Raw genomic sequence first — 139903 nt, forward strand, 5'->3', positions numbered from 1 at the left:
CTAGGAGGAGGCAGAGGGATGGGGAACAGGTATCTCTGAGCAGCGTTGCCCAGAGTGGCCATCCTGCCCATTCGTGGGAGACAGAGCAGGGTAGATAGGGCCCAAACCTGTTGGAATTTCCCTGGATTTCGGTCCTGACTCCAGATGTGCAGGGCTGGCCACGGGGGAAGGCCACCCACCACTTCTCCAAGCAATTGCTGAAAAAGTAGGAGGGGAGCAATCGTAGGGGAGGCCATGAGGAGACCCCAGGCCCTCTGTTAGGGACCTTAGCTCAAGAGCCTTCCTGTGCCCATCCTCCACTCCTGCCTGCTTTCCCCTCAGGAGCAGACTGCCTTCCTGTGTTTACCTGGGAGGGTGGGGGCTGCTGCGTCTGGGTATTTCTCTGTACACAGGTCCTTCCTCGTCCCCACCCGACGGATGCCTGGGCTGGACTGTATATTTCCGGAGTTGCCTCCTTGAAATACAGGCTTTTATTTTTAGAAAATTACAAATGCGGGAGCTGGGAGGAAAGGCCTGGGGGCCCAGAGCTGGGGCAGGGGAAGAAACTCAGGGGTCTGACTATGGTGACTCTGGAATGAGAGTGGAGTGAGGCACTAAGTGGAATAACTGAGATGGTGGGAAACATGAGGTGAGGAAGTAGGGGATCCCTCTCCGCCAGCACCCTGAGCAGGGATCAGAGTCTTTGCTTGGTTGGGCTGGGGAGGGCGGGCAGGCAGGCGGGTGGAGGGGGAAGGGTCAAGGGTCACCTCTCCGGCATGTAGCTGGATCCCCAGAGAGGCTGAGGAGCCTGGGAACGAGACTGAGCAAGCCGTTCCCCTCCCCACTCCCTGAGGCCTTGGGACTGGGAGAGCAGCTTCCAGCACAGACAACTCCTCAGTCCCCGGGGCAGGGGACATCTTAACCCTTTTGGTGCTGGTATCAGGGAGAGCAGAGAGTAACACAGATGTGGACACATGTTCTCGTGGGCATGGCCCAAATGCTGCATCCCACACAGCTGTGAGCCTTCCTCATGCGGTCCTGCTTAATCTGCTCACCACACCCATCCCAACCCCAAAGCCCCAGCTGGCCTGAAGCAGCAAGAATTCAACTGATTCTCTTCTCCCAGAGCACAGAGAGAGGGGAAATGGGGGCGCATCCCCCTGGGGATGGTTGGCACAGCACCTAGTCCTTCCCTGGTGGGCGTGAAGGGATATCGGACAGAATTTAGAGCGCCTAAGAATAGGAAGTCCCCATCCTGCAATGACTGGGAGGCCCTGGGCTGGGGGTGAAATCCCCTGAGAGTAGGGAGCCCTGCTTTGCATGCCTGTCTCTGTGTGACCTTGGGGAGTTACTTGACTCTCTGGGGTTCAGATGCAGCCTCTGAAAAACAGGAGGAAATCAGACCAGAGATAATCTGGTGCTGGAAGGGGCAGACCCTTCTCTTGGCCCTTCATTCCCTGGATTCCTCTGACCAACGCAGCCCCACGTCCCCAGACACTGAACTTCAGGGCTTTCCTCTCCACCTGCTCCACGGAGGCAGGAAAACGTTTGCTTCCTCCATCCCGGAATAAGCGTGCCCAGCACCATGCCTTGCAAGACCCTTCCAACAAGCTTGTGACCAGTAAGTAAACAGATGAACCACCCACCCTTGACTTAGGGATGGGGTATCTTTTTCTCTTTCCATTATCTCCTCAAGAGCACTAGACTAGGAGTAAGGAGGACCTGGCCTGGGTTCAAATTCTGTTATTGTCTGCGAGGTTCTTGGCAAGCCACGTCACCCCTCCAAGCCTCAGTTTCTTTTCTCTGCCAAGTAAGGATTAGAAATAAAACATCTACCTTGTGGACTTGTCAGGATACATCCAAAGAGCCTTTGTCAGTTCTAAAGCAAAAGGATTATATACAAAAAACAAGAAGTATTACTATCAGTTACATTATTGTTAATCCTAGACGCATCGGGGTAGTATAAAGTGTGGTGGTTTAGAGTCTGAGGAGTCTTGATAGTCGTGTGACTTTGGTCAAGTTTCTTAACCTCTCTAAGCCTCAATTTTCTTATCTGCAAAATGGGGATTCTAATGGTACCCACAGCAAAGGGCTGTTGTGGGTGTAAAGGAGAGAGTACACATAAGCGGTCTGAATGGTCTGTGCAGTGCCTGGTGAGTAGCAAACTCCACAAACAGTGACTCCTGTTATTTTCACCGCCCCTCCCCCGCCACCACCTGGAGGAAGTGGTGGTCTCACCCATACCCTTCTTGCCTGATGCAGACATTCCTAGCCTCATTTGGATGAATATGTATCCTGCAGAAGCTGCCCTCCCTGTCGCCGCTCTTAGAGGAGGCAGAGCAGGAGTGAGTGCTGCTGAGGGGAAGCCAGAGGAGAAGGCGCTGCAAAGGGCTGTGTGGCAGCCAGGGGCCAGGGGCCGGGGGAGGGGGGGGTGGGGGTCAGAGGTTGTCCCCACACCCCCACCAGCCTCCTGGGATTGAGGCCACTCCGCCTGCCAGGCTGGGCCTCATCGATGTTGGGAGCTGCTTATCAGGTTAGCGTGGAGCCGCTGTCTCTGGCTGTCTCTGCATATTACCGGACCCATCCGTCCCGCTCTCCTGCGCGCCCTGCCTGCCCCCAGCTCTGCCTGCCCCCAGCTCTGCCTGCGCTAACTAGCTAATTGGATCTTGGCTAACCTGGTTATGGGCCGAGTCAGCCCAGCTCCTCTGCCTCCAGAAACGCAGGTGGGGGCAGGGCAGCGCGGCTGTGCGCGCGCGCGCGCGTGTGTGTGTGTGTGTATGTGTGTGTGAGTGAGTGAGTGTGTCTGTGTGAAGGTGTCTGTTGGAGCCCTTGTTCCAATTCTCCCGGGGCCCCCTGGACTCACCAAGACTGGATTTTGGCTCCTGGGGTGAGCCCAGAGTACGCCAACCCGCCATGAGTGGTTGAGTTTGGTTATTCCAAACTCAGCTCTAACTCACTACCTAATCTAGATGACTTCGGACAGCTGAGCCTCAACTTCCTCCTCCGTGAAGGGTATTACAGAATAATAAAATGTGCCTCCTTGGGTGGCTTGAAGACGCATTCCAGTGCCTGGCATTTAGCAGGCACTCTGGGAATGAGAACTGCGATCTCTGATTGCCACCGTCATCGTTAGGCGTGCTGGGTTGCTGGGGTGGGGGTGGGAGGGAGATAGAGACGGGGGCGGGAGAGGCTTTCATTCACAGTTCCTTGCAGGTGTTTCCTTTGCGGCACGGCTCCAATCTCCTCAATTGTTCCTTATGCAAATGTTATGCTAATGACCACGTCAGCGCGCCCCAGAGCGAGCCGGGTTCTGGGAAGGTGAAGGGTGGGCTGATTCTCCAGGTGTCACTTCGGCTGGTCTGTCCCCGTCCCCTTCCTCCCCTAAAGAGGAACAAGTGCTGGTCCCCTGACAACACCGGTCCTCACGGCAGAGCGAGCGAGCGAGACACCCCCCAACCCTGATTGAGAGAGAAACAAAGAAAGGCCCCAGTCTTGGTAGGAGATGGACAGCCTCATCATCGCCATAATCACCAACATCAAAAACGCCTTTGGAAACGTCAGATTCTTCCCCGCCCTGCTTAGGCTACTCTACAATTATAGAGGCGAAGCCCCTGGCTCTGGGGAGCCGGGGAGGAGTCGGAGGAGGGAGAGAGGGAGAGAGGGAGAGCTCGGGTTTGCTATAAAGGCCAGGGGCCGCTCTCTCTTTGTCCTTGTGGGCAGGGGGGGCCTTGCTCGGGCCTCCCCCAGCACCTCAGCTCCTGGCAGAGGCCAGGCTCGCAAGAAGTAGGGAGGCCAAGGTGAGGAAAGTGACCCTGAGTCTGCCACCGCGGTTCTGTCCTGCTCCGCTTTCACTTTCTTACCAGTGTGACTTCACCTCTTTGTCCCGTTTCCTCAGCTACTAAATGGGCATGACAACTCCTGCTTCTCTGGGGTCCCCTGAGAATTAAATGAGATGCTGTAGGCCTCACCCAAAGATGATCACAGCTGGCAATGAGAGTGATAGCAAAGGCAAAACGCACGCCCACCCCTGCTCCGGGGCCCTCAAGAGGATGGTCAGATGAAACTGGTCCCATTCTGCACCTGGCAATGTGAGGTAGGGTCTCCATTGAACATTGAACCTACCCTCCGGGTTAATGTTTAACAAGACTGGCAGTTGACCCTCAGCCTTCTGATGCAGTCCTCTGTTAGAAAAGAGGTGGAAGGGGATGTGCGGAGACACTGTGGGCCCAAGTACAGCCGCGGGGAGGGGTGCTGAGGAGGCCACTGTGAAACTAGCTCCTTCCTCATGGGGAACCCCCTGTGGACGGACACTGCCATTGTTTTGTTGAGATGTCAGGCCTGTAGGCAGCTCGATGGTGACCCCTCCAGCCCCCCAGCACTCAGAGCCTCCTCCAGGGCAGACCTGGGCCTTGAGACATAGCAGGTGCTCAATACATACCAACTGGATGGACTGGGGAGACCGCCCCAGCACACTGCCAAATAAATAACAAATTGTGCAAGCTGGCTGCTCTAATTAGACCAAGGAAGACAGTCAGTTATTCATATCGCACACGCAGCAAGGCTGACAGTCACTGAGGGTGGCTATAATGAAGAAAGAGTCACCTCCTGTGCCCTCAGGGCCTCCCCTCCCTGGTGGCCTTCTGAAGAGGACTGAACGGCACCCAGTGCCCCGGCTGCTTCAGGATCCCCCTGCCTTCATGGTGGCGCCCTAGATGGACTCTGTCTGGGAGCCCTGCCATTAGGGCCCCTGCCCCTCCCATTCCTGCCTCCCTCCTGGAACCCCCACAGCCTTCTTTCTGCACCTCCGTCTGTTATGATGCCTATCAGGACAGAGCCCAATTAGAGTTTTTTATACCTAAGCCTTATCTCCTCCATGGGATTCTAAACTCCCCAGGGCAGGATTTATCTGGTGTCCATTGCTGCATCCCCAGTGGCGGAAGCCAGCCCCTGGCCTGGAAGGGATGCTTCATAAATCTGTGTTGAAATGGAAAATTAGGGTGTGGAGGAGAAGGGAGAGAGAGGAGAGAGGAGAAGAAGGGAAGAAGAGAAGGAGCCAGAAAGAGGGGACAGCGAGGCAGCCATGTTGTTCTCTGATTGGGGGCCACAGCTCAGCCCCTTTGGTGTTCATAGTCTACTTGGAAAGAGAAGGGGCCACACAAAGAACCTGGCCCGCTGTCCTGCCCTGCTGCTGGGCTCCTGCATCCACGACCCAGACCTCCTCTCTCTGCCCTGTCAGTCCAGGCTCCCCTCACTCCCCGGCTCCCCTTGGCAACCACCTCTAGGAGATGCTCCTGGGTGTCATCCAGGGGGTGGGGGCCGGACGGGAACCATGCCAAGCCAGGGAGCATGGCCAGGGAGGAGTCGGCGAGGCAGATGCCGCCCCTCTCCTGCTGCCTTGATTAGAGAAATTGAGATGTTAATAATATTCCGAGATGCAAGGTGCTAATTAAAGTTAATTACTGTTTCCTTGTGAAGTAACCTCTCCTCATGTTTACCAGGAGCAGGGCTGCCAGCCGCTCCCCTGGCTCGTGCCAATCACGATGCCCGCTGCTCAGTGTCCCCACACCCTCACAGGTGCCCTCGGCTGCCCAGCCCAGCCCAGCCCAGGCAGGCACCACGATCGGAAGTTCCCAGGCCCTGACTTTTGGCAGGGGACAGACCAGCCCTGCCGAGGAGCAGTGGGGCACATGGGCAGGAGTTTCCCAGGGGGCCTGGGGACAGGACAAGTGGCCTTAGGGGCTGGTAACTGGGTCCTCTGCCTCCTCCCCTCCTGCAGAATCTTGCTCTGTCTCTTTCCAGCTCCTGGACCTGGAAAAAGTTACTTCACGTCTTAGAATCTCGGTTTTCGTATCTGTAAATGGGGCTAATAATTCCTACCATGTACAGTTGTTGTGAGGATCAAATGAGACACTGCCTGTAAAATGCTCCCCACAATCACAGAGCTGGGATTTAATAAGCTCTCAATTAAGGTTAACTGTGATTGCTATTGTCCTTGTTAGTAACCATCTCCCTCTGCAATCCCTCTCCTGTGTGGTCTGACTGCAGGACTGGGAGTGGGCGAGTTGAGTAGACTTTTGTCCTCTACACATACTGGGACACCACTCCAGGCACACTGCACACATTCCCCACAACAACACACTTGGCAAGCAGCCCTCACCTTGTGGAGGGCCTCCCCCTCCCTGGCCCCCAACCAACATCCTCTTCTCATGGCCCTATCCCTGGTCTCAGCCTCACCCAGGGGAAGAGGAAGCTAACAGGGCTGTCTTGGGGAGAATGGGGCAGGTAGAGTTCTGCAAAGCCCAGAGAGAGAGAGAGAGTATGTGTGTGTGTGTCTCCACTCCTATGTTCCAGGATTCACAGGGCTTTGGGGGAGAGGCCACCCTCTTGGGATGCAAGTCAGGTTGCCATGACAACCACTGCAGGTGCACACCTCCAACCTCCTCTGCTTCCCCCTCCACAGCCACTCTGACCAATTCTGGGGGAGACACCATCTGTCTGATGGGAGTCTCCCCATCCCCACCCCAGGCTACCACCCCTGTCCCTTGCCCTGGGCCCAGGAGAGGATCCAGAGACAAGGAAGAGCCCGGGGAAAGGATTCCTCCTTCAAGCCCAGCTTCCTCTGGGGGCTTAGTGCTAACGAGTTAATATTGCTGTCACCTTTGATTTGGGCGGATGGAGGCTTCTGAAGCTCAAGTAATCAGTCAGGACCCCCTGCTGGCTTTGTGCACCTCCCTTCCACCCTAGGAAGATCCCTGGCTCTTTCTCTGAAGGCGGCACTGGCCAGCCCAGCCTGGGGCATTTCCTGTTTATGGGCTTAGAAGGGCAAAGGGAGGGGAACTCAGGCTGGGCATCTGACCCAGATTTGGGGGTGCGGGTGAGTTGGGAGGACACTAATGGCACCAGCAAGCCCTGGGAAACCCCCATAGCTCAGCTGTTTCTGGTGGATCTCTGTGTTTTACCCACTCTGGCCCCAAACCCAAATTCTAAGCATAGCCTTGCCGAGGATAGACCCTGTCCTTGACTTTCTATTTTAAGCTTGATCTCCTTCTGCCCAAAGCCCCTGCCTCTAGTCCCTCTGGAGGTCTGGATGCCTTCCCCCAAAGCGCATGCCTCATGCCATCTACCCCCATCCCAGCTCCCTCCTCACATCCCCCTCTTCCCCAATCATCCTCTCATCCTCATCCCACCCACTCCCCCCAATTTCCACAACTCCGTCCCTGTATCCGCTACAGCCCATCCCACCTACATCCCTGCTCACCTGTGGCCGCCCTCCCTCTGCTTCCCTTCTCTTGGTCTGGCTGCAGAATCCCCAAGCAGATCTATTCCCATTCATTCATTCATTCAGCGAAAATTTTTGAGGACTGGTAAATAAGTTAAATAAGATTCTTGCCTCTTGCAAGCTTTTATTCTAGTGGGAAGAGACAGAAATTGAACAAGTAAACAAATAAATGAAATAATGATAGATTGGCTAAGGTCAAGGAAAAGGATAAAGGGAGGCTTGTGACAGAGATCACAAGGGCACCTTCTAATCCCCCACTCAGATATGGGTCAGGAAACCTGGAGGCAGAGATTTGGCAGAGGCCGTCCCGCAGCTCATCTGTAAGCAGTAGACATGGAAGCTACCAGACCCTGCTGCTCTCCGCCCATTCCCCACCTGCTCTGATAGATACCTTGCTTTGCAGTCAACCATGACAGACAGAGACATAAAATCAGGGAGACCTCCTCCCTGCCACCCCACCCGTGCCCCCAACCCACCAGCTTTTTCCAACTCTGTGGCTCTCCCGATAATGCTGAGATGAGAGGCAAAAGCATCACCAGTCCTGGGGCATCTAGAGAGGGAAACCCAGCAGACAGCCAAGAAAAACGTGACCATGTCAAAATACAGCCTCCAATCTGAACACACTACGACAACGGTAAGAAATAAGATGTGCACCAGGCTGAGGGGTTTTGGAGGGCTCATGGCCAGGAAAGGGTCTGCTGTGGGCAGTCTTCTGTGGGTACAGAGGCCACCGAGCATGTGGCACAGCTCCAAGCCACGTGGAGTCCAAAGCACATTCACGAACACAGCTTGGGGACTCTGTTCTTCCCCGCGCTGCAGCCCCATGAAATATTCAGGTTTCTGGACGCTGCTCATCCCTTCTTGTCCCTCTCAGCAAGTGCGCTTTCCCTACATCATTTATGGCTGTCCCCTTTCCTCCTCTTTGAGGCTTGCAGAGGAGGGAAAACCAGTCCCCAGACTGGAGGAGGGTATGTCCTGACCGCTCCCCCCACCACCCCAGGCCAGGGGCAGGATCCAAGCATAACCTCCCACTCCGTACTCCCCCCAACCCTGACAGGGACACCCACCCTTCGAGAGGAGACTTGGGATGAGGCAACAGTAGCGAGTCTCAGAACTGAGAGGTAATTTGGGGGCCACAAGAATGGGGCAGCTGAACAAGAAGAAGAAGACGCACGCGTCCTGGTTCCTGCAGACCCCTGCGGAAAGGAAAGGAGCCGAGGACGGATGATAAAAGCTGCCTTCATTGAGTGCTTACAAGCTACTACATTAAGCAGTTCACATGCATTATCCTCTTAAATCCACACTACAAATTTAGGATTTATTATCCCCATCTCATAACTAGAGAAACTGATGTTCAGAGAGGTTAAGTTACTTGCCCAAGGCAATCCACACAGTTCTGCTCCACACACTCCAGAGAGGTGAAGAGGCTTGGTTAGGGGTGAGAAGTGGGAATAGAGAGGGGTGTGTGTGTGTGTGTGTGTGTGTGTCTGTGTCTGTGTGTGTCTGTGTGTGTGTAGGGGGATCCATGCCAGGGCAGTGTCTGCCCCGGTCCCTCTTACTCCCCAAAGATGAGGCTGCTCTCAATATAATCCCCTCCCCCTGCCTCTCCTCCACTCCAAAGTGGCTCAGCCTACAATGGCCTACAACAATGTACGCAAACATTGTTGGCCAGAGATTGGAAGACGCTGAGGAGGGAGGAAAGGAAGGCGAGGAGACAGAGATGGAGAGCAGGAGAGAGAGTGAGAGAGAGCTAGACTGAAACAGAGGCACCGAGACACTGAGCAGAAAACAGGTGCCTGTGAGGGAGAGCGAATGACAGCTGGGTGGGGGTATCAGAGTGACCCACAGCCCTGACTGTTACAGCTCAGCCCATCCACTGGATGGTGACAGAATGGATGGAAGGTGACAGAAGGAACTCCCCCTCCCCACCCCCACCTAGCTCCCTCTCCACCCATCCTTCCCCCTTCCTCTCCTTCCCCTCCCCCAATGTCTTCTCTGGAACAATTCTAATTAGACTAAGTGACTAAGAGGTGGTTTCAGCCTGAACAGCCAATTAGGCCGAGAAGAAAGGAAAGTAGCTCCCCCAGGTCTCCCATCCCTACCCACCCCCCTCATCTGCCTTTTACCCCAAAATCCAGTATTCTTAGCCCATGACTCCAGACTCACTCAACTTCCCATGGTCATGCTCCTCCCTCACTGCCCCCTGGGCCCCCATTACCTGCGTCCAGACAGCCCTCAGCCCACTGCTTCTTGCCTACCGTGAGCCCCTCCATCCTTGGGCCCTGAGCCTATTCAAGTCTTCCTGGCAGGGGGTGCAAGGAAAGAGAGGGGGTCTCCTTGGGAGGCTATCTTTCTGAGTGTCTTTATTTCTGATGTTGCTTCTCTCTCTCTCTTTCCTCTTCCTCTGGCACTTATTTCTAACATCCATGGACCAGGCCTACTGGTTGCCATGGAGACACAACGTGCAGCTGGATGGTGAGCGTGTGAGAGGAGCTGTGTGCGCTCTGCAGCACGGGTGGCTGTGAGTGAAACGTAGCTGTGTGCGAGGAAGCTTTCCTCAAGGTCTGCCTGAAGGGAGACCTCAGCCGATGGGGAGACTCCAGAGGGCCCCAGTGACCCTCAACCACAAGGCCCCTGCTGGTCAGACACCAATTTATGTTCAATCCAGGGTCTTGATCGGCAGATTCTGGAGGGCCCCCCCCCCCGCCCTCCCTGTCCAAGGAGAGGACTGGAAACCCCAGGAAAGGAACCCAGAGTGGGCAGAGACCTTTCCTGTATAGAACAGCTGGAGTGAAGATTAAGTGGTGCAGATGGGCAGGCTGGTAAGAGGCCAGTACCTTCCCCCAACACACTCCAGGGGGTGGGGGTGGGGACGTTGGCCTAGCAAGCCTGAAATCCCCTTCCAGTTCTATTTAATTCACCCGATATTTATCAAGGTCAGGAGGAATGAGAGACCTAGGTTCCTGCCCTCAGAAAGCTTAGCGTCTTAGAGGAATCAGGCTAATCTCTTTAGGGTCTCCCATCTCAGGAGGTTGGCAGCTGCAATTTTCTGTACCTGGAATACTCTGTTCCGAGTTCTAAATCTTCAGGTTCCCTTAGACAAGCTTCCTGGGCCACACTGAGTAAGGCAGCCCCTTCCTCTCCCCTACGTCCAGTTATCCTCCTTCATGTCCCACTGTTTGTTTCCTTCACAGCTCTTTAACACAATCTATAATTATCTCATTTGTTTGTTTGTTTATTGTCTGTCTTCTCCACTGGAATGTAAGTTCTAAGAGACAGTAGGGACCATCCATGCCTGTCTAATTCAGTGCTGTAATGCCAGCAGCTGGAAGAGAGGCTACCCCATAGCAGGTGTTAAATACATGTTAAATTAAAGAGTGGACACATGATTTCCTTGAAGCGCCACAGTAATCCTCCAGGATGGTAAGCATTATTATCCCCATTTTACAGATGAAGAAACCAAGGCTCAGTCACCTGCCCAAGCTCATACCACTGGGCAGTAGTACAGACAGATTTCTAATGTAAGTCTCTCTGACTCCAGGTGTGATGGAAAGACAGACATGGGGACTGAATTTCCTCACCTACACTGCACCTGATTCCTCTGATTCCTCTTCCTGTCTATCTTGTGGGTGTGTGCCTCCACTCCCTACCCAGGCATCTCCTGGGCAGAGAAGGGAGGGGGACAGTTAGAATCTGTAAGGAAGGTATTATCTGACCTTTTCTTTCAGAGGCTTAGAATCCCTCAGTGGCTCCCTCTTGCCCCCCACTTAGGTTGACCAGCAGGCCCTTCTAGCTGTGGTCCTTGCCTCCCTCTCCAACTTCTCTTGCCCTACTGAACTACCTCACCTTCCCTTTCTGCTCCTCCAGGGCTTTGCTCCGTCAGCCTGGGATGCTGACCCCTTCCTCAGTGGGCTCTTCCCCCATCTGCCTTTTAAAACTAAGCTCTGGCACCACCTTTTCCAGGAAGCCTACTGGACAGTGCTGGAGGAGATGCCTTCTTTGGTTCTCCAGCCTGAATTTATGGCTCAGGGCAGGGCTGAACACATGATGTGGTTATTGTTTACCTGTCTGCCTCTCCCAAAGAGACTGTGTGTCATTCTCAAGAGTGTCCCAGTACCTGTGCTGGGCAGGCACGAGGGAGGGGCTCAGGAAATATTTGTAGAATGAATGAACCAATGAGGGACACTACTTTAGTGCCCAAGTTCCTTGACCCCTTACATCTTTTCCAGGGTTTGGCCTCAACAAAAGGAGCTCCTAACCACCCCCCACCCCCCACTCCCGCCACTGGTCTGGCCAAGTCAGGGGTGGAGATGAGGTGGGGCCCTCCTGCTGACTCAGTGCCTCCTGGGATTAGGAGATGAGGCTTCAAGGTTAGGGGCGGTCACCCTGGCCACTGGTAGAGGGAGGGCTGGGGATTCTGTGACTGGAGGACTGGTGCGGGGCACAGGGTTGCACACGAGCTGAGGCGCTGAACCAACGCCTTGCGGATTCAGAGGCTTCCAGAGGGGCCTTTGCCCATCCTTTCCAGCTGCCCACCTTCCACCCCAACGCCAGGGCGTGACTGATCCAGACCTGATCTTCACCCTGACCTCCCTTACCCCTCCATCCCCGCCCGCACAGCAGATCCAACCACTTGTCTCCGTAGTAGCGAGGGGACCGCGGGTGCGTCCAGGCGCTGCGAAGCCCCGCGTATGGGAATGGAAGAAGGGGCCCCCGCGACCCCCGCCGTACTCGCGGTCGATCCGGGTTTACAAGGAGGCTCATCCAGGATTAGTCCCTGCGCTCGGCTAATCCCAGCAGCTGAACCGACCCCGGGGTCCGGGAGCCAGGCCCACGCTGCGCTGGCGGGGGGAGGGGGCACGCGGGCCGAGCGGAAGCGCACGAGGGGTGCTGGGGGAGGGGCGCCCTGGGAGGCGGGGCGGGGAAACCGGCTGATCCGGTCTCTGTTCTACGACCTCTCCGGAGCCGGTGTTTACCCGGGAGCCGGACGGAGGAGGCAGGGGCCGTTGGGGCCCGGAAGCTGGGGGAGGGGAGTGCAGTAGGAGACTGGGGCCGAGACCTTTTCGTGTCTCCTTACATCGACTTCTAACCCTCGTTCCTGAGCGTGGGAGGGAGCAACAGACAGACCGATGTCTCTCGCCCTTCTCCCATCCAGTTCCGCAATTCAAACTCGTTGCTAAATGAGGGGGAGCAGGAATGGATACATGCCCCATGGAAGAAGGCAGCACAGCGTAACCCTCGGCAGCGCTGCGCCCCCCTCGCCAGCCCAATCCCTAGCTTGCACTTTCAGCTCCAGTGGGAATGGGGTTGTGTGGAGCTGATGGGGCCCAGCGGATGGGGTGGCGAGCACTTTGAGGTGTGCAAAGTAGATGTCTGCCCGCAGTCTGCGTCCTCTTGCCCCATCCCTGCCTGGCACCGCTTAATCCCAGTGTAGGTCTCGGTCCCCCTTCTCTCGTCCGCGTTCCTCCGCCCCCTCCAAGGTCTCTACCCCAGGCTTAGCCCCCACACGCCCCGGGACGCAGGCCCGAGGGCCTGGAAGAAGCCAAGTGGGGTCCGGTTTTCACACTTTTATTGTAAAGCTCGGGAATAATTACACGGGTCTTTCATTGACAGCTCAGCAAACAAACCGGAAACGAACCGAACCGGAGGGATAGGGGCGGTGCCTGCGCATGCTCGCGGCGGGGTTGGTGGGGGGGGAGATCAGAGAAAGAGAAAGACAGAAAGAGACAGAAATCATTACAAATCAACGGGATTGTGCTCGCAGCGCCAGGGAGGGGGGTGGAGTGGGGGCGGGACGGGGGCCCTTCCCGGAAGGAGCGAGGCGGTGGGAAGTGGCACGAACCAAGAGAAACACGACCCCAGTGTGGGCACCCGACTCGCCCAAAACCCCCCTCCCCAACCCCACCCCTCCCCAACACACGAGAGAGACACTGCCCCCCTCCCCACTAAGATAACCCGAGGAGACACAGTCTCCCCCTCCCCACGGGCAGACACACCGCCCGGGAACCTCAGGGCGAGACACAGTCCCCCCTCCCAGAGAAGTCCCGCGTGGAGACGCCCCCTAAGAGACTTTCTCTTGGCCAACACAAGCCAACCCAACACCAGGAGACAGCCCCCACCCAGGGAAGAAATGGCTCCAGGGGCCGGGGCCCTCAGGAAGGAGAGGTATCCCAGAGCCCCTAGAAGAAAAGACAACTCAGAGCTGCCTAGTCTCATCCCAAGTGCTGCAGGTCAGAGACGCGCCGGGAAGAGAGGTGCGGGGAGGACCAGAAACATCACTTCCCAGACATGCTTCAGAGATAGCCCCCCTTCCCTGGGAAGAGAGATGGCCCAAGACTGACATGCCTTAAGTACTCCCAGGAACCCTGGGAGGAAAACAGGCTCCCCAGAGAGCCTGGGTAGGGGGGAGACATGCTCCCATGGTCCCCAGAGGGAATACATGTCCCCCCAGAGACTCCCAAGGGGAGAGATAGGGCCTAGGGAACCCCCAGAGGTGAGGGATGCCCCAGAGACCCTCCCCCCGGGGATGTGAGACACGCTTCAGGGACCCTAGGAGAAAAATATGTCCCCAAATACCCTCCCCCTACCAAGAGATAGGCTCTGAAGTAGGGGGTGGGGACAGACTACGTCCCCTCTAGGAAGACACTGACTGGGTCAGGCTGGGTTTGAGCGGGGTCTCCTCTGGCCAAATGTCGCCTATTTGTACATAAAACTGTACGCGACACAAGGCATTGGGGAAGGGCTTCACAGACCTAGGACCAAGAGGGGTGGTCCCCAGTGCTGTCACCCATCCCCTGCCCACCTTTGGTTTCACCTCTCGAGTGCCCAGGTGGTGACAGACTTAGCGCCCCAACCCCAACCAGGGGGCCAGGGGCTCTGCCTTTGCCTGTTGGAAGGGCTCCTCCTCTGTGCTTCTCAGCCCTCCCAGCCACCTGGGCCACCCCCTTCCTTCTGGCTTCTCCATTGTGCAAAATGCTCCTCTGCCCTTCCACTCAGTGCTCGGGAATTCTCCAAGACCAGGGCAGAGTGCCCAGGCCATCAGGGGCTTCCGAGGGGAGTCCACTGACTCCAGGAATGCCTCCTGTCTGGACCACCCTCTCCACCAAGCAAATGGGCCTCATACAATCTTCTTGCCAGAATTCTGACCTCCAGGACCCAGGACAGCCCTTGAGGCCACTGACCCACCCACCAGCTGGGCACCTCACATTACCAGCTCCACCACTATTGCACCTGCCCCGTTTGTGCAGGGGGAAGGGGCTATCTCTTTAACAAGCCCCAGCCCACTTCTGGGCCTCCCCCAGGGAAAGGAGCCTTTGGCCAATCCCTAGACCTGGTTTGCTGCCACCCCAGCCCACATCTACCTCCTGCGCTCCATAGAAGGGCTGTGTATGCTGGGGCCACCAGCCTAACAATGCTCTCCTTCCCAGCACTGTTACCCCAAGCCAAGTTAGGGGCAAGGAGCAGAGAATACGGTGATTCTTCAGCCCCCCGGCTTTCAAGGGTGGTGGTGGGGTCTCTGGGGTTACAGGAGTCAAGATCCCAGCAGCACAGCTCCCAAAGGCACCAGACGACCCAGCAGCCTGTACCCACCCCTCCCACCCTTGGGCCGCCCCCCCAAGCTTAGACCAAGTCAAGCAAGGGCCATACCCTGAGTCTCCAGCCTCCCAGCCTGGGCCCCTGGGGAGCTGGAGAGGTATGGGCCAAGGCAGTGGGGGTTTCTGGAAGGAAGAGGGACTGAGGCTTTGAGATGGCCACAGTGGGAGATGGGGGCTCTGAGGATGCCCCTCACACCCTGGCCCCCTGAGGTGAAGAACAGAATCCCACCTCATCATGGCTGACTGGGCTTCTCTGCCCCCCAGTCTCCCCACCCCCTCCCCCACGGGACCCCTGACCCTGGCAAAGGGAAGCCCAACTGGAAGAAGGGGGCCTGGAGCCCAGGGTGTCCTGAGGCAGCCCTTCCCACCCCCTGAGATCAAGGCAATGGTGGTTTTACAGGCTGACGGGTCAGTCATGGCAGGGGCTGGGGGGTGGGGGGCAGGGAGGGGGCAGGGTGCAGGTCCCCCTTCTTGGGGGCAGCAACCAGCCACCCCCTGAGCAAACCTTCCTGCTCCCAACTCACCCAACCAGGCCAGAGGCACAGTCATCCCACCCCTGTCCAGCTGCCCCCCCACAGCCTCAGGGCCCCTCTGTGATGCTTATCTGGATGTGGGGGGCCAGCCTGAGCGGGGACTCCCCACCAGGGCACAGCGCAACAGTTCCAAAAAAATAGAGATTTGTATTCTTAAAAAAAATTAAATAAAAGCCCAGCTCTGCTGATAGGCGAATGTTACCCACATCCCCACCCCCACCCACCATTTGTTTCCCTGGCCTGCACCCCCATCCCGCCACGGCCCCAGGGATATTTACAACATGGAACAGTAGAGGCCTGGGGTGGGGGGCACTGCGGCAGGGAGGAGGGGGCACAGGGCAGGTCCCCCCCAGAGGGGTCCCCCAAGACAACACAACATCAACAAGAAAAGTTGCAAATCAGGCAGAAATGGGGACATCATTCCAAGGTCCTTATATACAGACACTGCATGACCAGCGGGAAGGGAGGCCCAGATAGGACCGGGCGTGGGCATGTAGCAGGCAGGTGGGCCAGCCCAGGAGCAGTACAGGAAGACAAGGCCTCCACTCCACTCCCACCCCCATCCCCACCCCACCTTTGGTAACAAAAGCCCTTCAGGGAGCCCCTGGCAGTCAAGAGTTTCTTCTGGGAGTTCCCAGGGAGAGGGTCTCCTCAGTTCAGCCCTGCTTCAGGGCTGGAACGGGGGCATCCTATCCCCGCCCTGGTCGGCCATGTGGGAAACAATGAATTAAAAGTGTGCTGCCCACCCTTGACTCCACCATCTGCCCAAAGTGAGGGGGTGCTCCCTGGAAGTCGAGGGAAGGGAGCCTAGTTGTTGTAGAGGAGCCCTCTTGGGCATCGGCTGGGAGGAGCCCCATAAAGGGGAAGAAAGGGCTCCCTAGGGTCTGGGGGATGAAGTGAGGGGAGAGGACCTGGACCCTGCATGGGGGAAGGGCCAGCGTGGTCATGAGGCCAGTACCCACCCCCCACTCAGGGCCCTGGCCAGGAAGTCCACGCTGGAGGGGTCAGGAGCGGGGGCCCTGGAGTGGGCCCACCTGGGAGCTGGCCGGCGGCTGGGGAAGGGCTGGCCACCAGCCAGAAGGGAGCTCACAGGTAGATCTCGCGCTTGGCCGTCTGGGCAGATGCCGGTGTGGCTGCAGGTGGGAAGTCCGAGGTCTGGGTCAGGGGGATTTCCTCCAAGGTGGCCGAGTCCTTGCAGGAATCATGGCTACTGTGGGAGAAGGCACTGTAGGAGGGCAGGAGGCGCACGGGGGCCGTTTTGGTGTTCCGGTCTTCCGGGGGGCTGGGGCTGCCGGCGCCCGCAGGCTCCTGCCCTCCTCGGTCCTGGTAAGGCACGAAGGTGGAGAGTTTGAGGGCGCTGCTCTTGGTCCGGCGGCTGGGAGACGACTGGCCAGGCATCCAGCACGTGTCGGAGTGGCCAAACTCACTGCACTCCCGGGTACATGTGCCTGTCATGGCGACGTCGGGCAAAGGGCGCAGGTCTGCCAGAGAGAGAGGGGGAGGGCCGTCGTCAGGCAGGACAGCCTTGCCAAACTCTGCTCTGTGGCCTCCCACCGGTGCCTCCACACTGCTGCAGAACAGGGGTGCACGCCCCTTCCTGCCACCCAGCTCCGCAGGCACACACACTCTCAAATAGACACACAGCCTCCCACCATCCACCTCATGCTCCCTCTCTCTCTCACACACAATCTATCCTTAAATAGACACGTTCCTTCCACCCTCACCCACCTTCCAGACCTCCTCTCGCACACCCATCACATCTGCCCTCAGACAGGTGCACAAACAAACTCATCTACACACTCTGTCATCTAGTTCCAGACAAGCTGAAACGTGCACATCTACCTTCAGGTTGGAGTGAGGAAACCCCCACCCTCATTTAAAGAAGCAATCACTTTCTCTTGTGTGCACACGCACATACACATTTACACTCAGAGAGATGTGGACACACATATCTACACTGGGCATCTCCAGCCTCAGACAAAGGTGAGCACATAACTTCCTTCTGAGCCCCCTGAAGCCTCACCATGCTCCCAGGTGTCCTGGGACCCCACCCTAGCGCAGCCCAGCAAGGCCTGGCTACAAAGCCAGGGGTTCGCGTAGAAGCACACACTCACATACCCACAAGTGCGCTCATGCAGCCCCTCCCCGCCTCACTCCGGCCCCTACACCAACCACCACCCCTGGCCTTGCCCCGGCTCCCTGCCCAGAACACCCATGGGAATGGGAGTTGGCCGTCTGACATCAGCAGTAGCCGGCATGGTTGCTGGGCAGCAGGGGAGGGGGGTGTCTCCACGGAGCGGCTGGGCCATGAGCACTTCCTGTCACAGTTGCCCCTGTCCCACCCTCGCTTGGGGACAGTACCAGGCGGTGACCCCTCCCCTCAGGGATGTAACTGAGCAACACCACCTGAGGTGGGGGCTCCCCTGGCACCACCCAACCTGGCTTGGCCTCCTGCCAGTGCGAAGTGAAGAGGGGACAGCTCTGTGTTAACCCTCAAAGCTCCTGGGCTCTTCAGCTCAGGGCACAGTGGGGGACCCAACATGGCACGGAGCACTGGGTGGGCGGGGCTGGGTGCTGGGCCGAGTCCCACAGACCCCAGACCCCAGAGCAGCTCCCACATACCTGGCAGTTCAACTCAGGGCCTGCTCCGGCCAGCCGGCTCTGCGCGGGCACAAAAAGGACGAGACGGGCGTGAGATCGCGCATGGAGGGGCAGGGTGGGGGCGGAGGGCACTCTGAGACCTAGGGCCTGGGAGGCTAGACAAGGGCCCTGTGCCCGATGGGTGGGGTGTGGAACTTTTCATCTTTTGGGGGAGTGGGAGAGTTTGGTCTGAGGGAGGGGGTGAGACCTGAGGACAGATCCAAGATGGAGAGTCTTTCCATCCCAAGGGGAAGCTTATTGTCTCCCCCACCATGGATGACTTCACACACGCACACGAGCTACACACACACATCCTGACAGCATGCCCTGTTGTCCATGCCCGCGCTGACCTCTGCTCCCACCCAGACCCCTCTTCTGCCATCACCCTCCAAACCCCTCCCAGATAAGCCTTTCTCCCCACCAGGTCTCCCCACTCCCTCTCCTCAGCCAAATCCTCTCTGGCTCCTCCCCACAGGGGGTCATCATACCCTTTTCTGAGCTCCTCATAGCATCTAGAGTCCCCTCCTTTTTCTCAAGGCCTTCTGGCCCCGTTAAGGGACCCTCATTACCCCAAGGGTCCCTCAAGCTGCCCTCACCACTCTCTGAGCCCTCTGGCCCCCATTCTCGGGGTCCCTGTTCCCTGGAAGCATTGTAATGGAAGGCTGAATCCAAAGTCTCCAGAATCAGAGAAGCCTGGGTTTGAATCCCTCCCCACTCTCTCACTGACTGTGTATGGCTTTGGGTAACTGACTCAACCTCTCTGAGCCTCAGTTTCCTCCACTGTAAAGTGGGCACAAGAAAGGTCTCAGATCAGAGAGTGGTTGTGAAGATTAAATGACTATATACCTGAAAGCGCTCAGCACGGTGACGACTGAACACACAAGAGCTCAACTAAGAGAGGCCATTTCTAAGGTCTCGTCACCATTCTCAGGCTCCTACTCATTCCCGGGGTGCCCCGACCACACAGACGCCCCTCACCGTTCTCGGGGTGCTCCATCTCTCCTATGCTGCCATCGGGGGTGGTGCGCTCATAGTGATCCTCAGGCAGAGCCAGGGGACCGAGTCGGGGCCCCGAGGATGACTTGCTGGACGGCGTCTCAGACTCCTCCAGGCCACTGTCATAGTAACTGTGCTGGGACGGATCCTGCAGCTCCTGCGCCTGGCTGGTGGCGGAGAAGGTGACGCGGCGGTGAGGTAACTGCCGGGAGAAGGAGTGTCACTGCTGGCCAGCCGGCCTGCCCCACGGGACCCACCACCAGCCCAGGCTGCGGCCCCAGCCAGGCCCACCCTCACAGCTGCCAGCCCCCACCCCGGCCTCAGCGGCGACTAGGACGAGGCCCAGCCCTCTAGCACAGCATAGCCCCCCAGAAAGCCAGAAAGCAAGGACCTTAATAGAGGACTGCCCCTTAATTCTAGGACAGCTCCCAGGACAGCCAAGACCACACAGTGAAATTCCCAACACAGCACAGGCCCCAGTGTTATTATAGCCCCCAGGCCACCACAATAAGCCTAACCCATTACAACCACTTGTTACAGCAGCTTCCCAGTACTGGCACAGCCTCCTTTTAATTCCAGACAGCCAAAACCAAATAGCACAATACCAGCCAACTCCCCTAATTCCAGCATAGCCTCTGAAATCCAGCAAGCCTCCAACTTCTAGAGCAGCTCCTTTCTAAAAGCAGGACAGACTCTTAATTCCAAAACAGTTCACCGATACTAGAACAGTTCCCTATTTCCAAAGAAACCCCCGCCCCCCCCCCCCGCCCCGCCGAAAACTCCAGCTCCTCACCTGTCTCATTGCTCTGTAACTTCCCATTGCCTCCATCCAGGTGAGGTGCCAACCTCTCTTTGATCCTCCCTTCCTCAGCCCTGGTCTGCAATGCTGTAGGCTGCCTCAAGACTCCCTGCTGAGTCCCCTCCCACTCAGCCCCCATGTCCCTGCTTCTCTCCCCTCCAGAGAGATCTGGGAGTGGAAAAAGGTTGGGGGCAAGATGGAGAGGGAGCCTGGTAACAAACCAGGGCACCCTGGGGGTGGGGAAGCAGAACAATGGAAACTCCCCAGTCCTCCAGATCAGGAAACAGTATAAACTGGAGAGAGTAGGGCCCAGGAGGACCTGGGCATAGGGGGAGCAGCCCGGCATCCATCAGGGATTCGGAAGACTGGCCTTGAATGGAGACTTCTTCTAGGAAGTAGGAAGGAGCCTCTGGGAGGGGCCGCTGGCTTGTGGAGCTAGGATTTAGAGGCTTAGACTGGGGGCTGGGGGTGGGGGTGGGGGGTGGGATGGGACAGTGACAGGCTGTTCCCAGCCTGCAGCCCTGTCTGCCTGCCAGGGGTTAACGATCATCCCAGGAACCTGGCAACCTCAGCTTGGCACTTGGCACAACCAACCAGTCACCCAAACACCCACCTGGGACCACCACTGTTTCTCCTGCCAACCAGAAATTAGGAGTTGTGGAGGGCGCAGACCCAGGGCCCCTGGAGGCCAGGGGTGGGAGAAGCCCAGGCCCAGATCCTGCTGATGAGGCTCCAGGCTCCCTCTAATCCTCTAAGACTTCGTGGTGCTTTGTCTTTACTCTAAATCTCCCAACAGGAGGTTATCGAGATAGCCAGAAGAGGATGCTGCGGGTCTGCAGACCCACCCTCCTGATACCCTTACACAACTTCCCTCTCATTCAGGGGAGGGGGATGTTGTCAGGACAGGGAGTTTCAGAGCTGCCTTCCCACCTTGGTTCCCACTCCATCTTCAGGAATGGGCAGCCCTTCTTGGGATCCATGTTGTGATCCAAAACACTGAAGGGTCTGGGTGATGACAGATAAGATCCCCTGAATTGACCTGACATTTGGGGCTGGGAGGATGCAAAGGAGCATGTCTACCCGGTGATGGAGTGAACAAGCTCCAGAAGGGTCGGGGAGGCACAGGACATGGTTTTCTTTTAAGATATTAGCCAGCAGCCCTTCCTCCCTGCAGACCTGCACCTGGTAATCCAAGGCACAGCCCTGCCTACTAGGTTTGCGTCACTTGGTCTCTTATTCCTATGATTCTTTTCTGTAAAATGGAGGGTGGAGTCATACTCAACACTAAATGCTCCCTATAATTCTATGACTCAAATCTTAAAAAGCCTAGATTCAAAATCAGTCTCAAACCCTAGTCCAGAAGTTCTAGACATTTGCTGGATATATCCAATTGGCTGTCTCTATGGGCCCTTCAAATTCAACATACCTGAAACCAAAATCTTTTTCTTCAGTCAGCTTCTGCATGGGCAACGATCTCATCACTGTCCCATCACCCAGACTCAGAAGGTTGACGTCTCCCTGGGAATCCTGGTAGCTCTCCCCTCACACCCCATCACGACCCCATATCCAATTATCCCTTGAGTCGTGTGGGTCTTTTCACTAGAAGGTCCGCCTGATCCATCCATCCATCATCCTCCTTGCTGCCGTCTCAGTCCAGACCTGAGAGAGTCAATCCTCTACCTTCACCTCTACCCACTTTAAGGCCACCATACACGCCAGTGAACTTTCTGAAACTCAGTTCATCCAAAACTCATGAGCTTTCAGGGGGTCCCATTTCCTTTTAAGGAGCTTTTGGCAAGGCATCTGTGTCCTCTACAACATACAGTTCTTTCAGTCTCACGTCTCAGGTGGTCACACTCACTCCCGCGTCTGGATTTGGCTCAGCCTCCCGCCCACCTCCTGCTCCTCACTGAAGAGCTGGCTCAGTGTCACATTCCCCTCCCAGGAGCTCACCCCCATGTCCTACGCAGCTTTTCTCATACTATGTATCTCAGGGAGGGGGCACCCTGGTCAAACACATTTGGAAAACCCAGAGTGATCCCAAGTTTATCAGGCTCCTCCTCTTTGCAGGCTTTGCCAAGCCTTTTATAGGCTAATGTGATGGTGCGTCCTCTCCTACCAAAACTTAGTCATGGAACCCCTTTTTTTATAGCAGAATGGAAAACAACACACTCTGGCAATCCAATTTCCTGATGATTTGTGCTTGAAATCTGACTCCATCGCTAACTAGTTTTCATTTTTGTAATATGAGCATTACAATGACCTGCATCACAAAAGGTTATGGGCGCTGAATGTGCTTAGCATGATACGACGCACCTGTTGAGGACTCAGAAAAAGGAAGTGAGCAGTAGAGGTGGTTGGTAGAACAAGTTGGGAAAAGCTTTTCTCTGTGGCTCTTCCCCTCAACACCGAGATTCTCAACTGCCTCATCTTGTCAATTGTGGGTCTTGTAGGAATACCACCATTTTTAACTCAGGGTCTAGGACTGTGCTGAACACACAGCAGAGATGCAGCCCATGTGTTTTGAGGATGACAACAGTGTTGTTGTTTGGTCGTGTTCGAATGTTTAGTGTGGCTCCATGGATGGGCTGGATTGGAGCCAAGTAAAGGATGTTCTCTCAGACCCAGGAAAAGAGAGATGAAGGAGCTAAAGGAACAGAAGAAAGAAAGAGGCGGTGGCAGTAGGGAGAAGAACGAAAGAGAAAGCAGGATTGGTCAGGAGCTGCTGGGTCAGCCTAGAGATGCTTATTTGTCCAGGAGAAAGGAAATGAAACCAGATTTCACTTTTTCCTGCCCTACTCCTCCAAAGCCCCCAGGAGTTTTTACTTTGGGGGTACCCTGGGGAATTGGGGAGTTTGTGGACGGAATCAGAGTAGAGGGCTGGTGCATGGGACCTCCTGGGAGTGTCTCAAGCCTCTTCAGTCGCCATGGAGACAGGTTGCCTCTGGCCTCAGAGGCTCCCCCAGGACTTGAGGCCCCTCACCCAGACTTTAGCCTCCTCCTCAGGCACAGCCAGAGACAGGGCAGACCCAGGAAAGCAAGAAGTGAGAGACGGAGAGAGAGAGAGTGAGTGAGAGCCAGCAGCCGCTCAGGGTGGCCAGAGTGAGGGAGGGGAGGGAGGGGGCAGGATAGGCCCCTCAGCCCCAGTCAGCAGGGAGCACCCTGAGATCGGAACAGGTCAGTCCAAAGCACTGGAGAGCCCCCTCCCGTCTCCCTGGGCCCTCCCTCCCAGCAGCCCAGGCTGGTGACCAGGGTGGGGAGACACAGGGCAGAGCAGGCTAACTGCTGGGTGTGGAGTGGTGTTGAGAAGAGGCTGGGAAGGGGACTTGGGAAGATATGGCCCCAAGGGAAAGTGGCTGGTGTAATTATAGAGGTTCTTTACCTTCACCTGAGGCAGCCAGGCTGCCCTCCACCCCCACCAGCTACTCCAGTTTGAGGTCTTTCGGGAGCCACTCAGTGTGGGCTGGTGGGAGAGGTCAGGCTGGTGGAGAAAGGGCAGGACTTGGGTGCATCGCCACCTGCTCTCTCTTGGTGAAGGGTGTCATTGTCAGGGAGAAGGCCCCACAAACATGCGGTGAGGGTTCACACTGCCAGACACCTCCATGTGAAGGTTGCTCAGAAGGGCAGTTTCCCCAGATACAGACATGGTCATGGAGAGGGGGAGGACAGTCAATTAAGATAGGCTTGAGGGGAGGGGCAGGTCTGGGACGGTGGGAGGGGCGAAGAGCAGGGATGGGAAAGTGGGGCAGGACCTAGGGACAGAGGGCCGTTTCCAGTCTCTCTCACTCCTTCTCTCAGTTCCCGGAAAATAAGAAACCAAAACTCCAAAAATAGAGAACTTTATTATCAGGGGTAAGTGTTTGGGACTGGGGCCTAGCCCCAGGAGTCTGGGGTGGGGAAGAGGGTGACAACGTACACAGAGAAGGCACAAATGGGGAGGCCCCCTTTCCTGTCAGGATCCCCACGCAGTCACCTACCAGGACCACAGACTCCCTGTTTCCCCTCTAGAGAAGCACCCATGGCTGGTCTCAGACAGAGACCCGGATTCGGAGAAAACTTCCCCACTTCCCTCCCCCTGCTGCCTCCAAACCCTTCTACTCATCAGCCCCCACCCGCAGGACCCAGCAGCTGGTCTAGCATCCCAGGATGTGACAAGTCACAGGCTTCTCCCAGCGGGGAGGGGGCAGGGAGGGGAGACACAGAGCATACCCTCAGGGTTCACTCCGCCCAGCTATCCAAGCCTGGTGAGGCAGTGGAGTCATTCCCGAGGTCCCAGCACCCCCCCGATCTTTAGTTCCACCTCCCACCACTGGCTTGGGCTGGTGGGCACGGCAGGCCTGAGATGCGGGCTCTGTCACTCCCACACCTCGGTCCAGATGGCCCCGTGGTATGGGTGGGGTGGGGGCCGGGGTGTGCTGAGCCACAAGGGCTGGCCTACCTGCTTGCTGGGGTATTTGGGGGGGTTGGTGCGGTAGCTGTAGTCGGAGTACTGCTCAGACCCCGTGGATGTGGTGTCCCCGGTGCCCACGAATGTGTTTGCCGGCGGCAGGTCCTGCACCACCTGGTGCTTCTTGGAGGCCGAGGGTGACTGCGGCTGCAGCTGGATGGAAGGCAGTGGGGAGTTAGAGCGATAGTGACGGCCCAGGTCAGGGCTGCCTGGTGGGTAGTTGAGGGGCAGGTGGATGCGGGGGCTGTCCCCAGGGGTGTCGCTCATCAGGTTGAACTTGAGGGACTTCTGTAGCCCGGACTCGTCCTCGTCCTCCACTGGCTTCATGGGCTTGGGAGACTTGCTCTTCTTGCCCTTGCTTTTGTTTCCCTTGGAAACTTTGCTGCTGGGTTTGGGGGCGTACAGGTCCTTGGTCTCCTTCTTGCCAGCCTGGTAGCCACTCTTGGCCTCCCGCTGCCGGCAGTAGCGCACGAGCACGGCCAGGGCGATGAGCAAGGCCACGGCCACAACACCAGCCACCACGCCAAAGAGGATGTTGCCACGCTGCTTGGAGCGCTCGTATTCTGGATCCCCGGCAATGTCGATGTCCAGTGGCGTGTCCAGGCTGTGGCCCAGCAGGGTCTCCAGCAGCGTGCGGTTGGCCAGGGTCTCGTTGACATACAGGTGGACCAAGGCTGTCCCATAGCGTGGGGGCTTGCCGCGGTCACTGACCTTCACCACCAAGCGGTGCAGCCCGTGGTGGCGCCGCTCAATCTCCTTCTCCAGGGTGATGGCGCCTGAATGTGACCCAATCTGGAAGAGTCCATAAGGGTTGCCACCGGCGATGCTGTAGGTCAGCTCAGCATTGACACCAGAGTCTATGTCCTCAGCCATCACTTGGCTGACTGTCTCACCCAGACGTGTCTGAGGGGTCAGCAGCCGGTGGGAGGTGTTGGAAGGGGCGGTGATAAAGGGCGCATTGTCGTTCTCATCCAGCACGTTGATGGTGACACCAACGTAAGCTGAGCGAGGTGGAACACCACCGTCCACCGCCTTTAGCTGGAAGGTATAGGTGCTTTGCTGCTCCCGATCAAAGCTTAGGCTAGAGAGGATGGTGCCCGTGCCATTCTGGATAACAAAGTCACCGTTGTCCTGCTCCACTGTGAGCTGCACTCGGGCGTTCTCCCCCTTGTCCCCATCAATGACAGTCACCATGCCCACTGGACTCAGTGCCGGCATGTTCTCCATCACTGAGAAATTGTAGCCACTCAGCATAAACTTGGGGTCATTGTCATTGCAGTCCAGCACATTGACGAGGACGGTGGCTGTGCCCTGGAGGCTGGGGCTGCCCCGGTCGGCTGCCACCACCTTCAACTCATAGCTGTCCCGCTGTTCCCGATCAAGGGATGTCTTCACCCGGATCTCTCCAGTCTCAGGGGAGATGGTGAAAAGACCCTTGGCGGCCGGCTCAGGCTCCAGAGAGTAAACCAGCTCAGCATTGGAGCCCGAGTCAGCATCACTGGCAGTGACCTCAGCCACCACTTCACCTGGCTTATTGTTTTCTGGGAAGGCGACCTCAGTAACACTCTGAGTGAAGACAGGGGCATTGTCATTGACATCCACCACCTGCACCTTGAGGGAGTTGGTGCTTGAGAGTGGGGGGTTGCCGGAGTCCACGGCCACAATCTCAATGGTGTAGTCTTTGACCTTCTCATAGTCGAGGGGGGTGGTGGTCTGCAAGAAGTACTTCTTCTTGCTGTCACTTCCAGTCTCACTGGCCTGGCGTAGCTGGAAGGGCACGTCACCTGCCACCACACAGGTGACAGCTGCATTCTCTCCCTCATCTCGGTCAGATACCTGCACCAGGGCCACAGCTGTCTCCTCTGCCACATCCTCTGAGATGTTAGCCATGCCGTCTTGGTGGGTCACCAGCCCGATGCCCCGGATCTCGATGGTGGGGGCATTGTCGTTCATGTCCTTCACAGTCACCACCACCTGGGCTCGGGCACTCTTGGGGTTGGTGCCGCGGTCCTTGGCGAGCACCGAGAAGCGCAGGGTACTTAGGTCCTCACGGTCCACGGGGCCCTGCACAGTGATAAGTCCGGTGTTCCTGTCCAGTCGCAGAAGACGCCTCACAACTTCGGGTGCCTGGTGGAACGTGTAGTCGATCTCTGCATTGGCACCTTGGTCTGAGTCATTGGCCTTCACCTATAGGGCAGGGGGTGAAAAACAAGGAAAACAGGGCTGGGTTACTTCGGGGATAACAGATGAAGGGATGCACGTGCTGCCTTCCAATGAGCGTGGCAGACACGACTAATCTAATGCAGCACCTTTTCCAAAAGCAGCACATGCATACACCACCCTTTTCCCGATCCTGACACTGTGGAAGATATTACTGATCCGTTTCCCTGAAGAATACAGATGCAGCCCACAAATCCTCAGCGGTGATACAAGCAACTACTAGAGATACGATATCATTATCATAACTCTCCTTATCATTCCTAGACTAGTCCACCCAAATACAGGGATGAGGATCCAGTTAGCAACTAGGGCAGCCCTTCCACCCAGTTAAACTGGCCCTCACCCTTTCTGAAGAGCTGGAAAGGTGTGAATAGTAGAGATAGAGTATGCATGACATATGTGTAAATATTCATGCATGCAAATACATGAGTTGTGATTATGTGAGAAGGTATGTGTTTATGCACGTGTGTTTGCACACAAATGGAGACCCACATGACCACCTGGAGGCCACAGGTGCGGGGATTTCTTTTTTGAGAGCGGCCAGGTAGGGATGTGGGTCAGGAGGAGCCTGCCAGGCCAGGCCAGGCCACTACTCTGTCAAACCGGGGAAACCTGTTTCTTCTCTCTTCCCCTCCCGGGGCTGGCGTTGGCGCTGGCTGGGCACCAACTTGAGGAATCTGGCCGAGCCTGCAGCTGGGAGGGAGGGATTGGTGCAGGCTACAGAGCCTGCTGGCAGCGGGCTGGGCTCTCAGCACTAGACAATGAACTGTCTGTCCCTTTGCAGTGGGCACGCCCTCCCACGCCAACGCCACTCGGCCTGTCTGTACAAACACGGGTGGTGATGGGGCAACAGGAGCCAGGTGGGAATGGCCGTGGGGTAGCACTGGTCAGGGAGAAACAGGAGGGTTGGAGTTATGTCACAGCCAGATAGAATGTGATGGCAGCACGGGTGGGGGAATGAGGGGGAAGGACAGGATAGGCACAACTTGGCAGAGTCTCTGGGGAGCAGAACAAGAGTCCTGGGTTCAAATCTCAGCTCCACCACTTCCCAGCTTTGTAACCTCGGGCCAATTATTTAACCTCCTTAAGCCTCAGTCTACAAATGTATAAAATGGGGATAACAAAACCTATTTCACGAGGTCGTGGTGAGAATTAAATGGGATGATATGTGTAAAAATGCCTAACACTGCCTGGCACATGGCAAGTGTTCCCTAAATAGCATTTATCCCTCTTTTTGTCCGTCCATCCATTCATCCATCCATCTGTCCATCCTCCAACTGTCCATCTCTGAAAATCAGTGCTGACACAGCGTTGGGCTTCACACCCAGCGGGCCCTCAAGCCACTGCTGGTCTCCCCTCCTTCCCATCAGGACTTTTTCAATCGTGGAGAAACACGTGGGCAGGGTTTCCCAGCTACCTGGTCTCTGCTCACTCCTCTAATGGTTTCTCCTTGCCCTACTCCCCTAGTCTGTCACTGACTTTTTCATTATAATTCTCACTGTCTCTGTGTCTTGACATTGGTCACCCACCTCCTTATCTGCCTCTCTGACCATCTTACCTCCCTTTGTGTCTGTCTGTGACTCCTGACTTTCATCTCTGCCTCCCTCCTATCTCGCTCATTTCTCCTTTGGCCTCTTTCCCACTGCGGGTTCTCCCCTATCCTTTTTTTTCTGCTACCTGTAGCCTTATCTCTGCCTCATGCTCCTGCTTCATCTCATTTCCCAGCTCTTACACACATGGGCTCTGAAGCCAAACTGCTGGATATGGCCAAGGTGGGATCTAAACACATCAGCTGGGTGATACCAGGCAGGTTCCCTAATCTCTACGGGCTCAGTTCCCCATCTGTAAAATGGGGATAATGCTTACCTTGTACGGTGGGAATTAAATGATATAATACACATATTGTATTCAGAACAGTGCCTGGCACCTAGGCTATTATTATTTGCCGTCCCCGACTGTCTATCTCCCTTTTCTTTCTCAGTCTCTCTTCTACAGGTTCCAGTCCACTAGCCTCTAAAAAAAACTCCTCCCTATGCCCTTCTTCAGTTCGAGGACATGGGACGAAGGGTTTCCAAGGATGGGTAATGGTGTACAGGGCAGGCCGAGCCCTTCTCAGCTCCCTTACATCAAAGATAGATAGCTGCAGCCCATGGGGAAGGAGAAAGGAGCCGGGGCTGGCAGGAGGCCAGGGCAGAGATGACAGCGGGAGATACGCCCACCTGTCTGCGAGGATGCTTTCTTTGCTCCCTCCTAGGACCTGGCCCCACCGAGCTGCCCAGTGCCTGTGGCAGTTCCCATGGAGAAGGGTGCTGAGAACTTCAGCAGAGGCCACTGACCCCCCACTGGGCCCAGCCCCCCACACCCATGGGTGCCCCGTGCCTAGGGAAGGAGGCAGGTGCACAGACATCTGAGTATGGTTTTCTAGCACTTGGAGGACTCATCTAGCTAAGATGATCTCATCTGACTGTCAGGGACGGGCAAAGTAAGGCTCTGTCCTCCAGCTTCAGGAAACTCTCATCTGGCCAAAAGGCCCGTGGTTGGGAAGATAATCTCTTCTTGGGAGAGATTCTACTCGGACGAAGGGCGATTCATTTGTTCCAACTTAGCTGGCTTGGCCTGGGAGGAGAGTATCATTTGACTTGGGAGGGGGTTTTGCTTTGCAGGTTTCTCCAACTTGAGTCTGCCCTGGGGATGGGGGATTACTGTTCACGTGCTATGCCGCTGTCACCTAAGTAGCGTGACAGAGCAAAGTGAAATCACCTGCTGGGGTGTGGTGGGCTTGTCTCACAGGCTGGGGGCTGGGGAGACGAGATCTCTCCACAGTATTTTGGTCGATTTTTTTTCCTAAGTGAAGGGAACTCTCATGAGGTTGGGGTGGGCTCCCATTTCTAAAGGTGGGTCACCCTGACAGTTAGATGGACGGGCCTCTCACCTGGATGACTGAGTGGCCTATGGGGCTGTTCTCAGACAGCTCGGCCTCGTAGGAGGGGCGCTCGAACTTGGGGGCGTTGTCATTGGTGTCGAGCACGGTGACTCGCAGCAGGGCACTGCTGGCCCGTGGGGGGTTGCCACCATCCTGCACCTTGATGGTGAGGTCATAGGAGTCCCAGCGCTCCCGGTCCAGGTTGCCCATCACTATGAGCTGCGGCTGCTTCCCCTCCTGGTCTTCCGCCACCTGCAGCCCAAATAGTTCCTGGGCCTCGGGCCCGGCCTGCAGCTCATAGGATGCCACGCCATTGGGGCCAGCGTCACGGTCCGAAGCCACTGGGATGGGGAAGAGTGAGCCGATGTTGGTGTTCTCGGGGATGGGCAGTGTGATGACTGGCGAGGCGAAGTTGGGCGTGTTGTCATTGATGTCCTGGACCTCTATCTGGCCCTCTAGCAGCCGGGGGCTGCCATTCTGCACCAGGTCCGTGATAGACACCTCAAACTCCAGGATGCAGGGCTCACCAGGGAGCTGGTTCTGGCATTCCCGGAGCCCCTCACGGTCGATAGAGGTCTCAGTGGTGAAGATGTCGCCCGTCTTGCCATCTACCCGCAGGTACGGGGCGCCTACCTCTAGTTTGTACAGGTGGCCCACGTCTGGAAAACCATAGTCAGCTGCGAGGCTCCCAATAAGAGTGTTGGGTGGCTGTTCCTCTGGCACCTTGTACACCACCCGGGTGGCGTGGCCTGGGGATGGAGCCAGCAGGAGCAGTAGTGCCAGCAGCCTGGTGGGCAGCAGCACCCGTTGCCCCCCAGGGCCTGGGCTGCGCCTCAGGGGCCCCATCTGGGCAGGCTCCAGAGTCAGGAGAGCTGTAAGGTGGGGAGGCAGAACAGAGAGTCAGCTGGGAGGAGAGCCCTGGCCCTAAGGGCTGCCCAGATCCAGCCCCCCACTCTCCTTCCCTCACCTCCACACTACTCTCCCAAGAGAGAGCCGTGCCCCAGCACAGAACCCCGAGTCTCACCTGCGGCTGGGTGTAGCAGCGGTGTCTGCCTGAGCTTGAGAAGCCGGTAGGGGCCCTGAACAGGTCTAGAGCAGTTCCCGCCCATGGAAAGCCCTGACCCTCCTGACACTCCCTCCTTCCCTCCCTGCTCTCTACTCTCTGCTTTGCCCAACACCTCCTTCTCACCAGCATCCAGCCTTAGTCACCCATGCTAATTACCCTGATACTGAGATAGGGAGAGACAGCAAGTGGAACGGTGAGACCTGGAGCACCCCCCTCCCCCAAACACGGTAGGAGAGAGACACAGGTATGCTTATACTCCCCAGACCCCAGACCCCAGATCATTGCTGCCCACACTGAAGGCCACTTTCACTGGCTGGAGGGAGAAGGGATGATGTCTTGTTCCTCTCCCTTCTGAGATGCCAAGTCAGTGCATGCATGTGAAGTATAACATCTCAAATCCCTCTCTTTTGACGATAATCACTGCTAGTGCTCAATGTCCCCACACCCACGAAGGGCCAGCTTGAACTGGGCACCAATCAAGGTTTGAAAATGGTTAGGGTTGAGGAGTAGGTGTTAGCCCTCCCCCAGCTCCTTCCAAACACACTTGCCCCTGAGCACGCACACCTGTGTGCACACACACGGTTCCTGGGGCTCCTTCACCCTCCCTCTCCAGCTTCTGGAGGTCAGGACTAGGGTCAGGGCTGACTAGCCCTGGAATTGGCACTGGGAGCTGCCCTGGCCTGTCCTTAGCAACTGGGAGCCCAGCAGGTCTAACTGGGACAGAGCTGCCAGTGGCAGCACCAGCCCTTCCCTGACCATTCCTGCCACCCCTGCTCAGTCTCAGTGAACATCCTCTCCCCAACCACCCCCAAATCTTTCCAATTAGAGCCCTGTATGCCCCAGCCAGCCACAAGCTGCACTCCCATCACAATAGCCCACTTCTGCCCATCTCCCCCAGCTCTGAGCTATGCATCAGCAGACCCCAGGCAGACCCTCCAGCTACAGTCCCAGTTGACTCCCTCCTTTATTCAAATCCAGTCTTTGGCCCAGCATTTTCAGCAGAGCCTCAGGCTCAATCTCCTTTTCCTAGCTCCCCTCTTGCACCTGGAATACCTGCCCCACACCTGGAAATTCCACCCCAGGCCCTGTCACAGGTCACAGCCACCCCACTGAAGGCAGGCTCTGGTCCCCCATGGAGCCTTTCCAGGCCTCTTCAGCCCACGGTGACCTTTCCTTCCTCCAACTCACAGCCACTTATTGTGTGTCCCAATCCCGCAGCGATGAATCACCTTGTGGCCTGGGATACCACCGCCCATGTTGTTCAATTCCTGTATTGTGTGCCTGTTTCTGTGTTGTCTGCCTCTCCAAGGGACAGGAGAGGGACAGGGCTCCCTACACTCATCCCCCAGCCCCCACCTATGCACCATCACAGAGCTGGGCACACTGTAGGTGCTTGTTCATGCATTCACTGAATGTTTATTAGTCACTTACAATGTGCCAGGCTCTGTCCTGGGCAGTGGGACACAGCAGTGAACAAGACTGAGGTGATCTGCCATTGTGGAGCTGACAGTGGTCCTAACTCAATGACGATTTGTCACTTTTGTTGGGTGGTACCCATTTGACACATGTAAGGCAGCAGGGTAGAAAAGAGCAGGGACTGTGACATCAGACAGTCTGAGGCAAACCCCAGCTGCTCAATTCCTGGCTGCCTGAGCTGGAGCAAGTGATTTAGAGCCTCAGTTTCCTTATCTGTAAAATGGGGATAATACTACCTCTTTCCCAGGGAGCTTGACCTTATATGGGCTAAATGCCTAGCACAGTGAGTCCTCAACAAATGTTCCCTCAACACACTTATCATTGTAGTTAGGGAGCTGTCTGGGAAATAATTTGTGAATTGTCTGTCTGTCCTACGAGACTGTGGGCAGAGAGCGGGAGAACCTCTGCTTTGTTTACTCCTATATCCTCAGGGTCTCGCCCTGGACCCCGCACAAAGTAGGTGCTCAGTAATAGCTCCTGAATGACTATGATTATTTTAGCTTCCAGGCTTAGCCTCTTCTGGAACTTTCTGTGTGGCGGCTACTGGTTTCCTTGCCCAACTTCCCTACTCCACTGAGAACTCCCTGGGGTCCAATTTAATCCTTCTCTGCTTAGGTCCATAGTAGACTCTCAGCAAATGGTCACTGAATGCAGATTCCTTACACACGGCCTCGCCCTGGTCATGGGCACTCCTCACACTAATGGGCTCAATGTGTGTGAGGCTCTTATCAGATTAGAGCGCGTTTGTTCCCAGCTTCAATCTTAATCTCTTTAAAGGAAGGAGGAATTTATCTGATGCTCTGTTTGGATCCACCCTCCAGCTACTTCCCCTCTGTCTGCGTGGACCTGGCACTGGGCTCATCTTACTGTCAAGCCCCAACTCAAACACACCTGTCTCCAAAGAACCTCATTCCCTTCTGGGCACCTTATCCTGCCCTCCTCGCCATAGCACACACACAATATGGGATCACTGTGAGCACCACCTCTGTGCATAATCTCGGCAGGGTGGGGGTTACTTCGGAATCGCCCTAAACCTGACAAAGAGGAGAAGTAAAGCAGTGATGGTTTGCCTCCACTCACTCCCTCCGGATCAAGAATTTGTAACATTTTGCGGTCACATCCCCCCTTTAAGAATTTTATGAAACTCCGCTGCCGATTTTTCCCAGAAAAATGAATGCTTACAAATTTTTGCTACAAATTCAGAGGTCCACGGTCTGGCAGCATCAGGGTGATTTTGATTTGTAGCTGCTCTAAGAGCTACCGATTAAGTACCGACCTCGGGGCTTTCTTCCCCAGCTTGAAGCCTTCAGGCCTCCCAGGCAGCACAAACACAGCAAGAGTGTGACACGTTCTCCCCTCCCCCCACCCACTTCCCCCCCACCCCAACACACATACATCTTCTCTCACTCATCCTGTCACCCTTAGGAGTCAAGAAATGATTGCAGTATGTAACTTCTGAGCTGGAAAGAAAACCGAAGAGGAATATCCAAGGCAATAACCAACCTGGTGGTGGTTGGTTAAGAGGGGATGGTTTCCCTGGAGGAAGGAGGCATTTGGGGGGAAATGAGGTTGGAGGAGGGTTGCCCAAAGTAAGAGCAAGAATTGAAGAGGGTTTAGCTCCTTAAGCACCTGGAGAGTTCTTTAACATGACTATTATCTGGCCCCACCCTTAGGAATTTTGATACTGGAGGAGGGACCTGGAGAAACCCCCAGGCTGAAGGGTGAAGGCAGCAATGGTCTGGGACCTTCTGGGACAAACTCTGAGATATACTAAGTCTTTGGAGTTAAGAAATAAGTACAAATTCCATTATCATCACTTTTACCATCATCATCACTGTCTTCACTATCACCATCGTCCCAGCTCACACTCCCTGAGATTTTACTACATTTACATCCATTATCCCATGGAATCCTGCTAACCCTCTGCAATGGCTACTATTTAGTATTACAGTGCATCCCATAGTACAGATGAGAAAACTGAGGCTCAAAAAGAATAACTGTCTTGGGTCAGAGAAGTAGTAAGTGGAAGGGTTGGGATTTGAGAAGAGTGCCTCTTCACATGTGTTGGGGAAAGGCTGGACGGGGGAGGGAAATCAACAGAAATCCCTGAGGCCAGATTCTGTTTGTTATATACCACCTCCCCTCCAACACACACACACACACACACACACACACACACTCTCTCTCTCTCTCTCTCTCTCTCTCTCTCTCTCTCTCCCTCCCTCTCTCTCTCTCTCTCACTCTCTCCCTCTCTCCCTCTCTCTCACTCCCCGGGCTGCCAAACCTGCCGGGCAAGGAGGGAAAGAGAAAGAGAGGGCTTAGGGTTCAAGGAACGAAGGACCCCATGCCTCCCAGGCTGCTGCTCCACATCCCCACCAACACCCCAGCCCTGAGGCCTGTAAAGATGCAGGGAGAGAGAGCAGCCAGGAGTGGCTGTGAGGCGGCCCTTCCTCCCTCTGCTCCCACCATCACCGAACTTTGTCCTGGTGGTTGGTTGTTGGGAGTCATTAGTCCCAGGCTGCAGCCTTTGAAGTGATTAGTGCCTTATCAGCCCCTCCCCTGGCACTGGCTGCCTTCCTGGCAGGGGTGTCCTGACCTCCACCTAGTGACATGGGCAACCTGGACCCTGAGAAGCCAGAGCCTGAGCAGGGACAGTGACTCATTTTTCTCAGGCCCATGGAGCACAGTGAGGTATGAGGGGTCAGAGTCCAGGCAAGGCCAAGGAAAACGCCATCTGTGTCAGTATCTGGGGAGGAAGGAGGGCAGCGGTGAGGGTTCGCCTGGAATCTTCATTGCCAGCCCACCTCAGGGACCGGGGCCACTTCCTGCTGAATACTGTGGCCAGAGAGGAAACACATAGGGGCAGCCATCACTGTTCCAGTAGCTAAGTCAGCCCTGACACCCTCCACCCCACCATTACCCCTGCACTGTTACACAACCAACAGCCACCGCCACTATGGGCACAGAACACTGAGGGGAAAAGCAAACATCTGGGAGGAGGGTAAGCAAGCTGGGCTGTGTAGGGTGGGGCTGTTCAGAGGCTTCCCACAGTGACTAAGTGTGCAGCCCTCAGCTCCTCTCCCTTCTCTTTCACAACCCTTTATTAGCCTCTGCAGGGTTTCCAGGCACCTGCATTCTTCTGTCAGATTATCGTTGGGGGGGGGGGGAGGGTCAAACCCTTGTTCCACCACTTCCCAGCTGTGTGCCGTTGACCAGGTGACTTCACCTCTCTGAACATATTTTTCATATTGTGAAATGGAAATAATCTTGCCTCTTGAACTTATTTGTAAGGATTAAATGAGATCTGATGCATTAAGGTCTATTACGTTGTATAGGACAGATAGCTTTCCATCACTGAACAGAGCATTTTATTTCCAGTGTCAGGCACACAGTAGGTGCTCATTGGTTCAATAAATAAACAAACCAATCCCCTGCCAGTTGGGAAGACCTATGAAGGTAAAGATGGTGTGTATCTTACTACAGTACTGCATCCTCATCACCCACCACGGGCCCTGGCAGACTGTAGGTGCTCAATACATGGTTGAAAGACTCACTCTGCAGCACCAGCTATCCTCCCTCATGGTAGGGGCAGCCCTCTGCCCGTTATCAGAAGGCTTTCTCCTTCCCCCACTCTCCCATCCCCCCAGTCTTGACTTCCCCCACCCTCCCGGGCCCTCTCCTGGCCCTTCCACCCAACTCTTCACGACAGTTAGCTTACTGTCTCAATCTAGCCCAGCTCTTCTGAGCAAGTAGCCACAGCAGGAGCCCCTCTGCCAGGAAGACGCCACACCAGCAAGATGCCCCTTTCCAGCTGGAATCCCTTTTAGAATTGGGGCTGGATGGGGGGAAAGGGGAGAAACTAGATGCTGCCAGAATTGAAACCAGGCCTGCGCCCCTACCGCCCTGTCCCTGGCCATCTTTGGAGGCCCTTCTCATCCCTTTCTCCTCGATTTCACCCTACGCCCTTATCTAGTTATAATTACAGATTCCAATCCTCCCAGACCCCCAAGTCAAGAAAGCGCGCGCGCGCGCACACACACACACACCCGCCCCGTGGCACACACTCAGACCTCTGGGCTGTCACAAACACCTTCCGGGCGCCCTCTTTCCTGGCAGCTACCGAGGGTTGGCCCAGAGCAGGTAATGGAAGGCTCCCTGCGTCTTCCGGCAGGACGTCCTGGACTCTGCCGGCCGGGGGCAGCCCCCTGCCTACACCGCCGTGGTCAGGGCGCTCCCCCGACACAGCCTGCGCGTGGGGCGTCTCCTCCCAGCGGACGCGGGAGTGTGAGTCGGGGGAGGGGGGACGGGGGCTGTTCCTTAGCCATCCTCCAGCTCGGCCGGCCCAACCCCCACCCCGGCGACGCCGGGCCTCCCCGAGCTCGGGGCGAGGCGGGAGCGCGGCGCGGGGAGAAAGCGCGTCGCCAGCGGGCCCCTTGCGCCTCCAGCCCCGGGGGCCGCGGCGGGGAATCCCTCCTCCTCCGCATCTCGGGCCTCAGCCTAGGGTCCCCCGCAAGCCGGCGCCGGCAGGAGCCGCGCAGCGGGCGCCGGGAGGGGGCGGGGAGGGAGCCGGCGCCGGAATCACAAAGCGGCGAGCCTGGCCGTGGGGAGAAATTCTCATAAAACGGACCCTCTCGCCGAGGGCGGATAAGAGGTCGTTGCCCCACGCTAAATCCTCAAAGCCCTCCAAGCCGCCCCGAAAATTCCCTGCTAGAAGGAATCGTCGCCGACCACTGCTGGGAAACTGAGGCCAAAAGTCTGGGCTCCCGAGGGTAGCTAGGCGGAAGGGGTGCGGGTCCTTCTGGCCGGCTAATTTTGCTTCTGTGCGTGCAGTGATCTCCCTCCTGATCTCAGGGTCTTGTGGGCGCACACGACTCTGGCCTGCAGCTGGGACCCGCGGAGGGGACGCCCAGGTGTGAGAGGGACACAGGTGCGTAGGACCCAGATGTGCTGGGGACCCAGGTGGCTCGGAGAATGCAGCTAAAAGGTCCGAAGAAGGTCGCGAACACTGCCCAAGCCTTTACCCTCTGCAAAGGGACCTAGAGCCCTAGAGCTCCGGGGAGGCGGGATGGCGCGGCCTGCCAGGTCCAGCTCGTTCCGGGAATACCCGGCCGGCCGGCCCGGCCCCGGAGTGGGGGTGGGGGAGGCGCTGGCAGGGAAGCAGATCCGGCCAGCCGGCCAGCCCCAAGGGTTACCGCTGGGCCGATATTTACACTAACAGTGTCGCGATAAGGGGAAAGGGGCGCTAGGGACTCTCTGGGCGGCCCGGCGCCTTCCCCTGATGGTATCTTGCCTCCGAGGGAGAGGCACAGAGCGTCTGTTTGTGTGTATACGCTGCAAGGTGTAATGTGACACTGTTGGTGTAAGGTGTGTGTGACAGCCAGTGTTAAGATGTGTGAAGCAGTAGATTCTGTGTTTGTGACCGTGAGGCGCTGCTGTGGGTGCCACTTGCTGTGTTAGGGTGTGTGCCGTCAAGGCGTGTGCTGAGACATAGGGTTCTGTGGTTATAGATGCAGTCAAGAAGTATAAGCGAGGCGTATGTTGTGTACCTATGTTCTGGCCAAGGAGTGTAACATAATTTATGTTAGGGTGTGTTCCTTAAAGGAATATGTGTGTGCGAGGCTGGATTTTGAGTGTTCACATGGCGAACCGTGGCCGTGACACTCGTACATGAGGGCACGAGTTTGTGTTTGTGTGTACATGTCGCGGAATGTCACACCCAGTTGTGTTCTGCTGCTCTGAATGGCCACGGGTTGTATGTCCGTGCTGCTGAGCGTTCAAATGTTGAAGCGGATTCTGAGCTAGTGACGGTGCCCCAGTGGGCGCTGGTGTGCGGGAGGTATGCCTGTGTGCACATATGTATGTATGCGTGTACATATGTCCGTGGTCTGGCCCTCCAGGTACCCGCGGGGAGCTGGAAGCACCTGAGTGATCCGAGCTGATCGCCCAACAAGTGTGTGTGTGGATGAGGGTCCTTGCTTGCTTCGTCCTCAGGGAACACCCCCCCCAACTGAAGGCTGTGCGCTTCCTCCAAACCATCTCCGTCCCTCGCGCTTCTGGAGCCCCCTTATACCGCGCGGCTCCAAGCGCGCCGGGGTGCGGGACGCCTAAACTGGGGTCCGATCCAGCACCCCTTTCCTCGTTCGAGCTTCTCGCCGCGGACCTTGGAGGCCAGAGTGCCCCAGCCGCAACCCCCATTCCGAGCCCCCAACGGTTCCCACCTCAGCCCCGGCGCGCTGAGTACCGACTGGGCCCCCGTGGCCTCGGTCGGCTGAGCGCCCCTCCCTTGGCTCCCTCCGGCCATGGCCGCTCCCCGCCGGGAGTCACCGCCGCCTCCACCGCCACCGATCCTTACCCGCCTCGGGGCAGCGCCGGCCGCGGGCCCTGCTCTCCAAGAGCCGCCACTGGCCCCGGCCCGGGCTGCGGCTCTGCACGGCTCGGGCTGGCGCTGCGGTTCAGGGTCCGGCTCCGGCTGGCTCTGGGCGCAGCAGCCCCGGCGGCTTCGTGTCCTCGCCGCGCTCCCGCTCCCGGAGTGTGTGAGGCTGAGGCGGCGGCGGCGGCGGCGGCGGCGGCGGAGCCAGCAGCGAGCGGAGCGCACAGCCGGGCCCGCCCCCTCCCTCCCCCTCCCTCCTGGCCCGCCCGCCCGCCTCCCGCCCGCCTCCCTGCACCCCCACCCCCCAACCACTGCCGCCGCGGCCGGGAGGTGGAGCTCCGGACAGCTCTGGTCTTGCTGAGAGGGACCCCGAACACCGCTCCCCAAGGCCAGAACCCCCTTTGCTATCTCCCCACTATTGAGGACCCTGACGCAGGCCTTCACCTTCCCTGGCACTTCACCTTACACTTATCCCTTCCGAGCCCCCATCTGGGACCCCTCTCGAATTCCTTTCCTGACCTCACTCAAACACCTGTCCCCTACCTTGCCTCCTGGGAAGTCCAGGCAGGGGAAGTGTCTCCCCCAGTGCCTTCTTCTCTGGGCATCTGCTCCTTCAGATCTACCTTTTCCCTACTCAGACCCCCAGATCACCCCGAGTGGCCCTCCCTTCCCACTGCGCTCCGCTCAGGGGAAGTCCACCCCTCCCCCTCTGGCCGAAGCCGCAGAGTGGTCAGCCTCGGTGGCCGCAGCAAGCCATGGGGGTGGGGCTATGGAGGGGACCGTGGGAGGGGGAGGGTAATGGAATCCAGAGGCACCTTTAGAATAAGCAATGGGGAAGATATCAAATGTGAGGATGAGGTGACGCGCCTGAGCTTGGGCTATTAGAGGGTCCCCCAGTCACCTGCCCTCTGGGAGGCATGAATCTGTGGCCCCAACACATTTACCAGTGACATACACACATTCACACAGAGTCACACGAGTCCCTACCCTGCGAAACCGCGCAGTGTCACGGCCTGTGTCACACGCCCTCGCACTGCCACACGCTCCTTGTCACACTCACACCGAGTCACACACGGTGTCACACGCAGTGTCTCACACACTTAATACTCAGTTTCTCTCGCTCAGCTCTGGCTTTCTGGCGCCATCTAGAGGTGTCTGAGCAGCCTGGAACTCCTTTTCCTTCTTCAGGATTTGGTACCCCAGACTCTCAAATACCCCAGTCCAATAAGACCTCCAGCCTTTGGCTACTTCCGGGCAAACGCAGAGTGTTCTAGGCCAGAAGACTGAGAAAGGTTGTCCCCGGCAAGGCCTGGCACTGAGTGTGGAAAGGCCTATTATGAGATGACTGGTTGCTGGGCCTCTATTTACCACAGCCTTTGACTCCTCCCCCTTCTCCATCCTTATTTTCCCATCACTTCCACTTGTCTATCCATTGTCTCTTTCCTCTGCTTCCTCCCTTTCTGACGCCTCCCTTTCTGTGAACACTCTTCAGAGTAAAGGCGAGATCTCTGGCGGGCTAAGGGCTTCTAAGATCTCTCCAAGAGCATCCCTTCTCAACTGGACTCTTTCTGGCCTGGGCGGCCCTGCTCTAGTCCCCAGGCCCAGCCCTCAGCCCCAGAAGGCCAGATTAAGGGCTCTGGATGGGAGATGGGGTGAGCCAGTGAAAGCAGGATCTGTCTTATGAGTGGCTTCTCTTTGTCCCTTGCAAAACTCATATGCTTCCCATCACTGAGCACAGCTCCAGCGGAGGAATCAGTGGCCCAGAGAGGAGAAATCTTCCACAGAGGAGCTGCCCCAGCATCCCTGCCCCCAGCCTGTGCCTGCTGCCCACTGCAGCAAACCCTCCCCAGTCTGCTTGCTGGGAGCCACTCAAAGGCTCCTCTGTTCTCCTCCCTTGCTCAGTGCTGAGCAATATAGGCAGCCGCAGAGCTGGGCAGGAAATGCTAATCTCCCAGATGTTCTCCTCTGTCCTCCCTGCTCCACCACCATCAAACCCAAATCCTGCACCTAGTAATAGGAGCAGAACTGGGCCAGGGCAACACCGGGGTGTGTCTACTCTTTTCCCTGTTCCCCATCCCCTCCTACCCTAGCTGCCAGGCTGGGCTCTGTGGGACACCTGACTCTGGGACAATGTAGATATGAGGATGGGACTATCATCCCTAAGAAGAAGGGCAGGCAAAGGACAGAGACTGGGAGGTAGCATTTGAGAGGACAGAAGCCAGGCTCCTGGCCCCATACCAGACTAGGAGGAGGACCTGGCTGGCAAGTAGAGAATTGAGGGACTTCTAAACTGATGGTACCTGAGATTCCAGCTGAGACTGCGGCCAGGGATTGGCCCCTGGGGGATGCTTTTTTGGGAGTAGTTGGGATGCTTGTGGCTTAAGTCTCTTGCTGTGATATTTATATACCTGGGATGGGCTGTGCCTAAGAGAGTTAGGATGCTGTAGAGCCTGGCACTGTAACAGAAAAATTGTTGCCTCTGATTGCAGCTGGGACACTGTTATGATGCTATGATGCTGGTGTGCCTAGGCTATAGCCAGAACAGATTATTGAAGAGGCTGTTGCCAAGCCGTGTGTGTGTGTGTGTTCATGTTGAGAGGAGGGCTGTAACTGAAATGCTGTTAGACTTGAAGCTATAGGTGTAGCCTGGCATACCTGAGACTGGCTATATAGCTGAGAAACTGTTCTCTGTTACTATGACGTAAGTAGAACTGTAGCTGGATCTATTGCTTAGGTCCTAGGAGATGAGAGGCTGTTGCTAGGAGCCTGTACCTGGGAGGAAGGCTGTTACCTGGGATAAGAGCAGAGCTACTGTTGTGTATAGGACTGTAGCTCGGATGCTATTGGTCCTGAAACTATAGCTGTGATGACAGCATTCTGGGGATTGGCTATAGCTAAGGTGCTGTTGCCCAGGCTTGTGGCTGGGCTGTTATCATGTGCAGGACTCTAGCTGGGATGCTGTTATGCCTGCAGCCATAGCTCTGAAGCTCAAGTGTAGCTGGGAGGCCATTTCCTGGTGATATAGCTGGACCACTGTTGTGTGGGGGCCCGTAGCCCAGACTCCGTTGTCTAGGCGATGAGAAGCTATTCCCTGGGAAGCAGTTCTAGGAGGCATGCTACCTGAGATGGGAGCTGATCTGCTGTAGGAGCTGATCTACTGTTGTACTTGGGACGGTTCCCGAGTGGCTGCTGCTGCGTCTGGCTGGCTGGGTGGGGGAAGGCAAGTGAGTTCTGCCTTGAGGTCTGGGAGATGCCAGGAACCTGAGGCTGGGCGGGGGTTGCTGCTCTGGGGAGGCTTCAGCAGCTGCTTTGCTGTGGAGCTGGGAAGCCTGTTTTCATTACTGTTTTAACTCTTTTTTTAACCTTGTTTTTCTCTCGGCTGCACTTTCGCTCACTCATTAATTTTGGTATTTTTCTCACGGTGCCTCAGCCCCTGTCACGGCTGCCATGGCAACAGGAGGCAGTGTGCACAGCGCCAAAATATCTGATCAAAAAATAACCAAAATAAGCAAACACCAAAACGGCTGTACTGGGGGCTCTGGCCAAAGGAGAGTGATGGCTCAGGTCCAGGAATGTCTAGGCTCCCAAGGGACCCTTTTTACTCCCCTATCTTCCCCAGGGAAGCTTTGCTGAACCTTCTAATAACCTGAGAGGCCCCTTCCCAAGGGAACCCCCACCCAATACATTCTCCTAGGACTCTGAGGTTTCCAATGGTCACTGCTCAAGAAGCAACTTTGTTTGAGGTGGGACCATTGGGATGTTGTGAAGGCTGGGCTCACTCCCAGGACCTGACAGTCCAGCCTCTCAGAAGCTCCCTACCTGACCTCACCATGAACATCTGCACCACCCCACCTACCCCTCTCCTGACCCCTCTTTCCATAGTCTTCTTTTACTTTCCCTCCTCCCAACCCCTACTTGGCCACCTCCAATCTCTTCTTTTCATACCCCAACATACTGACAGAGTGGATAGAGGGGAGGAAGCTGAAGCCTTCAGACCCACCCCACTACCGGAGGTGGGTGCTAGGAGAGATGCTACAGAAGCACCTGACACTGCTAGGCCTCTGGCCACCTCTAGCTCCAGCTGCCTATGGGAAATTCCTGCACAGCCCTGAACACCTACACCCACCCCAATTTCCCCTCCAGTAGCCTTCTAGTGCCTCCTTCTCTCAAATGGGCATGTCCCCAGGAGGGGTAAAACTATAGAGCCTCGGGGGGAGGGTATAACTCAAGGGCTAGAGCACATGCTTAGCATGCATGAGGTCCTGGGTTCAATCCCCATTACCTCCTCTAAAAATAAATAAGCCTAATTACCTACCCACCCTGCTCCCCCCCCCCCCCCAAAAATCACAACAATAGAGCCTTATGTGAAAAGGTACTGCCTGTCTCCCTTCCTTCTTCACCCACTGATTTCCCTTCTGTGGGGGCTTGTCTAGATTTCTGAAGCGCTAAGAACTGGAGGAACAAGAAGGAGCTCTTCAACTCTGCCTCGAATACATCATGAAAATATATCCCTGGCTCCTCTTCTTGATGCCTCCCCAACAGTGAAAATCTCACTCCCAACAGTCCCTAGAAGTAGCTAGAACTCACCTTTGGCTCCTTACTTTCAATTCCTCCACCCTTCTCCTCCCCAAGAGCAGTAGTGGCCTTGGCCTCCTGGCAGAGCCTTCCTGGACCTGTTTCCATAGAAACCGGGTAGTCTGTGCAGTGCAAGAAGGGGAGGGGAGACAGGAGGAGTAGGGAGGAGGGACCAGACCTCAGAGGTAGCCCCAGAAGAAGGGACCTGGGCGCTGAGAGAAGAAGGAAGCTGCCCCATCCAAAGGGAGTATGGGACCTTGATTTGGAGAGGGGAGAGAGGACGTAACAAAAGCTTGATAGGTTCTGCCCCGACACAGCTTACTCTGCTAACTCCTGAGGAGAGGGCACAAGACTGTCCCCTCCCCTGGCACGGAGAAAAGGGTTCCTCCCTCCCCACCCAGGCCCCTAAAATCCTTCTTTACTGCTTAATCTTGGATGAATCTCTTTCCCAGGAGCCACCGGTCTTAGTCTAAGACAAGGACCATGGAATACCTCCCCTCCCCCAAGAGCTAGGCACTCGCCCCAGACCAGTGGCTCCGTGCTCTGGAGGCTGGGCAGCCCCGGGACCCGGTGGCCGCTGCTGACCCCGTGGCGTGCGGCTCTCAAAGGCCCCATTCATCTCTGGGGGCTGAAGGCACCATTGTCCCTGGCGGAGGGTGGTGGGGGCACTGGGGGGTCTCGACTCAGAAGGAAGGAATGCGTCTGGAGAAGTTGCCCCCAGGGCTCCAGTCTCCAGGTCCCCACCAGATCTCCATCTGGACCCCTTCACGACCCTGAGCCCTTTCCCCCGCTAGCTCCCGGCAGCCTTCGCGCTTCTCCTGAGGGTGGGGACTGTCGCGGTGCAGGGGAAGCCTCGCCTCACCCATCCCGCTCACTACGGAGAAACTTTTCTGGGGCTGGGAGCTGTCCAGCACCTCGGGTCCTGACGGACCAGTGATTCACCTAGGTGCCATCAGACAAGAGGGTGCTGAGGGCCAGCCTAAGCTGGCGAGGGGCTCGGGAGCTCTCCTCCACCCAGGAGGAAACATTGCAAACCATACCTGGCTGTGTGGGCATGGTGCAGCTCTGGACATGAGGATCCATGGATGCTGAGAACTGACCCAAGGAGCAACTTGACCCCTGCCCTATCTGAGCAGAATTGAAGGGTCAGGTGCCACCAGGCCACTCCCCGGGAATTCTGTCTCTGACCAGAGTCAAGGAAAAAACTGGGAGAGGTCAAGCCCTGCCTCTCCCTGCCCCCACCTCTTCCCTTCCTGTACCTCTGTTTCTGTTTTCCTCACTCTCTTCTCCCTCCTCCTTTCTTTCTCTCCCTGCTGGGTTGGGGGCTGCTGAATTATTATTTCCCAGCTCTGCTAATGTGCTCCCTGCTGTGGGGAGGGATCATAATTCTGGGAGATGATTAAGTTTCAAATTGTTTTTCTGCATGTTGTTGAAGATGAGGCTTTAATATGGTCCCTCCCCAGATAGGGAGCCTAGCCTGGCCCCAGCTGCTTGCCCCATCCCTCCTCTGCTAGCCCTCTCCTATTTGATAGGCCAGGCCTGGGAACATGTCCCTGAGGGTCCCCCCTAAACTTATGGGAAGGGGGCATGGACTTACCCTCGACACAAAGAAAAATACATACAGTGTGGTGGTGAGAAACACTGGTTTTGAAATTAGATAATTCAATTCAAATCCTAACTCTGCCACTTAACTATCTGTGTGATCTTGGATGAGTTACATAAACTGAGCTTTAGTTTCTTCATCTATTCAATGGGGATAATTTAGCAATTGTCTCATAGAGAGCTTGTGTGGATTTAAAATGATAATGCATATAAAGTGTTTAGCAGAGTACCTAGCTCATGGTAAAATTTGGTAAATGTTAGTGGTCATTAGGACATACAAACCCCATCCTGTGTGATCCTGCCTCCCTGTCCTTCCTAAATTTGTTCTTTAGTTCAGTGAATGTATCTCTAATGCCTACTATTTTCCAGGCACTGTGCAATAGAATTTAAGTTATTCAGGAGTGAGGAGGTTGGTTTTCTTGCTTATCTACCTTCAAACATCCCTTTATTCGCCTCCTTTCAATTTAAATTCACTCCCATTATACCTTCCCACATACTTTCAGCTCTTCCTTCATTATTCCTACTTCATTTTTACTTCTTTCTCTGCAGTCTTATCACTTCACCTTGATTCTTATCCTCCTAACAGACACACATCTTTTACCTTCTATATCATTCTTCATCCCATTTGGGGCCATTATAGTGAATAAAGGGGTTGAGTTCTCCAACCAGGAGAGAAAATCCTGAGTCATACCATGGGTGTGTGTGTGTATATATGTGTCTATGGGTCACACACATTAATCTGTATTTAATGGTGGATCTGTAGCAGACTTCTGACTGCCACATTTGAACTGTATACTTATTTGACTGTATATCCCCTGTGCATTAGCTTTGCAATCCTTGAAATATGTCTCTTTCTTTGCCTACTTACCTACCTGCTCTGCCCCTGCCTCTATGTCTGTTTTACTCCAAATGAGAAAGCCTACTGATTGTCAGTAAGAGAAGCTGATTTATGATAATATATATTTGTCTCTGCTTAACTGGCTTCCTACCTTTTACTATACTGACTCCCCACCTCCCCTCGTTTCTCCAAGAAGTCATTTCACAGCTGTTTGAGGTCTTAGTTCAGTGAGGAAACAGAAACTACTCTAGGTATTTTAAACTGAAGGGCATTTAACACAGGGAATTGAGAGCTTACAAAAATATTAAAAAGACTTGTGGAATGGACTCCTAAAACAGCTAATACCTGGAGAGGTATGTATGCCGTGATCAGAAAGATGCGACCTGAAGCCACCATTGGAACTACTGAATTAAAGAACACACTGCCAAAGCTTTGCCATCTAGGAATTAGGAAAAAGAGACCAGGAAGCTGGAATGACTGTTACAGGAGAACTCCATGTCTCCAGGATACTGCTTGCCAGCAGAAAGCCAAAAAGAGCAGAAAGAAGTCCTCTTTCACTTTTCTGCCTTCCAGTCACACAAGTGCACTTAATTGTAAGGGAGTCGGGGAAATGTATTCTAGCTTTCTAGGCTCTGTAACACAGGAGAAGAAAGTCGGATTAGAGGACGCATGCCAACTGACCATATTCAACACTAATTTGGACCCTGCCCTTTAGGAGTTCACAGACCAGAGGAGCAGAATACCAGGATCAATGAGGGTTGAAAGGATGAGCCAGAAAGTGTCTGCGACAGCCCAAATTTCAGCCACGTGAGGTCTGGGACATTAGCGGTCTTAAACTGACTCCAGACCTAATTTGTAGCTATGGAGCTCAGGCCCTGCTAATCACTGGAGGAATAAAGCTGAAGTCCATGTACTAGGGAGAGGTGGGGAAAGAAGAGACCATGACCCAATGTCCACTATAGTTCTCACTTCCTGGAATGGGCTGTACACAATAATCCAGGGCCCTGGGTCTGGCCCCAAAAGAACAGGGTCCATGCCCAGTGGCAGATCCTCCCCCTCACTAACTGGTTTTAGTTTATGTGGCCCTCTGTGGCTCACCTGTCAGCTGCCTCAGACCATCATTCTAAAATGAGCTCTCGGGATCACCACTGGGAGAAGAGAGGTCCAGAGGGGAGGCTAAAATGGGCCTCTCTTCTCAAGCAGGAGGGCCTGAGCCCAGGAGTGTTTTGCTGAGGAACATCCAGAAACTGACACCTTCCAGCGGTCTGTTTTGGCTTCCTCCTGCAATTCCAGATGTTTTGGCATCTCTTCTCTTCTCTGATTCTAGGAATCAGGAGCCAGGTCTAGGTGCTTCTAGGACAAGGAAATCATGGCAGTTTCTGAGATCCCCAATAAATCCCGTGTTCATAAATGGAATCAGTTTATATCTGCGGAGTGAATATGAAAGTCTAGGGATAAAAGGTGGGCTGGCATCTCCTCATGGGCTTAAAATAGAAGGTAGTATATCCCAGTGGGTCAAAGCTTGGCCTCCAGAATCCTGTCCTGATTCAACTGCTGCCTAGTTAGGTGCTAGTGTGACCTTGGTCCAATGACTTAATTTATCTGATCTTGTTCCCCATCTGTAAAATGGGAATAATATCTACTTACCTCATAAGACAGTTGGAGAATTAATTGAAATAATTATGTATAACCACATATAAAGTGCTTGGTTCCATTCTTGGAATATAGTGAGCTTTCAGTAAATGTTCACTGTTAGTTTGTTATTACTATCAATACCGTATGTTCTCAGCAACAAACATTTTCCATCTTAATTACAGGGAAACATCTAGAAGAGGGGGTTCCTCACACAAGACTTGCACTATGAGCAAGGAGTATGAGCTCTTAGTCACATTTTGGAAAAGTGGGGAGCCAGGCCAGGCCAGGATGCCCCTCAAGCCTGTTTCTTCCAGCTGAGAGGTCTCTGTCCCTTTGAATCATAGTGTTGTCCCTGTGTGGTTCTATTAGGCATCTTAACATACCCCAGGGAAGGAGACATGATGTCCCTCTGGCAGGTGAGGAAAGGTGAGATTAGGGATTTTCAGAGGTCCAAGATCAAAAAAGTTTGGAACCATCTGCTCTGACATTTTGTGCCCCCTTTTCTCCTTCTTTGCTCTCCTTTCCTCAAACTCTCCAACTTCATTTAAATTTTATTGACCATCTACTATGTACCAGGCACTATGTTAGCACTGGGGCTACAGTGAGGAACAGAGGGAAGGGCAGCCCTTAACCAAGTGGAGCTCTCAGTCTACTGCAGCCACAAACTATACAAATATAATGACACCAAGAGTCATTTAGTTACAGTTCTAATAGATGCATCTAAGGAAAATGACAGAGAGTAATAAGAGTGGATAATGGCAGAACTTAACCTCCCTTGTTAGTCTAGGGGAAGAGGCTATGGGCAGGAAAGGCCAGATTAGACCTGAAGAATGAGGAAGAGTCAGCCAGCCAAGGACGGGAAGTGCCCTGGGTAGAGTGAGTTCCTGGCAAAGTGTTAGATGATAACTTTATGGTGTGTTGCCTTGACCAGAGGTATTTGATTCTTAACTGGGGACTCCCAAAGGGGTAAATATCTAATGGTGGGATTTTTGAGAGGCATGTGACCAGTTGTGACCCATTGATAGGGTCAGGAGGCCTTCTCACTAGCATTCAAACCAAACCATGTGATCAGGAGGACTATCTCTGGGTATGTGGTGTGTGTGGGTGTGTAGGAATGTAAATGTGTGTTTGTGACTGTGAACACCAGCACAAGTATGTATAGATAAATGCAGAGCTATAACTAATAATTTTGACACTGGGGCCAAGCAGCAGAAACATATCTTTAAATCCAGTGTATGCCAGTTCATGGGGGAACTACAGGAGAACAGAGAAGGAAAACTGCTCCCCCACATGCACATAGGAGCCCACAGCAGTTGGATTCCCCTATCCTTCACCTTGGACATCCCAGATCATCCCTCTCTGCCAAATGTCAGGGGCGAACTAGGCGGCCATGCTAGTGACGCATTGGTGTTGAAGGTGGGGGAGGAGGAGAGGCTTTAAAATTTGCACAGTCTTTTAGAAAATCCTTATTTAAAACATCGGCATCCTCCATTATTTTGTTCGGGAGCCCTCGGTGAGTGAGTATACCTTTACAGAAGCTTTGAATATATGTATGCATCTATGTGCGTAGGAATGTTGACTGTAAGTGCTTATGTGTATGTGAATAGGTGTTTGGGGACACAAAAGTGTCAAATGTGATAGCTAAGAGCCCCTATGAGTTTGGGGCCAGTGGACATGTTTGTGTGTGCCTCCCCTCCCACTATGCCTGTCTTCGCTATCTTGTGAGATGCAGAGACTGGGATTATCTGCTGGTCAGGGCTGAGTCCCTGCATATTAACAACAGACTGAAAATGTACTGACCACAACAAGGCAAACAGAACTAATAGGCTCACATTTACCTCCATTCCATAAAGCAAGTGGAACCTGGGCCCACTGCAGTGAATGAGCTTCAATAATTCAGCCCAGCTGCGGGTGTGGTATTGACATAAAGCTAATTTAACACTGGGAGAGCCAGGGGAGGTGAGGAGCAAATATGCCTTCACTTGCAGCGTGGTCCCTCTGCCACTCTCTGCTGCCATGCTGGAAAGCAGAATCCCACAGTGGGAAAAGGGCCGGAGAGGTCACTTGCCCTCTTCCCTCCGTGCAGACAGTTGACTTTCTGAGGCTGTTAAGACGATGTTCAATTTTCCTCTTGATGATATTCTTGAATAGAGACTCCCCACCCCCATCTTAGGACTTGAACTTCCCAACAGTGAAGGAGATGTTTCTTAGGTCAGACCAAGGTCTCTTCTGTATCTCTTTGAAAAATCAAAACTGCTGGCACTAAAGGGTGTGATGGTTGGAGGAGTGAGGTTGAGGCTTTTGCTGGAGAGAAATGGAACCTGTGGTTAGTATCTTACATGACATCCGACAACCCGTTTGATTTTCTTCTTTCTCAAAAATAAGAATCACTCATTCAACATGCCAACAATGTTTACTGAGTTCCTATTTTCCTTTATTTATTCAATAAATGCTTAGTAAGCACCTACTGGTACTAGGTGAACCAAACAGTCTGGATCCTTGCCTTCACGGGTTGATAGTATAGCAGGAGAGAGAAGCATTAAACAGATAAGCACATGAGTAAGTATCTAAGCGCACCTTGTTGCTAATGCTACTTATTTCTATTCATTCATTCATTCAACCATTAGTTCAACGACAGAATAACAGTGAGGAACAGCTGTGGAATGGAAAGGCCACTCTGAGCCCTGAAGGATGAGTAGCCTGGGGAAGAGAGTGGGAAGAGTAAACCAGGGGGAGGGAAAGGCACATGTTCAATGCCTTCTTGCTGCAAGCCGATGATTAAGCTTTACTGGGGCCTAGTGGGAGAGAAGGAATTGGAAAAGAAAGATCTGAGTTCAGATTCTGCTTTTGCCACTTTACAGCTGGGTGGCCTTGGGCAAGCTGCTTCTTCCCTTCAAGTCTCAGTTGTCTCATCTATAAAATGGAGATGATAACATTTCCCTCTTTATAGGATTGTTGTGAAAAATTAAGTAAAATAATGTTCTAAAGTGCTTACCAGTGCTTGGCATATGGTAAGAGTCAATAAATTACTATTATTGCTGTTATGATTATCCTCAAATGCTCCAAGTTCTTTATTACCCGCAGGCTTTGGCATAATTTGTTCCCTCTGCCTGGATCACACCCCATTCCCTTTACTCACTTATATTCATCTGTCAAGTAACAGCTGAGATGTATTTCCCTGAAAGGACATTCCTGACCCCTAGATCTATGGCTCTTAAACTTTACTGCATGTAAGAGTCACAGTGTATGTCAGTGTGTTCTTATTGCAAAGCAGGTTCCCAGTTTTGACAAAGTACCATGGTAATGTAAGATGAAACGTTATGGGAAACTGAAACTGAATGAGAGATAAAGAGGAACTCTGTACTATCTTTGCAACTTTTCTATAAATCTAAGATTATTCCAAAATATAAAGTTTACTTAAAAAGCAGATTCCTATGCAACTTAAAACCACGAGGCATCACCTGATACTATCCAAAAGCAAAAAACAAAATAGAAAATAACAAGTGTTAGTTAAGACGTGGAGAAATTGGCACGCTTGTGCACTGTTGGTAGGAATGTAAAATGATGTAGACATTTTGGAAAATAGTATGGCAGTTCCTCAAAAAATTGAAAATAGAATTACCATATTCCACCGATTCCATTTCTGGGTGTAATCCCAAGAGAATCAAAAACAGGGTCTCAGAGAGATATTTGTACACCCATGTTCATAGCAGCACTATTCACAATAGACAAAAGGTGGAAGCAACCCAAATGTTCATTGATGGATGAATGACTAAACAAAATGTGGTATTATACGTACAATGGAATATTATTCAGCCTTAAACAGGAAGGAAATTTTGACGCATGCTACAACATGGATGAAACTCAAGGACATTATGCTAAGTGAAATAAGCCAGTGACAAAACAATGCATACTGCGTGATTCCACTTATATGAGGTATTTAGGGTAGGCAGATTTATACAGACAGAAAATAGAATGGGGTTTCTAGGGGCTGGGAGGAGAGGAAACCTGGGAGTTGTGTTTTAATGTGTATAGTTTGTTTTGCAAGATGAAAAAATTCTGGAGATTGATTGCTCAACAATGTGAATATACTAACACTATTGAACTGTACATTTAAGATGGCTAAGACGGTAAAGTTTATGCTATATATACTTTACCACAATTAAAAACATTTTTAGATAGCAGATTCCTGGACCCCACCTTCTGAGTTTTTGACTCGGTAAAGAAATAGAAAAGCTGATCCTAAACTTCATATGGAATTATAAGGGACCCTGAATGGCCAAAACAGTCTTGAAAAAGAAGAACAAAGTTGGAGGATTCACATTTCAAAGCTTACCACAAAGCTATAGTAATCAAAATAGTGTGATACTGATGTAAGTGTAGACATACAGATCAGTGGAGTGGAATTGGGAGTTCAGAAATAAACTCATACATCTGTGGTCAATTGATTTTCAATGAGGGTGCCAAAACTATTCAGTGGCGAAAGATTAATATCTTCAACAATTAGTACAGGGACAACTGGAATCCAGTGCAAGTAGAAGACGGAAGAGGAAGAGGAAGAGAAGTTGGATTCCTACCTTACACTGTACACAAAAATTAACTCAATATGGATAAAAGGCCTAAATATAAGAGCTAAAACTATCACATTCTTAGCAGAAAACATAACTTCATGACCTGAATTTGGCAATGGTTTCTTAAATGTGACAACAAAAGCACAAGTAACAAAAGAAAAAAATTGATATATTGGGCATCATTAAAATTAAAAAATTTGGTGTATCAAAGGACACCAACAAGAAAGTGAAAAGACACCTTGCAAGTCATATATGCAGTAAGGCTCTAGTATCCAGAATATATAAAGAATTCTTACAGCTTAATGACAAAAAGACAAATAACCCAATTTAAAAATGGGCAAAGGACTTGAATAGACATTTCTCTAAAAAAGATTATACAAGAGGCCAATAAGTACATGAAAAGATGCTCAACATCATTAGCATTAGGGAAATGGAATCAAAACCACAATGAGATTTCACTTTAAACCCACTAAGATGACTATAGTCAAACAAACAAAAATTACACAACAAGTGTTGGCAAGGATGTGATGACCTTGGAGCCCTTGTACATTTCCAGTGGGCATGTAAAATGATGGAGCACTGTGGTAAACAGTTTGGTGGTTTCTTAAAAAGCTAAACATAGAATTAGCATACGACCCAGCGATTTCACTCCTAGGTATACACACAAGAGAATTGCAGACAGGTACTCAAACAAATACTTGGACATGAATGTTCATGGCAGCAATATTCACAATAGCCGAAAGGTGGAAACAACCCAAATGTCCATCAATGGATGAATGGATAAACAAAATATGGTATATCCATATAATGGAATATTTTTATTCAGCAGTAAGAAGAGAGGAAGTACTGACATATGCTACAACATAGATGAACCTCAGAAACATAAGCCAAAGAAAGCAGAAACAAAATGTCATACAATGTATCATTTCATTTGTATGAAATATCCAAGACAGGTAAATCCATGGAGACAGAAAGTAGGTTAGTGGTTGCCAAAAGATGGGGGAGGGGAGCACGGGGATTAACTGCTTGATGGGTATGGTTTTTTGGGGGGATGATGAAAATGTTTTAGAACTAGGTAGAGGTTATGATTATACAACTTTGTTAATGTACTAAATGCCACTGGAATATATACTTCTAAATGACTCATTGTATGTTATATAAATTTTACTCCGATTAAAAAAAAAAACAGGGAGGGTATAGCTCGAATGGCAGTGTGTACTTAGCATGCACAAGGTCCTGAGTTCAGTCCCCAGTACCAGGCACAGCAGCTTTGATTCCAAGACCCTTAGACGTGGCATCCAGAGGTACATACCTCTGTTGGCATCTCCTGGCTGGAAGATGCTGCCAGGTTTTCCTGGCCTCCTGGCCGATCCCAGCGCCTTTTGGCTGGGCGACTGCTCTTGCTCTTGGCCGCTTCCACGGTGCCTGAGAACACACAGTCAGCAGGATGGCTTCCCTTCTTGTCACTGAGCTGGGCCTGGGCCATCCTACTGTCGCCTGTGCTGACTTCTGAGGCCTCAACCACACTGCAGGAAGCATGATGCAGCCAAGAGGGTGTAGGTGAGACATCCCAGGAACTGGCTGGAGCCTCACGGCTGGACCTCTCATATAAAGCCGGCAAAATGCAATTTTCTCCTCACTGTTCTTATCCCTCCCATCCAGGCTTCCCTCTGTGTCTTCTCTGAGGGGGAGGGTGAAGTTTTCCAGCTCTGTCGTGCGTCACCCTATTCAGTTCTCACACAACCCTACCGGTATGTGATGCCTTAATTGTGAAATATAACAGATAAACAGAAGATGTCTGAAACATGTAAGCGAACTGTTTAACACGTACTCGTCCCCTATAATGTATTAATATAATTATAATTTACATTATAGTATTAATGTACTATCTACTATTATTACATACATCTGTGATAAACATTTCCTTGCTCTTCTTTTATTACCCATGTATGCATTCCTAAATCATATCATTTAGTTTTGTCTATTTTTACACTATAAATGAATGGAATAATACAATGTATATTCTTTTGAGGTTTTTTAAAAATAATGAATTTATGTGGAGTTCACTTACGTTGTTTAGTGTATCTGAAATTACTTGATATTCATTGCTATATATTCCACTGTATGAAATACCACAATTTATATTTCCATTCATTATAGTTGGTCATTGGGTTGTTTTCCCTTTTCGGACATCACAAACATTCTTGCACATGAATTCTGTTGTCCATGGGTCCATCATTCTCTAGGGTATATAATTAATAATGGAATTTCTGCATCATAGACTATGAATAGCTTGAGTTTTAATGGACAAGCCCAAAGATTGTTTTTCTTTTTTTTTTCTAAAGCTCAAACTTTATTCTTTAATTTTTTTTTCAGTGGAGGGGAGGTAATTAGGTTTATTTATTTATTTGTTCTTTAGAGGAGGTACTGGGGATTGAACCCAGGACCTCATGCGTGCTAAGCATGTGCTTTACTACTTGAGCTATATCCTCCCCCACCAAAGACTGTTTTTCAAAGTGGTTGTGTTAAGAATTATATTTACCCCTCTCTTTTTATTGTTGAGGGAACTGAGGCTTGGGGATGTTCATCAGTAGCTCAGGATCACCAGCTCCAAGGGGCTGTAGCTATGATTAATACCAAGTCAATCTGACTTTGCAGCCCAGGCTTTTAACCAACTCACTACCCACCCTCTACTTTAATTAAGGTATGCTCAACTTCTGAAACTAGGAAGCTTAAAAATATAAATGTGTATTTCTCTCTTGTATCACGATCTGAACGGACTGTTTCAGATCAGGAGACGCTTCTGTTCCACACAGCCATTAAGAAATCAAAGTTACTCTGGGACTTTGTCATGGGGTGCGTGGTTGAGGCCAGATTGGTGCCATGTTTGAGTTCCAGCTGGTGAGAGAGTGAAATTATGTGCAAGGTTTTACGTATGTGTAAGTTTTTATGAACTTGGCCTGGAAGTGGTCCATATCCCTTCTTAGTCACCTGGCCATGCCTAGCTGTGATGGACGGTGGAAAATGTAGACCCTGACTGGACAGTCACATCCCAGCTCAATTCTATGATTGTGGACGATGGGGAAGATGGATTTTGGTAGACAATTGGCCATCTCACTGCAGTGTATTGCTTCCCCCCTCTCATTTCTGGAATTGTTTCTTCCCTGCTTACTTTGTTTAGTAACTTTCCCCTTCTTTTCTATCTCATGGCAACCTCAAGGACACATTATGTAACCAATGAGTAGGTTTTAGCTCAGGAAGAAGGCAATAGTTTTGTTCTAGGTAGTTGTTGGGCAAAGGGGATAGAAGTGCCCTCCTATACCATCTGACTCTTTATAATAATCATATTTTGAGGGCTTATTCCTGTAAGGCATGGAGCACATGCAGAGACATCATGTCTGCTTACCATACATAGGAGTTCCAGAAAACAGCCTGTGTGGATGAAGAGTTAAGGGCACGTGCACCTACGGAGTGAGATTAGAACCAAATCATAAGAGTCCAGATATGTAGCCATGTCCTACCCTGCAGGGAGAGTCCTACGTAGCACATGCAGAGAAGCTTGGACTGGATGGGAAGGAATGTGCGTTCAGTGTGTGCTTCACAAAGGACGTGCTATGGAAGAACCTCACACTTTGAGTAACCCCTCCCTTCCATCTCAGGACTGGACATACAGCCTTGAGCCTTAGCAACGATGGGTCTTAAGGGGCTTGCTCTGTGGAAATCATGGTTTCTTCTATTCAAATGGTCCCCTTCAGTGTTCTGTGGGTCTCCTGATACCTAGGGGCATCCTCAAATAGAAGCGACTGGACTGTCAGGAGGAGCGTTTTCTGTATCTGTTGGGGAAGTCTGCCTGGATTATGTAGGAGACCAGATGAGATGACCTCTAGTTCCTTTCCAAATCTGGGCCTGTGTTCTAAGGTTAAATGGATATTGTTCTAAGGTGTCAGACATCCTGAACCACTAACATCTGGTCTTTTCTTCCGCCTCATGGAAAAGAGGGTGCCGCTTTCTGCCACAGATGGCCTATCCTGGGAAAACTGGAGGACCTGCTGGACAAGAGTTGGGGGTGAAAAGGGTGAGGATCAGAAAGATGTCACAGTGTGTCCTGGCTCTGCCCTAGCTGGGCAAATCTAACTACCCTCAGCCTCAGTTTCTCATCTGTAAAATGTACTTGTATCTGAGAAGGAAATAATAATTATCCCCATTTTACAGAGGAGGAATCTGGGGCTCAGCGAAGTTACTACTCAAAGTAGAGTCAGGATTCAAACCCAGGCAGTCTGACTCAGAGCTGAAGCTCGAAATTATTAAGAATCACTCCTGGGGTGGGGTGTGCAGGAGGCGTCGGGGGAGGAAGTAATCTAACACGTTTAATGCGGATCTCCACTGTTAGAGCTAGAGTAAGTGTTCCAGCGGGAAGGGAGAGAGCTGTCGTGAGTGGGCAGGAAGGAGAAGGAACACAGACTCACTGTGAGTCTCTCTTGCCGTTTTTCTCGGCTTTACAGCCTCAGGCTGGCACCATGCGGGGGAACAGCCACGTTAACATCGGTCTAGGGCGTTTGCCCCCCCCCCCCGAAAGAGGCCATGCAGCACCCTCTCTGCAGGGTGCCACTCCGTCCCTGCCCCCAGCAGCCAGGGTTTGGAGGAGGGGGGAGGGGTGCAGCGGTTGCCACAGTTCATGCTCCTCTGGATCTCGGGGGCAAGATTTTCTCAAAAAGCCATATTAAATAAATAAAAGGAAATTCAGCAGATGGAAACATGAATCAATGAAAACTCCCAAATGAGTGCAAAGATTTATGTCAAAAAACAAAACATCAACATCTGGGAGCTGCCGCGGCTCCTCTTGGCTGCTCGTTTGGAATGGATTCTCTGTGTCGCTTTCCGTCTCTTTCTGGCCCTGAGAGAGGACAGAGAGAAAGAATGAAGCCCTTTTAAAAAACAGTCATTTTTAGTCAGAAGTGAACGCTGTTTTCCCCCTCAAGGATGTAGGAACCGTGATCCGGGCTGCGGGGGCCCCGGGATCGCGGGGAGAGGGAGCCCCCTGCCGGACGCAGAGGGGCGCCCCTCCTTCCCCACCCCGCGGCTCTCTGGGGTCCGGAACGTCAGAATCTCACAGCTGCCGCCGCAGCGCGAGCGGGCACAGCAGCGCCCACCGCACTGCGGCCGCGCTCGGCCGCTCCCCGGCCCGTCACGTGGGTGGAGGCCCGCCCGGGGGCGGTTGGGTGGCCGCCACCGCCCGCAGTCCCGCCAGCCGCCAGGGAGCTCGTCTCGCCAGAGCGAACCTCTGCGTGGGTTCTCCCAATTCCGTGGAGGAGGACTGGGGACGTGCGGCGAAACTGGAACCTAAGACTCGAGGAACACGCAGCACGGATCGAAGACTGCATTTAACTCTTAGGCTGGGCCACGCAGGGATTAAGAGGGTAGGCATTCGGATCCTGATGTCTGAGTTCAAATCCCAGCTCTGCCACAGCCAACTGAGTTCAAATCCCAGCTCGAGCCACAGTGACCTCGAGCAAGTTAACCCCCCTGAGCCGGGGTTTCCTCATCTGTAAAATGGGATTAATAGCACCCGCCTTCTGGGGGATTGTGGGAAGTAAATGAGAAAACAAAGTACTCAGCCCAGTGCAACTCTACATAAAATTGAATAAATGTTAGCTATTATCAGGATAAAGGCTCAAATTCTCATCATAGTCTATAAGGCTCTGCATAACCCATGCTCTGAGTTCTGTGGCCTTGGAGAAGCCACTGACCTCCTCTATCAGTGGGCTTCAGCCTCATTCACCTTGTCTTCCACCAAGCAGCTTAGCTCCCTTCCACCTCAGGTTCCTCACCTGGAAGTATATTTCCCACCTTCCACTTTAACCCAGGCTGCCCTTTCTCCAGGACTCAGTCTACCTGTCACATCATCCAGTAGTCTATCCTTGATTCTCCCCTCACCCAAATGTAGTCTCTGCTCTATGCTCTCATAGCAACCTTGGCTTCTTACTAGCAATGCTCCCAGTTGTATTATCAGATTTGTTATATGTTTAATGTCCACCACTTCTTGGACAGTTCACTCCATGAGGCCAGGAGCCCATCCTGTTGCATTCACTGTGATATCCCCAGTCCCCAGGACAGTGACTGGCCTAGGCCCTCTATTTGTGGTGAAATGGTGGGACTCTGAGACCAGAGAGAATCTTGAATTTTCTATATTGTTTTACCAGTTCCTTCCAACAATAAACATCTTTATTAATCTAATCTATGTGCCAGGTCCCATGTTGGGGACCAAGGACACAGATCAGGGTGAAGACAGCAGACAGGGTATGTGTGGGGAATGGGGATGGCTGTTCCTACAAGGGCAGAGCCCTTGGTTCCAGGTGGTATAGGTGGATTAAGTTTCATGCTTTCCCTGCATTATCTTACTAAAACTCACAACTATTTGGTAGACCTGTTATCATCCTTATTGCACAGATGAGCATAAAGAGGTTAAACAACCTGCCTAGGGTCTCAGAGATAGCCATGGCACAAGAGGCATTCAAACAGGGGCACATTCTGCTTCAGAGCCAGTGCTCTTAACTACTTGGGCCCCTCTGCCTCGGAACAAATGACTGTGAGGTTACCCCCCACCCCCACCCCGCCCCGCCCGCCCACGACCCCCATTCTGCTCTGGGTGAGAAGGGGCCACTGCCCCTCACCACGTTCCTGCCAGTAGGGAGGCCGCCACCCGGCTGAAGAGAGGGAGGTGGGAATGCAGGGCCAAGGGGCAGGCGAAAGCCGTGCACCATGCTCCACACATGAGCTTAGTGAAGAATGTTCACAGGGTGGCAAAGGGGACCTGCATCAGCGCAGCTAAAAACAGGAGCACCTCTGGCTTTGTGCTGTCAAACCCTGGCACTGGAGGGAGGCCCCAGCCTAAGCTGGCTCAGCACCCCGAGGGTGCTGCTCTCACCTTTCACACCCATCTCCAAGCTCCACTGATCCTGCTACATCTCCTCTCACCTCCCCCAGGGCTTTTTTTTTTTTTTTTAAAGGTTGGATTCACATCCTTCATTAGCTCTCTTAAGGGCCGCCCGGCTCGCTCTCCCGGATTCTAAGAGTCAGCCAGCAAAGCATTTGGAGGCTGACAGGGGAACTGTTCTTCAGTCTTCCCTGATGAGACCTGACTGAGGTTAGGTCGGGGTTCCTGAAAGGATTTGATGAGACCACCCCTCTTTTTCAGGTCCCCCGACCCTCCAGCTCTCAGAAAGCTGCGTCTTCCAGCAGTATCTGGAACATTCTGACAGGTGGATCTGAGCTCACAGCAGGACATCTAATGGAAAAGAGTAGCAGGTGATGTGAGACTGGAACTCAGGAAAGACAACAAGGGTAAGGCTAATAATTGCTGCCGTTTATCAAGTCCTTTCTGTGTGCTGGGAGCTGTGCTAACTCAGCACTTTGTGTGTAGTTGCTCAGTGAATCTTCACATCAGCCCTGTCAGGAAGGGAACAGGATTATCCCCATTTCGCAGATGAGGAATTGAGGCTCAAAAAAATTCAAGTAACCTTCCCAAGTTCACTCAACTAGAAGGTGGTGGGGGATTGAAGCCTGGGCTGTTGGGATCCCAGAATCCAAGCTCTTAACCACTCTACTCCCGTTTAGGGGCCAGCAACCCAGAAGAGAGGTCAAGAGAAGAGCGACAGACAGAGCACTGGGACGCAGGAAAGCTGTACTCAGCGTCAGGAGGAATAAGCATTGGCAGAGACAGAGTGATCAGGAGGTAAACAAACTCGGGAGATGCAATATAAGGGAAACTGGAGAGGAGACAGATTCAAGGGCCTGACGCAAAAGATGGCCATTTTTACAGGACCTGGTGACTAGCTGGCTGTGGGAGTGTCTGACACCTTTGGGGTGCAGATCACGAGAAATCCAGGAAGAAAGCTAGAGAGTGAAGACTCACTTCATTGGCTCCTGAGTCTACAGTCTGCGTCTTTCCTGGGTTTCAGCTACCTCCTGCCTTTCGGGTCTATTAGCTGCCTCCCCCCCCCCCCCCCGATGCAGGAAAAAGAATATGGGGCGAGAGGATGGCCGTGTCCCAGGTCTCAGTTGAGTCCCTGGGACATGTCCTGCCAAGCATGGGTCCTTGCCTTCTTACAGGAAAGAATTCAAGAGTAAGCCACAGTTGAGTAAAGGTAGATTTATTCAGAGAGATAAATACCCCATAGACAGAGAGCAGGCTACTTCAGAAAGCAAGAGAAAGGCCAAGAGGTGTGGGTGTTAGGTGCTCCGTTTCAAGTAAAAGTAGGTAGACACTCCATAGACAGAGTATGGTCTGTCTCACTCAGAAGGGAGAGCAGTGGTCAAGAGGTGCGGTGTTCCTAGTTTTTATGGGCTTGGTAGCTTCATATGCTAACAAGTGGGAGGATTATTCCAACTACTTTGGGGAAACGGGTGGGATTCCCAGACATTGGGCCATCACCCACCCTTTGACCTTAAAACTGTCCTGGCACCTGTGGGAGTACCATTTAGCATGCTAGTGTATTTCAGTGAGTGTATATTGAGGCTCAAGTTTTACAGGGAGTTGGATGTACGACCATCTTGGTGCTCACTGCTGTGTCATTCTTTTAATGGCTGTGTCCCCCCTTCCCTCCTGTCTCACCCTGACTCGTCTGTATCCTGATAAAACTTTTCTCAAAAGCTAGCTTCCATGAGTTTCTAATCTTTGCAATAAGAGTCAAAAGTAATATGCTGGTAGGTAGAGAAAGGCAGAGTTGAGCCAACCCGGAGTTCAAGGTTTATTCCTGGACGGCTTGGGGAAATGATACAATTGACAGAAATAAGGAAGGGGAATGATGAGGCAGTTATGTGAAAGTTAAGAAGTGGATGTCCCACTGAGTCAAGAGCTCTGGATCAAGGAGACTGACTGAGCCAAGGCCCACTGGCGGTTAATGAGGTGGTCTTTGTGTCAGAAGAACAGCGATGGAAACTGGGAGACGGCTGAAAAGTGAGGGAGTCGTAAAGGAATGGGAGGCAGAATGTGTTACCTAGAAATCTGGCAGCAGAGAGAACGAAACAGAATGGTTGCTGAAAAGGGCAGGAGGATCAAATAAAGAATTTTTCCCCCAAGATAGGAAAGACCTGTGTATATTTCATGGGAAAAAAAAAAAAACTAGTAGAGAGATGTATGCTCGTCATGAGGGTCAGGATAACTATAGAGACAAGGGTCTAGAAGAGACAGGAAGGGAATGGGACTAAGAGCAAACACACAGCGTTTGGCCTTAGAACAAAGGAAAGAGACAGACCTCTTCAAATGAGTCTGTGTTCTTGTCATTTCCTCTAACTCACATTGATGCCTTGCATTTATTTGTACAGTGTGCAACTAAACATCCACAGCGGGGCTCCCAGCTGCTCACAAGTTCCATCCCTCTTCACATCACTCTTTGCTGACCATGTGCCAGGCAATTTATGTTTTGTCATGGGAAGGGTACAATGCTCATGCCCATCTTATAGATGAGGAAACTAAGGTAAAAGATTAGAATTCCCTTAACCAAGGTCACCCAGCTGGTAAGTGGGAGACCTGGTTGGATGCCACAGTCTCCCTTCCAGAACTTGTACTCTTCTTTGCTGCTTCCTGAAATTTCAAGAGTTGAAAATGGTTGCCTATAGGGAGTAGGACTAGAAGGGAGAGAGCTGTGTGTGGCCAGCACCTCCTGGGTTTTGTTATAAGCCTTTTAGTATTGTTTGACTTTTTACTAGAGTAGAATCTCCTTTCACTGACCCTTTCTTAAGTGGGAGGTCGAATCCACTGAGCCTAGCATGGTCCCTGCTCTTTGCAGGCAGGCTCTTCCTTAACATGGTTCACACTTAGGGAAAAACGGTTTGACCACCTGGCCAACCTCAGGTCCAGATCCTACAGGGTATAAAAGGCTTTCTATGACATGCTTTAAAAAAAAAAATTTTTTTTTTTGCTTTTTTTAAAACTAAAACAAAAACTTGTAAAAAGGAGTTTGCATTTTTAATAATACAAATTCCTACTAACAAAAAGCAAAAAGAACTGATATTGGTGCTGAGGTGATGACTCAGCCTTCTCAGTGACAAGGTGAGGTCACTGGCTAGAAGAGACAGGATGAAAATGGGGGCCTGACCCTCTCCAAACTGTCCCCCACACAGTAGCCAAGAGCCTTTTTAGGATCCCCCTGGCCTGATGATGCCCCTCCTTCCTTCTTTGATGTTTCATGCCCTCAGGACAGAGTCCAGACATGGGGTGTGGTCGCTATGTAAGATTTTATGATCTTGCCCCATTTACCTCTCCACGCCCTCCACTATCACCCGCCCTAGCTACAGCCACACTGATCTTAAATTGTGCTCTCTTTGCCTCCCTGAGTCTTTGCACCAGCCGTTTCCCTGGCCTGAATTGTGTTTTCCCTTCCCTTCTTCATCTGGCAAGTTCCTTGACCTCATCATTCGGGTTCATCAGCTTAGATGTCACTGCCTCCAGAAAGTCTTCCTGACTTCCCTACCTAGGTTTTGGGCCTCCCCTAGGTGTTCCCGTAGCATCCCATACTTCCCCCACATAAAACCACGCTTCCCAGTATTCGGGCCCGTGTGTCCTCCCCTCTCACCCTGATTCTGGACTGACTCTGTGAATGGCTTTAGCCAGGAGTGTAGGAGAAGTGACACTGTGAGGGGCCAGGCCGAAGCCTGAGGAAGCCTGGCGGTTTCCACTTTCATACTTTGAGAAGCTCTGAGCCACTATTTAAGAAATCCAGCTCCCCAGCTGGAGAGGCCCTGGGATTACATGGAGAAAGAAAGAGGCCTAGCTGAGCCTTCACAGGGCCCCAGCCCCAGCTGCCATCTGACTGCCACCTCATGACAGACCCCAAGTGAGACCGGCAGAATTGCCCAGCTGAGCCCAGTCAATTCACAGAACTACGAGAGATAATAAAATGATTGTTTTAAGCCACTAAATTTTAGAGTGTTTGCTATGCTGCAATACATAACTAAAGGACCATTCTGGATTTTAATTGTCTGCTGAGTTTGTTTGCCCTGCTAGACTATTTTCTCTGTGAAGGCAGGAACCATATCCATTTAAATAAAAATTATTATATACTCAGGACATTCTCCAGCGCAGAATAAGATCTTCTACACTTGATTAGTGCAAATTAAGAATGTCTACAAAAACGAAGGCAACAACAAATGTCTGGAATACTCACTGTGTTGAGTTCACACTGTTACCAAGGGAAGGTGATTAACTGGACATCAGGGCAATAAGTTCCCAGTATAAGTTAGTCAGCATACCCTTATAGAGAGATTGAGTCAGACTGACTTTGGGCCACAAGCCAGCAACACAGAACAACCTTGGGAGCAGAAGAGAATGGCTAATGGTTTGGGCCTGGAAGTTCAGGCAAAGCTAAAGTCAAGGAAACAAAGCTGTCATCCCCGATGGTACTCCTCTGGGCAACACTGACCAGGTGATGTGGTGCGTCAGTGGGAACTCCAGCTGCCCTCGCCAAGCATCCCTCACTCAAATGGTTTGTTAGTGTTCCCAGGCTTCCAGGGACAAGAGACATCAGAATGCCATTTGACATATCAGAACAGACAGCTTATCTTCTTCAAAAATTTTCAACTTGCTTTCAACACGGAGGGCACTCAATGTATGTGAAAGGAATATATTTCCACTCACATCAATAAATCTCGTGACTGGGGTCTGTTGGCTGTAATCATTATCAGCACAAGATGTCCAGTCAAGTCAACGGGTATTGTTTGAACATCTTCTGTGGGCTGACAGTTTGTGTCAAGCCTTATGTGGGATGCAGAATGGGAAAATGCCATCCCTGCCCTGAGGGAGAGAGCTGGGGAGACTAGACTTACACAAATGAGATAATTAAATAATGGGACAACATATAATTACTGCAAAATTGTGTAAGGAATTAAATGCTACAGGAATTGGGAAAAGTGGAGAGCAGCGAGGGCTCCAGCTGCTGGGGAGTTGTCACTGAAGAGCTGGATGTGGCCAAGCCTTGAGGAATGAAACCAAGTGCAGACTAGCTGCAAGGAAGAAGGATGCAAAGTGCCAGGAACGAGAAGGGAGCCACACCAGCATGGTTGTTATTTTATATTGAGGTGATAACACACGGAATGTGAGAAGTGGCTGCCCCAAATCCCAAAGCAAGGGTACTTCTCATGTTTCCCAATACTCACACTTGTGGGCTTTTATTCAGTTTCTTCCACATGCAATGTCTTTCTCCCTTCTCCACCTGGTGAACTTTTGCTCGTATTTCAAGGTCCAGCTCAAAGGCAACTGCTTTTCTGAATCCTTCCATGGTATTCTACAACCCAGTGCTCACGCTTCTCCTGGAATGTGTCTATGTCTTCTGCCTACTCACCTCTACCACTGCAATTCATAAAAACTTACATTTATTTGGCTTTTATTATGTGCCAGGGACTATGCTAAACATTTTAAATGTGTTATTTAAGCCTCACAACAATTGTATGGGGTATTATTTTTCCTATTTTATAGATAAAGAACCTAAGGCTTAAAGTGGTTAAGTAAACTGCCCGAGAACACACAGCTAGGAAGTAAGACAGCTGGGATTCAAATCATCTTTGAAACTCCAGAGACAACTCTCATCTCTGGACCAGGTCTTCCTGGAGGCTCTAAGTGCTCCTAATTCATTGGTCTTTTCAGATTCTAGGATGGTGGCTGACATATGGCTCAAAAATTGTTGAAAAATTACTTCAGTAGTCATATAGCATGCCTGGGTCTAAAAGTTGGTACCTGAAGTACTCTTTTACCCCAGGTAGAGACTTCTACCAACCTAGAAATCATATACCTGGGGGGAAGAAGGAGGGAGTATAAGCAACTTACACTTGAATTTGAGGTCCTTTATTTCATGGATGTAAGTGTGGTGAAAGAGGAGATTCTTTGCCACAAAAGAACACACGGACAACACTGGCTGGGTCTGAAGATAGGAGATCTGATTAACATACGGGAGACCTGGAGGCCAGTCTCCTCTTAGGTATTTTGAAAGCAGCCCTTCAAGTTGTCCTTGTCAAACCAGGAAGGACCAGTCGAGATCACTCCATCTGACTCTATTGTGGCGCAGACTGAGACCCAGACACGGGAATGGCTCGGCCAGAGGCTAGTACAGTGAGACAGGGGTAGATCCCGGGAATCGGAACCCCGCCCGCAGAGTTTTTCATCGCCTACGCAGTCGGGCCTGGGCCTGCATCTCCAAGCAGAGGGCCTTGGGCAGAAAGCTCGGACTACTGGCTTCCTCTGTCAGACCCTAAGGCTCCTCTCCTCCACGTTCTGGGCCTGATGTCTCCCAACACCTCTAGCCTTGGGGCCTGGGGAAGATTGTCCCTTCGCGTCTCCACGGTGTTGGCAAGGTCGTCTCGCACCACCGAGGCCGCCCTCCCCCGCTTCTCAATGGTCCTACTTCTGAGGAGGTTCAGCTCCGCCACCTACGACCCCCGCCTTTGCGCGATCCCCCCATTCTTGTGCGGGCCAATGACACTTCCTCCACCGGAGCCCGGGCCCACATCCCAGCGCCCTTGTCTCAGTTCACCTCCCCGCGGCCCCAAATACGCCTCACCCCCACTTCCTTTCTCTGGGTCCGTCCTTCCGGCTGGGCTCCCTTCTAATTGGCTGGCGGAGAGCTTCCTGGGGGACTCGGCCGCTCGCAAGGCGCCACCGCGGCCACTCTAGCCGCCGTCCCGCGCTTTGGCCTCGCTCTTTCGGCTGCGATCTCCCTATGGTGTTGGCGACGACATGTGGCGGCTCCCGGGTCTCCTGGGCCGGGGTAAGGGCTGCCGGAACCGCGGGTCTGTGGCTGCTGAGACTTGGAACCGAGGAGGGGGCGAGCTGGAGGACGGAGCCAAAGCACTGGTGGGCGGGGTTGGAGCAGAGGAGAGGCGGGGCTCTAAGGGGCGGGGGTAGATGCGGAGTTCTGAGTCGAGGGAATTTGGGGTGTGGGCGTGACCAGTGGGAAAGGGTGGGGCTTAGATCCAAAGAGATGGGTGGGGCTACTGGAAGGGGAGGAGTCAAGTAGAGACGGGGGGGGCAGAGACAATGACGGGGTTAGTGGAGGCCAATCGAGTAGGCAGGGCCAATGAAGAGAGGCAGGATTTAGAGACAAAGAGCTCCAAACCTAGAACGAGTGTTTGTGTATGAATGACTAGTCATTTTAGAACAGTGGTTGTCAGCCCTGGGAGGGCATCGGAATCACCCAGGGGACTTTTTCAAAATATAGATACTCAAATCTGAATAATCCTGGTTTATTGGTTGTGGGGTGGCATGCTGGAATCTGTCCTAGGCCTAAGATTCCCACCTGTAAACTTGTTTAAGAATCTCTGCAGAAGCAGGTACCAGTGATTCCTGGGTTCCTGGCGTGGGGCTCTGTCAGTGGTCATAGGGAGGATTGGTGGGGCCACCACTGCCTCAATCCTGTTCATGTCGAAGTGACTGATCCTTGTTCTGCACAGCTCTTCCCCATCTGTCCAGATCTGGCCTCCGTGGGGTAACCCCTAAGTCCACCAGCCCAGATGGGCCTCAGGCTACGTCCTCCAACCTCCTCGTCCCTGTGCCCAGCGTTGACAGGTGAGATACTGCCATTCCATCACCCATGTTGTCCCCTGGCCTCCCTCTCCCCAACTTGGGACAGAACTCGATAACCTCTATTGCATCATCTAGGTCCGGTCCCCATGGCCCAGGCCCAGGCCCAGGCCCAGGCCCAGGCACAAGCAGGGGCCCAAGGTCCCATGGATGGAAAGATGCCTTCCAGTGGACGTCTCCCCGTGTCTCCCAGAACACATTTTGGGATGCCATATCGTGGGTAAGTTTTCCCCAGTCCTGTCCTTGACCTTCAGTGTGAATGACGATGCTCCTGTGTTGAAGTATAGCCTAGAAACAAGAGCTTGGTCATCATTGTGCCCGCACTCAAGATTTGAGTAACCCATGGTGCTGGAGCATATTTGGGGAGATATCACATTCCCCTTCTCCCTGCTCCCCATGTATTTATTCCTCTCATTCAGTAAACATTTATTTAGTATCTTCTCTGAACCAGGCATTTTTGCTAGGCACTTAGGGACATAGCAGAGAACAAGGTCGATATGATTCTTGCCTTCATGAAGCTTACAACTAAATAATAGTAACTAGCTAATATTTTACTTATTAATGTAAAGAATTATATATGCATTGTCTTCTTTAATCTTTACAAAATCTTGCAAAGGAAATACAATCTCCATTTTATAGATAAGGAAACTCTGGCTCTGAAGCTTTAGGTAACACACTTAAGGTCACACAGCTGTTAAGCAGAGGAACCAGATTTAACTCTGGAGCTCCTGCTCTTAGCTCCAATGCTGTACAGCTTGGTTGCTGCACCTCATATGGCTCGTTAAAGTACGTGGTACAAATCCTGGCCCCATAATAGTTGCTCAATAAATATTTGTTCAATCTGATCTATAAAGTCAGATGCTCAGTAGCTAATACTGTGTCTCAACAGGGCAGCATCTTTGCCTTCCAGGTTCTGCTTATAAGGTATTCCAAATGAAGTTGCCACTCACATCACTCTTGTGTCTGTCACATCTCATCCCTCTTACTTTCATGCTGTGTACTTTGGGCAAGTGATCTGACCTTTCTAAACATCAGTTGTCTTATCTCTGACTTGGTGTCATCAGCAGAGCTGAGCCTGGAATGTCTCCATGCCATAAGCACGTCTTCCTGGGGAGCTGTGGACTAAGGGCATAACACACCTTGGAGAGGGGAGTGTTTTCCCATTTTGTCAAAGATCTGAGCCTATATCCCAGGGGTCCTGATGCCTTCCCTCAGCTCTGTCACTACTGCCCAGGTGAAGGGTCCTGAGCACAAGCTATCTCCAGTGCCACGGATACATGTCCCCGCTGTTGACATTGCTGGAACCTTCTCTTCCTTCTGGCCTCAGCATACACATCACTTCTACAGAGAGACTTTCTCTAACTCGCTGTCCTGTCAGGGCTCCCTCTCATGCTCTGTGTGAACTCCTGATTTGTTTCCTTAGTGGCATTTAGCATAATTTGTAGTTATTTATTTCTCTGTGTACTTGGATTTTGTCTTTTTCCCTCAATGAAGATATAAACTCCATGAGGGCAGAGACTGGGTCTGTCTTGTTTCCCACTGTACACAGTGCCCGTGGCAACAAATAAGTATTTGGGTGTCCCTTCCCGTGCACAACACAGGAAGGGACAGGGAAAACCAGGCAGTCACTGGACTAGGAGCTAGCTCGGGTCTTCTGCAGACCTGTCAGAGAAGAGACACCTACAACAAGCCTGTATCTGTGAATGTGTGTGTGGTGGGCTGGCTGGGTTGGCAGGGAGGGGGGTTGTGCCAGGCTAGAGTAAGAGTGAACCTTATAGGAAATGCTGACCTGTCTGCATCTGGCTGCAGCTGTGGCCAAGCCCAAACTTACCACATCATCTTTTTGCCTACTTCAACTCTGTTTATTCAGTCACTCACTCACACATTTATTCATTAATACTATATCTTAGTGCTCTGCCAGGCACCGGGGATACCTTGGTGAACAAAACAGACAGGGTTCCTGACCTCATGGTGCTTAGAGACTAACAGGAGAGACAGACCTTGATAACTCACTGTAGAAATGACTATTTAAGTAGCAGCGCACTCAGGGCTCAAGAGGGGAGGTTTGGGTGCTCTGAGAGTGTGTAGTAGGGGAGCAGCCCGCAGCCAGGAGTCAGGCAAGGCTTCTCGAGGAAGTGGTGTTGGAGCTGAAGGCTGAGACTGAGGGAGTTGCCTGGCGGAGGGCTGTGTCCCCTGATGTGCTGTCTTCCGCAGGGCACTCTGGCCGTGCTGGCCCTGCAACTGGCAAGGCAGATCCACTTCCAGGCGTCCCTGCCATCAGGACCTCGGCGAGCGGAGCGCTGCTCTTGGCGCAGCCCCCTGGACCGTTTCCTCTCATCTCCCTTGTGGCCCCTGCACTCCTGTGAGCTCTCAATCCCGGGGACAGGAGGGTTGGGCTGGGAGTTTCCAGGAAGCATCTCTGGACACACCTCAGGAAAAGAGCCATCAGCAGCTCCTCGCCTTTCCTATCTATAGTCAGAGGAAGGGGAATGTGAGGAAGTTCTGTCTGCCCAGGGTGCAAACCACACCTGCCCTCCAGTGTCCTCCCATGTCGTCCCCTCACCATCTGTGGAGGGAGCCCCAAAGGAGTCCAGGCTGTTTTACATCCTACGTGTGGCTTCCTGCCTACCCCCCAGCCAGGTTAGGTTAGGTCATTCTCTGGTCAATCATTCATTAATAAGTGAATCTTTACTAAATAGCTGTTATGTGCCATGGTACAGAGTCAAAGCAGCATGATGGTTAAGGCTCTGGAGTCCCACTGTCAGGGTTCAAGCCCAGAACTGCCGGTACTAGTTTTGTTTCCATAGATAAGTCACTTTTAACTTCCCTGTGTCTCAGTTTCTTCATCTATAAAAGGGGGTAATAATAAAACCCACGCGATAGGTTTCTTGCAAGGACTAAATTGAGTTAATACAAGTCAAGGACCTAGGACAGTGCCTGGCATGTAGTAAGTGCTCCGCAGGTATTAGTTTAAGTTCTTGCCCTTATTATTATGATTATAATCATTATCAATATTACCGTCAAAGTGCTAGGTGCTGGCACTGGAACAGAGAATAAGGTAGATGTCTCCCTGCCCCTGGAAGAATTCAAGCAGAGGAGTGACTTACGCTTAAGATGGGGGACCAGCATAAAGGTGGGGCCGTCTCCACCCTTGCAGAGGAAAGCCAACTGAGGAAATGGAGAAGGGGGCACGTGAAGGATGCGTCACAGGAGTTCCCAGATTCTTCCTTTGGCCCCTCCAGACCTCAGGGAGGGCTCAGTCACCCCGAGCAGGCTGAACTGATCCTCTTTGACGTGAGTGCTCTCACTGGCTCTTTCCAGCACTGCGGAGGTACGTTCTGCCCAGCCCTGACCACCCGGCTCCTAGGCACTCTGGCCTCAGGAAACTCAGGCTGGGCCACGAAGAACCCGCCACTCAGCCCGAGAGCCTCTCTTCACACAGCTCCTTGGGAGCAGCTGGTCTTCAGGGTCCCTCTGAGGAAGGTACGGTCCCCCCCACCCCAAATCAGCAGCAGGCCAGTGGGGTGGGCGTGGGGAGCTGGGCAGATGGACATTTGTTGCTGCATATGGCAGATAAGGGAACTGTCATTCCTGGAAGCCCCCAGGCTTTCTGGGGCAGTTTGGAATTATTTGGGTTCCTGGCAGTAGTGCTGGATGGAGGGGCTGGGTGGACTGGGAGAGTGGGAAAAAAGGAGAAATAGCACCTTCCCCCTTTGCCCTGGTGGGTGTCGGCCCTCTCCCTTGCAGACCCCAGTGACACCGGCTTCCTGGAGGCCAGCAATAGCTTCAAGTCAGAGGCAAAGCCAGCCCAGCCTCAGCCCCCTGGCAAAAAGCAGGTATTGTCCCCATTTGGCCACCCAGATCCCCGTAACATTCCCCTGGGCGGGTGAACTGTCCTATGATGAGTCTTTACATTTTTTCCACAGGAACAAGAGAAATCAAAAACTCTTTCCCTCGAGGAGGCCGTGACTTCCATTCAGCAGCTCTTCCAGCTCAGTGTTTCCATCGCTTTCAACCTCCTGGGTAAGGGGGTAGACTCTGCCTCAAGACAGGATGGGAAAATGGAAAGGGTGTGGGGTAGATCAAACAGAGTCGGGGTAGGGAGTGGCTTACACAAGAGAGAGTTTATTTTCTCCCAGATGGGTAGACCATGGTGGCACAGTGGTGTCAGCGACCTATTTTCAGTCAGATGGTTCTGCCATTCTTAAAATGGGTTTCCATCTCAAGGTCCGGTTTGCCTCCTATTGAAATTCTAGCCAGCTAGAAGGGGAGGCGTGGGAAAGCTAAAGGACCCTTCCTTCCCAGCTTAGAAATTGCACAGATCATTGTCCCGAATGAAGACTTACGGCCATCCTAATCACAGGGAACCTGGGAAGTGTAGTCTTTAGCTGATTGATTACAGTTCCCTGAAAATTCGGTTACTGTGTAAGGAGGAGAAGATAAATCTTGGAGGACACCTTGCATTATCTGCCACACTTAGGCAGGAACAGACTCCTGAGGTGTGAAGCAGGCCATCAAGTACAGGAATAGGAGCACTTCCTTGCCCACATCTGGAGACTCTAGATGCCCCTGCACTATTTGTCCTGTTCTCTGCAGTGACTTGGCTTGTTTCAGGCCTTCTCATATGGAGATCCAGACTCCCAGCAGCATCTGTTGAAGTCTAGTGGGCAGGTGGATAAGAGGCTGGGGTTCATTCAGTACAAATGTATTAAGCATTCACCTTCTGCTAGGCCCAGTTTAGGTATTGAGGATACAGTGATTCATAAGACAAAGTCCTTACTCTCATGCAGCTGACATATATTGAGGGAGAGGAAAACAAAAAATTGGCAAACAAATGAAAAATGAAATTTCAAATGCTGTTAAATGTTATGAGGAAAATTAAACAAGGAGATGTGTTAGTGACTTGCACAAGGAGCAGCTGTGATTTGGAAGGCCTCAAGGTTTGGAAGATCCTTGAGCTGACTGACAAAAACAAGCCAGTCTTGTTTCCATCTGGAGAAAGAGCTTTCCGAGCAGGGGGAACAGCAAGTGCAAACGTCCTGAGGCAGGCAGTTTTGTTTGTTAAAGGAACAAAAGAAAAGTGAATGTGGCTGAAGCTTAGTGATTACCAGAAGAATAGAGAGATGAAGTCAGAGAAGCAAGTGGGGGCCAGATCGGATCAGGCCTCCTGAGCTGCGGTGATGTGTGGATCTTTAAAGTGAGTCAGGAAGCCATTGGAGGGTTTTATGCTGGAGCAGGAAGCAAGTTAGTCACATAATCTGATTTACTTTTTCAAAGATCTCTCTGGCTGTTGTGTAGACAGACGTGGATTGTAGGGAAGCCAGAGGGGAAACAGACTGGATTGGAGCTGGTACTGATAGGTAAGCAAAATGCGATGGTGACTTGGTGTAGGTTAGAGGCAGAGGGGCTGGATCGGGGACCCAGCGTGGGGAATGGGGACAGGGTATCCTTTGTCCTCTCAAGTCTTCTCCTCAAGGACGGAGGGCTCTGTGAACCCTCCACAGCGAGTTTCCAGGCAGCCAGGAGGTGACTAATTCATTGCTAGCTGAATGGTACCCGGCTTCTACCTCGTTAGCTTTTTGTGATTTTGATGGGCAGACAGTCTCTTCTGAGAATTTTCTTGCCCATTCCTTCCTTCATAGACATATTCATTTATTCAGTAAGTGCTAAGCACTGTGGCAGAACACAAAGGGAGCATAAGCCATAATCATATTTTGCATTTGTATAGAGCTTTCACCCTATGCAGAGTTATTTCTTCTACACTCTTTTTCTGCTTCTGCCTCCAGGATTTTACAGTATAATTGAGGGGACAGGGCTTGTACTCCTGAAACAGTTTAGCTCCTAGAAAAATCCTTGTATATTAAGTCAGTGCCAAAAGAGTGTTTAAAGCCTGAGTGTGGTCTGAAGGTTCTAGAACAGAATAGGATGGGAAGGCCTGATGATGGAGGCAGAAAAATATCACGGGCAGGAGAAATAGTCTGAGCAAAGGCTTAGAGATGAGAGTTGGCTATGCCCAGCCCCTTCTCTGTTTTCCTTTTTGTTTGGCTGATAAAAAAGAACATAGGCTTGATTGCTGGACATCCCTGAGTTCAGGTCGAGGCTTTTTTAATCTCTCAGCTTCCTCATAAAACAAGATGAACAACATCAGCTGTATCACTTACATTATGTTGGTTATAAGCAGCCTAAACCCACTCTGGCTCACCTAAGTACAAAAAGAATCTGTTGGAATCTATTAACCAGCAAAGCCTCAGAAAGAACAGGAATCAGGGAAGCTGCAGGGATCCAGGGGGCGGTAACTGAGAGACAGCATATTCCGAGTGCTGCTGTCACAGTAAACCTGCAGAAGCTGTTTTCTCTCCTGTCCAAACCAGATCAAGATTCAGATTCCTGAAAGAGGGTCTCATTGGTTGGGAAGAGCGCATGTCGCATTGATTGACAGCACTGGGGGGAGGGCTGTTTCCAAAGGGAAATTGGGACGCTGTCACCTAGAGAAGGATGGTGTACAGGAGGGCAGAACCCACCGTGTCTCTGGCAAACCAGTGAAATACTCAGAGGATAGGAATACAAAATGTCTAGCACAAAAAAGAAAGGAAGGAGCTTTTGGATATCTGGCCGAGGATGTAGGGAAGTTCACAGAGGAAGCTGTGTTTATGTCCTGTGCTTTCTTACAGGGACAGAGAACATGAGGGATGGGGACCACGTGGCTGCCTTTTCTCACTTCCAGAAAGCAGCAGATCGCGGCTACAGCAAAGCTCAGTACAACGTGGGCTTGTGTCACGAGCATGGCAGAGGCACCCCCAGGGACCTTGACAAGGTACTGCACCTCCTCCCTGCCCCAAAGCCCGTCCCCTGTGCTGTGCTACCCAGAGTGACCTCCAGAGATGAGCAGTAGGCAGGGCTTGGGAAAGTCCAGCTTCTCTCTCCCAATTGGGAGGGGAAAATAAGAAAGAAGCTCCCAGCTTCTAGGAATTTAGATTCAAAATTCCGGGAGACCAGGGACCTTGCCTTTCTTCTTTGCAGCTATATCTTCACAACCAAAACATTACCTTGATGAATAGATTAATTAATCCCAAAATGTAGGATGAGTACACAAAGATGTTATATTTGAGAATGTATTTCTTAGAATTGTATATGATGGCCAAAGAAAAAAGAAAGCAACTTGAAGTTCCTTCAGTAGAGGATTGGTTAGTAACATCTATGTGAGCCTTAAAAATGATGGGCTAGATCTATATTTATTTGCAGGGAAAGATATTCATGGTGTATCATTAAGTGAAAAAATTGGTTCTAAAATAGTGAGTGTGGTTCTCTCTCTCCACACACACACACACACACACACATATAATGTATATGTATATATATGTAAATACATATAGTATATATGGGAAGAAATTTGCAAGGCTATACACTAAAACGTGAACAGAGAATGATCTTTAAGAGGCAAGATTTCTTGGAATTTTATGTTTTTCTTTTCGACTTATCTGTATTTTCTGACTTATCTGTAATGATTATGTAGTACTTAATTAAAATAAGTTTCTAACATTTCATTCCCCAAAAAAGTTACCAGTAGACTGGCTGTTTCTCCCTTTGCCCAGGCAGCCCTTTATTACCAGTTGGCTGCCGGCCAGGGCCACAGCCTGGCTCAGTACCGCTATGCCAGGTGCCTGCTGCAAGACCCAGCCTCCTCGTGGGACCCCGAGCGGCAGAGGGCAGTGTCCATGCTGAAGCAGGCTGCAGACTCAGGCTTGAGAGAGGTGACTGCCATTGGTGCAGTGGGTCCTGGGCACCTGGGACGTGGGGCCTCCCAGGGACCATGTGAGGCCTAGCAGTGACCAAGGTACCTTTTTCCTTCCTCCTTGACCACAGGCCCAAGCTTTCCTCGGGGTGCTTTTCACCAAGGAACCGTACCTGGACGAGCAGAGAGCCGTGAAATATCTTTGGCTTGCAGCCAACAATGGGGTATGAGATCTCCAGGCTCCAGGCATGTGGGGGATCAAGTCTGATAAGGGGATTTTGGAACTGGTACTGAGTTCTGCTGTGCTTAGGAGACAGTTAATAGGAGCACTGGGCCGGCTTCAAACCTTAGTAACTCTCCCTGACTTACGTGTGCCCCCTGGGTGGCTCTCGTGGTGTGCAGGGGCTGGCTCGCACCAGCCTGCGAGTATTGTCGGTAGCTTGGTATCAGCTATAAGAGGAGCATTTGCACCACAGAGATCGCCAAATGCTACAAAGCAGGGCTTTTTCCCGTGAAGAGCGGGTTGTTAACCATTTACTAGCATACTACTGGGCTGGTCACTTCTTATTTTCCTTGTCTCTAAAATCAGGATAATAATGCCTGCCTTACCTGGCTACTACTTCACAAGGTTGTTGTGAGGATCCAAATCTAACTGAGATAATAAGTGTGAAAGCACTTTGTATACTGTACACCTGAAAGGTACACCCATCACAAGTGACCTTGTCCGGGGAAGTCAAGACGTGAGGTGAAGACAGTGAGCAGTTCGGTGGGGGGAGGATGTCTGCGTGTCCATGAACGAGGGGGGGTTGGCCTCTTCCAGGCAGTGTGACCCAGAGTTTGTTACACAGAACATTAGTTCCATGGGCTGTTTATAAGTAATACAAGGAAAATGGTCAGATGGGCTCAGGAAATAATGAGTTAAAGAGGGACCTTTAATGTAGGGAATCTCAGACCTTTATGTCAGTGAGAATCACTGAAAAGACATCTGTGAGTCTGTTGTATCCTCAAGTGTCTCTGAGCAGTATATGTATCCTTATATTTTTTATTGAAGTGTAGTTGACTTACAATGTTGAATTAGTTTCTGGTGTGACCAGTATATATATATATATATATATATACATTTTTTTTTTTTTTAGTGAAGTATAATCAGTTTACAATGGGGCAGTTACATGAACACCAGTATATTTTTTGAGTTGTATCTTGAAGGACCAGGAGCCCTGGATTAAAGCCAGCAATGTTCATGTTCTAGACTGTCCCTGCAGTGGGGCTGCAACTTCTCCTTGTTTTCTGGCCAACACAGTGATAGCTTCGTTGAACCCTTGGACATCAGAATACTTCTCCTTTTTCACTCAGTGTTGCCCAAAGTATCTGCAGTAGCCGTCAAAAGGGCTACCAGCCTCTTTGCCTGCCTTTCCTTGAAAGAGCCCCACAGCTTTCCTTGGGCTGAATGGGCCTTGTGACCGTGTCCGGGACAAGCCTGGGGCACCCTGGCCTGCTTTAGTCACCCAGCCTGCCAGGAGGAAACGTGCGCAAAGGGATGTTGTGTAACAGCACCCAGCAGGGTGGGTGTTTGGCCTTACAAATGTCCAGTGCTAGGTTCTAAGCCGGCCTGTAGCCAAGGAGTCCACCATATTTATCATATAGGCTTTGGCCTACATGTTACAGAAACTCTTTCCAGAAATTTGACTATAGAAGGTCGAAGAGAAACAGAAGCATGGTTAGAAGATTGAATATAATGAAAATATTTATCACAGAGAGGGAGAGATCAGTGATATGGGCGACTAAAGGTATGAAAATAATAACTAATCTAAGCACTTTCCACATATTGACACACTTAATCCTCACAATGATGTAATAAAGTAGGTGCTATTATTATACCCACTTTACAGGTGAGGAAACTGAGGCACAGAGACATAGAGTAACATGACTGAGGGTACACAGCTGGTAAGTGGTGGAGCCAAGCTTGGAACCCAGGCGGTCTGGCTGTAGAGGTGGGGCTCCTAATCCCTGCCGGATACCGCATCTCCGAGGAGCCCAGTTCTCAGTGAGAGGGGAGAGAGGGTCCAGGGCACTGGACAAAGGGATTAGCCTTTTAACCTTTCAAAGGAGGAGAGCGAGTTCTCTGTAATGTATGTTCTGTAGCCCTCTCGGTAGAGATTCAGGAAGGCATATAAGGTCTTCAGAGGCCGAGCCTCCACCCTTGCTCCTGACTCTTTCAGGATAACGCAGGAGCCTGGCTCCCTGGGCTCCCATAGCAAGGCTGAGTGCTTCCTGCAGCCTTCACCCCTTCAGTGCCATCCTCAGGAAGAGAAGCTCCCTCACTGCTCTGGCCAGAATCTCCCTGGGTGGAAAGATCCCTGTCTCCTTTGCTGGGCGAGCTCTGGGCCTCCGGCTCTTCATAGCTAAGATCCCTTGGTCCAGGGAGGGTCGGGGCTGGGCCTGACCCTGCAGGGATGAAGCGCAGGCATGCCTGACTTCTGCGCCTTTCTCCTGCCTCAGTGGTTCAGTTCTCCAGTCCTGCATGAGTGTGCATCTATGTGTCTGTCCATCTTCTCTTTTAGGACTCACAGAGCAGGTACCACTTGGGAATTTGTTATGAGAAGGGCCTTGGTGTGCAGAGGAATCTGGGAGAGGCCATGAGATGTTACCAGCAGTCAGCAGCTCTGGGGAACGTGCCCGCCCAGGAGAGGCTGCAGACCCTCTTTTCCATGGAGGCAGCAGGTACAGATGAGAGTCAAAGCCAGCAGGTCCCTCCTCGGAGCTCAGCACCCTGTGACACAGAAGGGGGTGGCAGGAGCCCTCGGTCTCCTTGTCATTTCCTGCCCCAGACCAACCCAACCTGAGTTTTCACCCCTGCTTGGTCACTGAACTTGGGCTTCATCTTTGCATCTGCAAAGGCTCTGGTTTGCACCTCTGTTTCTTCACGTCTGAAAATTCATTCATTTGTAGGATTCACTGGGATGACAGCAAAGGGCTTAGCACAGCCTGGCGCACAGTCAGCGTTGAAAAAATGGTAGCTGCTCTGATGATTTGTCAGGAGAGACACTATCCTGAGGCTGCCTCAGTGCCCTGACTTCCCCGTCTAGGGCTCTGGGAGCCCTGCTCACTCCTCAGTCACTCGGGCTGGCCTGGGTTAACAATGCCAGGGAACCAAGTCCTTTAAGGAGGCCCTTCTCCGAAGTCAGAGTCCAGGAACGCAGTGTGAGTAAGAGTTGCTCTCACCTCTCCTCGCAGCCCCGGGGCCCGGCGAGCTGGCAGTTAGAGGATTGAAGTCATTTTCCAGCCCATCCCTCTGCAGCCTGAACACCCTGCTGGCAGGAGCCTCGTGCCTGCCACACGCCTTGAGCACAGGGAACCTTGGCCTCCTCTATAGAAGCGGGCATCTCAGAGCCAGCCCCGGAGCCCCCAGCAGGGCTGTCCCCCACCATGCGTACCCCTTGGAAAGGAGTCTCGTCAGACTGGGTTTTGGCTAAGGTGAGATAAAACACAGTCACTGGTACCTCTCACTGGTGCTGGGAGGCGAGGCGGGCATGGAGGGGGTGGGATGGCAACAAAAATCGGGTGTCGGCGTCCCTTTCCAGGGTGGAAATTCCAATAGGAGATCAGGTTCTCAAGCAATTTCAAGTGCATAGCTAATAAGTGACTTTGACGGTTTCCCCCAGTTGTAGCCTCACAAATGAGCGGTGAATGCATTCAAGGTCATTTCTGGTCTACGTAAAAAGGATTTGTCCCGTGACCTGTGAAGACCTTTACTTAAGGATCCAGAGACCCTGGTCCTTGCCTTCACCTTTGTCTTTGAGCAAATCACTTCCCTTTTACCCTGGCCATGCCTCAGTTTCCTTGGGCTTAGACCACATCATTTTTTGCCAGTATCTGATGTGTGTGCCTCCTGTGGTTCACAAGAGGATTTGGGGTGATACTCGGGGTTTTTATTATTTTCTTTTCTTTTCTCCTTTTTCAGTTTAAAGGTTTTTTATTTTACTAGTTGTATACTTAATATATATCATTAAAAAACATGATTAGCATATTATAGTTTCACAGATATGAAAAATAGTGTATCAAGTTAGAGAAAAACCTTGTGACATTGTGTAAAAGGGGAGCACAGATCCAGAGAGGTGGCAGAAGTCGTCAGGTGGTTCCATGAAGGGCTAAAACCCGGGAAATACAGAATCAGGTGGCTTTTGTTCATCCCCAGTGGATTCGTGATTGTCTCCACTTCCCCTCTGATTTGGAAGGAAGGAGTTTAGGGTGTACATGCCTGATGTAACTGCTTGACTTTTTCAGACCTCCACCCTTCACTCAGCCCTGAAGATGGAGCCTGTGGAGCCTCAGAGAAATACCTCGACTTGAGTTCCAAAGAGGCCAGGTATCCACCCACCTTCCCAAAGAACCTTAAGTCCCTGCCCAGCACTGTAAAGAAGAGGAAAGTATGTGAACGCCCAGGTTCTGGCCACGTCACTTTGAAGCAGTGGCCTGATTCGCTGTGTTGCTTCCTCAGTTGTAGACCAAGGGCAGCAGCCTGCCCTCCCCCCTGCGGGCAGATGTGGGGCATTTCATTGCAGAAAGGACCTTGGTGCTCACTTAGGCCTGAGGAGGCGGAGTGATGCCCATGGTTACGTGGCTTTATGAGTCACCAGGCCAGGACAAGGACCCCAGCCTCCTGACGCCTGGCCCAGGGCTCTTTTGCAACAGTTCTCACCGTCATTTTATGTGAAGGTGTTATTATTGTCCCGCTGATAGGAGGGGGTAAATGGAGATTGAGCCTCCAGAGTCTTGGAGCAGGAGTATGTAGATTTTGAGACCCTCGTTTGTGAAAGGTGTGCCAGAAATAGATGTGAGCTTAATAAAACAGATCCTGGATTATCTCATCTCTCTTGCCCTTGAGTGTGTTGGGGAAAGCCAGGGAGACAGGCTGCGGAAGCTGAAAGCTGAGGCTCCATCTTCATCTTTAAACTCTCCATTAACCAATTTAAAGGGTCTTAAAAGCTTCTCCAAGAAAGAGACATAGAAAAAAATGATTTCTGAGTCAACGCTAATGACTCCAATTACTGAATTTGTGCAGAGCTGTTCCCTGGCTTCTGGATGTTAGCCCAAGTTCAATAGCAGAGATGTGGTGGAGGTAGCGGGTGGGAGGGACTGAGGACCAACCCCACTGGGGACTGTTCAAATGGGAAAGACCAGTTAGCATGCCCAGCCCAAAGAGGGGAGGATTTGCAGAGGGGAGTTGTCTGCATTTCCTTCTCTGCTGCCCCCAGCCTCTGGTGGTCTCACCCCACTTTTCCCAGCACCTTCCTGTCACTGCTACAGCCCTAAGCTTCCTCTAGCTCCAGGACACCCCCTGCTCCATTTCCAGGGCTGCCCCGCACACTGGCCTCACCCCCACAGACGGCTCCTGAGAAGTATGGACGTTGGACTTCGGTATCCTCAGCGCTTAGCACGATGCCCAGTCGTGCAGGTAGCAGCTCAATACACATTGGTTAAAGCTCAGGTTTTTTTTTTTAAGCTGAGCAGTGCACTAATCTCTCTGGGGTTAAAAAAAAGGTTTCTGTGGTCGAATAAGTTTGGGAAACGTTGCACTAGACAACCCCCTTTTATAGATTCACAATGCACATCAACATATTCAAGGTTCCAAGAAGTCCGGCCGTAAAGAACTCGGTTAACCCAGTGCTTCCCTTGAAGAGTCGGGCACAGAGCCCGGCTCCCCGCAGATTGTCGATGAAACTTCCTGGGGCACCCTCTGTGTAAAATGTCACTTCTTGCCCTCCCCACTCGTCAGCTCTTCCCCTCCTGTTGTCACTTGGGGTCCTCCGATGAGCACTTCCTCCTGGCTGTGCCTGGGGCCGAGGGGCAGTTCAGACAGTCCAGGGACACTGGGCCTCCAGTGTTGATGGTCAGATAAGGCTCTCCCTCCCCCTTAGTCGTTAGAAGTGAAGTGCTGAGCCAATTTAGGGTGCCACATGTGGAGGTCGGATATTTTTAAGCTTTCCTTGTGGAGCAGGAAGGATGCAAGAGTTGTGAGAGAGATGCTGTTGAGGGACCAAAACTCCCCGGCTGTTCAGTCCCTGCAGTCTCCATTCAGCCCCAGGGGACAGGCCTCCTCGGCAGACCCTGGAAGTGCTGTGCTTGTGCCATTAAAATCCCATCATTAATGACACATTGTCCGTGCCCTTAAAGGAAATGTGAGGGGAGGCCAGGGAGGTGGCCCCATTCAGCAGGGCCAGCCTGGGTCAGGATGACCCCAGGTTCGAGCCCTGGTGTCCTCAACAGTGAGATCTTTGTGTGAGGCTCTGCCACCTCGGTTTCCTCGTTTGGAGATGCTGTTTTCAGGGAGCGCTGACACGATGGTGGGAATGAGGTTCATTATATCTTCAGTGCTGATACAGGGCGGGGTACCTAGTAAATGTTCAGTCAGTATTTATTCAGTGAATGAGTGATTCTCCGCTTTGTCCTCTCTCCACCCAGCCCCCAGCCTACCCAGCACCTTAGAGGTGCTTTAAATATTTGTTGAATGAATGGTTGTGTATGCCCCAATCACCACTGCTATTCCTAGTGCCTCTCCTGCCCTGTAGGAACTGCTCAATAAATACAAAATGTTTGTTGAATGAGCATTGCTGATCAGGCCTCCCCTCCCCCCACCCATTACACTGCGCCCAGTACTCAGTTGGGACTGGAAAACGCTGACCTATTTTCTAGGTGTGTGCCAGGCTGAGCCTGTGCTAGAACACCGTGTGCCAGGCTGAGCCTGTGCTAGAACTCCTCCCTCCCCACTCCTGTCTTCTCATTTTGGGGATTTGGTTCCCTCCAGGATCCCAAGGATAGTGGTTGCCATCTCACTCTTGTTTCAGTCAGAGGAGAGGTAGGGTCAGTGAGCCACCAAGCTGAAGCTGGATGACAAACTCAGAGGCTGCCTGTCAATCTCGGAACTGCCCCCGGGCTCCGAGTAAGCACTGCATTGCACTCCTGGTGCTGGAGAACGGCTGACTATTGATTAAAACAAAAAAAAAATGTCCCTCTGCGTTTTCCAAATTAAGACGACATTTAACTGAGTGCTCGCTGGCTCGCCTGCTCCTTCAGTCTCCCAGGGGACAGGGCCCATCTTGGTGGAAACTGTTTTGAACATGTCCAAAGTCTCAGCTCTGACATCTTGGCTGATGTCAAGAAGTTTCTGTAAGCTTCCTGTTCAGCACACTCAGTTCTGTCACCATATGCACTGTCTCACTCTCAGCTGGTTATTGGGGGAAGGGCTGATATCAGCCAGCTAGGAGGGTTTGCAAGGCGCGGGCCGGAGCACCAACTCTCCCGTCCATACACCCCCGCCCTGATCAAAGGTCGGTTTTCTCAGAACAGGGACAGCTCTATCCATGAGTTCTCTGGGTTCTGCAGGGAATAGAGGATCACAGTGGTCCTTAATCTTATTTAGGTCACAGACCCCTTTGAGAATCAGATGAAAGCACTGACTCCCTCCCAGAGAAAAATGCGCATCCTCCCAATTTTGCATGCAATTCAGCAGGATCCTAAAGCCCAAACAAGGACCCTGGGCTAAGAATCCTTGATACATTAGAAAGAACATCATACTGAATCTCAGATGCAGATCCCAGCCCTGTCACCAGCCTGCCATGTGGCTCTGGGCCAGTCAGCCCTTGTTGTTTTGCCATTTCCTTGGTTATAAAATGTTCAGGCTCCTTGTGACTAAAATTGCCCGTGTCTGTGGAGGTTTAGATAGTGACTTAGAGCAGTGCTGCTTAACTTTTTATAGGTCACATGTTCCTTGGAAAAATCTGATGACTCTGGATCTTCTACCTGGAAGAATGCCTGGACACAAAGTTTTGCCTGGTATTCAGGGGGTCCAAAGACTACAGATTTAGGACTTTTGAACTAGGGTCAGGCAGTGACCTGGTTGCCAGCCCTGATTCAGTTTCCTGCGATTGCGTCCTCTCCCCATCTCTTCTTCCCTCACCTCCCAGCATCAGCTCTGCACTGGAAACCCACCAGTAATTGGTGAGGGGAGGGTGGTCGGCACTCTCTACTCTAGTGCTATGGTTTTCAGACTTTGCTTTTACAAAATGGAATCTGTTTTTCTTTTTTTTTCTACTGAAGTCTTACCTGGAGCTCCAATATAGAGAAAATTTATTTACCCATTTACTCTGTAAAATTTATTTTACCCATTTATTCATTTGTTCCTCCATTGAACAAGTATTCATCAAGTGTTGCCTTGTGCCAGGTACCTGGCTGGTCAGGCTGGAGACCCCACCTGCTTAGTCTCCCCTGGCCTGTTTCATTGACTTGGGGAACCCAACAGCTTGAAAATCACAGATCTTGTAAAGAGATTCCTCTGACCTGGAGTGACATATCAGACACCTGGAGACCTCGCTCCTGAAGCACTTAACTTTTGGAGGCCTCATTTTCCTCATCTGTAAAATGGGAAAACAATACTGATGACTCACTGCCTTCCAGGTGTGGAAGGTTTTCATTATCCCTAATTGGGAGTATGATTGGCCCATTTCTGTGGACAATGAACATGAGTACTGAGCTCCAAAAAAAAGACAAAAGGAGAGGCACAGAAAGGAATTTTTGCCTTCATTGTCCAGGAGAGCCCCCATGCTATAGAGAAGCTGAATTACTGCTTGGAAATTTCCAGGAAAACGATAAGGCCGAGCCTTGGGAAAATACATACTGGTTTTTTGGTTTTTTTTTAATCCTTCCCTTGGACAGTTTCCTGCTGTCAGTGTCAATTTCATAGATCCAATTCACACACTGTCCTCTAGGGCCTGAATTCAGTGCTGTGACAGAGGAAAATTTACCCACAAATGGTGGGTCTGGAAAGATGACTTCTGTACCTGAAGGGCTGCTTGCTGGGAAAGGACAGGAGTCTGCAGAGGCTCAGCCTGCATCCGGTCAGATCCAAGCCCCTCTCACTCTGAGCTTGGAAGAGCAGAGATGCCGAAGCCTGAACGGCTTTGGAAATGTTCTTTCCACCAGTGTTTCTTGAGGGGATCTCAGGCAAGTACGCTCCTGGCAAAAGCTCACCAATGGGGGCTTTTCCTTTCCTTTCATTGGCTGGCAGTCTAGTGTCAAGTCAAGGTCATGGGTTTGGTATTAGATAAGCCTGGTTCCAATTCGTGACTCTCCCTCTACTCTCTGCTTGATCTTGAGCAAGACACTTAGCCTCTCCAAGCCTCATGGCCTTGTCTGTGAAATGGGGATAATACACCTCCCCACCAGGGATGTGGGGAAATTAAATTGAATCCTATTGTAAAGACAGGTGCCTGGCTGCATTAAAGCTCTATAAATACTCATGCTTTTCTTAGCCCCAATTTTCCAGCTGAGAAGCAGATCATTTGATAATGTAGCACTAGAGGAGGGGGATCAAGAGTACACATGTCCATCATTGCCTCCCTAACTGTGCACCCTCCTGTCCAGGCCCAGCATGACCCTGGCCAGGGGCTGGATGACAGAGCCCTCACTCTTGTTCTTCCCTCCTCCCTCTTGACAGGTCCAAATAGGATAATGTTTTTCTTTTATTAGTAGGTCCGAGAGCTCTGCCTGGTGCCCCAGGATCCAGCCCCCAACTCCAGTGCGCATCAAGGCCATCCTTTCCTGCTTGTGACATTCCTTGGCATCTGTTCTGCAGGAGGACAAACCCTCTGTGCTACATGTGTTTTGCCAGCAAACACTTAATCTCGGCAAACTGTTTCCCTCCTCCAAAAAATTCACAGGCAAAGGCAGCCCCTAATAAGGGGCTGCTTTGGTCATCCAGCTGTTTGTCCTTGGGCCCCTGCCTCCTCTATGGGGCAGCCTCAGCCACCTCTGGTCAGTGAGTTCAAAGATTAGAGAAACCAGCTCATGTCCCAGGATCCTCAGGGCCTGGGCTTCCTAACATCTCCCGGGGCCCCTGGTTCCTGGATCCACAGGCCGCTGCTGCTGCTGCTGCTGCCACCGCTGCTGGTCCTGCCCTCGGCCCCCTTCTTTCCACCTGGGCCCCCGGGCACTTCAGAGCCAGAGGCCCCGCTGGTGGCCAGGTCTAGACTGAGGGTCCTTCCGCAGACGGAGAGCCGCCGCAGCGCCTCGGAGGCGGCCTCCACCGGCACCGCTGAGCGCTGCTCCAGCAGCATCTCCAACAGCGAGCTCATCTCCGACAGGAAGGTGCTGGCCAGCCGCGTGCCCGTCGGGCTCAGCTCGGGCCCCGGAGCCTTGCCGAACGTCTGGAAGGTCCTGGGCTCCTCCGAGGCCGCAGCGTCCGGGGAGGACACGTTGTCACGGTAGTTGGTGGCGAGGGGCAAAGAGAGCCTGGCCATCCAGGCCGGGTCCGGGACGCTCAGCCGGTCCAGGGCCAGGCCTGCAGGGGGAGGAGGGGACACGGTGAGGGCGGGGCCCAGGGCGGGTGAGGGTGGGGCCGTGGGCGGCGCGGGGGCAGCGGACAAAGGAGGGAAGGGAAGTAGGGGGGACAGACGGCGAAGGGAGAGGGGCGGGAAGGAAGGGGCCCTGACAGGGAAGCGCGCTGGGCAGGAAGGCAGCAACTGAAGTCTGCTCATGATCTGAGTGAGGACTCGGCAGGGGGAGGAGGCAGGCCGGGAATTAGTAATTGGCCTGTTTCTTAAGAATCTCACGATCCGCTGTGCGTTTCAGGTCTAGGCGTACTTCATCCATTCCTGTGCAGCCTTTTCAGTCCCTCGGGGTACCACTAGCTGAGGATGGGGCTTAAGGAAGGAAATCTCTCTCTCTCTTTTTTTTTTTTTTTTTTTTTTTTTTTTTTTTGCCAGTTCTGGAGTTCTTGGCTTGGTGCTGCCTTCCTATTCATAGTAATAATGACCACTTATTAAGTACTGCTGTGCCAAGCAATTTACATAGTTACCTCATTTAAGTTCCACATAAACCTTTGAAGTCAACAGTATTTTATGGATGAGGAAACTGAAGTTCCAAGAAGTTAAGTCAGACACCTACTAGGCAGCCAAACCCATATTTGATTCCCAGGTCTGATGACTTCAAAGCCCTCTTTGATTGCATCACCCCACCCACTCTCTGAACAGGTGGCCCTTCTCCCTGGATGCTCCAGATGCCCACCTGTGGTTCTGGAATTTCCCATAAGGCCCCATAAGGTCTGTACTGCCACCACCTGGCCCCATGCTTTCAACTCCTCAGCCTGCACCTCTCAAGCTGCAGGAAACCCTGTGAAGGGGTTGGCTGCCTAAGGGCTGTCCTAGGAAAGGGACAGGAGCAGTGAAAAAATGTCTCCCAGATCCCAGATGCCATCATTACACTTCTCCTTTTCCCATCTCTTCAACAGAAAACTAGTCCCAGGCCCGATGATAGAGGCATAGCCAGAGGAAAGAAAGTATAGGCCTTGTGGTTCGGAAACTGTCTTTAAAAAAAAAAAAGGTACAACGTCTACTTTACCATGTATGTAATGTTTGCTTAAGGTGAGCTGCTCTAAAATCTGTGCATAGAATGAAGGACTGGAAGGGAATACATCAAAGTATTAACTGAAATTACCCCTGGGCGGAATGATTTATTCTCTTTTTGTTTATCTACATTTGTCTACATTAACCAAATATTACTTTTGTAATTTTGAAAAGTTATTCCAAAATACAGCTAAATGCTGTTTCTGCTGATAAATGAGTCTTGGTCTTGCCTTGTCAGGCAGGACTGTGCAGCCTGTGAGGCAGGGTCAGGCCCCTCCTGGGCTGGTCCAGCCCACGCCTGGGACTTAGTGAATGTTTACTGAATGGTTGAATGAACATAAATATTAACCCTGGACATTTGGGAAATGTAAACCTTAGTTCCCTGAGACTCTGGGGTAATAAGGTTGGAACTCTTTTGGTGTTACAGAATCAGGCCTTTCCTTGTACAAGGGTCAGAGAGCTTTGGAAGGAATGAAGCTTGGAATGAGAAAATCAGCGGGTTGTAGAATGGCTGAAAAGCAATGATGGATTCACTTTGCGGTGGGTGGGCACCCGGCAGACCTGGGTTTGATTTCCCAGCTTTGCAGCTTATGAGCAGTGCGACCTTGGAAAACTTGCTCAACCTCTCTGAGCCTCCTTTTTCCTCTCATAAAGTGGTGAAATAGGAGTACTCTTGTCGGGTTGCTGTGAGCATTCATTGAGCTCACGCAACTGGTAAAATATGGTCATCCGCACACACTCAGGTGGGGCTTTTATCTGATGCAGCCAAGACCCCAGTGTCAGGCACCCTCACTAGCAGCCCCATCACTGTCCAGCTGTCTGTGCTGTGCGAAAGCAGGGCTGTGTGGGAACTGAGCCCACAGGATCCAGCACAGAGCTGGCTAATACAGATATAACATGAGCCATTGAAGTCATCTGAAATTTTCTGGTAGCCACATTAAAAAAGGAAAAGGAAAAGAAAAGGTAAAGTGAATTTGTATTTTTTTATACTTAATAGCATCATTTTATCAAGTAATCAATATATTTTTAAAAGTATTAATGATATAGTTTCCATTCTTTTTTCATACTAAGTCTTCAAAATCTGGAGTATATTTTATACTTATAGCACATCTCAATTTGGACTCGTCATTTTCACATGTGGCTAGTGGCTACTGTATTGGACCTTAGAGCTCTACACTCTAGACAATGCTGTCCTATAAAACTTTCTATGTAAGTGTTGTCCAAAGCAATATCCATTAGCCACATGTAGCTATTGAGCACTTGAACTGTGGCTGGTATGACCGAGGAACTGAATTTTTCATTTTACTTAATTTTAATTAGATTTCATTTTACTTAATTTTAATTTAGAGCCACACTGCCAGGGTTAATAACCACTGGCTGCACAACCTTGGGAAAAATATTAAACACCCTGGCCCCTCAGTTTTTTTCCTTTATGAAATGGGGATAATGAATAGTCCCTATCTCATAAGATTTTCTCATGAGGTACTTAGAACAGGATGAGCACATAGAAAGCCTTCAATAAACATTAACTATATTTTTTTAACCAAGGAAAGGGAAGTCCCTGCCATGCCTTCAGCTCACAGGATATGTCCAGATGAGAAACAGATTATTAACTACAGAAACAGAAAACCACATGGGTTGGATGGACCAAGTGTTACCTGAAGGAGGCTGACTGGTATGTGTGTGGGGCGGGGAGCTAGCAGATTCTTGAATTCTCAGGGTAAAAGGATATTTAAACACCCCAACGACATGCAGATGAGTGGTTTAGGAGGTAAAGGGAGGTCCCTTAATGGCAGGTTGGCCCTGGCTGGCTTCCCTTCAGTTACTGATGAGCTAGGTGACTCTGAGTGGACTGTGTTACCTCGCTGAGCCTCAGTTTGCTTATCTCTAAATTGGAGCTCATAATCTCTACCTCAGATAACTGTCTGGAAGCTTAACTGAGATAATGTGTATAAGGTGCTTCCTTGGTACCTGGCACTCACCAAGAGCTCAATAATTGTTCACTCTTCTTATGATGATTTTTCAGATGAATAATCAAAGGAAGACCTTCTGAAGCTTCAGGGCAAATAAAATATTACTGATATTCCTCTCTAGAAATAGAATGGCTATGTTTCCCTGTAGTGGATTGGAGCAGAACTCTGAAGCCTGGGCACATGAGGGGACAGTAGGAGCAGAAGCAGGGTCACCTGGTGAGCCCCTACCTGTGTTGGGGTCCAGCAGGCTCGACAGCTCTTCTTCTAGCAGCTGCTTCACAGAGAGGTCCTCTTCGGGGTCCGAGGGCCCTTCCTCCTGATCCAGTTCTGTCTGACCACCAACTCTGGCACCTGGGCTATCTGTGTCTGGGGTGGCGCTCCTGCAGAGGAAGTCCGTGAGTGAGGAAATTGACACATAGATCCGTTCATTCCTTCTCATGAATATTCACACCAGCTTTCTTTCATTCATCCCCATAGGGAACTGGGTCCATAGCCCAACCTTCAGAGTCAGACCAGCCTGGGAGACTTGATCCCAGCCCTCCTGCCTACTCTACTCTGAGTCTGTTTCCTCATCTGTAAAATGGGAGCAATAAATAACACCCACCTCATGGGGCGTTGTGGGGGTAAACTGAGGTGTTGCATGTAAAGAACTTAGCACAGTGTTGTAAGCACCCAGCAGAGGACTGTGAATACATTGACATTTCTCCCCATTGTCTCTGCATTCCTTCTCATTACCTGGCACAGGGAAGGAGTTTAGTAAACTTCGGTTGATCCAATGCAGTCATCCTTCCATCTTCCATCCCTTCATCCCTCTATCCGAGTTTGAGCTCCAGTGAGGGCAGAGATTTTTGTCTGCTTCAGTCCCTGCTCTCTCACCAGTGCTCAGAACAAGGGTTGGTACACAGGCAGGTGCCTAAGAAATACTTTGTGGACTGAGTGACTGCATGCTCCCTCCTCCCTACTGGAGGCTAAACCCCAGAAGAGCAAGTCAACAGAGGATGCAGCTGAGCTGAGGCATCCAAAAGCTACTCAGAATCTACTATGTGTCTCTTGCTGTCTCCACCCTGGCCTCTCCCTCCCATGGACCCTGCCTATCAGCTAGGGGTGGTCAGTTCCTGGGACTGCCTCAGAATGGTGGGGACAGGCCTGTCCCCTCATCCCAGCAGGTGGGAAGGCTCCCTGAGGGTCTTTGAGGCCTGGGAGTCCTTGCTGTTTTTCTTTTGTGGCCATTTTTGCTCCTATGAAGGGATCAGCAGGGAGGTGGCAAGTTTGCAAGCAATGATAGCAACTAATGTTTAATGAGTGATCACGCTGAGTCAGGCCTATGCTTTGCAAGTTATATACACCTTCTCATCAAACCTTTCACATCCGTAAGGGGTTCTCTGATTATCATCCTCATTTTACAAACAAGACCAAGACTTGTAAAGATTATGCAGTTTGCCCAAGGTTTGCACAGACTAAGTGATAAAGCAAAAATTCAAATCCAGGCTGATGTGACCCTAGCGTGTGTGTACTCACCCCTACCCTACACTACCTCTCACTATCTTTGCAATAAAAAAAAAAAGCTTTTTTTTTTAAGTTGTCACGGCAAGAGTACCAAACCAGAAGTCAGTGTCCTGAGAGCTGATCCCTGCTTTGCCACTCACTGGCTATTTGACCTCGAGCAAAGTCACTTTAAGGGGAAAGGACTTAGCATTGCTTGTGTATCTCCTTTGTGCCAGGCACTGGGTCACGGGCTTAGAATACATGTGATCATCAAATCCTTACCCCCTCACTACAAGGAAGTGTGGGGAGCTCTGTTTCATAGATGAGACACTACAACCCTGAGGCTTGATGTGACTTGCTCAAGTTTAGATAACTGGGCTGGATCAAACCACTTAGAGCCTCACTTTCTCCATCTGTAAAAAGAGGGAGTTAAATTAGATGTCCTCTTGAGGTCTCCTAGGACAGCTCAAAGGAACACACCCACACACCCGCATCCTTAGCTAGGAGACTTCATATTATGTTTAAGGGTCAAGAGAAAGAAGGCTGAATGTTACAGATTTAAAGTCCATAGCCCGGCACGTCTGCAGTGAGGGGACAGATAGTCAGAACCTCAGGGATGAAGTCATTTCCTTAGTGACTCTGGGTCCTGTAAATACTATAAATACAGTTGCTCCAGGACCAAGCTGCCTGGGTTGGGGGTTGGAAGCTCGTGGCTGCAGTCTCCCAGGGAAGTAGCCTCTGGGATGGGCTCACGCTTCCCCATGTCACAGAGGCTGCAGGGGTGAGGGCAGGCCGGTGCAGGGGCTTGAGAAGTCAGCGGGGGCTACGTGCCGCTTACCTGCCGCTGCCAGGCTTGGCCAAGTACTTATTTCCCCGGTGGTTTGGTTTGGGCTGGAATTGGCCCTGATGCAGCAAGGACAGCAGCTGGGAGATTTGCTACAAGACAGGAAAAATCTGTTGACTCCACACAATTCCGACCCAGCACACTTCCTCACCGGATGTTTCCCTCAATGCTGGCGCTTTCTTTTTATAGTCTTTCCTCCAGCTTCAGATGTTTGTGGATCAGATGGGGGATGGTGAGCGGTGCCAGTGACGGAGGCAGGGACGTGTGCAGGCAGCTTCCCTGCTCGGCCGGCCGTATCACCCTGGGACCTGGGTGTCTGAGAGAGAGAATGAGGATCCTCGGGGCCCAGCCTCTCACTCTCATTCCCCCAAGAAACCTGCTTCCTTGTGGAAGCAGTGGAGTGGAGGTGAAAAAGGAATTTCCTGACTGCAAATGTATCATTACTTCGATAAGGATTATCTGAAAGTGTTATTTCCCCGGCTTCAGCAGTATTCAAACACTCAGCCAGTGTTAGTGGGCCAGATGTAAGACTGTGCTGTAGAGAAGGCAAAGGGGTGTCTTTGAATCATTCATTTATGCATCCTTTCATTCACTCGACAAGTATTTAATAAGGGCTGTTTGTGCCCGGCCCTTGCTTGCTACGGGAATAAGAATGAGAACGAGAACCAGTCACTGCCTGCACGGAGCTTGCAGTCCGCCAGGGTGGACAGTCTGGGAGGTCGGGCCAGGGCAGTTACTACAGGGGGTCATGTTGAGGTTGGGAAAGGACGGGGGTCTGTGGACGCAGACGAGGGCCCCTCACCCAACTGGAAATGAGGAAGAAGTTGAGAGTGGAGTACAGAGGGAAGCAACTCACTTATGTTCTCAAATGTTTTCTGAGTCCATACTACATGTCAGGCACCTCTGCCAAAACCCAAAAGTTCCATAGGAGTTTGGCAAGTGGAGAGAAAGTGAGGATCTGGGTAAGGGGTGAAGGGAGTTGCTGACAGAAGGCACTGCAAGCTGAAAGGCCAGAGGAGACTGGAGTTTCAGAAGTGAATGGGGCAGGGGGCAGATGAGATGTCAGGGCCAGACCCTGCAGGCCCTTGTGAGAAAAAAGGCAATAGACCAGGTCTTGGGAGGCTGAGTTCGAGTTCAAGGTCATTCCAACTTGTGTGATGTCCGCCAGGTTTTTATACATACTCAGACCTCAGTTTCCTCGTCTCTAAGGTCGATCTAAAAATAGCCGCCCAGCCTTCTTCACAGGGTTGTCAGGATTAGTTAGGTGGTATGAAAGTTAAAAATGCCCTGCAAATTTGAGGGTTTGGGGTTGTTACTCCTAGAAATGCTGCCTCTGCCTCCGGGGCCCAGCCCCCATCCTCCCTGAGGAGGCCCACTCTGCCCTCGGGGAAGCTCAAGACAGAAAGTGCCAACCTCAGAGGAGAGTTGGAAGGGGTGCTGGCCAGGACTGGGGTTTCTCTGTGATTTGGGAGGGTCAGGGTCCCATTGCCTGCCTCAGGGCAGATCCTACCTCCTGGCCCAGGCCCAGAAGCCCTCCTAAGGCACCTGCTCTGAGTGACAGCTGATACTTCAGGGACACTCCCTGAGTGCCAGTCCCTAAGCTGTGAGCTGTCATTCAGGGTCATTTCACAGTTAGAGCCAGATTGGGGTTCACATCCTAAATCTGCCCCTGTCCCACTTCCCATCCGTGTGGCCTTGAGGAATTACTTATGCATTCTGAGCCTCAGTTTCCTCAGCAGTAAAAAATAATAATGAGACCCAGGTCATGAGTTGGTTGTGGTTGTGGTTATGAGGATTAAATGAGTGAAAGTATATAGACTGCTTAGTAATAGACCTTATGATAAACATTTAATAACTGTCCAATGGTATATATCTCGTGTCATTCTTCAGGAACCCAAGGAAAGAGATACCATTACACCCACTTTGCAGATGTGGCCCCTGAGGCTCACAGGCGCTACACGGCAATTAGTGGCAGGCCTGGAATTTGAAGCAGGATCTGACTCCATTGTGGCCCTAAGATGCTGGAAAGACATAAGCATTAGGCAAGTTGCTTCTTGCCCTCCAGTTGATCCCACTTGGGCACCCTTCTTTCTTTCACCCCAGTGGGGTCACCCATAAGGCCTGCTCTGCTTTCTGTTCACCAACAGCCAGCACAGTGTTTAGTACGAAGAACTCTTTCAGTAAGCATTTGATAAATGAATGAGTGAATGAGTGAATGAATGGCTGTGGGCAATTTCTGGGGCTGCATAGAGGCCCAGGGCAGGACTCCAAAGAGAGCAGCTGGGCCCTCTCCAGGTGGCTTCCTGGGGAGGGGGTGGGGGAAGGAAGCCGTGTCCTTGCTCCACAGGAAGCGCAAGCTGATGGTCTGGCCAAACAGAAGTGTGCCTTGGGCGGGCAGCCTGGCACAGGGTAAATGATCTGGGCTTCAGAGTAGATATGGTGAGATCAGGCACCATCCCAGATCAGGTTTCCCCTTTGGGTCCAGTAAGTCCTAGGTCACTAGATGACACGGCCATTCATCATCCCATTTAATCCTCAGCCCCCTGGGAGGTAGACACAGGGTAAGTTTGGCATCACAAACCCCATTTTATAGATGAAGAAAATGAGGCTCAGATGTTAATGTTGCTCCTAAGTGGCTGTGCTGAAATTTGAACCTGGATCTGCTTAACTTCCAAATTCCAAGGTTGTTTCCACTGCCCCGTTTTGAAGGCCCAGCCGGTGGGCAAACTCTGGGGTCTCAGGCAAGGTAAATGCATCCCCTGAGCCCAGGGGCCAGGATGCCTATGCCGGCCTGCTTCCCAGAGAGGTTGCCCGGATGAGAGGAGGGCAGGTGAAATGGAGAAGAGCTTTGCAAAAATCATCCTAATCATTTTCTGAGTACTGACTACATGCCATACACTGTTCTGGAGGCTTTAAGTACATTCATTTTATTTTCAAGCAAACTTGGGAGATGGGTGCTATTAACTTGGACACCTTCAACAGAGCAGCTGAGTAACTTCCCTGTGGTTCACAGCTTGGAAGAAGTGAAGCCAGGATTTGAACCCAGGCAGCCTTGTTCCAAAGCTTGGACTCTTAATCACTACCTTTGCTGTGTGTCTCCTTGTGCCAGGCGCTTTGAGTAAGTACTCATATAGGAATTAGCTGATCAAAAACTTAGGACAAGTCTGTGAGGCAGACGCTCTTACTGTCATTCCTATTTTATAGATAAGAGAAGTAAGGCTCAGAGACAGTAAGTCATTTCCCCAGGATCACACAGCTCAATTCTGTTGACCTCAGAGCTGTGTTCTGAACCACTGCACCCAGTGCATCCTAAAGTGCTCAGTGTGCCCACAGGATGAATGTGAGGAATGTGATGGTGATGGGGTCTGATGCTATTGGTGGTGGTCCAGGGGTGACCAGAGAGAAAGCCGCCCACAGCAAGTTACCTGAACAGGAGGTGAATCCACAGTGAGCTCCTCTACCGGGTTCCGCTCCGCAAAGGCAGCGACAGACAGCCGGACCAGGCTTCGCAGGATCTGATGGGGCCCTGACTCTTTCTCTGGGGCCACTTTGCTGTTGAGATTCCTCTGCCGTCTCAGGGTTGCAGACGAGGCCGACAGGCTCAGGGGGACCTCCTCACTGCCCTGGTCTCCGGGCATCCTCCCTGTGGGGCTGCCTGTAACCTTCAGGGGCCTCGAGCGGGGCTGGCCCGTGGCAGGCTGGGGCTCAGGAAGGTTCAGGTTCTCGCGGGAGGCGTTCCTCTGCCTGGGATGGTTAAAAAGGAGGTTGACAGTGTCCTGTAGCACCTCTCGGCTCTCGGCCAGCGTTCCCTGGTTGCCTTGGTTACGCAGGGTCCTGTACAGAGTCGGCGTGAGGTGATAGGGGGCCTGTAGGCAGGCGTCCCAGCCTGCTTCCATCATTGTTTCCTTGTCCACATGCTTGGGGGACTGCCCGGCTTCACCAGGCTCATCCATCTGGCCCCTGAGCATAGGCACGAGGTGGATGTCCGCCTTCTGAATGTGTTTCTGGGGCCTCTTGGGCTGATGGCGGTAGGTGGACTCAGCCTCCCGACAGTTGTAGGCCCTGTTGTCCTTCTTCTCTGTCCGGCAGATGGACATGATCAGAGCCAGGATTAACCCGAAGATGGCCAGCAGTACGACCAGGCAAATCACTGTGAGCATGGATGCACTCAGGGCCCTGGGCTCACGGGCTGAGTTCCTCAAGTGGTCCACACTGGTGACAAACAAGACCCTTAGCAGGGCTCGGGTCTGCAAGGAGGGGCTGCCACAGTCTTCCACCACGATCTCCAGTTCCCACTCACTCCCAATGAGGCTGCTGGCATTGGTGATGTTGATGAAAAGCTGCCCCAGGTGGGAGCTGAGGACAAAGAGGTGGGCTTCGTTCCCACTCTCAATACTGTAGAGGAGCTCTCCATTTGCCCCCGAGTCTGCATCTCTCGCTACAAAGGTTGTCAAAAGGAATGGCCAGGAGCTAGGGGTGGCCTGTGGTGATGTGTCGGGGCCTGCTGGACCCAAGCCATTGGGAGTCTCAATGGGCACCAGCAGGTGACCTGTGGAGGCATTTACAAGCACCGAGAGGCTAGCTTTTCCATCACTCAGTATGGGGTGAATCACCTCTGGGGCATTATCATTGGCATCCAGAAGGCTGACCCACACAGAGACACTGGATGCAAGCTGAGGCTGCCCCCTGTCCTCTGCAATCACCAGGAACTCAAAGCTGGCCATCTGTTCATAGTCCAGTGACCTCTGAGCAGTGACCTCTCCAGTGTCTGAGTCAATAGCTACCAAGTGAGAAACCGGGGAATCCTGGATGCGGTACGAGATTTTCCCATTAAAGCCCAAGTCTGCATCATGGGCCTTGACTGTAATGAGGTGAAGAGAGGGTAGGTTGTTTTCCCGAGTGGAGACCTGGTACCTGCTCTTCTCAAACACAGGTGCATTGTCATTGGCATCACTGATCTGAATGCTGAGCTGCTGCTTGGCTGATAAGGGCTGGGGTCCTTGGTCTTGGGCCAATAGAGTGAGGGTATATTTGGGCCACTGCTCTCTGTCCAGCGTGGCATTGGTTAGCAGCATGTATGTGTTGCCATTGGTCCTTTTCAGCCTGAAGTGGCCCAGCTCTTGGCTCAGCCAACAGTAGACCAGGCCATTGTTTCCCGAGTCCAGGTCGTTTGCCATGATGAGAGCAATGAAACTGTCCTTGGGAAGAGCTTCTGACACCAGTGATGGCTGGGAGGCCCACGTGATGTGGATGCTTGGGACGTTGTCATTGACATCCAGAACCTTGATGAGAATTTTGCAATGGGCTGGGATGGGATTGGGACCCAGGTCCCTTGCCTGGACATCCACCTCATAGGCAGGATTCTTCTCATAGTCTAGGGGCTGGCGCAGAATCACCTGGCCTGTCTTGGCATCAACACTGAAGGTGTCCAGCACCTCTGGAGGCACGTGCTTACTGAGGAAGAATTCCACCTCCCCATTGGGGCCTTGGTCAGGGTCTGTGGCGGTCAAGTTTATGAGGAGAGTACCAGGGGCGGCATCTTCTTGGATTTCTAGTGCCAGGGAGCTCTCAGCAAACACGGGGCTATTGTCATTGGAGTCCAGGACGTTGACCTTGACTAAGCTGGTGCCCGACTTAGGGGGTTTCCCATTGTCATAGGCAGTTAACACCAGGTCAAAAAATGAATGGATTTCCCGGTCCAACTCCTTCACCACCACGAGTTCCGCGTGTTTGGTTTCATCGGGTCCCACGATGACATCCAGGGCAAAGTGCTCACTGGGAGACAGGGTGTAGGAGTGCAGGGTATTGGGGCCAGTGTCTGGGTCCAGAGCTCTGTCCAAGGGGATCCGGGTGCGCAGGGAGGCACTCTCAGAGATTTCTAGCTCCTGCTCGCCTTTGGGAAACTGTGGCTGGTGGTCATTGATGTCCAGCACCTGGATCTCCACGTGGATTAGAGCCAAATCCCCTGTGGCAAGCACATCAAAGGAAACCAGGCAGGGATCCTGCTGCCGGCAAAGCTGTTCTCGGTCCAGCCGCCTCCCTGTACTCAGCAGGCCGTCCTCAGGGTTCACCTGGATGGGGAGCTCCTGAGGCAGCTGCAGGATCTGGAAGGTAGCCCCCACTCGCCTGGGCCTCTCCTCCCGGCCCAGTTCCCGAGACAGCTTTCCTATCACCGTGCCAGGTGGTACTTCCTCTGACACTTGGTATTTCACAGTGAGAGTGGCCACCTCCTGACCATCCCCTGAAAGGAACAAGTAGCCACCTGGCCCCAAAAGTCCCAGCAGAAGTGGCAGAAGTCGCATCATGCTTACCGCCAGAGTGGGCTAGATCCAGAAACCGCTAGAGTTCTTCAAAGGCTGGGCAAGTCCTCCAGTGTTTCCTGGGGGGCTTGATTAGCCCCGTTCTCCTGCCCCCAGACCTGCTGGCACAGCCTCGTCCCATAATTAGATGATGGAACTAGCAGAGTTCCCAGGCAAGGCCATCTTCATCAGAAGAGATCAGAGAGGTCCAAGGACCGACGAAGTGAAATTGCCAGGGAAGGCCTCGCACAGGGGCACCCGTTGGTCCCCGTCAGCAAATGATAGGTAAGAGCCGGTCCAAGAGGGACTTGATCCAGGAGAGCAGGATGTGGGGATCTGACTTCCAAACAGTTGCTAGGCTGGGGAAACAGAGAAGCAGCTTTTTCCTATGGAAACCCCACCTACAGGAAAAGGGAGGGCTGTGAGTGTCGATGCCAATTAGAGAAAGAGAGTTTCCGTGAAGCTGAGTGGCTTGCCGCTGAGGAGGATGCGGCTGGGGACAGGCCGGATGGGAAGGTGCCGTCCATGCAGCAAGGCGCCCCATGAGGGGAAGGGAGCCCCTGCTGTGGCCAAGTGGGCTGAGAGCCTGAGCTCCTCCTGGGCAAGTCACGCCCCCTGTCTCCCTTCCCTTCCTTGTGTCTCCTTGTTTCCATCATCTCCCCGTCATTCCTCTCCCTTTCCGCTTTTTCCCACACTCATCTACCTCTCAGTCTTGACTCTGCCCTATCATTCATTGTTGTCTCATGGGAAGCAGCGCTGATTAAGAGAGCAGCCATCAGAGCCATACTGCCTGGGTTCAAATCCTGACTCCGCAATTTCCCAGCTGGGTCTCTTGGAACAAGTCACTCAGTCTCTCTGGGCCTCCACCCCCTCATCTTTACAGTGTGGGTGAGAATAAGAACAGTAGCCCTCTCAGCAGGAAATGGTGAGGACGGGGTGAAACACGCGTGAAGGGCCTGGCCCAGAGTCATAGGCGATGATGCTGTTACCAGCGGTGAGTGTTCCGATCTGCCCACCTTGTGGCTGCCTCTGGCTCTTACACTGGCCCTTGGGCAGTCCCAGCCCATACGGACCCATTAGGGTGCTCTTGGCCTTGGCTCCTGAAGCACAAAGACCTCTCTGACCTGACTGAGTGGCCTCCCTCCCCTCTCCCTTCCGGCTCCCAAGTCTCGCAGCCATTGTTCTCTGCATCTGGTCCAGCCCGAGCCCCTGTCCAGGGGAATCCCCCAGCCTTCTGCTCCTCAGTCTCGGGGGTTTTTATGCTTTTCCCTCTCCCACACCTTCCTCTCCCTTGCCCTCCCTTCCTCCAATTCTTCCCTCCCCACTGCTGTTCATGACTGAGAGTCCTATCGCAGTGATGAGGCCCAGGAAGGGGTGAGTGGGCGGTTGGTTTGGGTGGCCTTGAGGTGGCTGGCCACTTTTCATTCTCCTGCTCCACCTGCTGTCCCCACCATTCTCCCAGACTTGCATTTTACCTCGAGGTTGAGTCCAGAGGGTTGTAAAGCATTTGAAGTGATGGGAATGAAGGGCCAGCTTCCCCTAGATGGGTGTTTGCAGCTCAGTCCTTGGGGCTGGATGTGCCTGTTGGGACACAAGTGACTCCAATAAGGCCCATTGGCCTGGAGGCCTGTGGCCATTAGGATGGGGCAACTGAGGACCTCCCTGGCCTAAGCACCACCTGCACTCCCTCCCTTCCCCCCTGTGTTTTATTTTCCATGACCTATCCTTTCATATTCTACTCATGAAGGTTTCCCAACCATCTAGCTGAAGCCTGTCGAAACACAGCAAGGGTCCTGAATCCACAGGGCAGTTCCTACAGTATAGCGCTGGAGACACACAGACAGAACACTCACTAGCTCGGAGACATCGCACAAGTCACCTGACCTCTCTGTGCCTCAGTTTCCTTCTCTGTAGAATGTGGCTGACCCCCGTCTCAGAGTTTACGGTAAGGATTTGATGAGATGGTACTCGAGGGCTCAGCACAGTACCTGGTACAGAGAAAGCGCTCATTATGTGCAACTAGCTTTTACCTTGGATTATTTTCCAGGTTTTATACCTTGAATGAAAACGGTAAAACGGTCTTGCATTGATCCCTTCACTTTTTTCTCTGCCTTCTTGGCCAGCAAGGCTCATTTCCCAGGGCTCCCTAAGCTGGGGTGTGGGTCTGGTGCTGCCTGTGCTTCGAGGGGAGCCAGAGCAGGCCCCAGGCTCCCAGCTGCCAAATAGCCCCTCGGAGCTCAGAGACGTGCGGGAAGCTCATTGCCCTCTGGTCAGCCACATAGGGGTCTCACGGTCTGGCCCTCACTCATCCTACTACGTGCATGGCGGTGAGCAGGACAAAGTGACCCCAAGGGGCTTGCAGTCTCCGGTGGAAGGGGGATGAAAGAGGTGGGTCCAGTGGAGTGGCTGTGGTCCAGGCCGGGGCAGGGGCCTGGGGGGCTCCTGCTTGAGGATAAACCTGAAGGACATGGAGGAGTGAGCCACAGGAGGGTGGGTGTGTGGGGGGAGGGGGTGGCAAAGCATGCGGAGGGAGCAGAATGGACAGAGGCTGGAGGTGGGTGAGCTGGCTCCTTATATTCCTATAGGAGGGTCTGTGGAGCGGGGGTTGGAAGGTGCGCTGGGGATGTCAGCAGGGGCTGCCAGATAATGAAGGCCTGGGGCCCCATGCTAAGGATTTGGACCTTGTCCTGAAGGCCATGGGGAGCTCTGGAAGGGCTCTGAGCAGGATGAGGAGAACAGCAGCTGAGTGCTTTACTTCATCGTCCCAGGCCACCCTCACAACCATGCCAGGGGGGTGAAGAAGCCTAGCACAGAGGGCTGGGTAACTTGGCTAAGATCACACAGATTTACCCTCCAGAAAGCCCCTGCAGCTGCACTCTGGGAAATGGATTGTAAGGGAACGGAGAAGGGGGAGGGAAGAGGGCCAGTTGCGAGTAATGCAGGGGAGCTTTGGTGCAGGAAACCGGGGTGCTGAGAATGCTTTCAGAATGCCATCTGGTGGCCAAAGGCGGAGAGACAGGCACTGAGGCAGGGAGGTGGGTGGCTGCCATTCACAAATGTCTACAGCACCAGGCCTGTGTTCCTGAGCCATGGGGAACACAACGGGAAGAGCTGGACCCAGATGACAATCATTTCTCTTAATGGGAAACCTAGTGTGACCCAGTGCCCACAGGAGGAATTATGGAATTCTTGGTTCTACATGTGTTAACATTTATATTCTTGAAAGGGCATTGATGCGTGTGTGTGTGTGTGTGTGTGTGTGGCCTTGACTGGGAACCAGGGATGCCAAAAATGGATTCACAGATCTGAAAAAGTTTGAATTTGGCTTTTGTAGATGGTTTTATTATTGTTGTTTGTTTTACTCACACCAGGGGCATGAAGCTAAAACAATCCTTTACGAGTCCAAAGCCAGCAAACAAGGCATCAGACTCTTTGAAGGCTGTTACCTCTGGGAGTGAGGTCCCCATTTAGTCATATTTTTCCCCCTTTCTGGCTGCAGGGTCTGTTGATCTTTTGCAGCCATATGTCAGAGGGTGAAACTGGAGTTTGTCTGGAAAGACTTCATCACCCTGAATTTTGAAAATAGCTTTGAAGGAGCAGAGGTCCTCTGAAATAGATTAGAAATAGCTGAGACTGAAACATTTTTTAAAAGAGGGCAGACTTGGGGTTGGTGCTTGCAGACCTTGCTCACCACCTGCCTTGGGGTTGCTCACACTTGGGTCTGTTGCTATAGGGAGGGGATGGGAGATGAAGTGGGAAGGCGGAGGGTAGTCAGAGGATCTGTTTAAAACCCTGGGGTCCTGAGGAACCTTGAGGAGTCATACCAGCTGGGGTGGGAGGGACTCTGACCCTTGGCGGATTCACAGACACGTTGGATGAAGGCTAAGGTTACGCCCCATACTGTGAATATCCTGTAGGACGGCTGCCCACCCCGGGGTTCCTCTGTGAATCTGCCCAGCAGCTGCCACAGTCACAACCAGCAAGGCAGCTTTGGTAGAGCAGGGAAGCTTCATCCTCCAGATCATTTTGGTTGGGGAGGTGACTAAGTTCTGCCTCTTTTTAATTTTTTTTTTTTTTTTTTAGCAAAACCTTGTTGAAGTTAGAGCCAGTCTAGCCAGGAACCTTGACTGGGAGACTCAAGTAGATGTTCTGGGTCACCTTCTCCTGGCACAGCCCTTTGTGGTCTTTGTTGGGACAGACAACAGATGTTCACTCCCACACAATGGCACCTCTTTCTGAGCCCCATGCAGAAAGAAGACGTACTTTGAAGGGAGAGATTTGCCAAGAAACAGAACTTTTCAAAAAATGAAAAAAGGTTTATATCTTGATTAAGAGTGGTATCTCTCAAAAGGACCCAGATAGCACAATCACTTGAAAGGCTTTTCAAAATACCAGGGACAGGGCCAGAAAATTCATACTTTTCTCTCTCCCAGCCTGCCAAGGAGAATTTTCTAATTGCCAGCTCTGTTTCCCATTCTTTGAAAAGGCTTCATCTTTCAAGTCATTTGAGACCAGGTTGGGAAAGTTGATTGGGCCTCTTCGCTTGAAAAAGAGGCCTAATTGATCTACATAACAAAAGGAAAAATAGATGGGGGGACAAGGTTGAGGGAATTATCAGGGGAGGGTACCCTAGAGCACAGCAGAGAATATGAAAGAAGTAGATTGAAGATAGGGACTTTCCAATGGATTGTTGTAACCTCTGGAGATCCTTTACGATCTTCAGGAAAAATGCAAGAAAAGACTTACAGTTTATCTTATGTTTTAGTAAGCACAACATGGCTCCCAAAACTGGACCAGATAAATTCTGAGTTGATAAGAGTTTCACATGTATTGTGTCTCTCCCCCTGGTCTGCTGTGGGCGACTTCCAACATGTAGATTTCAGTTCTGATGCACTACAGGTCATTCTGCCATCCACCCCTTCCCACCCCAACCTCACTGAGATCCACTGACACAGAACTTCTCAGAAGCACCAACAACCTTGTAAGGACCAAACTCTACAGCCATCAGGCCTTTCTTACTGAGCATCCTCCTGGTCCCCACCACTCCTCCGTGCCTGTATCACCGCTCCCCAGAAGCTCTGTGCACACCCGGTTCTTCCTCCATTTTTCTGCAGACTCTTTTGTCTCCTTCTTTCCTTCCTCCTTTGGTTTTCCTTCCTTTAAAAAAACTCCCAGTTGTGGGCTTATTCCCCAGTACTATCTTCAGCACTCTCTTCTACGTGGGGTTATGAGTACAGAAGTAGGTTGCCAGATTTAACACATAAAAACAATGCCCAGTTAAATTTGACTTTCAGGTAAACAATGCAAAAATTTTAGAATAAGTATTTTTATCTGGAATTCTACCCAGAAGTAATGTATGATCTCAGCACACATTTCTTTTCTGTTTTCTCTTCTCCTCTTCTTTTTTATTTTTAGAATTTTGGTTTACACAGTGAATTGGAAAATCTATCAGTAAACACAAAAATCAAACACATTGACTTTGAGCATCATCTGTGCATGAATATTCAGAGGCTGACTCTGTTGATTGGCCTTGTTACGTATTCAGCATTTCTGGGTAACTCCAGGATCGAACTGTTCTCACACTGAAAGAACCACCCCAGAGGAAGCTGGGATCACACTCATTCACTAATTTATTCAGTCATCCACTTACTCATTTATTTGGTGGAATTCAGCATATTCTTCTCCATTTACAAGGTCTTTTTTTTTTTTTTTTGGCAAGGGAAGTAACTGAAGTTGACCCACATTTTCCCTTCCTCTAAACCATTGGTTTGGTTTTCTTTCTTCACATAGAATCTAATCAGCCTAATTCTCACCTTGCTTCAGAAAGGTTCTTGCAGGAAGAAAAATGAGTCTTCCCATCATTACATATATTCTCATGGGGCTTCCCTTTATAAGTTTATGACAGCCAGGAGTTGAGCCTGGAGCTCCGAGCTCCGAGAGAAACAGCCACACACTGATTTATGATGGCAGCTGCTGCTAAATCTCACCCCTCTTTCCTTCTTACAGAGCCATGTTACCTTGGGGTTACAAAACTCTGTTCACTGTTATTCAGGGGAATAATAATAAAGTGCCAGGTTGCAAGTATAAACATGATCATTCTGTGCCTATTATTGTAAATCAAATTTTACCTTGCATCAGAAGCACAGAAAACATTTTATACTGTCAGCCACCACAAGCCTTTTTAGGAGTGTCTTTTTTATATAACCCTGGGATGACCGGAGGTGGTGTTTAAGCTGCACTGACCAGGGAAGCTGGCCACATGGGTGGTCTGGCTATTTCTCCTTACAGACCTAACTGAGTACTTTCCTTGAGTGAAGTGTTAACTTGATCTAAGCTGAGCATTAGGGTAAATGATGTGGGCTCAGGACTCCAATTTCCTGGGTTCAAAGACTGGCTTTGTAATTTACCACCTATGTGACAGTGGCAAGCCACTTAAGTTCTCTGTGATCAGTCTCTTTAACTTTAAAATAAGGATGATGTAATATGTTATAGGGTTGCTATCAGGTTTAGCTTAGTAGCGGGGCATGGGATATGAGTAGTGTTCTAATCGTTAATTGCTTATAATCACACCTTTAGTGTAGTAGCTCTCAGGTTTTTTTTTGAGGACGAAGCCCCAATTTTAAAGAAACACCAATTTTTCAGATTCCTCAGTGATAGCAGTAAAATTTTTGAGTTCTACAGAGTGTGAGCCAATACAACAGGAGACCAGCAGGAATTCAGTAATACTTCTGTACTGGGGTGGGACTCACCACTGTCCAGTCCTGTCCCAGAGTTGGGGGAGGGCTTTCCCTTCCACACTGCTGCCCCTCTATATGTCAAGGCTTATTTCAGGGGTGCTCGTGAGTGGCCTTTGAAAAGGAGGCTGCCCCTCCCGCCCTGGGGCTGGTGGGATGAGCTCAGCAAAGTCTCTGGACACCATTGGATGCCAGTGCTGGATGGAAATAAGTGCAGGTCCTGATGGAAAGCCTGCTGGTCCATACAGGACCAGACGTATTACATGATTCACTGCTGCATCTCTACCCAATGGCTTGGGTCTTGACCTCTGGTGTAGGTTACGCACCCCATCCTCTCCTAGCCCTAGACTCCATCATCTGGAGTCCCTGGGGTGGGGTATGGAGTTAGGTCTCTCTCTCTCTCTGCATTCTCACTCTCACCTATCATTATGTCATAAATCATAATCCTGACTTCCCTAGGGCCTTCTCTTTTCACTTTTTTAAATTGAAATACAGTCAGTTTATAATGTTGTGTCAATTTCTGGTGTACAGCGTAATGTTTCAGTCATACATATATGTATATATATATATATATTCCTTTTCATATTCTTTTTCAAGTTTCTACAAGATATTGAATATAGTTCCCTGTGCTATACAGAAGAAATTTGTTATCTATTTTCTATATAGTAGTTAGTATCTGTCCCTTTTCATTCTTTTTTTTTCTTTTTAATAGACTTTATTCTTTTAGAGCAATTTTGGGTTCACAACAGAATTGAGCAGAAAATACAGAGTTTGCACACAGCCCTCCCCACCCACACATACATACTCCCCTACCTTCCACATCCCTCATCAGGGTGGCATATTTGGTACAATCAATGAACCAACCTGGGCACATTATTATCAACCAAAGTCCATAGTTTATATTCGGGTTCACTCTTGATGTTGTACATTCTGTGGGTTTTGACAAATGCATAATGACACGTAGCCACCACTATAATATCATACAGAATAATTTCATTGTCCTAAAAATCCTTGTGCTCCATCTATTCATCCCCCTCCCCCCGCTCCCCAAACCCCTGGAAACCATGATCTTTTTATTGTTTCTGTAGCTGTGCCTTTTGCAGAATGTCATTTGGATGGAATCATACAGTTTGTAGCCTTTTCAGACTGGCTTCCTTCATTTCATAATATGTCTTTTAAGTTTCTTCTATGTCTTTCATGGCTTGATAGATCATTTTTTTTTTACTGCACAGATATTTTTTAATTTACATATATGTACTGTTCATTGTTTCCAAGAACGTTTAGAGCTTTAGCTTTTTAAACTTATAGTTACCAAAGGAATAGAGCCAACCACAAAATAAGAATTAATTCAAAAAGATACATACACCCTGCTATTAACAGCAACATTATTTACAATTGCCAAGATATGGAAGCATCCTAAATGCACATCAATAGTTGAATAGAGAATGGAGGTCCAGCATATATACATGTAGTGGAATACAACTCACCCATAAGAAAGAAGGATATTTTGCCATTTGTGGCTCTTCATTCACTTTTTTTTTTTTTCACTTCAAAAACCAGAATTTTATAACTGGCACAAACATTTCCATTACATCAAAAACAACCAAATCCCTACAAATAAACCCAACCAAGGAGGTTCCCTATACTCTGTGTCCCTTTTCATTTTTAAAGCCAGAATAATTTTATTCTGTCTGTATATTGGTTTCAACAAACCCTAATTTTTTGCAGACTATAAGAGAGGGTCAGGCTGATGAGGAATTTGTCCTAACACTATATGTCACCACTGAACGACACTGGTAAAAGTCACTTCACCTCTTAGCGCCTCAATTCCCTCATTTGTGAAATGGGGTGATAAAATTGCCTCAGTCATGGGGTCCTGGGTGTTTAAAAGAGATAAATCATGTAAAGTGCTTAGCACGGTGGAGGGCTGTGCACGTGGTGAAAGCTCAATGTAAAAGACTAACCAGGCACGTAAAACCAACAAAAATCTGTTATTTTTATGGAGTCTTAAAAACAAAGTTTAGTAGAAAACTCCCTTTATCCAATCCTGACCTCCAAACTGGACTCTGAATGCTTAGTCCTCTTTAAACCTTCATCCAAATTATTGACAATGCTTTGAAATTCTCTCTTCTATTCCCTCCATCCTGTGACCTCTGACGTGAGGTCACAATGTGATGTCACAATTCACCTCCCACTCCGCCTTTGTGAGAAGTTCCCTAGCTGTTTCTTTGGCTCCCTTCCTTTCTGCACCTGGGAGGTCTCTGGTCGCGTTCATGGTCTCGGCTCGGAGCACTCTGCAGTAGAGTTGCCATGCATTTTGCTCTTGGTTTTATTTCCTTGGACTAAACATAAATCATGATATTAGTGAATGGCTTCAGAGATTCTTCTTCCTTCCTTTGCATTTTTAAGGAGTACGGTTCTGGTTTTGGTATCCATTACAGGGGTAGTTAGGTTTCTGTTCCATAGCAGTCAAGATTTACAGTACAGAAAATTAGGACTGATTATCTGCATTTCAAAAATGTACCTTCTGTGGCAGTCAGGTAAGCCCTTCCAGCGCCACAGTTTTCCCACTTGGCTTTTCTTCTCTGCCAGGTACAGGACCAGCAACGTAATTTACAAAGCCCAGTGCAAAATAAAAATGCAAAGCCTCTGAAAATTATTTCAAGAATAATTTTTTTCTAAAAGAATTTCAAGATTCTATGTCTTCTTAGCCTGAGGCCCTCCAGAGCACAGGGTCCAGTGTGACTGCATAGCTAGCTGGCCCATGAAGCCAATCATGTTTGGGAGACAGCAGTGGTTAAGACCTTAAGAATGTCATAGGTTTTAGTTACAGGCCTAGTTCTGCAAATTGTTTTTTGGGGAGAAGAGGTATACGATGAAGACACAGGAGCTTATTAGATTGTTAGGGTCATATTAGTTTGATGGTTCCTAGGAGTAGGAACCAACATTTCAGCATCCCACTGAAGTCCTGAGAATAGTACTTTGTATCTAAATTTTTTTTCTTGAGATATAATTCACATAAGATAAAATTCACCCTTTAAAAGTGTACAATCCAATGGTGTCTGATATACTCACAAAGTTGAACAACCATCACCACCATCTGGTTCCACAATATTCTTATCCTCCCAAAGAACCTCCATACCCATTAGCAATCACTTCCCATTCCCTCTTGCCCGAGCGCCTGGCAGCCACTAATCTACTTTCTGTCCCTAGGGATTTGCTTGTTCAGGACATTTCATAGATATGGAATCATGTAGTATGTGGCCTTTTGTGTCTGACTCCTTTCACTCAGCATAATGTTTTCAAGGGTCATCTATGTTGTAGCATGTTATTAGTACTTCATTCCTTTTTATAGCTGAGTAATATTTCATTGTATGGACATATCACATTTTGTTTATCCATTCATCCATTGGTGGACATTTAGGTTGTTTGTACCTTTTGGCTATTGTGAATACTGCTGCTGTAGTGTACATCTGTGTACACTGCATACCAATAAGTATATACAAATGTAACTGTATTTGTGTACAAGTTTTTGTGCAAACAAGTGTTGTCAACTCTCTCGGATAGACACCTGGGAGTAGAATTTCTGAGTCTTCTTGTAAGATACTTTTTCAGGAACTGTCAAGGTGTTTTCCAAAGTGGCTATACCATTTTACATTTCCACAAGCAATATATGAGGATTCCAATTTCTCCAAATCTTCACCAACACTTACTATCTGTCTTTTTAAAACATTTTATTGAGGTATAATTGACATACAACATTATATTAGTTTCATGTATACAACATAATGATTTGATACTTGTATGTATTGAGGAATGATTTCCACAATAAGTCTAGTTAACATCTGTCACCATACATAGATTTTTTTTTCTTGTGATGAAAAATTTTAAGATTTATTCTCTTAGCAACTTTCAATATACAATAGAGTATTATTAACTATAGTCACCATGGTGCACATAACATTCCCTTGACCTATTTATTTTATAACTGAAAGTTTGTATCTCCACCCATTTTGCTTCCCCTCCCCCCAACCTCTGGCAACCACCAAACTGTTCACTGTATCTATGAGCTTATTTTTTTCTCTTTAATTTTTCTTTTTATTATAGCAGTCCTAGTGAGTGTGAAGTGACTCTTCTTAGAGCAGTTTCAGGTTCACAACAGAATTGAGCAGAAAATACCGAGAATTTGCACAAAGCCCTCCCCTCCCCTCCACATCCCTCATCAGTGTGGCTTATTTGGTAGAATCGATGAACCAACATGGGCACATTATTATCAACCAAAGTCCATAGTTTACATTAGGGTTCACTCGCGATGTTATATATTCTATGGGTTTTGACAAAGGCATAATGACATGTAACCACTATAGTATCATACAGAATAATTTCATTGCCCTAAAAAATCCCTTGTGCTTCATCTGTTCATCCCTCCCTCCCTCCCTCCCTCTCCTCAAACCCCTGGAAACCATGATCTTTTTATTGTGTCTGTAGCTGTGCCTTTTGCAGAATGTCATTTGGTTGGAATCATACAGTTTGTAGCCTTTTCAGACTGGCTTCTTTCACTTAGTAATATGTCTTTTAAGTTTCTTCCATGTCTTTCATAGCTTGATCATTTTTTTTTACTGCACATACATTTTTTAGTTTACATATATGTACTGTTCATTGTTTCTGAGAACCCTTTAGAGCTTTAGCTTTTTAAACTTACATAGTTATCAAAGGAATAGAGCCAACCACAAAACAAGAATTAATTCAAAAAGATATATACACCCTACTATTAACAGCAACATTATTTATAATTGCCAAGATATGGAAGCATCCTAAGTGTGCATCAATAATTGAATAGATAATGAAGATGCAGCATATATATATATAATGGAATACAACTCACCCATGATTCGCATTTCCCTAATGCCAATAATGATGTTGAGCATTTTTTCACATGCTTACTGACCATTTGTACATCTCTTTTTTGAGAAATGTCTATTCAGATCCTTTGCTTATTTTAAAACTGAGGTATTATTGGTCTTTCTGTTGTTGAGTTGTAGGAGTTCTTTAAATATTCTGGATATTAAACCTTTATCAGATATGTGATTTGCAAATATGTTCTCCTATTCTGTGAATTGTCTTTTTACTTTGTTGACAGTGTCCTTTGAAGCACAAAGGTTTTTAATATTGATGAATCCAATTTATCTACTTTTTCTTTTGTTCTTGGGCTTTTGGTCATATCTAAGAACTTTTCCTTAATCCAAGCTCATGAAGATTTACTCCAATTCTAAGAGTTTTTTAGTTTTAACTCTTACTTTTAGGTCTTTGATCCATTTTGAGTTAAATTTTGCATAAGGCATGAGGTTGGGGCATGTAATTTTAATTCCTATTCAGCCTCTTAATAATCATGTACCCTTTGGTAAGTTCTTGAACCTAAGTTTCAATTTTCTCATTTATGAAGTGGGAATAACAAACAGTACCTAAATAATAAGGTTATAGTGAAGATAAAGAGAAATTTTACATAAAGCACTTAGCACAGGGTTTGAAGCATCCTAATTGCTCAATAAACCTGGTAGTCATTACTGTTATAATGCAAACAATGAGTAAATGCCTTCATAGTGGAGGTGTCAGAAAGATGGACAGCTTTTCTGAGACGGTCGTTGGGATCCCGGGAGGGAGAAGAGGCTTAGCCTACGGGGGAAGCAGGTCTGGGACTGTTACAGGAGTGTCTGCCCCAGGTAGACCGCTGTCTCATGACCACCTCTAGGGATTAGTAAAAAATTCTAATTCCCGGGCCCTATCCCAGAGCTACAGAAAGGCGCCCCCTAGGCACGGGGCCCTCAGAAACTGCATTTGTATCACCTTCTCCAGAAACTTAAGTGTAGCAGGTCCGCGGTAGGGGTGACGGTGGTCGCACCTGCAGCGCCGCCTTTGACCTGCGGGGGGCGGCCAAGGGGCCGGGGCGGTCACGGCGGCTGCGCAGAGCCTTTCTCACGCCGGGGGCTGCACCAGCCAGATCCGCCAGGCTCAGCTGACAGCTTCGAAGACGGAAGAGGCGGTGCGCAGGTTGAGCCGGGCGTTTCCAGGCAGGGCCGGCGAGTGGAGGTGAGGGGACCCAGAGCTAGGGTGCAGGGCGGAACTTTCGGGCCCGGCACGGCGGGGCGGTCGGAAGGTACGGTGGGGACAGCGCTCCGGGCGCGCGAGGCGGAGAAGGGCGGCCGGGCCGGGACAGCTCAGCTGGCCTCAGCTCCCCAGACCCGGGACGGGGCGCCTCCAGCCCGGCCCGGCTAAGACCTCCGGGCACTCAGAGGAGGAAAGGGAAGGTCCGGGCCCTGCTCATTCGGGACGCCCGGGGTCGGCCCACACCTCGCACAGCCGCACAGCGCCCTCTGTGTCCAGCCGCCGGGGTAGGTAGCAGGGCTTGGGCCTGCCCGCAGTTGTAGGTGAGTCGTGCAAACAACGACTCAGCAGGCCCGGCGGTGAGCGGTGGAGACACCGGCAGCGGCGTGCTGACCCCAGGGCCGGAGCCCGCACGGTGTGGCCTGGGAGAATGAGTAGGGTTTTCCCAGGCCCGAGGGGAACCCGGCAGAGGAGGGGCTTCCCCCGCTGGTGTAGCGGTTTCCGGTTTGCACCAAACTAATGTTAAAGTTGAATTCTCTCTCGTCTTCTGGCCCCGGGTTTATTCTCGTTCCTGTGTTCCAGGTGAAGAAACTGGGTGGTCTGCATCAAGGTTTAGTTCTATATTAGCTGTGTGACCTTAGGTAAGCAAGATGCCATTTTTCTGTGTGTCGTGGGAATAGTAATAGGACTTGCTTCATGGGGTTGTGGAAAACGAACAGGAGTTAATGCATCTGAAGGGCTTAGTGCAATGCCTAACACACGGTAAGAGCTCACTAAGTTACTTTCCTTTCTGTGATTGTGACGACCTACCCAACCTCCTGCTTCTGGTGGGATGTGGCAGCGTAGGCACTGAGCCTTATGATTAGTCCCCCATTTCAGCACGCTGCATCTCACCCCAGTTTAGTTCTAGTTTTTTCCAGTGTCTAACGCAAGGTACTGCTAGATTCTGAGAACAAAATACACAGATGCAAAAGACTTGGTCCTCACCTTAAGTCACTAATGCAGTCTGGTAGGAGAGGAAGTGCAAGTTCAGAGGAAGAACTGTAATGCAAGGTTGGAGGTGACAGTGTCATAGGAAAGTTGCAGAAAAAAAGTTTGCTGGATTTTTAAAGAAAGTCATGACGTCTAGTTGGAATAGGAGCTTTGGAGGCTGATCTTAAAGGCTAAATGGATAGAATCAGAAGGAAATTTAGGTCAGCAACCTGAATTAAGGGACTGGGACCTGGTGGCAGCTTCAGAAGCTGGAGTCTGGTGGGGTAGATTATGAGGAGCTGCTGATGGCACACACTGCTTGGGGTAGAGCTCAATCCTGGCTATGCATTAGAATCAGGTGGAGAGCTTGCGTAACTGCTGATGCCTAATTTAATTGCTCTGGGGTACGGCTTGGCTATTAAGATTTTAAAAAGCAGCTCCTTGGGTGATTCTAACGTGCGTACTAGATGGGAAACACTAACCTAACACTAGAAACTAGAAACTCATCTCACCCCGTTTATAGTGTTTAAATAGGAAGAAACACAAAGCTTAATTAAATTATCACCATATACTACACGTGGTTAAATTGTTTAAGTAAGGTAATGTGAAAAGACAATACAGTACATAGTAGTAGGGGCTCAATAAAAGTATTTCATTCTTAGCTTACTTGGGAGTCACACATCTGAGAATCTGGTTTAAAAGTTATGGTTTTATATCATATTTTTGCCTATAATTTAAGGATGTTGATAGGATTCTCCAAAACCTATCTATGAACTACCCTCCCCTTCTTCATTCCCAGTTAGGAAGCCTGATTCTAAAGCGTGTAGACCATGACTTAAAAATGCATGTGTGTGTGTGACTGCTTTTGTTGTTTTGTTTTTAAATATCCTGCTACTGGGGAGAGGAAAGGGGGGAGGGGCAATGGGGATTAAGAAATACAAACTATTTTGTATAAAATCAGCTACAGGGATATGTTGTACAACATGGAGAATATAGCCAATATTTTATAATAACTATAAGTAGAATATAACCTTTAAAAATTGTGAATCACTATATTGTACACCTGTAATTTATATAATACTATATATCAACTACAAAAAAAAAATCTTGCTATCATGCTTAAATTAGCCTAATGTTGAGTGTCCCTGGCAGGATTAATTCATTAGCAGGCGAGAGGAAAAACTGGAGGAAGATAGGAAATGAAGGAGTAGAGGAAGCAGAACAGGAAAGGAAAAACAAAAACAAAAACAGCACCAGGAAGTTGTTTGTTAGGGGCACAGTGTGCTGTCCTTTCATATGTCCTTGGTGTTTCTCCTTAGCTCCTCCCAGGGCTGAAGGCACTCTCACTGCTGGGAACACGCAATTGTCCCTTCAACCACATGGCTCAGGCTGTGCTAGGAGAGTAACATGCAGCTGTGGATTAGGATTGACTGTGTTAGGATGTGTTTGATTTAAGTGGTGGTAATGAAAATTCAGAATTTCAATCTGGAGCGTGTCTTAACACCATCTTTTGTATTTTTTTCTGCAGATGGCAGGGTTTCTATAGTATATCTAGTATGAGTTCCACATCTTGGCCTCTTATCCAGCTTCAGCAGTCTCACCTCCATCAGCTGGAGAATAAATGAGATTTGCATGAATTCCAAACTCTGAGCTGAAATACGGATTGCGGTGCTAATATCCTTTTCTTCTGGTTATTATTAACAGGTACTAACTGACCTAAAATAGAATATATCACTGTGTCTTAGATAACAGCACAGCTTAAGCAGAACCATTATTTGCTGGGGAAGAAAATTACTTTTTGAAAATGGAATCATTTTAAATGAATTTGTCAAAGTTTTGTCATGTCACCTTTTATAATGTGACAAACCATGTCCTTATGTTTCAGTTTTGTGCATTTCAATTTAAAAAAAGATTTCTCTGGAGAGGGAACATATTTGCAAATGCAGTTATAGTCCAACATTTTAATTGACAAAATGGTAATATTTGGTTTTTGTTTTATTAAAGTATTATTTCATAGATCTGCATTACATATTTTTTCACATTTAGATTATCTGATATTGTGGTGCATCCTTCAGTTGCTGCAGTTAAAGAGCATTGATTCATACTTTAAATGCAGCATATTTTCGTTGTTGGTGTTACCTAAATAATGGTAAATCTTAAAATTGATTTGACAGAATTTGTCATTATTTCAAAAATTTAATGTTATTTTGCTGCTTCCCCAGTTATCTGTCTGATATCATACCTGTCCCTGTAACATTCTCTAGGGTAGGGTGTTCCCGACTGGGAGCAGTTTTCTTCCCCCTCCACAGCAGGGGATAGTTGGCTAAATATCTGGAGATATTTTTGATTGTCACAACTCTTGAGGGAAAGGGACACTGTTGGCATGTAGTAGGTTGAACCCAGGGATGCTGTTACACATCCTGTAATGCACAGGACTGCCTTCCACAACAAAGAATTGTTTGTTTCAAAATGTCAGTAGCTGAAGTTGAGAAAACCTGCCCTGGAGATTCCCGTGGATTTAAAAAATTCATTTATTTTTAAGTAGTATATCAAATATACTTTGACTACTTTTGGTAGCAAGGCACTTTGCTAGGTTTAGTAGGCAAGTCAAAGTAATTTGTGATTTGTCCTTTTAAAAAATGTTTTTGATTATGCATTTATTCCTAAATCATCCGTGACTAATGAAGTTGGCAATTAGAAGCACCACAGCCATCCTTTTTGAAAAAGGCTGTTACTCTTGCAGAGCTACGGAATACTAGATATCTTTTTTTAGTTTCTTAGTTTTTAGTTTGACGGAAAAGTGAGAATACTGATTAGTTCTTTACAGTTGTAGGTGAGGAACTTTCTTTTTGGGGGGAATTGGGGGGAGGAGAGTGCCACTAGTTTTTTCCAAACTCTGCCTTTTCTGTTCTTAACTGTTTTTAATGATTATCTTCAACTCCCAGAAAATTAAATGTCGTCAGAGGACCGAGAAGCTCAGGAGGATGAATTGCTGGCCCTGGCAAGTATTTATGATGGAGACGAATTTAGAAAAGCAGAGTCTGTCCAAGGTGGAGAAACCAGAATCTATTTGGACTTACCACAAAATTTCAAGATATTTGTGAGCGGTTAGTTAATATTCTCTTAAACGTGTTTTTCTAAATAAAGGTTATTCTCAATTTCTTAGCATACCCTAAATTATTTATCATCTTGTGTTTACAGGCAGTAGTGATAGATGGTAGTATTACAGATTTAATGCATATTTCTGTTGTAGTTGAAAATTGGACTGGGGGTAAACAGTTTTCAATTTGATTCCGCCTTTTTGACCACTGAATTGGGTTATTATCCTGCATATTTCATGCATTCTAATCGTCTAACAAGCAGTTCATCAGCCATGAGTCATTGGCTGTTAAATAGGGATAATAAAAGAGAAAATGAAATAATACATGTGAAAACCCTTGGGAAGATTTAAAGTACCACAGTGGTTGTTAATACTATTCGGTTTCCAGAATCATTTCAACCACCATAAACACATGACACATGCTGCTATTCTATGACCTTTTGCTTCAGAAAAAAAATTAAAAACTGTTACTTTTGATACAAACATTCAGATCGATGCATTCTTTCTCAGAATGTTTCTACTATAAAAGCTTTGAGTAAAGAAAGCAAATGTGATAATTTAAAATGAAACTTTGATTGTGAGAGTGTTATGTGTTGTATCTTGCCCTTAAGCCTGAGATCACTGGATTGGCACAAATTCTCTATGATTCATGGGTAGTTGGCACATGCCGGTCTAAGTAGGTCATGGCTCTTTGATAGAAATAAATGTCCTTTTCTCTAGATTGTGTCTTTAATTATCTACTGTAAAACAACAACAAAAGAAAACATTGTGTATTACTTGCTCATTCGTGTTAGGAATTATACTCAAAAGTGTATCCAAGAATAAGTTGTGTATCTTTGTTTTAAATTTCATAGTGCGTAGTAGAGTTTTTAAGGGCTTACGGATTTTTTTTTTTTAAGGTGGCGGCTATGAAGTAAAATTAGGGAACAGAAAGTGCTTTGGAGGAGGGATTTTATCCCCTCAGCTAAAGCGTTAAGTTTTTCTTGAGCACTGCTCAACAGTAATGGACACTCAAGTGCTGACCAGCTGATCCTTTCTAACCTTTGTTTTTGGTTCAGGCAATTCAAATGAGTGTCTCCAGAATAGTGGCTTTGAATACACCATTTGCTTTCTGCCTCCACTTGTGCTGAACTTTGAACTGCCACCAGATTATCCATCCTCCTCCCCACCTTCATTCACACTTAGTGGCAAATGGCTGTCACCAACTCAGGTTAGACCCGAAACTTAATTTCTCCTATCCACTTTTAGAAACTTAAAAAATCATCTTTAATTGATGACTACCTCAGTGATCTTGAATTCAGTGCATGAAAAACAAACGGCTTTGATTTTGTAATTTTTTTTTCCCGTTGCCTACAGAATCCTGATGTTAATGAGTTGAAAATGTTTGGTGTTTCAGAAAGAAATGACAATAATTAGAATGATTAATCATTATGAATTACGTAGGAGTAATTTTTAATCAAGCGTATTGTTTCTTTTCTGGTCTTGCTATTTTCCCATTTAGTCTGGATTGTAATGGAGACTATAAGGTCCTCGTCCTCCTCATTTTCTCTTTTTCCTTAGATGTTGCTATTGCTTTTTATTTATTCTTTTTTTTTTTTTTTTAGTTTCTTATCCATTCCTGAAAATAAAGATTTAATTATAATTAGCAGGACTAAAATTGAGCTAATGTAGTTATAATAAACAAATTTCCTCAGAAAACATAAAAATGCTTTTATTTTTAAAGGCCTGTATATTAATAACAAAGAGTTGTTGACTGGCCTCACTGATGTAAATGCACACAAGTAGAAATGCATATGGTTGCTGTAGCTGTCTCATGAAGGATTGAGACCTTATATTATGAGCCTTCATTTCCTCTGGGTTAGAGATCCTTTCTAGTAACAACCTCAGCTCTTGATTGAGACATGAAGATGACTTGAAGCTAATATGAAGCATTCCAGGATAGATAATGGATCAATAGCAGCGGCTTTTTAGAAGTCAGGATGAAGATTGATAGGCTGATGTATTAAGACAAAAGCTGTCAGAGCTACTTGACCTCATGGAACAGCTTGTCAGTTTTTCCTTTTTGATCTTGTAATTTTCATTCTCCACCCTACTCATCTTTAGATGAGAGTCTAATCTTTAGATGAGAGTACGTTTGTAAAATTGAACTTACGGTTTTAAAACAAAATTAAACTTTAAAAAAGGATAATACATGTAGAATAAAAGGGAATTTTACCTTATGTTTTAGTATCTGTGCCAGAGACAATACATACAAGACAGTGGATTATGTGCCCAAGAATATCAAGGATGTTTGATGTTTAGATCACCGAGAGTTGACTGAATTATTTAGGTGTTTACAGTCCCATTTCTCCAGAGAGCTCCTGATACTTCATGTCCACACGTGTACCCATACACACACGTGCTTGCACAAAACAAGGACAGATTAACTGGGTGTGTGGTTGTAATTACAGATTCTAGCCAAATAGCATACACCTGCTGCTGGCTTTGGGGGTGTGGAGAGAAGAGGGTTGTTCATTATTTTATGTTACACAGCTAAAATTACCGTAGGACTGTCTGCAGATACGTTTTTGCCCATCTGGTTGACATTTTTAATTAGTCTCTTATGTTCCTTGGTTCAGTTCTTGTTTGTTGCTGGGCCTTGAGTCCTTGGCATTGTCAATTTTACCTGTTGATAGTGAAGTTGCCGTATTGACTGAGCTGAGTTGGTGGATAGAAGTGGGTTTAGTTTTCTAGTATTTTACACTATTTCTCTTATAATATTTTTATAGTCTTTTTGATGTACGTTTATGTACATCCCAGATGCCTCTTTTGATAAGGGGCTGGATAAGAAAAGGATGGAGGAGAATGCCTTCTTCGTTGGACTTGTTGGCTCAAGAAACACTTGGAGCTGCCTTCCCTTTTAGTATCTATTACATTTTACAGATTTCAGCATGTTTCTGGTGGATCATATAAGCATATTCATGCAAATGTAGAAAAACATTAGTTGTCTAATCTTGAACTGGTCAATAAGTGTTTAAGTTTGTGTATGTAGAGGATTTAGTGAGCAGCAGTTTGCGGTGTAAGGAAGAGAGAATGTGGTCCTTTTTCACTTGATACTTAAATTTACAAAATTTATTTGCATCTAGAAGGCTCATTTTTTGGTGTTTACCTAAAAAGAAAAGCTGCTTATGATTCCTGAGCTCTACTTACAAGTATTTCACATTTCTAATGGCAAATCTTCTTATATTTGCCTTTCAAATTGAGCAGACCGGTTTTAAGGAGGAAAAGTTGAAATACTTTGGTTCCTTAGCTTAGGAAATGTAAGCCTTCCCTATGGCAGCCAAACCATTGTTGAGGGCTTGTAATCTTGTCCAGGTTCAGAATCGGTCTGCCTTCCTCTGTTAGTCAGGATCTGGCGTAAGCCCAGATTGCTTAGTTAAAATCAGCTTGTAAATCTGAATAACAAGGACCCTGAGGTTAGATTCTGTTTGTGATTCTTTCACACAAGTTGGCTTCTTGCTAGGACTGAAAGAATTAACTTTAAAACTTGGAGGGTATTTTTAAACTATTATTTTCCTAGTCATTATTGCAGAGTACATACAGGGCTAGGACTCCAAAGGAATAGAAATGGTTCATTTCAGAACTAGATCTCTTCTCCTACATGAGATAGATAGCAATGCTGAAACGGAGAAAAATAAAGAATAGAAAAGTCCTTCATTTCAGTGGCTCATATGTAAAGCTAATTCTGCATCTGGCGGAGTCTTGCCATTTCTGTTGTTTTCATGGTACTTTTATCTTCTGACTTTGTGCTTTACTGTGGCTCATGTTGCTGAGTATTTTAAGAAGTGCTCAGATTAGAGCACTGGTGCTGTTTTGCAGCACAGTTTAACACAGCAGTAAAAAAAATCATGTTAGGAAGTGTAAAAGCCTAATTTAAAAGTTAAAAAGATTTCAAGGGAAATCAGGAGTTGACAGCATCATCATCTTTCCAAACTCATCAGCATCCTCATGTGTTTTTTCCTAGCTGTCTGCTCTCTGCAAGCACTTAGACAACCTGTGGGAAGAACACCGTGGCAGCGTGGTACTATTTGCCTGGATGCAGTTTCTTAAGGAAGAGACCTTAGCGTACTTGAATATTGTCTCTCCTTTGGAACTCAAGATGGGTTCTCAGAAAAAAGTGCAGAGAAGGATGGCTCAGGCCTCTCCCAACACAGAACTAGATTTTGGAGGAGCTGCCGGATCTGATGCAGACCAAGAGGAAGTTGTGGACGAGAGAGCTGTGCAGGATGTGGAGTCGTTGTCGAGTCTGATCCAGGAGATCTTGGACTTTGATCAAGCTCAGCAGATAAAATGCTTTAATAGTAAATTGTTCCTGTGCAATATCTGTTTCTGTGAGAAGCTAGGTAGTGAATGCATGTACTTCTTGGAGTGCAGGCACGTGTACTGCAAAGCCTGTCTCAAGGACTACTTTGAAATCCAGATCAGAGATGGCCAAGTTCAATGCCTCAACTGCCCAGAACCCAAGTGCCCTTCAGTGGCCACTCCTGGTCAGGTAACTTTTTATTGTGCTGCCCCCTAATTCTCTTTCACAAAAGGAGACACCTCAGGAACTTCCTTGATAAGGCTCATCAGGGCGGTCTGAAGCCTTGGAGCCAGCCCACAAGGTGTTTCATTGTATCCATCAAGAATGCCATGGTCTTAACTTTCCCTGTTAAGCAAATGTAAATGATTCCTTTGCTGGCTTTGAAATGGGCGGTCCTTGGCCAGGATGAGTGTTAAAAAAATTAAGTAGTTCTGGTGATTTACTCTGTATATCTGCTAGATGGGGGAGTTACTACCTTATCTTTGTGTGAGGTTGAATCTGAAGGGTTTATCCCTTGGAATGGTTAACCAAATGTTTACAGACTTTAAAGACAGCCTGCTTGGTTTCATTTTTTTTTTTTTAAATCAGCTTTATTAAAGCATAAATGTACTCATTTAAAGTGTACAGTTTGCTTTGTTTTGATAAATGGTAGGCTCATGTGATCATGTCATCTCAGGGAAGATACAGACTTCCCCTCCTGGGTTTGATTTTGAAGTAAGGTAGAGTGTTTTAATTTATGTGCATCTGGTTTACACCAGCATCCTAAGGATCTCCTCAGGGTTAGGACTCGTTGGGAAATCATCAAACCTGTGGTATCTTATGTTTTTAACTTCAGGTCAAAGAGCTAGTGGAAGCAGAGTTATTTGCCCGTTACGACCGCCTTCTCCTCCAGTCCACCTTGGACCTGATGGCAGATGTGGTTTACTGCCCGCGCCCATGCTGCCAGTTGCCTGTGATGCAGGAGCCTGGCTGCACAATGGGCATCTGCTCCAGCTGCAATTTTGCCTTCTGTACTTTGTGCAGACTGACCTACCATGGGGTGTCTCCATGTAAGGTGACTGCAGGTAAGTTGTAACCGTGTGACCTCAGTCTCCCAGTGCCCCCCCACCCCCCTAAAAAAGCCTATAATTTCAGTCCTTCAACTTGGAAGTGTTTGTTCAACAGATATTTTTGTCAGTTACTGTCCTAGGTTCTGGAGACATAGCAGGGACTAAACGGCCTCATGGGACTTATATTCTAATTGGAGAGAAAGGCAAACAAAATAAGTAAGAATATTAGATGATGGTAAATGCTGTAGAGAAAAAAAATATAACAAGGACAGGATATAAAATGTTCTGAAAGGGTAGAGGCTTGGGATTTTATTTAGAAAAACCAGGGGGAGACCTCGCTGGCAAAGTGGTTTGAGTAAAGACTTGAAGGAAGGCAGGAAACAAGCCATGCACATATCAAGGGGGTGCATTCCAGGGAAGGGATGACAAGGTAATTTCCATCTATGAATAAGGAATAAGGTAGATCGTGGTTGGCAAATCATAGCGTCTAAGCTGTCACTCGTTTCCATGGTACACATGTCTGATCAATCATCAGGTGCTTTCTCCTTGAGCCCAGGGAGGCCTCAGAATCTTCCTCAACAGAGCACTTCAGAAAGCCATCCTCTGTGGGGATTAATAGACACACATTGTATATGAAATAAACAAGAACCTACACAGGTCCTTGTATAGTACACGAAACTATATTCAATTTCTTGTAATCACATATAATGGAAAAGAATCTGAAAAGAAAAAAAAATATATATATAACTGAATCACTTTGCTGTACAACTGAAACTAACATTGTAAATCAACTACACTTCAATAAAAAAATTTTTTTAATTAAAAAAGAGTGAAAGCCACCCTCTCTTAAGGTAGGCACAGGAGGTGAAACCTGTTAGCCATTTCTGACCTAGATAAGGATTGAGAAATCAGGCCCTCTTCATCAATATAACTAAACTTTGGTGACGTAGTCTTTCTCACACTAACAAGGATGATAACAATAGCTACTTTTTAAGGTTGTTATAAGGTTCAGATGACCTGTTGGAGTGCTATTTAAAGTTGTTATACGTGTTATAGTGGTCTGTGACAAGATAAATACAGGAACTGAGAGTCAGTGTTTGAAACTTTAATAATGATTTCAGAGAGTAATTTTATATCAGATCTAATAAAAATTTAAGCTTACTTTCATTTTTCTTTTTTCTTTTTTTTTAACATTTTTTATTGATTTATAATCATTTTACAATGTTGTGTCAAATTCCAGTGTAGAGCACAATTTTTCAATTATACATGAACATATATATATATTCATTGTTGCATTACTTTCATTTTTCTAATAATTCATTTGATTATATTTCCAAAAGTATTGGTCCTTGACAGGGTGGGGGAAAAAAATTGGTCCTTCACCGTAGATGGTTTGAGAATGGATGTAAAATGCATGTAAAATGCAAAATGGTAAGTGTTAATACCAGTATTACTATAGTTACTAATGGTTAGCAGAGTGTCATTATCTCCAAGAAAGTACCCTGAGAGGAGAATGAGTAAATACAGTACTTCCAGTTGCCTAGAGCAGGTCTTATAGTCCATAGGCAGCTGGGATGGGGAACTCACCAGAGTATAAGCTTTTACTTTAGACCTCTGTATCCTTATCATTGAGAGGCTGAAGTACATTTCAGATGTTTCACAATATTTGAGGAAGAAATTGAAGATAGGCTTGGGAGCTTCAGCAAAATTAGCAATCTCTGTCTATATCTCTGTATTGGATATGACCATATGAAATACATGATATACTAATAGTTTTATTATTTGGAGAGCATAAAAGCAGTAACCTTTGTCCTTAAGATGTCTAGGAACACAAAAAATGCTTTAAATTAGCAGAGGGGACAAAAGTGACAGGATAAACAGAATACATGTCTACTACATCTAAGTAGAAGTGATGAAGCCATGGGAATGAACAAAACAGAGAAAGGATTCACAGGTGAAGGAAAAGTGCAGATAGAGTTCTGCCTCAGAAGATGTCCACTGCATCAAAAGGGAGACAAAGCTCTAAATAATATGAGGAGAGTAAATTAATAAAATAACTAGAACATTGTTGAGGGAGGTCTTTAATTAGTTGTGTTGAAAAATTAAGGTAATTTTGTGAGCAAAAGCCTTTGTCTATAAATAAAGCCTTTGAGAATGGCTGCCCATTCCATTTGAGTTAAGTGATAAAGCAGTAGAAACCAGATTGAAGAGTGTCAAGGGGAAAAGTTGACAGGAGGAGTTTTTCAGTACATGCAGGTGGTCAGTTTTATTCACTGGCTTTTTTTAGCATGGAGTATTGAACAATTGGTCTTTGCCCTTAAGCCGAAGGTGCTGTTGTTTAATTTGGTAGGTCTTGTTATCAAATGGTGAATGATGCTGACTTCATGGAAAATCAGCTCTGTTCCACCCTTTGTATTATTTAGAGAAGTTAATCTTTCACTGTATACTACTAGTTGCACAAACATATCAACATTCATAAGTGAAGATCGAAGGAAAAATATAAGCTATTATTCTGTCACCTGTAACAAGTCCAGCTTTTGATTCCTTTTCATTCTCTGTCATTTGTGCATGTGTAATTTTTACCTACTTACAACCTAAATGTGCAAAATTTTTCTGGATTCTGTAATGAGTATTTTAATTGAGTTATAACCATCCTAATAACTAAATATTAATGTCATTAAGTGGCTCTTTCACACATAATTATTCCCTTGGACATTTAATTTGTTTGCCATTGTTACACGCATCTCTGTGCATATAAACTTTTCTTTGGGTTAATTTCTTATGATGGAGTCCCAGAAATAACATTATTGAGTAGTCAAAGGTTATGGCCATTTTTAATGGTTTTAATCAGCATTACAAAGTTGTATAAAAGTTAATTTTCCGTTTCACTTTCTAGAGAAATTAATAGACTTACGAAATGAGTACCTGCAAGCAGATGAGGCCAATAAAAGATTTTTGGAACAGAGATATGGTAAGAGGGTGATTCAGAAGGCACTGGAAGAGATGGAAAGTAAGGAGTGGCTAGAAAAGAACTCAAAGAGCTGCCCGTGCTGTGGGACTCCTATCGAGGTAAAGGTTTGGGGACAGACTTGGAGGCAAACCTACTTGCAAGCATGTTATAATTTCCTCAAGAAACCTTTTGATTTTGTGACTAATGAAGAAAACACACTTTGGTATTTATTAAACCTTCTTACTTGGAAGATGCAAGTTTACTGGAAATACTGGTATTGACCTTAAATGTATGTAGACCTCCCTTTTCAAAGTGCTTTCGTACAGTGACAATTGTTCTCACATTATAGCCATCTCAAAATTGAATGGGTTATGAGGAGGCCATACTAGAGCTACAATCAACTCTTAACTCATCTGTGTGAGTTAAAAAAAAAAACAAAACCCAAAAAACCTCAAGCCTGACTTCTCAGAACTGTTTATCCTGGAATTTAGCACACTTATTTAACAAGTACCTACTTAAGAAATAGAGAATTTTCCCATCAATCTGAGTCAAGATAGATAAATCTATTGCTTCTTGACAAAAATCTTAATATATTTTAAAATCAAAATGTATCTTTGCGTTTAATTTATTGTTCCAACCCGTTATGTCTGAATTGGCCCTGGTAGTGATGCCTGTTACTCCGTTAAGGACATGGGCATTCTGTTTAACCACTTCTGACATGCCTCAGCTCTGTGATAGAGTGGGGGACTTGGTACTGTTTACTTAGATTTATGTAGAGAATATAAAATCCCATGTATTAAACCCAAACGTTTTAATATTAATCTAATTACATGTTTCACTTACAGTGTACGTGTTTGTCTTGGGTCTACTGTTCATCAGAAGGGATTTTGCTAAGTATCTAGTTGTAGGAACACCTGCTAAGTATTTTCTGTGTTTTACTTGTAATGAAAAAGAATTAGATTTCAACAGTTATCAGTGTGTCATCTGTACATCTCAACCCTGCACTGGAAAGCGGGGAAGACTAGGAGAATGTTGTACCGTAGCATTTTGGCATGTGCATTTCTCTTTCTATCTCTCCCACCAGAAATTAGACGGATGTAACAAGATGACATGTACTGGCTGTATGCAGTATTTCTGCTGGATTTGTATGGGTTCGCTCTCTAGAGCAAACCCTTATAAACATTTCACTGATCCTGCTTCCCCATGTTTTAACCGGTATGTACACACAAAACCCCTAGTCTCGGTAGCAATTTTTGGTACTTGATTTGCAGACCATGAGTCCAGTTAATTTTACTTAAGTACTCTGACTATTTAGAGAATTCTCTTAAGTATTTTCCCCTATATATGAGACTTTCTTGAAAATGAGTTTTATGATGAAAATATACTATCTGGGAATTTTATTTCTTATCCTCCTCAACTTTTTATAGTGAAAATTTCCAAACGTAGAGAAGAGTTGAAAGGATAGGACTATGATTAGTAGGATACCTTCCACCCAAATGAACAATCGGTAATATTTTGCCGTATTTGTTTACTAAATTATTGCTGAACTATTTGACCCTAAGCTGGAGATAAGATGCTTCTTCTCTGTATGTTTCCACAGGTCTTTCCTAAGATAAGAAAATTCTTCTACATAACAAAATGCTTTAAAAAATTTGACAGTGATGGCATACTATCATCTAATAAAATACTTAAAGCTTCTCCATTATCCCTAAAAATATCTTTTAAACCTGTTTTATTGAACCAGAATCTAATTGAGTTCAACCATTTTCTTTGATTCCGTCTCTTTAGTTTAATAGAGAAAAGTTTTGTCCACTTTTTCTTTGTATGTGTTAGGGGGGAACATTGACTTTGAAGAGTCCAGGCTGTTACCCTCTATAACCTCTTCTGGATTTTGGTTCTCCATGGAGTCTTTTAGTTTTCTTCTGTATCCTTTCTGTTTCCTGTCAGTGGAAGTTAAATCTGGACTGAAGTTTGACTAGATTTAGAGTAGCATTTTTGGCATGAATACTTAATGAAGGGTGATGTACTTCATATAGTATCACATCAGATCCATAGTGTCAGGCTTTCTGCTGTTGGTATGATGCTCAGTTCTATCATTTGCTCCATTGTAAAAGTAAGTTTTCTTTTTGTCATTAGTAAGTGGTCTGTAGGGTGATGCCTTGACACAGTATGAATAGCCTATTCTCCAGCAGCTCCAATTTCAGCAGCAGTTGATAATCTTTGCTAACAGGCCTCTGTGGAGTACCTACAATCATTGGTGTTATCAAACTGTAAGATAAATTGAAGAAGCAAGCTCTGCCCATGAACTGTTGGGAATATAGTGTTGAAAATTGCATAAATGTTAAGTAACATAAGGGAAGGAAAAAAGACATTGGCAACTGTAAAACATTCTACAGATGGAGAGTGCAAGTGAAGATGGAGAGAGCGGAGTGGTTAGCATGTAACAGAGTTACAGTGTTTTGAAGGAGTTCAGGTTCTAGGTTGCCTGACTATCCTAGTTGTGGCTTATTCCAGATATTGTACCACACTGAGTATCAGTTTTGTGATACCTATCTCCTATTATAGTTTATCTTTGGCCCTGGAGAGTTGTCTGAATCCTAAAAGGGCTATTCTTATAAACTTTAAGGCAGCTTATTCAGAGGGACCCATATTTCAGCCCTCCCCAGTGGAATGTTTAAAGAGGGAAAGATATGCAAAGATGTTATCAGAAGAGTACAGAAAGTATTTTTGAAAACAGGAAAGAAGTTTTATTCCATTTCTGTCAGGTGTATTAAAGTGTACCTTATTTTCTGCTTCGAGGTTGTTCCATGCTGTGGATGTTAATGGAGATATTTGGGAAGATGAGGTTGAAGACTAGTTAACTCCTGCTGCTCAAGATACGGACGTGGAATGGTTTGCCCTAATCTTTTGTCAAGTACACAAAGTAACTTTGCAGGATATTTAGGGTACCATTCATTCACTCTTCCTAGGCAGAAGATATGGAAGAACAAAGTTTATATTTTCATGTGGTACTACTGATTAAGGCACATTCGTACATTTTTCATTGTAACATAATTGAGGAAATATTAAGCCAAAGGTTCAGAAAATGGAAACTAGAAAATATTAAATATTATAATGTGCTGAAGCTTTGAATAGTTAAAAAGTAAATATTTATTTTCTTCCCCAAGCTTTAGGTAAGGAGAAGAAGGGTCAAGAGTTAAACTTACAGACCTTTTTATTCTAAGAAGCATCCCGCTAAGACATCTAAGGGAGCTCCCTCAGTATACTCCTGATAGCTGGGGTGGGTAGGCGCCTTATTAAACTGTCCTGAGAGCCTGATCCCATTTACTCCATGTTACATTCCTTCCAACCTGAATTTCTGCTACGTTAGTTTTCTTTGGAGGAAGCTCTTTGCTCTATCACTGATTGGATGACCCACTGTCATTTTGATCTACTGCTTTTCAGAATAGAAATTTATAGATAATTATTAAAATATTTTTAATACCATAAGCAGTATGGGTCACCAGATATATTTCTTCGTGGCATATAGTCCACTGGTTTTGAGCCAGGTCTATAGTTTATTGGTACTGGCTCAGAGGAATTTCAGCCGTATGCAGCTTTCCTCTGTCTTCTAGGCAGTAGAGCCTAGATTCAAAACAACTTGTCTTTGCTACCTTTTGTTCTCCTTTCTCTCCGTTGACGCTCACCCTACCGTTCATTGGTAGGGACAGTTTTACTATTAGCTCCAGCAGCTAATATTTTTATTTCCTCTGCTGAGATAGGAGAAAGCCTAATATATTCCCAAGCTAAACCAGCTGAACTTTCATTATCTTTGCTTTTTGAACACTACACCACCATAGTTCCCGTCCTAACTTTCTGAATTCTTTTTAAAGCTCTTCTCTAATGAGCTATGGAAATTTGTCTTCCTATCCATTTTTTTTTTTTTTTTTTGCAACAGCACTGTTTGGGGTTGATACCTAGATCCCTGTTTCTGGGTTTTGTTGGCTTTTAAAAAAATTGTCTTTCCTTATGGTTTGGTGAGTGGCTTGGTAGCAAAATAAGATTTTGGGGGAAAAAGGACAGAGGACTTCAGTTGCAGGTGTGAACATGTTCTTTTTTCCTACCTTGTCATTGAAAATTGAGGAATCACTTATAACCGTTTTATGTGTGTGTATCCGAAGAGCACGGACTGTTTCTGGATTGTTGATGAGGATGCTTAATCTTAAAAATAAAAATTATTTAAAAATTGTCTTATAATGAGAGCAGAGTTGCTGCTGTGTGTTCTGTCACCAAGGCAACTGATCACATTTAAAAACTATGCAGTGTATAACACATATTCTTAAAGTGAGCAGAAAGAAGCATGGAATGGTGCCTCCTCCTCTGCCTGGGCTTGTGACTGAACTTAGATTTTAGGGCCTATGTTTTGTTTAAACCACATAGTTTTATGGACTTCGATTCAGCACACTTTATGTAAGAACTAAAGTTAACCTAAAGAATAAGTTGAAGATTAGAAATGGAAATTAAGACAATTATTCAGTACTGCTTGAGAAGAGTGGCTCTTCTCAGTGGCTGAATAGGAGTTCAGCTCATATCTTTCTCTAGTGGCCACTCAGAAGCTGTTTGGCTCAGGGCTAGTTGATATTTGCTAGAGATTATTTTATTTTAGGCTGTTGCACATTTTGTTGATGAGGTAGTGGAAGGAGGAGAGAAGCCTTAATTTTGTGTTTCACCTTCCCATACAAAATCTTCACCCCTCAATTTTCACAAAAATAATAGGGCTTGTCAAGTTTTATTTTTGAGGCATGAGTTATGAACTAATTTTAAGATAGTATAGTTTTGGGTAGAGTACTTCTGTCTCTGAGTAAAATATAAGATTGGGATAACCCCCCATAAGACCTGTGAAATAAATGAGTTTGTGGAATATTGGTTTATCAACTAGATATATGAGTGAACAAAGAATTTTATGTATCTAGCTTAAGTTCATGAAGGCTTTTTTCACAAATAGTCTGAGATTTGTCATAAATTGACATGAACCTTATGGGTCCTTTTGGTGGAAGTGAAGGAGCAGAGGGTCCCTTTGCAATTTGCCAAAACCTGCTTGAAGAGGGTGCATGTCTTGATTTTATATGAAAGGTTTGGACCAAGAACTGATAAATGAAAATAACCTGCTGAATAACTTTTGAAGTCAATATAGAAGTTTTGTGACTTTTTAAGCTTGGGATTGAACTAACTTCAGGGCCTGCCTTCGCCAATTGGGATGAATCTTGTCCCATTCATTTTTTTAAGTAAACTTTTTGTTTTACAATAGTTTTAGATTTACAGGAAAATTGCAAAGATAGTACAGCAAGTTCCCATATACACCCTAAACCCATCTCCTTATTATTAACATGTTAGTATGATACATTTGTCATAGTTAATGAACAAATATTGATACATTGATACATTATTAACTAGAGTCTATACTTTATTCATATTTCCTTAGTTTTTCCCTGATTACCTTTATCTGTTCCAGGATCCCATCCAGGACACCACATATTACTTGCAGTCATCATGTCTCCTTGGGCTCCCCTTGGCCATCATATTTTTATTAGTAGTAGTGCATAAACATTATATCTTGATGCATTTGTATTGGTCAGGAGCCAAAAACCATTTCTTGGAGACTGATTACCTAATCCTAGCAGGCTCAGCAAATCAGTGAAATTCTTTTCTGATTGGTCTTTTTGTTGCTTTAAATCAGTTATTTCTAAAGACACTGGGTGTACATGGAGTTGTAGGCTCTGTGTCTGTTATGGTCATTTTTCTACTCAGCTTCACGAGGAAATCATTAAGCACTGGACAAGTTGATCAGACTTATGGGTCATCTGGACTCACAAGGCTCTGCACTAGTGTGAGAGGATTAGCCTGCCACCTCAGCTCAGTGCTGAACCCAGCGAGTGAGCATCTCGTGTCTACATCCCTTCCTGTTGAGATGGATAAGGGAGAAAACCCTTGGCAGCCATATTCCCAGACATATAACACTGGCAGCAAGGTCATTTTTTTGTAGTAGAGAGTTCTAGTTTACATTAGAAATCCATTAATATACTTATTTTTTGTTGTTGTTAAGAGAAAATTAGAGTTAATAAGATATATGCTAATCATAAAGCCATTCATGTGGTTTCCTGAGTTAGAAGGAAAATTTAAAATTTGGACTATTATTTTGGGAAGTCCAAGTATTAACTTTGTCATAAGCACTACCAGCAGGTGGCAGCAATTCCCACGTTACAAATGCAAAAACTGGTTAGGACAGGAGTAGTATTTTGTTACAGAGCAGGTGCATTTCTGGAATTTTAATTTTCCTCATTGTGTTTCATTATAGTCTGTTATACACTTTGATAGGTAGAATAGCATTTAATGATACCAAGGCGAGAACAGCAGTATTATCAAAAACTGTAAGGCCACTTAAAACTGTTCTTGAACCATAGTTGACGTCCAATTATGAAGTGACATTAAAGTGTCACTCCTGAGAGTAGCACTTGCCTGCAACCAGTGAAATAAAGAAAAGAAGTTATAGCTGAAACCACTAAGACAGACCAAGGAATTGTAACACTGGGGTGCCCTCTAATACTGATAAGAGTAGCCAGACCGTCTGTTCTCTGAACTTTGGCTCAATTAAAAAAAAAATCGGCCACCCGACCAAGTTGAGGGTTTGTGGTCAGAAAGCTGTTTATGATAATTATCAACTTTCAGCACCATAGTCTAGACTTTGCAGTTATTCAGGTAGCATGAATGTTTACCACTCCAAGTAGTCCCATGTGTCTCTGAGCCAGAGGATGCTTTGGAGAAGATTGTGCACATTGAAAATTTAGTGAGATTCCGATGCCAAGTTGATAAGTAGAAAGTCAGCACAGTTACTTCTTTTCCTTACTTTGCTCTTTTTTTCCCCATTGAGTTGACAAACTAAACTAATATTAATACAACACAAATGCATATCAATTTAAAAAGTGATTGTCTTATTCTCAATCCCATTCCATTTCTTGCAACCTACTGTATTTCCTAGTATTCATTCACTCATTTAACAAATATTTATTGAATACCTCACTATGAGCCTTACTATTTTTCGAAGTGCTGAGAGTGTAACAGTGATTAAAACATATAAATCTCGCTGTCCTTTTGGAACTTAAATTCTGGTGGAAGGAGACAGACACTGAGCAAATTGTATGGTTTATCAGAAGATAAGTGCTTTGGAGAGAAGCTGAGAGAGGGAATAGGGAGCTAGAGGAGGCAGAGTGGTGCTGGAATATTAAAGAGTGGAGGGGACTTCATCAAGATGGCACCTGAACAAAGGCTTGGCAGCCCGGGAGTGAAGACCTGTGGACACCTGTGAGAAGGGAGTCCAGGCAGAGGGAATAGCAGGGGTAAAGGCTCTTGGGGTTGGAGCATGTTAGAAGGCTCCCTGGTAGCCCGTAAGGACTTAGGCAAACTGAGGAAGGGAAAATTTTGAAAGGTGGGGTGGGAGTGGGGAGTGCTGCAGACTGCACTGGGCCTTGGGTGAACTTTGGCTTTTACCCTGAGATGGCAGCCTTTGGAGGGCTTTGAGCAGGAGTGTGATAGGGTCTGACTTATGATTTAGGTGAGCAGGGGAAGCCAGGGCAGAAACAGATCAGTTAGGAGACTGCTGCAGTAACTCAGGTGAGAAGTGCAGGTGGCGTGGACCAGTGGGCCAGCACTTGGAATCTTGAGAAATGGTCAGATTCTGCACTTTCCTTGAAGGTAAAACTAATAGGATTTGCTGACAGATTGGATGTATAATGTGAGAAAGTGAGGCATCAGAGTTGATTTCTAGGTCTTCTTGAGTAGTTGAGATGGAGAAACCAATAGGTAGCACTGACTGGCCAACGAAGAGCAGGACTTTAGTTGTAGATCGGTGACTTTGAGACGTCTGATAGTTGTCTCAATGCAGATGTTGTAGGCAGTTGGATATTCTAGTCGAGTTCAAGGGACAGATTTGGGCTGGAGATTCACATATGGGAGTCAATGAATAGATGGTATGTAAAGCCATCAGACTGGATGAAATTACGAAGAGAGTCAGTTTTATGAGAGGAGGTCCAAAGACTGAATTTTGGGACACTTTTAAATGTTAAGAACTCAGGGGATGAGAAGGAACTAGCAAAGGAGACTGAGTGTGGCCAGTAAGGTAAGAAAACCAGCAAAGTGTGATATCATGAAAGCCACTTCAGATTTGAAAGAAGGAGGGGTCAGCTGTGTCAGATACTGCAAATAAGTCAAGTAATATGAGCTCTAAGAAGTGACTTGGCAATCACTGTAGAGGTCGTTGGTGACTTTGACAAGCGCTGTTTCAGTGGAGGGGAGGTGAAAGTCTGGAGTGTTTGAGAACGAATGGGGCATCCTTACGACAAGAAAAAAGTGAACAAACTGAAAATCAACTTTCTTAGATCCAACAGATTATTGAGGTCACAGGGCAAACGTCCACAAAAACTAGAAAGGCAGGAGAATGCAGAAAATACAAATTAGTTCACCCAAGGTAGAAGCTGCTGGAGGCAATAATCAGGATTTAAATGAATTGCTAGGGGGCTGAATGTGGACTCACTTGAGAGTTTAAAACTCCAGAGAGCAATCTGCAACAAGTATCCAATGTTATTACAACTTAAAAAAAAAAATTCCTGGGAGCTAGTCTGAGGGGTTTTACTTTCAGGAGCTCTGTCAGGTTCTCACTGGGAAGATGGCAGAGAAACCGCCTTGTGCAGAGGGGAGCCGGGAAGTGGCCATCCTGAAATACACCCAGAGCTTTCTGTTTCCATGGCAGAAGCCTGCCCTCAGGGAAAACTACTTTGCTGGAGTCCTCTGTGACCTCAAGGAAGGACAGTTGAATGGCTGGAGCCCCCTTTAGCCTTCCTGTCTCACATAAGAGGGGGGAAAAAGAAAGGCTAAGAAACTTCTGTAGGTCTCAGCCCAGAGATTCTAGCCCAGTAAAGTAAAACAGATTTAATGACAAGATTATAGAATGCCTCTCCCTAATACCTTAACATCTATAGGGTTCCAGTATCATAGCAATGGATTACAGCTTTTGAAAGAGTTGCAAGTCACAGCCTCTATTTTAAGAAGGAGTTTCTAGGGAAATCCAGAGACAACAGGGGAGACAAAAATAAATGACACTGAAGGAAACTGAAGCCTCTGACACCTCCAGCAAACATTAAAACACAGCCTAGCTGCTAGCCACATAAACATAAAGCCTCACATTAACAACCTGTTTATCTCAGTTCCTATTACCCAGTACCTCATATCCAACTTTCAGTAAAAAAAAAATCACAGGGATGCTAAGAGGCAGGGGAAAACAGTCTGAAGACATAAAGCAAGCACCAGAATCAGACTCAGATAGGGCAGAGATTTTAGAATTATCACACTGGGAATTTAAAATAACTATGATTAACATGCTAAGATCTCTGACGGAAAAAGTGGACAACGTGCAAGAACAGAAGGGTAGTATAAGCAAAAGATGGAAACTCAAAGAATCAAAAAGAAATGCCAGAAATAAAAACAGAAATGAATGCCTTTGATGGGCTTATCAGTAGGGAAAGCACAGCTGAGAAAAGAATTGTTGAACTTGAAGATCTGTCAGTGGAAACGTCCCAAACTGAAAGGTAAAGAGAAAAAGAAATAAAAGAAAAAGGGTACAGGGTATCTAAGAACTGTGAGACAGTTGCAAAAGGTGTGTTAACATGTGCACAAGGGGAATACCAGAAGAAAGAGAGAATGGAGGGAGAGAGATTAGAGCCAGAGTATAGGTAACTCCAGAAATTTTGCTTATTGCAAAGGGGATCAGAGAATGAGGCTATTATAGAAGGGGACAAACAGGGTAAAGAGTTGTGTTTTTAAAGCTTGTTTTGTATTCTGACGGGGGTGATCTGGGAAAGGACAGTTTGATGCTGCAGTTGAGAGAGGGTCTTGCTGGAGCATTGCCCTCAAGGAGGCAGGAAGAGATGGGATCTGGTGCACAAGTAGAGGGAGTGACCAAGGAGCAAGTGACAGGAAGAAGGCAAACAGCGAGGGCAGAGCTGGCAGGCAGGTGTATGTGAGGGAGGGAACTTGTGGAAGTTCTTTCCTGATTGCTTCTGTTTTCAAGGTTATCAGCTGAGAGAAAAGCTGGAGAAAAAGGGATTGGAGGCTTGAGATCTTATGCATTAGTTTTTTTTTTTTTTTTTGATTTAATGAAGTATAGTTGGTTTACAATGTGGTATTAGTTTCTGGTATACAATGGAGTGGTTCATTTATACACACACATACACATATGTATATATATATTAAAAATTTTTTTTTCACTATAGGTTATTACAATCTGTTGAATATAGTTCCCTGTGCTATATAGTAGGATCTTGTTGTTTATCTAATTTGTGTATAGTAGTTTGTATCTGCTAATCCCAAACTCCTAATTTATCCCTCCCCACTTTCCCCTTTGGTAACCATAGGTTTTTTATGTCTGTGAGTCTGTTTCTGTTTTGTAAATAAGTTCATTTGTGTCATTTTTGTGGATGTCACATGTAAGTGATACCATATTTGTCTTTCTCTGCCTTCACTTCATATGATAGTCTCTAGGTCCATCCATGTTGCTGCAAATGGCATTATTTCATTCTTTTTCATGGCTGAGTAGTTTTCTGTTGTATATGTATACCACAACTTCTTTATCCAGTCATCTGTTGATGGACACTTATGTTGCTTCCATGTCTTGACTATTGTAAATAGTTCTGCTGTGGAACACTGGGATAAATTAGTCTTTAAAGAGATTGAATGAACTAGGGGAAAATAGTTGGTGTTAAGGGCACCCTTGAGGTCCAAATTACTGTTTTGTTTTGGGGAGGAGGGTATAGCTCAGTGGTAGAGTACGTGCTTATCATTCACGAGGTCCTGGGTTCAATCCCCAGTACCTCCATTAAAAAATAAATAAGTAAATGTAATTACCTCTCCCCCAACAAATTACTGTTTTGTTTTATTTACCTATTATTTCGTAACTCAGGATTCTGTCACAGTATGTCTTATTGAAAATTTAAGCATGCTTTACTAGCATGTCATCACAGTTCTGGTTTCCAGAAGAGGCATCAGAAAATATCCCAAAGAGGGATGGGAAATCAGGATGGCTGCTTTATGTTGGAGGGTCAGGAATGAGCTCAGATAAATGACATTTGAGCAGAGAGCTGAGGAAGTAAGGGAGTAAGGCATAGATTTATCTGGGGTGGGGCTAGGAGGCCAGGCTCTTGTATCCATGTCTACTTTATAAATAGACGTATTGAATGGGAGAGGTGATGTCCATTTTTATGTCAACATGCTACTTTTTACTAAATGATGAAACTTGAAGTACATCCCATCCACTCTTCCTGAAATACAACTCCATATATACTTAATATTACCTTTTTGAGTATCACACTTGAGGTTTTATGGATAGATTGAACCTGTTCCACCTAGCTGTACTTAGTGCTTCTTTATTGATGAAATTGTCACAGCCTGGCCAATGGGAGCCTCATTAAACTGGATGCTTTGCCCTCTCAGTACTGGCTTGGACATTTTCTTAAAGCATCTTTGTTTTCTGGCAACAAAATATTCTAGGCCCACTCTTATCTCTGCCCCTAAACATATAATTGCTCCTCTCCAAGAAGCCCTGAGTAGTATCAGAGGCCCAGTCTGGCTCAGGAGTGTACAGCCCACTTGATCCACATTAAGAACTAGTCGTGGCAGGATGACACTGCTCTTGGGCCACGAGGGAAACACAGGCCTAAGAGACAAATCTCTTTAAGGTCTCTCCTTTAACAGACATCTCCAGTTTAGCTGTCATCACTAAGTCCTTTCTCACTTCATTCTAAAACGATTTTTGTCTTAAAACACACCTACTTAAAATTTAATTCCTTCGTTACTGGATAAACAAAATGAGGTACATCCACACAATGGAATACTCTGCAGCAATAAAAAAAAGAATGGGCTGCTCGCTACATGTTCTGAGGATAAACCTCAAAAACATTATGCTTAGTGAAAGAAGCCAGACCCAAAAGATGTAATGCTGTATGTTCCATTTATATATGAACTGTCCACCAAAGATAAATCTTTAGAGACAAAGCAGATCAGTGGTCACCCGGGCTGGGATCGGAGTAGGGGATGAGAGGGATTGTGGTGAGGAATTGTACAACTCCATAAACTTAGTCAAAATCATAAACTTACATTTAAAACAGGTCAATTTTATGGGCATGTAAATTATCTTAATACGATTGTTAAAAAATTAAACCCTTCTTCCAACTTCTACTTGAACCTCAGATGGTTATACTGATCCAAGATGTTCCACTATATTGACTTTATTAACTAAAAAAAAAACCCCTTATTTTCCATAACTTGCAGTTTATAGACCCCTCCTGGTCACAAATCTGCCTTATTCTTTTTAATAGCTGTATCCTTGTTTGGATACCAAGCAGACCCAGAACATGACGATTTACTGCTCATCTCCTCATTCCTACCATTTCTTCACACAGGCGCTTCCTTTCTATGAAATATTTTGATTATTTCCCCCTCTGGTGACTGAAGAAGAGACCAGCAGTTGCTGTGACTGTGACTGCTGCCGCGCCACTGTGAGGAGTGAGTGTGAAGCTTTGCTCACTAGCTTTTCCCAAAATCCGTAAACATCAACCTAAACCAGCTTCTGACCTTTGGGGGTAGAAGTCCATAAATGACACATTTTACTTGAAAATACTGGATTTAATAGAAAATATCACATTGTAAACAAGTCCACTGATCCATTAGCTTAGAACAGAATGACAGCACAATCACGTATAAAAGCTAAAGATGAAACGCTGGTACCAGACACAGCACTTACGGAGAGGCCTGAGCCAGGCTCTGAAAGGTCTTCCCTAGAAATAGAAGCAGCAGCAGCTTCGAACAGGCACAAAAAATAGGGAGGAGGAGGAGGCAGCATCCACACCATCCAGGCGTAAGAGTAAAAGGAAGGCAGAGCAATAAACTCATCTGGTGAACAAAGGGTGAGGGGCCAATAAAGGGGCAAAAGCAGTGTATTTCCTGATGTCTAGGGAACATCAGACCTCGCCACGTGAACCCGGGAGGGTTAGGAGGGCAGGGTATTTTAAGTAGGGAACGGATAGTAAGCGGCCTCAGAAGCAGTTGTTATGTTTTTGGCACTCAACTCTCAGGGACACAGGAGAACTGGTGATTTGTGTGTTGTTTCTAAACTAATCATCGAGCTGCTTGCCCTGGCCCCATAACCTTGTTGAACACAACAGTGAATCCTGGCGGTGTCTGTTGCCCCAGTGGACTGCCTGCGTATGAGTGAGTATGTAAGAGGCGCCACACTGAGACCTTGGAACAAAACACAGGGCTCTGGTGGGAAAAAGGTTTCCGCCTCCCTCCCGGTGCTGGAGGGCCCCTGAGGGAGGGGAGTTTGACCTGGCTGGGCCCTTTGAGGCTCTGAGTTTTATCAGCAAAAGCCTTCTCTTCAGCTCCACCCACCCAAGGAGTCCTCTGAGTTCATGGAAAGGCCAACTGAGACAGCAGGAAAAAACAACTGGGGAAAGAAAGTAAGGGACAGTTTCCTTCCCACGGCGCTTGTTACTGACCAGAGGGACGGCTTCCCTACACTGATGTTAGACATTGGGAGTGTTTGTTCCTCAATCGGGAACAGTTGATTTTCAAATAAGGGACAGGCCTGCTTTAGAGGGGCTCTTAAGATTCTCCAAAGAGGTTTTGTCCAATGTACATAAGCTCCTAACTCCCTCCCAGCTGACAATCAGTGCCCAGAATGATAGAAAGTCCTAACAGGAGAGTACTGTACATGTGAACAGTGTCAGAGGCAGGACAAAAAGCTGAAAACCCCTAGTCAGTGGGGCAGACATCAAAATTATGGAGTGATTTTTTTCTTTTTTTCTGATTAAGAGTAAGTTACAAAGAAGTAGCTAAACTCCAGGACTGGACTCCACATTGCAGAGCTAAGAACAGTAAGTTCACCCACTTATCCGGACTAACCATACTAGATTAAAGAAATATAATTCTGTCCTCCCAAAGACAATTTCCAGAAAGACCCGCCTGTCCCAGTGAGGTAACTGACACTAGGATTAGCACAGGCTAATCACTGTATGGTTTCTTAGAAGACTGGCTTTTCTCTGTTTCTTTCTCTTTGATACTGTACAAGGGGTCCACCAACTTGTTATGAACAAGCATTAAACCTACAAAAAATTAAAAACAAAAAGTCATTAATGCAGGTAGAGGCAGAGTATCGGCACTAACATCCAGGAGCTCTCAAATTTTGTCCCAGAACTGACTCCATCTTTCCTCTGTGGCCCCAAATGATAAACACTCTAAGAACAAGAAAAGTTGTTACTGCTAATGAATGCTAGAATCCATATGGCCTTTATTAATTCAGCCTCTAGAAGAGTTGGCCATTAAAAGGTTAATCTTTTCACCAAAGAACAAATCCCTAATTTGCCTGCTCACTAAATGTGAGTGTCCTTTTAAAGTGAAGGAAAAAAATCTTCCTGACAGTTCAGTGCCTTGCCTAGAAGGAAAAGGCCCGTACGAGACCTAGAAAGACTGAAAAACCTGAAGCTCAGTATCGCTGCAAGGAGATTACCAAATAGCTCTTGAAACTATGACTTTTCATTTCACTTTCTTTCCTTCTCTTCAGAGCAAACAGGCCTCCAGAAATGGACCCTTGCAGTCATAGGTGGAAGAGAAAGCTGTGTTCTGAGAGTAGGGTTTGACTTTTATTAAAATCAGAGCTGTCTAGTTAAAGTGGCCACAGCATGCAAGCTAGACCCATGCCTCACTCCTGGCACACCTGAACTTGGCCACCAGCCCAGCCCACTCCTCTGTCACCTTTGAAATACTTGACGGTCTTCACTTTCAGCTCCAGGGTGGCATCCTCGTCGCACACAAACACCGTGCGGGGATGCTGCTGGAAGGCAGACACGGTCCACATGTGGTTCACTCCCTCCTCAATGGCCTTGTACAGAGCAAAGGCCTTGTGAGCACCCGTGATGAGGATCATCACCTGGGGATTGGAAAACAAGCCTGATGCAGGAGAAAGAGCAGCGGAGCTGGGCATCCAGACACCCGCGTTCTAGTCTGGCCACCCAAAACGATCGTAAGGGTTGTTGTTTTTATATACCACTGTAAGTAGTTAGCATGCGGCACGCTGTGCTCCATGCTCTGTGTGCTTTACCACACAAGTAGCCTGAGGTGGGGAGCACCCTTATCCCCACGTCCTAGGATAAGGAAGTAGGCTCTGTGACAGGGGGTTAAGTAATTTGCCCCAAGTTGTTTCCGACTCAGACTCCATGTTCTTGACTGCCACGTTATTACTGCCTCCTGGCACCTTTGATGATGACTGTGAAAGTGCCCCAGAACAGATGTGCCATACAAAGGCCCACTCCTTATCCCAGCAGTTCTGATCCTGGGCCCAGGGGCTCCTAGGCTGGGTGAGTTTTCACAGTCATAAATGATAAAAGAGGGGACCCAATCTGCACCACCTACAAGGAGGCCTTGGAAGTTACCTGTGTGGCTACTAAGGTCAGACCTCAACAAGGCTGCCCCTTTAACTGGTCATTTTCAGTTCAGAGTATCAGACCTACTCATGTGACTTAGAGTAATGCTTTTTGTCTAAACAAAACAAGCACAAACTCGTCTCAGCAGTTAAAGTATCAGGACATGTAAGTGCTGGAAAGTGATTAGAAAGAACTCAGCTCTGCAGACACCCTTTCACTGTAATTCACTTGTACTGGGGACTTGTGAGCAGGATTTGCTGTTCCTTTCTTGAAAGATGAGAAAACAGAGTCATAGAGAAAATGTGACTCTGCTCAGGACCCCAGAACTCATTTTAGAAAAGAGAATTTCATAATTCCCAGCCCCAGGTCCTTTCCCAGATCAAGGTACACGACACAGAACAGGAAAAGCCCTTAGATGTAGTGTTTACAGGCTGCAAGGCCAAAAACAGTGACCTCCCTAGGTACTGACTCAAAATCACCCAACAGAAATCTGGTGCTATTGCTCATTTCACAAAAGTCACTTTAGACTGGGAATCATTTTCACTGATCTACATGTTTGTTTACAGACTTGGGCAAAGAAACCTGAATCTAAAATGTCTGTAGCTGCTTTCCACTGAATATATCCCAGAAATAAAGAGAAAATCCTTCTAATGCAAGTAAGGAAATTGGAACCACAAAAAATTCAAATAATACCCAACTTTCTATGGAAAGACTCACTAAATTCAACTCAAGACACTTACATATCTATCACACTTGTCCACATTTATGAATCTGAGCACAGAGCTACAACCACAAGCATCCTGCAGTTGCAAGGGGAGCTCCCTTCAGTGACCACCAACTACAGAGAACCAGAGGGCTCCTCTCAGTATCTGAGCAGGTACAAGTCATATTCTGACATTAGTGGAGTGGGGCTCCTATTGCCTGTGACAACTGGAAGGGGGTAGGTAAGTAAGTAGAGACCAGGACCTGGGGCCTCCTGGGCAGTCAGTGCTGAAAAGCTTCAACTTACACTGGGAACCATGGTTACCTCCACAGAGGAAGGAGATCAGTGACAGGGTCACTTGGAATTTTAGCCTTATTTTAGAATGTCTTTATTTTTAACAAACATGGATGCAGGTGGTAGCTGTATAGTTTAATAGCAAAAAGGTAAGTCCAGCCCCCCCAGTAAAGACCTGTGGATCCCCTGATCCTTACCTCTCTAGCATCCATGACAGTGCCCACGCCTACTGTCAGGGCCATGGTGGGCACCTTGGCGAGATCTCCATCAAAGAACCTAGCGTTGGCCAGGATGGTGTCCATAGCCAGCGTCTTCACGCGGGTCCTGGACACCAGACTCGAGCCCGGTTCATTGAAGGCAATGTGTCCATCAGGGCCGATGCCTGCCCAGGAGAGACAGTCAATGCAGCCCTGTCAGTCCCAGGGATCCAAGATTTCAAGAATGAATAATCTCTTCTTCCCGACTTGGGGTCTGAAAAAAACTGTCTCTCTCGCCTCATTCACCCCATGGGCAGGTAGACTTTAAGCATATGATCTTCTCTCATTTCCATCTGAGGCACACATAGACATTGTTAACTTGCTACCACCCTTAGAAAGCTAAGCAGGGAGCAATCCAGAAAGCTTCTGCCTCCCCACATCATCCAAGTGCAACTTCTCTCTCTCCTGCCAGTAGTCAGGGGTCCCACCCCTGGGATAAAGTTGCAGCGAATAAAACACAGGGCCTGGAAAGGGACTGCCAAGTTTATAAAATCTCAGAACATGAGCACTCCTAGCCTCTTCCTCCCCACCTTGAAGTAAAGAAGGGTTAAATTTGGAGCAGCAGTAAGACTGTTCAACTTCATACCCTTGTGGGTAACTCCAGAGGCAGTGACAGATGGAAATGTAAGAGGGCAGCTCAGGGTAGGAACAAGCACAGACCTGACGGGGGCACCAGAGGTCCCACCCTCTCTCCACTGCTCCAATCGGCTGACCCCGGACAAGTCACAAAATGTCTCTGGGGTTCAATGCTATCTAGAGCATGCAGAGGCTGATGGTAGAATCTTCTGAAACTATACGAGGCTGTGATTTTGAATGTTTAACTAAGCCCCAGGACTGATCATAAAACCTTGACAGGGGAATAGAATCTTGAGTCCAAATCCAAACACCTCAATTTACAGACAAGACAGACAAATGCAGAAAGAGGAGATGCCCAAAATCAGGGCTCCTATTCTGTGCCTGCCCTGCTGCCTCAGGCTAAGAAATGACCCGCACCGTCAGCCGTACAGAGAGAGGAAGCTGTGTGGAGACAGGCGTGGGTCTTGTCCTCCTTCCCCTATGTCCCAGCGCTGGGCCCGCGCTGGGCACTGCAGTGTTGAGCTCACCTCCAACAAAGAGCTCAATCCCGCCCGCAGCCTTGATCTTCTCTTCAAAGGCGTCACACTCGGCCTGCAGGTCAGCTGCATTCCCGTCTAGAATGTGGGTGTTTTCTGGGTGGATGTCAATGTGCTTGAAGAAGTTGTTCCACATGAAGGAGTGGTAGCTCTCCGGGTGGTCTCGAGGAAGGCCTGTGGAGCCGAGGCCGCACTGTCAGGCCAGGCCGAGGCACAGCTGGGATACCCCCAGACCCTGGGAGGCACTTCCAGGGAAGTGCTCATCAGGGAGCCAGCCCTCGCACCCTCAGTCGCACGGGAGAGGCTGGGCTGCTGTCCCTGTCTACCCACCACCATGGCCCGCGGCCGTGGAACTGAGCCACAGGAGCTACACACCGGGGACCTGAGGAATCCCCTCATTCTGATTCCTTTTCACAGGGAATGACTGGAGGCCAGGGCCACTCTGGCCCTCCGGAGGTGGGCTAGCCTCCTGCAGTTAGGCTGGGCCCATCTGGGCAAAGAAGCAAGCACTCCCCTTACCCTGTGCCTCTCACCCCATCACTCACCCCTAGTTACACCCTGCTTAGCCTGAACCCCAACTTGAACACCAGGTGGTTGGAGAGAATTATTTCAGGGCTTCCCCAAAAGGGGTTTTTTCAGTCAAGAAGAAAAAGAATGTTTAAAATGCATGTTTCAGGGGCTGGGGGAGTGGGGAAATGGGCAGTCAGTATTTAACGGGTAGAGAGTTTCAATTTTGCAAGATGAAAAGAGTTCTGGAGATTTGCTGCACAACACTGTGAACTTGCTTAATGCTGCTGAACAGTACTCGTAAAAATGGTTAAGATGGTAAACTTTATGTGTATTTTACCACAATTAAAAAAAAAAAGAATGTTTAAAGTGAAACCATGTGGGTAGCGGTTATAGCTCAGTGGTAGACCATGTGCTTGGCATGCACAAGGTC

General features: G+C 48.8%; 5 protein-coding genes, 2 long non-coding RNA genes and 1 other non-coding gene across 25 annotated transcripts in view; 4 read left to right on the top strand and 4 right to left on the bottom strand.

Annotated features, from left to right (window-relative positions):
- Positions 1 to 12791: 12791 nt before the first annotated feature.
- Positions 12792 to 38489, bottom strand: PCDH1 (protocadherin 1). Of its 4 annotated transcripts, XM_031449233.2 has the most exons (6): positions 30436 to 30558; positions 29421 to 30283; positions 24260 to 26455; positions 19005 to 19224; positions 18009 to 18047; positions 16794 to 16867 (listed from the first exon to the last, which is right to left on the bottom strand). In XM_031449233.2, exons 1-5 carry the CDS (start codon positions 30518 to 30520, stop codon positions 18022 to 18024), a joined length of 3390 nt encoding a protein of 1129 aa, XP_031305093.1. In that variant the 5' UTR covers positions 30521 to 30558; the 3' UTR covers positions 16794 to 16867; positions 18009 to 18021. The 4 variants fall into 4 exon arrangements, with proteins under 4 accessions (XP_031305092.1, XP_031305091.1, XP_031305093.1 ...); XM_031449232.2 differs by lacking the exons at positions 18009 to 18047; positions 30436 to 30558 and adding an exon at positions 38306 to 38489 and having other exon boundaries at positions 12792 to 16867; XM_031449231.2 differs by lacking the exon at positions 18009 to 18047 and having other exon boundaries at positions 12792 to 16867; positions 30436 to 30711.
- On the top strand, positions 36041 to 59538 carry LOC105090804 (uncharacterized). 5 transcript variants are annotated; one of them, XR_837307.3, is made up of 4 exons: positions 54932 to 55619; positions 58740 to 58885; positions 59159 to 59276; positions 59364 to 59538. It is a non-coding gene; the product is annotated as an uncharacterized LOC105090804 (long non-coding RNA). The 5 variants fall into 5 exon arrangements; XR_010380386.1 differs by lacking the exon at positions 54932 to 55619 and adding an exon at positions 36041 to 36093 and having other exon boundaries at positions 59159 to 59538; XR_010380385.1 differs by lacking the exon at positions 54932 to 55619 and adding an exon at positions 36076 to 36237 and having other exon boundaries at positions 59159 to 59538.
- On the bottom strand, positions 56323 to 65100 carry LOC135321014 (uncharacterized). Its single transcript, XR_010380384.1, has 3 exons — positions 64365 to 65100; positions 63698 to 63890; positions 56323 to 56438 (listed from the first exon to the last, which is right to left on the bottom strand). It is a non-coding gene; the product is annotated as an uncharacterized LOC135321014 (long non-coding RNA).
- Positions 65101 to 65138: 38 nt separating this feature from the next.
- DELE1 (DAP3 binding cell death enhancer 1) lies at positions 65139 to 78713 on the top strand. The gene is made up of 13 exons (XM_010982150.3): positions 65139 to 65301; positions 65984 to 66098; positions 66192 to 66333; positions 68328 to 68475; positions 69435 to 69596; positions 69861 to 69949; positions 70040 to 70136; positions 72785 to 72927; positions 73706 to 73864; positions 73977 to 74069; positions 76407 to 76566; positions 77080 to 77319; positions 78130 to 78713. The coding sequence occupies exons 1-12, from the start codon at positions 65271 to 65273 to the stop codon at positions 77316 to 77318; spliced, it is 1578 nt and encodes a 525-aa protein (XP_010980452.2). The 5' UTR covers positions 65139 to 65270; the 3' UTR covers position 77319; positions 78130 to 78713.
- Positions 78714 to 82405: 3692 nt separating this feature from the next.
- On the bottom strand, positions 82406 to 96232 carry PCDH12 (protocadherin 12). 2 transcript variants are annotated; one of them, XM_010982151.3, is made up of 4 exons: positions 92972 to 96228; positions 89541 to 89638; positions 87446 to 87597; positions 82406 to 84181 (listed from the first exon to the last, which is right to left on the bottom strand). In XM_010982151.3, the coding sequence occupies exons 1-4, from the start codon at positions 95849 to 95851 to the stop codon at positions 83703 to 83705; spliced, it is 3609 nt and encodes a 1202-aa protein (XP_010980453.2). In that variant the 5' UTR covers positions 95852 to 96228; the 3' UTR covers positions 82406 to 83702. The 2 variants fall into 2 exon arrangements, with proteins under 2 accessions (XP_010980453.2, XP_010980454.2); XM_010982152.3 differs by lacking the exons at positions 82406 to 84181; positions 87446 to 87597 and having other exon boundaries at positions 89570 to 89862; positions 92972 to 96232.
- Positions 96233 to 108551: 12319 nt separating this feature from the next.
- Positions 108552 to 125335, top strand: RNF14 (ring finger protein 14). Of its 10 annotated transcripts, none has more exons than XM_010982155.3 (10): positions 108553 to 108666; positions 109264 to 109322; positions 111182 to 111357; positions 112599 to 112760; positions 113812 to 113963; positions 116757 to 117284; positions 117931 to 118159; positions 121041 to 121213; positions 122179 to 122309; positions 123894 to 125335. In XM_010982155.3, the coding sequence occupies exons 4-10, from the start codon at positions 112607 to 112609 to the stop codon at positions 123949 to 123951; spliced, it is 1425 nt and encodes a 474-aa protein (XP_010980457.1). In that variant the 5' UTR covers positions 108553 to 108666; positions 109264 to 109322; positions 111182 to 111357; positions 112599 to 112606; the 3' UTR covers positions 123952 to 125335. The 10 variants fall into 10 exon arrangements, with proteins under 10 accessions (XP_031305103.1, XP_064340473.1, XP_010980457.1 ...); XM_064484401.1 differs by having other exon boundaries at positions 111182 to 111326; positions 112578 to 112760; XM_031449236.2 differs by lacking the exon at positions 108553 to 108666 and adding an exon at positions 108692 to 108968.
- A 6589-nt stretch (positions 125336 to 131924) lies between these two features.
- TRNAD-AUC (transfer RNA aspartic acid (anticodon AUC)) lies at positions 131925 to 131997 on the top strand. Its single transcript has one exon. It is a non-coding gene; the product is annotated as a tRNA-Asp (tRNA).
- A 1784-nt stretch (positions 131998 to 133781) lies between these two features.
- GNPDA1 (glucosamine-6-phosphate deaminase 1) overlaps positions 133782 to 139903 on the bottom strand; it is a 10848-nt gene continuing 4726 nt past the window's right edge. The window contains exons 4-7 of the mRNA XM_031449244.2: positions 138955 to 139137; positions 137792 to 137976; positions 135930 to 136104; positions 133782 to 135280 (exon numbers count right to left, since the gene is read on the bottom strand). Coding sequence (XP_031305104.1) covers positions 135180 to 135280; positions 135930 to 136104; positions 137792 to 137976; positions 138955 to 139137 — 644 coding nt within the window. The 3' untranslated portion in view covers positions 133782 to 135179. The remainder of the gene's footprint in view (positions 135281 to 135929; positions 136105 to 137791; positions 137977 to 138954; positions 139138 to 139903) is intronic.

The sequence above is a fragment of the Camelus dromedarius genome, chromosome 3, assembly GCF_036321535.1.
Source record: "Camelus dromedarius isolate mCamDro1 chromosome 3, mCamDro1.pat, whole genome shotgun sequence".
NCBI classification, from domain to species: Eukaryota; Metazoa; Chordata; class Mammalia; order Artiodactyla; family Camelidae; genus Camelus; species Camelus dromedarius.

Excerpts from the sequence above, each read along its gene's own strand:
- PCDH1 (XM_031449231.2), bottom strand. The coding sequence starts at position 30,520 with ATGGGCGGGAACTGCTCTAGACCTGTTCAGGGCCCCTACCGGCTTCTC. Across the intron at positions 30,284-30,435 it reads GCTGCTACACCCAGCCGCAG|CTCTCCTGACTCTGGAGCCT; the intron begins GTGAGACTCGGG and ends CCCACCTTACAG. Across the intron at positions 19,225-24,259 it reads CCAAATACCCCAGCAAGCAG|TTACCTCACCGCCGCGTCAC; the intron begins GTAGGCCAGCCC and ends TTCTCCCGGCAG.
- PCDH12 (XM_010982151.3), bottom strand. The coding sequence starts at position 95,851 with ATGATGCGACTTCTGCCACTTCTGCTGGGACTTTTGGGGCCAGGTGGC. Across the intron at positions 89,639-92,971 it reads TGGATTCACCTCCTGTTCAG|CAAATCTCCCAGCTGCTGTC; the intron begins GTAACTTGCTGT and ends CCTGTCTTGTAG. Across the intron at positions 84,182-87,445 it reads CCTGCTGGACCCCAACACAG|GCCTGGCCCTGGACCGGCTG; the intron begins GTAGGGGCTCAC and ends CTCCCCCTGCAG.
- RNF14 (XM_010982155.3), top strand. The coding sequence starts at position 112,607 with ATGTCGTCAGAGGACCGAGAAGCTCAGGAGGATGAATTGCTGGCCCTG. Across the intron at positions 113,964-116,756 it reads AATGGCTGTCACCAACTCAG|CTGTCTGCTCTCTGCAAGCA; the intron begins GTTAGACCCGAA and ends GTTTTTTCCTAG. Across the intron at positions 121,214-122,178 it reads GCTGTGGGACTCCTATCGAG|AAATTAGACGGATGTAACAA; the intron begins GTAAAGGTTTGG and ends CTCTCCCACCAG.
- DELE1 (XM_010982150.3), top strand. The coding sequence starts at position 65,271 with ATGTGGCGGCTCCCGGGTCTCCTGGGCCGGG. Across the intron at positions 66,334-68,327 it reads TTTGGGATGCCATATCGTGG|GGCACTCTGGCCGTGCTGGC; the intron begins GTAAGTTTTCCC and ends TGTCTTCCGCAG. Across the intron at positions 74,070-76,406 it reads GGCTTGCAGCCAACAATGGG|GACTCACAGAGCAGGTACCA; the intron begins GTATGAGATCTC and ends CTTCTCTTTTAG.